The sequence below is a fragment of the Eumetopias jubatus genome, unplaced genomic scaffold, assembly GCF_037043125.1.
Source record: "Eumetopias jubatus isolate StellerSeaLion01/CBP00866 unplaced genomic scaffold, mEumJub1_p1.0 scaffold_10, whole genome shotgun sequence".
Lineage (NCBI taxonomy): Eukaryota > Metazoa > Chordata > Mammalia > Carnivora > Otariidae > Eumetopias > Eumetopias jubatus.
In genome coordinates this window covers 106,373,822-106,507,727 of record NW_028274816.1, presented here as the reverse complement: position 1 = coordinate 106,507,727, position 133,906 = coordinate 106,373,822, and the positions used below count along the sequence as shown (strand labels likewise).

The following is a 133,906-nucleotide window of genomic DNA, read 5'->3' as shown; positions in this document are numbered from 1 at the left end:
TTACATTTTACACTTTTGCTTTGATCTTATTTCTTGACCTCTTCCATCGCTAATGATGAAAGATTTTATCCTTACTCCTTGTTTTTTCTTCACCAGAAATGAGATGTTCCTTTAAAATTAAAGGTCACTGAGCACCTCTTTGGAACATCTTCTCCTGGTGGGTCTCCCTGAATGCCTCCCCTTTCTGATGAAGGGATCCCGAATACTGCTGTTGCTGGCCCTGCTCCTGCGTGCCCTCTCTCTTCCAGAAACATTCCGGAAGATTGTACCCATAATTCTAGTTGAGTCAGATGAATTTGAAATCGCTCTCTGGGTTGATCAGAAGTCCTTTATTGGTTGTTGATCTGCCTCTCTCATCTGCCTGTCCCTCAGAGACTTCCAGTTACCTTCTTTTCTACTTGTTCTCATCTCATTAATTTTTAGAGTGTGATTGATACATGTTATATGAAGGATGTAATAAGGGGGTTGCAGTGTGTGTTCTCCATGTGATAGGAGCACCTTCTTGATAAACCATTGTAGCAGTCAGCTAATCTTTCACAGTCAGAACTGACGTGTGTGTGTGTGTCGTTGTGCAGGTCCCTTGTTCCTGTTCGGATCTCCTCCAAAACTGAAAACAAATACAACTCTTTAAAATGAGGAAATTGGGTTGCATTTTCTTTTCTTTAAGTGAATGAAAGCTAAGTTGAGTATTTTGGTCTTAGTCAAAAATTGTTCCTTTCTGACCTAAAATGCCATGTCCCTTCTTCTTAAAGTTAATAATACTAAGTCTCAGGTTTTCAAGACTAATAACCACACAAAGTGGGGGTCTGTGAAGGCAGCTGTTAATAAATTCCTAACCCTTTTTGCCTGGTGACAATATGTTAACTGGTGAGACAGTGCAAAATTGGGACAATTGGTTATGTTTGATAAGGAATAAATTCAAGACATCTGAAAGCCTCTCCAGCTATTTGGAATTGAAAGACCAGTTTCCAGAATGCAAAAAAGTAGACTACAGAAATAAGTAACAAGAGTTTCATGTTTTAAATCCTTTCCACCTTAATTTGCCTTGATGGTCCCCGTTATTGACCTAGAAGTTTGCCTCTTTTCTTGTAACTGGCTACCTAAAGTAACCACTTTGAAATGTGTGGCTTCTCTCTGAAGTCAGAAGCAGTACAACAGGTTGGGGAGAGGCATGGCGGCCTCACACTTGGAGGAGCCACATCCCTGAGACAGACTGTTCTTGTTCCATGTCTTCTAGGATAGGGCACGCTTGGTGTAATTATCAAAGGGCCCTGAGAAGTATCTCCTCCACTTTCTAGTTCCAGGTTCCTTTCACACTGTTTGAGCTACTCCGGTGAGATCAGGGATGTTACAGATTACTTGAAAACAATTTTGGGGACACGTAGGAAATGGGAATGGGGCAAGAAGGGGCAGAAGCTGAATTTTGCTTCACTTCAGAAGGAAATGTAATACTCGCATTTGCTGGTTTTGATCAGCCAGAGAGCCTCTCTCTGACTCGGATGTGCCAAAGAATCAAGTTGTTTCTGAATATCCAGCTCCCCTGAGCGAACCCAGCTTCCTCCCGGCCTGTCTTTCACAGGTGAACAGGGACCGTGTGGTCAGAAGGGCAGAGACAGAGACGTCGCATCACATCCTGCAGAGGACTCAAGGCTGCGTTTAATTGCATTTGAAAGTTGGTGGGAAATATTTTATTCTTTTAGAATCTCTAACACTCCTGGAAATATCCTTTCTGTGTTTGATGATGCAACTCATTAGGTTTTTCCAAAAGGGAAAAACAAAGAGACTATGTGGCATGGTTTAGGTGTTTACTTCTAAAGTTGTATCCCAAAGGATAGATCTGCAGCCTCTGAAAGTCGGATGAATTCCTCTCAATCTTCCCATCAGTTTCAGTACGCATTTTATTCATTTCTTGCCAAGAGCTGTCTCTCTTCCATCCGCAGTACTGGCTGTGTCCACAAGAGAGCAACAAAGGCCTTTAGCTTCTTTATTCTCAAACTTTGGAAGATCCCGCTTTTAAGTCTCTTACAGAATATCCTCTCTTGGCTCCGTGCTTGTTTATAGATCTTTGTTTTTAAGACATTTTCCCTTATTGCTAAGTCCAGTAGTTGCTCAACCTTCAGGATGCAAAGACTGATGAGTGGGTCACAGGTCCTCATGGGTCAGGCATCTTAATTAGCCGCTTTAAACAACAGTGCCCCAAGATGGAAAGCTTAGGATCCTTCCTTGGGGGCTCGGTTGTGCAGAGCAGCAGGAAGGCAGCCCTCCTTACTTCTTTCTCACACACCCCACCAGCAGCACAGGATGATCACATCTCAGAGAGGGACAAGCAGCAGGCCTGGCTCTGGAGTAGGAAAGAGGAAATGCTTCTCTCTGCTCCAGGGCAGGTCTGGTATGCCAGGGAGCAAGTCCTGGGGGCGGGGAGGGGGGGGGGAGGGTGTCAGACCCTGCATCCTGACCCTTGGGAGGTCCCCAGCAGCAGCCGCTTCTCCAGGTTGGAATTCAGTCTGTGTTCCCTCTCTGTCCGGGACTTGTCCTGCGGCTCCTGACCCTCATCAGGGCTCTGACCTCGAGTTTGTTGTACTCACTGCGACATCTTCCTCACAGTGAGCTGGTTGGTCATAACTGAGGGCAAACGATCGTCACGGTTTACCCCATTGAGGCAGGAGTGGCCTTCTTACCAGATCTCTGCCTGGCTCCTTCCCCCCCACCCCCACCCCAGCCCCGGCCAAGTCTGACCCACTCCCACACTTGACAAAAAGCGAAACTGAAGCTGTGATTGGTTGAGGTAACAAGTGGCCAGGTGTAACTTGTTGGTTTTTATTTTTGTTTTCCCCAACAATACTGCAATCACTTGCACTTTTCCTCATTTCTTAAAGAAAATCCAGTTTGCTTGCCAGGAATTGTTTAGCGTTAGGTTTACAAAGCTTGTTGTTGAATGTTGAACATTTGTCCAAAGGAGTTTGACAAAACAGAAGCTGCTTGGTCCCTGTTCCGCCTGCTAGGTCCCAAGGATTCAGGCCATGCGGCTGGGGTACTTGTGTCAAGTCCAGAAGGGGGCAGTGTCCCTCTCCTACCTCTGCGAAGACGCAATTGAAGGTCAAGTTGGACTCGTGTAGGGCAGGTACCTCTCTTGCTGCAAAGAAGTGTAGAGGAGTCTTTCAGTTGGGGAGGTGACAGGTAGTAAGACAGGATCTCTTCAGATGGGGAAGATACTGGGGAGAGGAGAGCTCATGGCCCCAGGGAGCTGTGGCGAGGCAGAACCACGCTCCCCCCTGCATCTCCCAGCTAGCCTAGCTTCCCTGAGTCATCTCTTTTCCAGCATCCTGTCAGATCCCTCAACGTACTGATTTCCCCCCTTGTGTTAACTATACCAATATTATTTTTTTAGCAATTGAAATGCACTTTTTTATTTCAACTCAATCATGATTTTAAGTATAAAAAATTTATAGACTTTTAAAACTACTTTTTTGTGTATTTTTAACCACTCGATGTAGCATTGTCTATTTTATTCTTGTGAGACTCTGGTACAAGGCGTGCCACTTCATGATATTTCCGACATGCTGGGCCTTTGGATGTGTACGGTAACAAACTTAATGCTAATGTTCAAAGTAAAAAGAAAAAAAAAAAAGTAGCCATATCTGTTGTGTGTCTTTCTTAACTTCCTTTCTTCCTCACCCTCTTGTCAGCAACATTTTGAGGTGTCCTTGCTCAGTGAATTGTCCTTGTTTTCTGTGAGATGAACAGTCCTGATCTGCTGTCATCTGTGGCCTTTAGTCGTGCCCAGCTCACAAACGCAACGGGCCTCCTTCTGAAGGATGACACGTTTTGAGGGCTGCTGGCCAGAGTTAACGTGATGAGTTCTCATCTGCTGGGGCCGCCTGCCTCGGGATGGTGGGTTTCAGTAACGCCCTACTGGCCACAGCTGAGCGAAGATCTGAACATATCCTTGAAAACAGTATTTGAGAAAAGGATCCCAACTGAGATCTGAAGCAGTCTGAAGAACCGGAAGCCCGGAGGGAAGCAGCTTACTGGAGTATCTTCAGCAAAAAGCAAGGATCATAAAATACGTTACTTGGGCCGAGGGTCCTCTTGCTACGCCCACCCCCGTTCACCCCCTCACTCGTCTGTTTAGCCCACGAATGTTCATTGAGTGCCTCGTTATGTGCTGGGCACTAATCTAGCCACTGGGAAGTCACGCGGTGAACAAGACCATGGAGCTTCTGTCCTGAGTGGTGGAGACTCAACAGTAATAATGATCTGATACGTTGTGAGGTGGTGAGATGCTGGGTGAGACTTGCCCTCAGAGCTATGACCAGAGCCAAGTGCGAGACCAACTGTTTTCTGTCACAAGCCTTCCCAACTTGGGATCCACCCTGTTTTGTTCCGGCTAAGGATTCCAGCGAGGGAGTAAAGGATGTGGGAAAGAAATCTTACTACTCAAGTGCCCTTTGTTTGAATCCTCTTAGAATGGAACAAAACTGTCCAAATCATAGAATTACCACTCTTGCTCTTTGTCATCTTGTAACTCGGACTAGTGAGGTTAACACACTTTTTTTCCATGGATATAGAGTAGATACTCCCCCCACCTCAATATATACTAAATCAGTGGCTTTCAAACTTTGACTGTGACCCTTGGTAAGAAATGTATCTTCTCATTACTCAGCTAATCCAAGATGCAGATCTATAAGCTTATTTATATAAGTGGATTAAAAATTCAAGGTAAGTATCTTTCCTAAGTCCTACCTGTAGTTTGAAGAATCCTGTTCTAAAGCAGTGTATATGTGTATTATCTTTTTCCAACAGCAGCCTGAATTCACTTTCATATAGAATCTGTTGTTGTATCTGGAACACCCAACATCTTAAGTCTTACAGGTTTCTATTTCTGACTAGGTCCCAACTCTGAAGCTCCCTACAGATTAGCCCATTGCTCATTCCAGCACCCTGCAATGGAGACCATTCAAATCGCAGGCACGTTGCAGTCCTTTCTCGTGGGGCCTGTGACTCACTGCCAGTACCAGGGTCACTAGGACCACAGTTGACCCTTGAACAGCATGGGGGCTATGGGAGCTGACCCCCTGTGCAGTCACAAATCCGTGTATAACTTTGGACTCTTCCCCCACCCCCAACCCACCAAACTTAACTATTACTAGCCTTCTGTGGACTGGAAGGCTTACCAATAACAGTTCACACATATTTTAGATATGCATTTTTACTGGATTCTTACAATAAAGTAAGCTAGAGAAAAAATGTTAAGAAAATCATAAGGAAGAGAAAATACATTTACAGTACTGTGCTCTTTCCCCGAAATCCACATTATGAGTGGACCTGCGCAATTCAAACCCATGTGGGTCAAGGGTCAACTGTACTTTGTCACGATTCAAACATGAACTCCCTTTCAAGGCCTCCATTGTACATGGAATTAACGATGACCCTGGTTGAGTCTCATGCCCTACTGTCCCCACCCTGTTGTAGTGTGTCCCTGGCCTGCCTTCCAGTAAGCTCCCATTTAGTGTGTGGCCATTCTCCACTCTCCTGAATCTGGGCTTGTCTCGTGGCTGCTTTGACCAGTAGAATAGCAAAAATGGGGTACCAGTTCTGGAGCCTATGCTTCAAGCTGTCTTGTAGCTTCTGCCTTTATTTTCTTGGAACATGACTGCCCAGTGAGACCAGAAGCCCAGGCTAGACCACTGAATGATGCCTGTGTGGAGAGAGAGGTCCCAGCCGTCCCTGCCAAGGCTCCAGACACGTGGGTGAGGACATCGCAGACCCTTCAGCTCAGCTGACCCTCAATTGAATTCATGCTTAGGAGCCCAGGTGAGACCAGCAGAACAACTGCCCAGCCAACCCAAAGAATCACCAGAAGTAAATTGTTATTGCAGTTAGCCACTAAGATTTGAGGTGGCTTGTTACACAGCAGTGGATAACTTGGAACAGCCCTTGGATTTCGGTCGAGCAGTTACCAAGAGCTTATAAGTTTGCATAGGTCCTTATGCAAGAAGCTTAACCTTTTCTGACCATATCTAAATAATGGCTATCGCTCATTTGTTTTGAGGTTCCTGCTCCATTTCCAGTCCGTACATATGTCTACTAATGGTCTGCAAACTGGAAAGGAAGGAGGATTTCCTCAAGTCCGTAGCTGATTTCCAGAGTTCCCTCTCCAGCCAGGCCTCTGGCCTGCTCTTCTGTGTTCCCAGCCTTATTCCTGAACTTCCTGAGTTAGGGAATGCCTGGCTTTAGACCCCTGATTGGTACATCTCAGCCTCGGCCCCGGCACTGAAAGCATAGTGACACCCTATTTAGCTTCAACGTCCTTACTTTGATCCTTCCAGAGGTGTTATTGAGGGAGACCCTGTAGTAAAAGAGGAACACGGGCTTGTTCACAGGCAAATCTGGGCTCAATCTTTTCTCTCCCACACAGTAATCTGTCTACCTATAAGCAAGCTGTTTAACCACTCTGAGCCTGTTTCCACATCTGCTAACAGGATATTAATAGCAGCTCCCTTAAGGTCATGGTGAGGATTAAATAAAGCAATGCGGGTAAAATGCTCAGCTCAGTGTTTGGCAGGTCGTGCCTGTGACAGGCAGCTCCAAGATGGCCCCAGTGATCCCCACCTCCTGGTGTTCATGCCCTTGTGTGGTCCTCTTCCCTTTGGTTGGGCGGGATTCAGTGACTTGCTTCTACGGAATAGAATATGACCAAACGGATAGATGTCACTTCCAAGATTAGTTACAGAAAGATTGGGTATGGCCTCTCTCTTTCCAATCACTGGCTGCTCTGTCATGAAAACACAGGCCGCCTATGGAGGACGTGGCCAGGAACAGAAGCTTGCTAGCAACCATGTGAGTGAACTTGGAAGTGGTCTTCTGAGGCCTGCCAACAGCCACATGAGTGAGCTTGGAAGTGGGCTCGCCAGCCACCGCCGTCTTGAGGTGACTGTAGCTTGATGACGTAATGAGAGACCTGAGCCAGAGATGCTCATCTGAGTTCAGATTCATGACCAACAGAAACTATGTGATGATGAGTTGCTGCTCTTCGCTACTAAGTTTGGGAGTAATTTATTAAGCAGCAATAGACAATACAAAGTACAAATATTAGCTCTTCGGAGATACAGAAGACAGTAATTATAGTGGATGCTGTGGGGCACCACCCAGATTCCCCCCCTTTCAGAAACAGTTCAACTCTGGGTCCAACTTGACCCCTGTCCAAGCCTACTTCACTGAAGACTCTCCAGGTTTTGATTCTCAGCACTCAAGTCCCTTCCCAAGGAGCCTGATCTGACAGAGTTGGTGCCAGAATTGATTTGGGGAAGCAGAGTCTAAGCTGGGATTTGGGACCCTTGCTGGGCAGCTGGTGCTAAAGACTCCATCACTAGTGGTAAGTGGAACGGGCATGCTTTCCTGCTGGAGTGGTGCCGTTGGTCGAATTTTCACTCGTGGCGAACTGGGAGAAAGGATGCACTTGGTGTGGGGAGAGGGCAATACCACAGGCTTTTGGGAGGCTGGGGGGAGCACCCATTCTAAGGACAGTAGAATCGGAAGGCTATTGGTGAGTGCCGCTGACGTAGCAGGGAAAGATAATGAATGGCTGAGGTATTTAGTCACCGATGAAAGGCAAATGGGAAAGTCATGGGACCTTGGCTTGTTTAAATCCACTGCGTTGGGGCGCCTGGGTGGCTCAGATGGTTAAGTGTCTGCCTTAGGCTCAGGTCATGATCCCAGGGTCCTGGGATCGAGCCCCGCATCAGGCTCCCTGCTCAGCGTGGAGTCTGCTTCTCCCTCTCCCTCTGCCTTTCCCCCTCCTCATGCTCTCTCTCTCTCTCTCTGTCTCAAATGAATAAATAAAAAAATTCTTTAAAAAAAATAAATCCACTGCGTTGTGATATTTGTTACACAGCAATAAAAAGTAAAACAGATGTGGGTACTTGGAAGCAGACTGCCATGACAAATACCTAAAAATATGGGAATGGCTCTGGAATCAGGCAGTGGAGGCTGCAGGAATTATGAGGAGCATTCTAGACTTCTAGAAAAAGCCTAGATCGCTCTGAACAGACCGTTAGTAGAAATATGTATGTTTGTTTGGTTTTTTTCTTTAAGATTTTTTATTTATTTGAGAGAGAGTGCGTATGAGAGAGAGAGCGTGCGCAAGCACAAGCAGGGGGAGCAGCAGTGGGAGAGGGAGAAGGAGGCTTCCCACGGAGCAGGGAGCCCGATGCAGGGCTGGATCCCAGGACCCCGGGACCATGACCTGAGCCGAGGGTAGACGCTTAACGACTGAGCCACCCCGGAGCCCCTAGAAATATGTATGTTAAAGACACTGCCGGTCAGAAAAACATGAGGAAAAGTCCGACCCTGAACAGCCTCAGAGAGAGGCTCAATCTCCACGAACAGACCATTGGTGGAAACCTGGACTCTTTTTTTTTTTTAAATCTTTGATAAAAATGTGTAATAAAAAGCTTCATGGCATATGCGATTGCAGGGTATATACTTACAAATAATTCTTTTTTTTTTTTAATGTTTTATTTATTTATTCATGAGAGTCAGAGAGAGAGGCAGAGGCAGAGGGAGAGGCAGGCTTCCAGTGCGGAGCAGGGAGCCCGATGCGGGACTCGATCCCAGGACCCCAGGATCACGACCTGAGCCGAAGGCAGACGCTTAACCATCTGAGCCACCCAGGCGCCCCTTTACAAAGAATTCTTATTTTGTCCAAACAACAGCAGATCTGTTCAGTTGCTCCACGGTCCTTGCCATGACTTCTGTGATGACAGTACATGACCTTGCCTCTTCCACATCCTGTGTGCTGCAGGATGATTTCACATCCAGCGCAAGGCAGCGGCTTCTGCCATGGTCGGTGTTTTGTTTTGTTTTTAACTGAATTGTAGTTGACACATAGTTTACATTAGTCTCAGATGTGCAACACAGTGATTCCACAAGTCTACCTGCTGTTGTTGTGCTCACCGCGAACGTAGCTACCACCTGTCCCCACGCAAGGCGACTACAGTCCCACAGACCGTTCTCCTTGGCGGCACCGGAAACCTGGACCATAGGACGCTGATGGCCAGGGCTCAGAAGGAGGAGAGGAATATATATCATTGGAACTGGAGGGAGGGCAATTCTTGTTACGTAGCGGCAGAAAGTTAGCAGGACTGTGTCTGATGGCTATAGAGAAAACAGAACTTATAAGCAATAAACCTGGATGTTTTCAATGAGATTTTCTAGGCCAAGTCTGGTTTCGTTGCTGCTTGTATTAAAATACAAGAGGAGATGGGGGCGCCTGGGTGGCTCAGTCCTTAAGCATCTGCCTTCGGCTCAGGTCACGGTCCCAGGGTCCTGGGATCGAGCCCCGCATCGGGCTCCCTGCTCGGCAGGAAGCCTGCTTCTCCCTCTCCCACTCCCCCTGCTTGTGTTCCCTCTCTCGCTGTGTCTCTCTCTGTCAAATAAATAAATAAAATCTTAAAAATAAATAAATAAATAAAAGAAAATAAAATACAAGAGGAGAGAAAGAAATTAAGGGAAAAACTTAAAAAGGAGCCAGGGCATGATGATCTGGGAAAGGCTCAGCCTACCAGAACGCAGACGATACTAACACCCTTCACTGGCGAGGAGCGAAGTTCAGGCATGTGACTCCACAACCTTTTGCTGAAACTTGAGAAGGACCCAAAGGCCAGTCACAGGAGAGCAGGGCTTGTTATCAGTGTGCCGGGGCTGCCGCGACGAAGGACTACAAACTGGGCAGCTTCTGTAATGAAAATGTATTATTGTCTCCGCTACAAAACCAAGATGGGAGTGTCAGCGGGGCTGGTTCCTTCTGAAGCTGAGCATCCGTCCCATGCCTCTCTTCTAGCTTCTGCTGGGCTGCTGGCGATCTTTGGCCTTCCTTGGCTTGTAGAAGCGTCACCCATGTCTGTCTCCATCTCTACATGGCGCTCCCCAGTGTGTGTATGTCCAACTTTCCCACTTTTATAAGGACACCAGGCATATTGGATTAAGAGTTCACCCTATTCCAGGTTGACCTCATCTTAGTGAATCATCTCAGCAACAACCCTATTTCCAAATAAGGTCCCCTTCTGAGGTGCTGGGGGTTAGGATTTCAAGGATATGAATTTCAGGGGGACACAATTCAATCTATATCAAGGGTATTCATAGTCTCAATCAAACCGGCGGGGGGTCTCTAGGAAGCTTAGGGGGTGTTGCCCCTTAGCCTCCTCAGCAGAAGTCAAATAGAAGGGACCATCCCGGAAAGATCTGTGGGGGAGAGCCTTTGGTCTAATGGAGTGGATCTCTGTGCATTCCATGCAAAGCCCACAGGTTCTTGAAAAGTATACCTGGAGAAACAGCATGAGGATGGACTGAGAGAGACAGTAGAAAATGAAAGGAGCTTTCGGCTTCCCCACATTTTACTGACAGAAAGCAGTTTGGGAAGACATGTAGCAAACATGTGCTGTCTTTCATGAGAAAGGAAGAGTGACTCTAGGGTGGATCCATGAACCCAGGGAGCAGAGTCATGAGCCATGAAGGGTTATTCCCAGGTCTGAAACCTAACAGAGTGTGCTTGACTCGATTTTAAAACTCCTTTGGACTGGTGACATTTCCCCCTTTTTGAACCAGACTCTAACTGTTGTTTTATGCCTGTCTCACCCCACATGTTGGGAATGTTGGGGCTACGTAACTTAATTCTTTAGTTTCAAGGGCCCATAAATGGAGAGGAACTGTGTCCAGGAGCTGCCCTGAAGGGGGTGTACTCAGGGGCCTCATCTGTATCTGATTTAGATGATGCAAGTTTGGACTTTGGAGCTGATGGTACTTTGATGAGATTTTGGACTTTGAATTGATGCCATAATAGGATGAGACCCTTGGAAACCTGGAGGGGGGGGTGAGTGTATTTTGCATTTGGAAGGGACATGAATCTGCAGAAGCATGGTCAGCAGAAGTCTACAAGTGGCCCCCCAAGATTCCACGTCCTAATCCCCAAAACCTGTCACTGCGATGAAATTCTACTCCCACGATCATGCTATGTTTCATGGCATGGTTGACCTGATACCCCGAGCAGAATCCAGTCCAGCCTGCCCAGATTCCTACAGAATTGCGTGATAATCAGTGGATGGTATTTTAAGCAGCTGCTTGTGGTAATTTTTTAAAAAGATTTTATTTGTTTATTTATTTATTTGAGAGAGAGAGAGAGCAGGGGGAGGAGCAGAGGGAGAGGGAGAGAGAGAAATCTCCAGCAGACTCTGCACTGAGCACAGAGCCCCACACGGGGCTTGATCCCATGACCCTGAGATCATGACCTGAGCCAAAACCAAGAGTCCAACACTTAACCGACTGCACCACCCAGGTGCCCCTGCTTGTGGTAGTTTTTATGCAGCAATAGAAAACTAACTGCCTCCGGAACATAAGGAGCAACTCTCATCTCTTGCTGCCAGTGAGAAGAAAAGCTGAAGATCGGGCCCAAGACTTAATTATAAAAGTAAGCAGAGCTCCAAATAAAGTTGAATTCTTACCCATTGAGAACCTACTATGACAAGGCCAGGGGCCTGGTTGGGAAGGGGTGGGACTCTGACGTTCGTTTTGGGGACATCTGGGTCCAGTAAGTTCCAGATCTCCTTTAACCCTCTGGGACTGCAGAAGTGGTTCACCCCTCCTGCAAAGGGCTAATGTTCCCCTCTTGCTGAAAGCAGATGCAGAGCCGCCTCTCTGGATCTACCCCACCTCTTCTCCTGGCCACCAGACCAGTAACCAAGTCACAACCCAGCTAGGGAAGTGCTGGCCTTGTTAAAGGAAGAAAAGGACTGCGCCAGTTGTCAATTTTTGCCTCATTGCAGGAGAAAGGGATTCTCTTCCTAGTTCTAGGGTGAAGCTTTTGGCAGGCTCCTGCAGCTTCTCCAGCCCCTGGCTTCCGGGGCCTGGGCAGCTGACTGGCTGTCTAGTGCAAGACCTGGCAGTCAGCAGCACCCAGAGGCCAGCAGCCTCCCCAGCACCCTCGTCAGGCACTTCAGTGGGGACTGCCTCCAATGACCGACATCTTCCCTGGATTTCCAGGCATCCCAGAGGGCAGATTTTGGTGAGTTCTGCCAGGCAAATTTCCCGCAAGACCCACCTGCTCAGCACGACGACTTCCCTGCCATCTGATGAGCCACGACTGTGTCCTCTTGATGAGATCGAGGTCTCAGCCCTGGGGAGGCCACTTAAGGGCTCTCTATCTGCATCAGGGGTCCTGGCTGGTCCTTTCATCTGCTATTGTTAGATACTTTTGAGTTCTCTTTGTTTTGTTTTGTTTTTACCAGCCAATCCTTCCTTACTCCAGGTCCCTGTTAGACTTCATTACTTACATATTAAACTTTCCCCATTCAGACGACTCCATGGTTTCTGTCTCCTGATTGGACTCTGACTGACACAGGCTCTGTATCGTGAAGTTGCAGGACCCAGCTGCCATGTATGCATAGGAGCCGGACAGGGTTCTGGGCTGGGATCAAGGGCTGTAGGGTGCTATAAGGTTGGACTAGACTCCCCAGCAGCAATGGGAATGATGGGATCCTTACATGATAGAGGCCAGATGGCAGCAAACATCAGAAGCGGGCGAGTTCAGTGGTCATAATGAGGGGCCGTGTCAGATCAGGGGGGTGGGGGGTGCTGATCTGCAGAGGGCTGCAGAGGGGATTAACAGAGCACGTCAGGAGTGGTCATCTCCACGACAGCCTCCTAAATTCACTGGTCTGGGCTCTGCAACGACCGGACAGAGCCTAGGGGGCTCAAACGGACCACGGCAAACTCAACAAATAGGCCCGCTGAAACAGACGTGGTGTCTTGGCGAAAGCTGACTGACGTGGCCTCGGGCACCGGCTTTATGGCCACTGATCTAGTGAATGCTTTCTTCTCCATCCCTGCCGAGGAGAATGAGGAAAAATTTACATTCATTTAGATGGATAAAAGTATATGTTATTGTCTAATTCCCCCTACCCTACCTGTGTTACCTCCCCCTCACTCTGATATAATATGGTCCAAAGGGACCTACCTAACATCCTGCAGAGCATCACAGTGACCCACTCTTGGTGACATCATGTGAATCACACCGGATGGGCTAGCAGCGGCAAGTATGTTGAGGCTTTGCTAAGACACATGTACTCTAGAGGGTGGAAAATAAGCCTTGAGATTTAACGGACCTGCAGTGCCAGTGACACGTCTAGAGGCCCAGTGACCCAGGGCGTCTGAAATAAAGGACACAATACTTCATCTTGCACTTCCCACCGCAAAGAAACAAGTGCAATGCGTGGTAGACCTTTCTGGATCTTCCCATTCTTTAGTCATGCTGCTTCAACTCGTAACACTGTTGTCATAGAGGAACGTCCACTTCGAGTGGGGTGCAGAATACGAAAGGGTTCTTCAGTGGATCCAGGCCATGTGCAAGCAGGCCTACCCCCTGGCAGGGAAGGGCCTTACAGCTGTGACATTGGAGGCATCTGTGAAGAAATTATGTGGAGGTTACAGCAAGCCCCATTAGGAGAATTGTGTAGACACGGGCCCATGCCATCTGTGTAAGATCATCAGAAACCTTTGGCAAAACAGCTTCTGGAATGCTGCTGGATCCTGGTAGAAACAGAACACGTGACCATGGCCATCAGTGTTCATGCAGCCAGAACTTTCCCTCATGAGCTCAATGCTGTCAGACCCACCAACTCATAAAGTCGCATGGGCCTAGCAGCACTCTAAGATGCAAAGAATATATCCAGGAGTGAACTTGGCAAAAACGGGGGACACGAGTAAGACGTGGAAGCAAACTACACAAGCATGTGGCCCAACCCCCGTGCAGTCCACCAGTATGACACTGGTACCTCTCCTTCAGCTTACATGTGTGGTGGCTACTTGAGAGCGGGGGTGGAGGTAGAGGGTGGAGGGTCCTTTATGATCATCTGAAGGTAGGGGGGGAAACGCAGAGCTTGGTTCATAGATGGCCTGGCTTGCTGGATGCAAGCTGGGAATAGACATTGCGTGCACTACAGTCCTACTCTGGGTGACCCTGAAAAACAGCAGTGAGGGAAACTCCCAGTGGGCAGAGCTTTGGCAGTATACCTGGGCATTTACTATGTGCGGAAAGAAAAATAGCCCAAGGTAAGAATATACCAGAGACATGGATGGCAGCAAATGACTTGACTAGTTAGCCAGGGGCTTGAGAGATAAAGTTTGGAAGATCAGGGACAAAGAGGTATGGTAATGAGATAGGGGGACAGACCTGTGGGAGGGGGCATGAGATGCGAAGATCTTCACGTTACACATTAATGCCCATCAATGGGCATCCACCATGGTAGATGCACTTACGTAACTAAGTAGACCGAATGGCCGGGCCAGTGGACATTAACCAGCCCCTCTCATTGGTCAGCCTGGTGCTCACTCAATGGGTACATGAATGGAGATCCACGGGAGTAAATAATGAAAGTTACAAGTGGGCCAACTAGCATGAGCTCCCGCTCACCAAGATTCATCTAGCTACTATCGACCAATCTCTCAATAAGAGACCAATGCCACGCCTCTAAGATGGCAACACCATCCCTCAAAAAAGATCAACTAGCCACCTGATGACAAGTTGATTAGATTGGATCCCTTCCAATTAATGAAGCAACAATTAATCATGACTGGAATCAACACATATTCCGAGAATGGGTTTGACTTTCCTGCCACAGGGCTTGTGATGGTGAGTTCTGTGTGCCAACTTGGCTAGGCTAGAGTACCCTTATTCAGCCAAATGCTAATCTAGGTGTTGCTGTGAGGCTATTTAACATCTACAGCCAGTTAACTTTAAGTCAAGGAGATCATCCTTGAAAATTTGGTGGGCCCCGTCTCATCAGTTGAAAGGCCTTAAGATCAACACCAAGGTTTCCCTGAAGAAGAAATTCCACGTTTGCTCCTGCCTTAGAGTTTCAGCCTGCGGGCCTGCCTGCTGAATGTTGGATTTGTCTGGCTGGCCCCCACAATTGTGCATGCCAGTCCGTTGCAGTAAATCTCCAGATAGATGACACAGCTAGAGAGAGAGATACCTCCTCCTGGTCCGTTTCTCCGGTAGAGCCCTGACTGAGACGGGGCCTGTGCCAGCATCACTATCTGAGGACTTATTTAAAAACAAAACAAAACAAAAGAGGTGTAATGGAGTGAGCAGTAAGCCTCCTGCTCCCAAATCACCGGTTTCCAGAGAACCCAACTCAAGGCCACAGCTAACCTGTCCCAAGCACCTGTTGTGTGGTATCCACTAATATGGACTTGATGGGAAAGAGGAGACCAGGCAAGAAGAAAACCATTCAGGACCACAACTGCGCAGACTGGGATTCTGCGCTGTCCACTGGCGCGCAGTGTTAATGGTGGTAAGTCCCATTCTGTGATATTGTCAGTGGATGACAGGAACGGAAACCACAGAGTGTGGCCAGCCTGAACGGTGGGCACAGATCAAGCCAAAGAAGACTTTTCCTGGGAAGTACCCCCCCGCAACACACACACCGCCTTGGGGAAATGGACAGGCGTTGTGGTTTGGGTTGGGGGGTCAGGGGCCCCCACAGGATGAATGCAGGAGCACAGCCCCCGGCAGCCCCTCAGGTGTGAAGTGACCGCATCAAGCGGGCCAGGAGCAGAGGAATGAGAGACCGATCCGTTGGAGGAATGAGGGACGCTCCCCTGGAGTCAAGAATATTGACCTGAAAAATGAGAACGGTGGGTATTCGGTGTGTGGAAGTGACTTTCCTTGCTTTCCGGTTGTGACTTTGTGACAATCAGTTTAGGACGGCATGGAGCTGCTCTGACGGGCGCACCAACTTCACAGCTGGGTTTTGCGAGGTCTCCCACGGGGCCCAGGTGGCAGGACATCCGTTGCTGGCAGCCAGCTCGGTGGTGGATGAAAATCCAGCGAACTCATGGGGGAAATGCCAGCCCAATGCAGGCCTGGAGCAGCAGAACGTTTAAAGAACAGGAATGTAGGCCGGCTGAGGTGAATGATGGTGGCTTGGGTTAGCAAATAAGATGCCAGCCAATCGTAGACCACAGAATAAGGCTCACCCTGGAAAGCTACAAAATTAGAACTTCAAACACGAGCTGGTTACAAATTAAGACTCCTTTATTTACCGTCCTCGTCGTGGGGGAGCCCCATCTTTCTGCCCAGATCCCTACCACAAGGAGAAGGAGTGGAATTATGTGTTTGGGGATGATGTGACATGTTTGGGTTGGGTCTATTAAGACTCACACCCACTGTCTTGAGTGAGAGAACAGAATGCTTTTCAAGGGCTTTGGGTTTTTCCACTTCTTCATGATCCAAGTGTTTAGACCTTGGGGACAGGTCAGGGAAAGAGCTGGGGACTTCGACTCAGGACACCAATGATGGAGACTCTGAAACCTCCACCGAAGTGGGGGACCCACTCTGGTGAATCCCAAGAGCTGCCCCATGAGTTGAACCACAGTTTGTGGGAATGACAGGAGAGCAGGTTCCATCAAGGCCACCTGACCAGCAACGGGCAGACCTGTCTACAGCCCTTCTTCTGCCTCCCCTGCTTCCCGTCGGCCACCCCCACCCCCACCTACAGCCCCTCTGCCTGTCCCTGAGACCATCCTCCCCGTCCTCCCACTGCACACGCTCTCTCAGGTCTGGGCCCTGGGCACATGCTTCTCCTTCTCCACCCTCGCCACGTTCCTTCACTCCGGCGTTCTAGACTGATGTGCGAGATGGTCACCAGGACGCACTGTTTTCCACACGGCGGAGGACAGAATCAGGCAGGTGAGCAGTAGGTTCAAGAGTCAGAACTCTGTAGGGGCGCCTGGGTGGCTCCGTCGGTTAAGCATCTGCCTTCATTTCAGGTCATGATCTCAGGGTCCTGGGATCTCAGCTCTCGTGTTCTAGGTGAGGAAACTGACTCCCCCAGAGCGAAGTGGCCATTAAGCCAGCCTGCAAGTTCACGGCCTTGCTGCGGATCTGCCTCTCAGGAAGTCAGTCCCAGGACCTCATTCTTTCGCTTACGTATTTCTATTATGCCAGTCTTTTTTTTTTAATTTAAAATCAATTAATTAACATAGAGTGTATTCTTAGTTTCAGAGGTAGAGTTTAGTGATTCATCAGTTGCGTATAACACGTAGTGCTCATGTTCCAGTCTTTTAAAATAATGTAAAAATTCTAATTCATTCATATTTTAAAGGAGGAGAAGCAATACAGAGACTGATCTAAAAAGAACAATAGGTTCCAACTTCATGTTTTGTTGGATTTTCATTCTATAATTGCATGTTTAGCCCAGCCAGTCGCCATTCTGAATTGGGTTTGTCTTGAACTAAGACATCTGCCTCCTCTGAGCACCCCATGCCAGATGGCAGGGACCAGGAAGTCTGGGAAAGAGTTCCTCCACTAGTGGAAAAGCCACACACAGACAACCAAGAATCCACCGTTCAGATTCACCAGGCTACATTTCTGGTGCCTACGAGTGGAGAAAGAAATGGAATCTACCTTTGCTCTCCTTGCCCAGGCAAAAGAGAACTAGGCTATGTCAAGAGTTTCAAAGATTCAAATCTTCACTGCTGGCATGGTCTGTCTGCTTGATCGGTTGTCTCTTATTTCCTCCCTCTGTTGCCCAGGCTAATTTGGTCTTGCTGATGGATGCGGGGTCAAGGCTGAACAGCATCATGGCCTTTCCTAGACTACAGCATGGGTGCCCCACGTCAGGCAGCTGGGAATTCAGCTCTTCAGATTCCCTAGCGAGTCATTTCAAGGTGATAGAAATAGTGGCCATGTGAGGAAAGAGCACCAGCCAGCCTAGGAAACAGGGTTGTAGTCCTAATTCAGCCTCTTATCCCAACCCACCTTTCTGGGCCAACCATTTATCCTTCAAAATCCAAATCAGGTATCACCTCCTCTGTATATCGGATTCTTCCCCAAGCAGAGCTGGTCCCTCCTACGCTCCGCACATGACTGTCACACGTCTTCTCACATTGTTTATAACTAGCGTCTGACTTGTTCGTCTCCTAGTCCCGCTGTGGGCCTGAGTGAAGAGAACAGTCTTCAGCTGTAACACATGGCAGGTACTCAACATACAAATTAATAATTATGGAATCACTTCAAAATGGAAAAGGTCAGTGGGGGTGCCTGGGTGGCTCCGTCAGTTAAGCGTCTGCCTTCGGCTCAGGTCATGATCTCAGGGTCCTGGGATCGAGCCTCACATGGAGCTCCTGCTCAGCGTGGAGGAGTCTGCCTCTCCCTCTGCCTCTCCCCTGGCTTCTGCTCGCTCTCTCTCTCTTTCTCTCGCTCACTCCCTCTCAAATAAATGAAATCTTAAAAAAAAAAAAATGAAAGGGTCAGGATGCATGATCTTAAAGGTGGCTTCCCTATTTAAAGGTCTGTGAGGACCTCAGTCTCACTTCCAGGATTGGGCCCTAATGGTGAGAAGCACAGAAAGGTGAAAGACCCAGGATTCCTAAACCCTCAAGTGGCTCTCTGGGACACAGAATTCCATATATACATTATACCCACAGCTATGACAAGTATTGGGGGGTTAGATGTGCCTTTCTTCCTTCTGTGAGTGTAGATTAGTCCCCTGAAAGTATTTTGAGGTCAGTCATCACGCTCGAGATGAGATGCTGTTTCTCTTACAGCTGAGAAGATGGAATGGTCTCCAAGAGAGTGGGGATGGAGGCAAGGTCCTCAAGGGGTTGAATGATCTGCTCAACCACACACATGTTGAGGGTGATCTAGATTTTGAGCTGGGGTTCTCAGTTCCCCCTCTGGGTTACCCTGACCCAGAAAGTCTTGACCAAGCTAAGTTTTGTAATCTACCACTACTTGGCAGCTGGCCATTTCCTCACTGAATTGTCAGGGGGCAGGGTGGGGATCTAGGAGGAGCTACTTTTGATGTGGGACTTTTAAGCAAAGGGTCATCCTTGGTGTGGTTTGAAACTGTGCCTTGGTGTGTTTAGACAATAGCTAAATTAGCCCTCCCTAAAGACTGGGAATGAAGGGATGTCTAAATATAATCATGGGACACAGTTTGAGATCTGCCCTGGGTAGAACGCAAGAACCCTAGCTAGAGGTAAAAGACAGCAGAAGAATCAAATCCGTCTCCTAGCCCCACTTTCCCAGCCCTGGCCAGTTTCTAAAGGCAGAGAAAACAACACAGGCAGCAAGGGATCCAATCAGGTCGCTGGGCATTTGTGCCCCTTCCAGGTACCAGAGAAGAAAATGCCACTGTGCGTGGGGAGGAGGGTAGGGCAAGAAAGGAGGGAGGGGCCTGTTGCTGCCAGGCTGCCGGTGTCCAGCGCGGCGGTGCAGGTGATTTGTGGAGCTAGTGGGTGAGCGCGGAGAACACTCGGTTGGGTGGAGACAGCTTTTATTAGAAACCTTCCTTTTTTTTTTTTTTCCCTAGCATTTCACTAATTTAGCCAAACCACTCTTGGCAAAGTCTGGCTGTCCTTAGCCCAAGGGTGGATTTGATTTAATTTGAAGTAGGGTACGCGGTGTCGGAGAAAGGGGCCTGGGCTGGGCGACGAAGACGTGGACTAGGCGCTACCCTGCAGTGAGGACCTTGAGCAAGTCAGGGCCCTTCCGTGGGCCTGGGTTTCCTCATTCGTCAAACCACAAGGTTGACCCGGAGGCTCTCTCCACCCTCCTCCGCCTAGGAGGTCGTCCTACAGTTCAAGGGCGAGTTCTGGCTCGTTCGGGGGCAGTGGCGGCGGTACCGAGCAGGAAACGCTCGCCAGCCGCCCAGGCAGCGGAGGAGGGGACCCCAGCTCCGGTCGTTGGCGCCCCTTCCTCCCGGTTGGCTTTGCTTCTGGCCCCCAAGTTACCAGCTCTCAGCTGAGCGAGGGTCGGGGGCGGTGAAGGGGGCTCCGGGAAGCGCCACCTCTTGGGGACAGGGGCGTCCGGCGGGCGCGGGGCTCCTCCCGACCCCGGGGCCGCCGAGAGGGCGTCGCGCCCGGGGACCGCACCCGCGCCGGGACGTGGCGCCCGCAGAGGCGTGCCCGGGGCTGGGCGGGGGCCGCTGCCCGCCGGACGCCGGGTCCCCTCCTTCCCGAACGTGACCGGCTCGGCGCCCCGGGCCACACGCCAGGCAGCGGGGGGTGGGGGGGGGACGCCCGGCGGGAGCCCGGGCCGAGCGGGGCCGGGACCGTGCGGGCCGCGCGCCGAGCCGAGCGCCGGGAGGAAGGGCGGCCGTGGCCACCGGCGGGGACGGGCCGGGGGGCTGCGTGCGACACGCGCCTTTCTCCGCCCTGCGCCGCCCGCCCGGCCCCCCGCCCCCGCCGTCTGCAGAGCTGCTCTGATCCCCGCGTCGGGGCTGCTGATTGTTTCCCTCCCAGACTGGCTGGCTCAGTGCAATTTCCAGACGCCTCTTTGGGCCGGGCCCTGGGGGAGCGGGGAGGAAACTATTTCCCGGCAGCCAGGCACAGAACCCCTCCTCCTAGGCCCTCCTGGCCCGCGCGGTGGGGCAGCGGCGGTGACCCCATTTTGCAGGTGGCAAGACTGAGGGGCGAAGGCACTTGGCCAGAAGCACATCACGAGAACTTAACAGAACTAGCAGAAATGGGAGAACGCCTATCCGCCCCTGTCGTTCCTCGGCGTGAGGATCTGGGCTCAGGAGTGGACAATCTCCCTGTTTGGCCGCCTGCGTCCTCCGGTGAGGAAAGGGCAGTCTTCAAGGATCTGCACGCGTGAGGGAGGGAGGACCGAGGTCCTGGATCCTGTTCTGGGCTCCCCGCCCTCCTTTTGTAGGATGACACCACCCTCCCCCTCCTGTCTTGTCCCCCAGGCTCGACCTTTCCCTGCTTCACTCCGTTAGGATTGGGCTAAGAACCAACACTCCTATTTTCTCCTTAATAAATCCCATTAAAGATCGCTGGAGCCTTCCGACTGGTGGAACCTGGGCAAGCCCCTTCCGAATCCTGGCCTTAGTTTTGCCATCTATATGAGAGAAGCCTTCCCGCCCTCATATCCCTGGATACTTTCTCTGCAGGCAACGGCCTGCCATAAGGAGTTAAATGTTCTTCCTTTTCTCTGTATCGTCATTATACTTGCCTGCCCAGCACCTGTGGCCACAGGAATATGCTAAAAAAAAAGGTTATTAAATAAGCACGAAGGTATACCTTTGCCTGTTCCTCTCTCCTAACAAATTCCTAATAATAACCAAAGCGCCAGGAGAAAATAAGTGGGTTTATCAACCCTTTCCGAGTATCTCCGCATCAGTGATAAGGAGCAGCCGGCCACCTCCCCAGGATGATGGGGCAGCAGAAATATTTCAGTTCAGAAACTGGTCTGAACTGGGTCTCTCCCCCTCCCTTACTGCCTCTTTGAACCCCTGGATTCTTAGGTGTTCCCTGGCCTGTGGCTAAATCAGAAACCAGGGCTCCCCTTTGACAGATGACAAAACCAAAGAGGTGAAGTGGCTCAGCCAGAAGGACACCACAAAATACAAGATGGTAGACGCAAGACCGTTCCCTCAGGGTGATCGGGAGCCCAGTTGGCATGGAAAAGGCCGTGTGTAAGCCGTAAGCTGCAGGTGACCAGGTGCTGTTGGCCGCAGCAGCACCCCTCTGCTGGGCCGGGGGGCACGGGGAGCCTTCTCAGGCCTGTGCATCGGGGCGCAGGTGCTGGACACACAGGAGGAGCAAGACGCGGGCTTTGCCTTGGAGGGACTGACACTGGAGGGAGGGAACAGCCCAGCGAGCGGATTAGCACCAACGCCTGGAGGCAGTTGTTCTGAAGTATATGCCTCAGGAGCCCGGGTGGTTTGCTGGTGTGCCTGTTCTGTCGTTTAGCACCTCTGCTATGGTTGGCAGCTCCCTCAGGGGAAACAGGATCACCCCTCTTGCCCACCTTCTGCTACGCCTGAGGGAGAGGTTGGTTGGGTGACTCCCCCGCCCCTCCTCTCACGATCCCCCCGTCACTGTCCTCCCAAAGGCCTCGGGAGCCAGTTTGCTGGCTTTCCCCGCGCTTCATTCCAATCTGCAGCGGGAACAAGGCGAGGGCTATATTCAGGGTGTTGGTTTTTTTACCTTGTACTTGAACCATGCTTTAAATGTTTTAAATTTATTTTTCAAAGAAACTTACATTTATTTATACATGTATGTGATTCAACTACACATGCATGTGGTACAGAATTCGAGAATACAATGGGAGTAAGTCTTCCTGCCTCCCCTGCCTTCAAGCCTCCCAGCTCTCCTCCCCAGAGGTAACCGCCCTTACTTGTTCCTTATAGATCCTTCCAGAAATCATTCTTTTTTTTTTTTAAGATTTTATTTATTTGACAGAGAGAGCACAAGCAGAGGGAGAGAGAGGGAGAAGCAGGCTCCCTGCTGAGCAAGGAGCCCGATGTGGGACTCGATCCCAGGACCCTGGGATCATGACCTGGGCCGAAGGCAGCCGCTTAACCAACTGAGCCACCCAGGTGTCCCCAAAAATCATTCTCTTTTAGGAATTTTTTAAAAAAGCAATATTTGTCTCCCATCCAAGTACTAACCAGGCCTGACCCTGCTTAGCTTCCGAGATCAGAGGAGATCGGGCGCGTTCAGGGTCAAGACGTGGTGTACCGGTTACCTGAGTCAGAATCACCAGAGCGTCTGCTCCCCAGGTCACAAACATTAAAGTCAGAAAATCCTGCTTTGAGGAACATGACAGCTACCATCCCATGGTTGGAGAAATATTTCCATATGTTCCTCCTGTTTCTAGATGAGGAGGAGGCCAGCCCTGGTCAGATAACGCCAGCTCTTAGAGCCAGAGTCTCTTCTTTTCTTTTCTCTTTTCTTTTTTTTTCTTTTCTTTTCTTTCCTTCTTTTCTTTTCTTTCTTTTTCTTTTCTTTTCTTTCTTTCTTTCTCTTTTTCTTTCTTTCTCTCTCTCTCTCTCTCTTTCTTTCTTTCTTTTCTCCCTTCCTTCCTTCTTTTTTTTTAAAGATTATATTTATTTATTTGAGAGAGAGAGAGAGAACAAGCAGGGGGAGTGGCAGGCAGAGGGAGAAGCAGGCTCCCCGCTGAGCAGGGAGCCCGATGCGGGGCTCGATCCCAGGACCCTGGGACCATGACCTGAGCCCAAGGCAGATGCTTAATGACTGAGCCACCCCGGCGCCCCTAGAGCCAGGGTTTCTATCACTTTCAGCTATATCGATGTTTTGCTCTGTGTGTGTGTGTGTGTGTGTGTGTGTGTCCTTAGAAGGAAATCATCTTTTGAAATGAAACCATCCCTGGAAACACACATGTAGAATAAATAAAAGCAGAGTTCCTCCCCCTGTCAGAGTGGGAGCGGGGCAGAGAGATCTCACTGAGCCTCCCCTGCCCTACAGCAGCCCCTGGGACACCTTGGAACCCAGGGGTTGAAAGACCACAGTCTCATGTTGTGGGACATCCTAGAGGTGACAGGAATTTAGTATGCAGACGGTCAAGTCCAAGGTGGGGGAAGGGAATCAGAAATTCCAGCTCAACTCTCCCAGTGTGAGCCCCGGATCCCGCCCCCACCATGCTTGGTAACCTCCAGCCCTTCTTACATCCCTCAAGCCCATGGCGGGGGGGGGGGGGCAGGGGGGGCTGCTGTACAAAGAAGGCTGCTTGGAGCCCATGCGTCCCCAAGAAGAGAGCTGGCCCGCGCTGAGCATCCACAGCCGAATCAATTCAAGCGTATTTATGGAGACCTCTGCGGTACCCAGTGCAATAAACTCCAAGCACTTAAAAAAATGAGTCCATCCCGCCCGGGCTCTCAGTCTAGCTGAGAGAGAAGATGCAGAAGAAGTGATAAGGACATTAGGTGTGTGTGTGCTGGGAGGAGTTAAGGCAGGTGGGTCAACCTTGGATGCAGGGGGTGGGGGGGGGGGTAGCGGGAAAGGGCAGGGTAGGGGGCGGTGTGGAGAGGCAGAAGGAAGGCAGGGCCTGGGCAGGCACTCAGGAAACACTGCCTTCCAGGGGAAACTCAGCCACTCTCCCCAGAGATGTGAGATGAGGTTAGAGTCAAAGAAACAGCAAATCAGCACCTGAACCCTTAACCCAGCTTAATTAAACTAACTGGCTTGAGGGACTTGAGTTAGACTTTAGGAAAATATTCACAGCACTAAACTTCATGCTTCAAACCTGCTCCTTCCTGGATAATACCTCAATCCTTCCAGCCCTCCCCACCACCCCCCAGCTCACTCAATTCCATGCACACACTGGCCTCGGGCTGCTGCTTGTTTTCCTCTGCTGGAAGGCTCTTCCCCAGCTATCTGCACCACTGTGCCCTGCACCTCATCAGTGAGGCTTCCAACTGACCTTGATTAAGGATCACCCCTCCCTCCCACTCAGTACCCTTCCCTGCTCTCTCTATTCCCTGTAACACATATCGTCTTCCGGGACTTGATATATTTACTTGTTGGTTGCCTCTCCCATTAGATGTGAGTTCCACAAGGGCAAAATTGTCTGTGCCCCTGGTGCCTAGAATAGTTCCAGATACATAGTAGGAATGCAATAAACATTCATACATGAACGAATAAGTGTGGGAGGGACCCTGTCTTGGTGATTCTCCACGGAATGCTCCCTAGGATAGACCTAGGAGTTGGCCAGGAGCTGTGATTTTGTGCATAGTGGTAGGAGCCAGCTACATCTGGTGCAATTTCACCATGTCAAGAGCAGTCCTAACAGCTCGATCATAAACCTCACCAGGAGGTACAGCGGCCAAGTAGACGTTGACGCTCCCAGAGCAGGGGAGGGGAAGACCCAACCTTGGAAAGGGACCACTGCAGGGCTGGGGATGAGCAGGTAGAAGGTGTGGTTCCCCGCTCCCTGCATGGTGCTTGGTCTCCACAGACACTGAGCCGGGGAGAAAGAGAGAGGAGACAGTCAGGCATGAGGGGAGTGTTGGTGAGGCTGCCAGACAGGTGTCACCTCCTTTTCCGGGACTCAGTCCCCTTAACCTGCCCTTGGCTCTGCAGATGAATCAGCAAGTTCTGGTCTCTGAGGTTCCTTGCGGCACTTCCCCTGGGGCAGACCAGGGGATCTTGTACGACATTAAGTAACACACGTGGGAAGGCAGGAGGCTCAGAGAGCCAGCAGTAGCCTGGGGACAAGGGTCATCCAGCCCAAACCTATGTCTCTGTATGGAAACCCCCCAGCCCAGGAAACAGCTGGTGCTGGGAACTTGGGGATTAGTCCTCAGCCTCAGCTGAAAATCAACACCTTGGGTACACCAGTTGAAGAAATACAGTTTCAAGGCATCAAATCTTCACCAATAAATACATAAATAAATAATAAAAATTTTTTTTAAATGCAGGTGTGCCTTGCTTTAAGCCACAACCTATAGGAAAACTGAGTATCTACCAAGGATAAGCAACGGGATGATTCCTCATTTTATTTTAATTTTTTAAGTTTTTATTTATTTATGTAATCTCCACACCAAAAGTCACATGTTCCTCCAACCGAGCCAACCAGGTAAGCATCCCTGATTCCTCATCTTAAAGGAGGGTGTTCCAGGGGCACCTGGGTGGCTCAGTGGCTTAAGCATCCGACTCTTGATTTCAGCTCAGGTCATGATCTCAGGGTCGTGAGATCGAGCCCCACAATGGGCTCCACGCTCAGTGCGGCATCTGCTTGAGATTCTCTCTCCCTCTCCCTCTGCCCCTTTACCCACTCACTCTTTCTCTCTCTCTCTCACTAAATAAATCTTAAAAAAAAAGTAAAGGAGGATGTTCCTTGGAGACGTTGTGAGCCCCCCTAGTGAACTGGAAATCATTGCCTTTGTAAATATTCTCCTTTCACATATTAATCCCTTGAAATGTGTCACTTTCCTGTCTACAATCTGCCTTCAAAGATATGAATACTTTCACACATATATATTCTCATTAGATTCTCCGAGGACCCTCTGAGTTACCTACAATGATCCCCATTTTACAGATGAGGAAACAGAGGCCTGCGGCAGGTAGACCACACAGTTCAGCCAGGCCTTTCGACTTGCAGCTCTTCCCAGCACACACACTGTCCCCATGTGATCCCTACAGCTCTGGGAGGCTGGTTCGAAGCAAGAGGCTGTGATCCATGAGAGAGATGAGAAAACCGAGCCCAGGAGACTAAGGTTTCCAACAGCCTCCCTGACGCTGAGTCCGGGTTTTGAAGTCAGACAAACCTGGGCTCGCATCTTAGTTTAATACTCCCTAGCTCGACTTGGCACATACTTGACCTCAATGGGCCTCGAGGTCCTCCTCTGTAAAATGGGTCTCATAATACCTACGTCACGGGGAGCCATGAGGGTGAACTGAAGTGATACATGTTATGGCTCAGAGCAGGGCCTCGCTCAGAGTTGCAGTGCTGATGCCCGCCATTCTTGGTGTTTTGTTTTTCTTTTAAGACTTTATTTTATTTTATTTATTTATTTGTCAGAGAAAGAGAGAGAGCACAAGCAGGGAGAAGCAGACTCCCTGCTGAGCAGGGACCCTGGGCCCATGACCTGAGCGGAAGGCAGATGCCTAACCGACTGAGCCCCCCCCCCAGGCGTCCCCATTCTTGTTCTTTGTACAGGATCTCTCAACTTCTGTGAAATATTCACAGAGGTGTGTGACGGGGAGTCTCTTCCAGGGGCAGGCAAGACGGCACCCCCGCCCTCAGCCCAGCCCTGCCCTCCCCTCACCGCCCTCACCGCTTCCAGAAGGTCACACCGCGCTGGTTCTCTCCCAACCCCCAGGAGCCTCCCTGCCACCGCCTGGCTCCACCTCACAGCCGCGGCCCCGGGGCCACCCCAGCGCTGCCTGCGGCGCGGCCTGGAGCCCGGACAGGCCTGGCCCGCCGCCAGAACTCCCTCCGTAGGACGCCCCGCCCCTCCCTCTGGGCCCTTCTATTCTGGGAGCCGTAATTTAGACAGGCTTCCCGCCCCAATTGCTGTATCTGTGGCAGCAGTCACTGTCCCCCGCCCCGGGCCTGCCCACCCCCTTTTCATAAACAGCTCCCAGGCTGCCCTGTTATCTTGGGTTCCGTGGCTCTGGGGCGGAGGCCCTGCCACCCTGAAGATACAAATAACCCCTCAGTCTGGGGGGCAGCCGGCCCAGTGTGGACAGAGGCGGGCTGGAACCCTCACCCACGAGAGCCCAATATAGCAGCGCTCAGAACCTGACCCTGAAGTCTGCTGAGGTGGGATGGGGTGCCGAGGAGAAGAGCCTGCCATTATCCCCCCTACACTCTGAGGACTGGGCTGGCCTGGGCTGTGGTCTCCCCACAGGCCCTTCTCGGCCACAGGGCCATGAAAAGAAGGAGGGGCGGCCAGTAACAGCAACAAAAGTGATCTTTCTAAAACACAGATGTGATTGTTGTCAATCCTGAGCTCCAAACATGCAGTGGTTCCCCGTGGCCCTTAGGGATGAAGCTCACAAGACCCTCCGCCTTCTGCTCTTTCTACCACCTCTCTCGCCTTAAGGACCTTTGCACAAGCTCTCTCCCTGCCTGGGCACAGTTCTCTTCTTCTTCTCACTCCTACTCATCCTGCAGGTCTTGGGTTAGAAGGCACTTCTTGGGGCGCCTGGGTGCCTCCGTTGGTTAAGCGTCTGCCTTCAGCTCAGGTCATAATCCCAGAGCCCTGGGATGGAGCCCTGGGTCGGGCTCCCTACTCAGCGGGGAGTCTGCTTCTCCCTCTGCCTGCTGTCTCTGCCCCTTCCCCCACCTGTGCTCTTTGTCTCTCTGTCTCTCTCTCTCTCTCTAATAAATAAATAAAATCTTAAAAAAGAAGAAGAAGAAGGAGTCGCTTTTCATGGAACCTTCCCCTGACATCGACACACCTACACACTCCTCTCTGGTCCTCCCCTTGAACTGGGATGGGTGTCCCTCCCATGTTTACCAGAATCACCAGGCCCCTGCTGATGCACCTGTCTGTCTCCCCAGCAGACGAGAAGCACTCCCAGGGCAGGAACTCTGTCTTGCTTATATGGTTTCTCCAGCACCAAGCCCAATCCTGGCATACAGTAAGTTTAAGAAAAATTTGTTGAAAGAATGCATGAATGAATAAATGAACAATTCCTCTGCCCGCCCACCTCCCCCCCCCCCCGCCCACCGGGGATGAGTGGGTCTCTTGGAGAGGTATTTGCTACTCTCTGCCCTTCATTCTCCCAGAAAGCCCCATCTTCAGCTCTTGTGTCTTTGTCTTCTACATATAACTTGAGGCTCACTGCACTGATCTGGAAAATACGGTTGCTATGGCCATGGGCCTACTCGTGGGGAGCCCTGAGAGGCTCTGAGGACGCACTCTAGGACAAGGCAGGCATCCCTGGGTTGAGAGGGAGGAGGGCAGAGAAAGAGGCAGTCCTCAGGCCTTATTAAGTAATAAATCTGTTACCAAGAAGCAAGGTGGCTGGGCATATCAAATGGGCAGCTTTGGGCACCTCTGCTATGACACAGAGACACACTTTGTATTTTGCTTGCTCCAAACTGTAAATGGCAAAAAATAACCCACGATTACAGCAACAGCATGGAGTTAGATGATTCTACCATTAAGCCAGGTACATTATCGGAGGACCTTTGAAATTGGAGTTTCTGTGTCCAAATTGCATTTCCTCCGTCATTTCTCTCATCCTGCAGTCTCACTTGGATTTGTCCCAGATCACCTGCCCCGACTGAAGGCTGGGAAGATCTGTCACTGTGGTCACTCCCCGGAATACAGCCATGGAGCCCAGGTCGAGGGCCCAAGCCTTTTAGGGAGAGAACAAGAGAGCAGTGGGGGCTCAGCGTGCCACCTCCCCACTCCTGGAGGCCGTAGGATGAGACGGTCAAAGACAGGCCTGGTGAAGACAATCAATCTAGTGGCCAAATAGACCAAGACTGTGCTCTGGGTGGGTGACATGATCGAGACATGCTTCCACCTCAGGGCCTTTGCATGTGCTGTTCATGCTGCCTGATATTCTCTCCCCTCTGATTTCTATATGGCTCGCTCCCTCACGTCTTTGCTTAACTGGCCCCTGCTCAGTCAGACTTTCCCTGGCCACCCTTTTTAAATCGAAGCTCCCTCCCCCTCCCATTTCCCTGCTTTATTTGTCTCCATAGAACTTCCTGCTATCTGACATACTGAGTTCTTTCCCTCTCCCCCCACTCCCTTCCTTCCTTCCTTCCACTGGCTGCCTCCTTTATAACGGAATATGAGAACCATGGCAATTGTATTTACAGATCCATCTCTGGTTCTCTCTTGCTGTGTAAGAGATCACCCGAAAAACTCAGCAGCTTCAAACTAGCATTTATTATCTCCACAGTGTCTCTGAGCCAAGAGTCCTAACAAGATTATAGTCATCTCAAAGCCTGACTGGGGCTGGAGGGCTGCGCCCAAACTCACTCATGTGGTTGTCCTTGACGGGCCTTGTCTGCACCGGCTGACAAGCCGGCCTGAGGCTTCAGTTCCTTGCCTGTGAGCTGCCCCATGGGGCTGTCCACAGCCCGGCAACTGAGGGAGTGACCCCCAAAAGGAGGAGAGCAAGAAAGGGAGAGAGCGCCCAAGACGAAGTGCAGTCTGTCATAACCCACACGGGAAGGGATGTGCCTTCGCTTCTGCACCACACCACGGGTCACTCACATCCACCCTGGCACAGTATGGGAGGGGCCCGCAGGAGGGTGTGGATGCCACGAGGTGGGCAGCATCGAAGCCATCTCGGAGGCCAGCTACCAAGCCCCCACACACCCCTGGCATATAGAAGATGCTCAAGAAATCGTAGAAAGAATGAAGGTAGGAATGACTCCAGCAGAATGCGTCTAGGCTTCGTACCCACAGGGAGCTAAGAGCCCTGATCACTGCCCCATCCCTGAAGGATCTTAAACACATTGAGCTTTCCTCAACCCTCACCCCACATCCATGTCCACCTCTCCCCAGCCGGGTGACCTTGGGCAAGTTCCTCAACTCAGGGGCTTGCTCTGGGGATTTGAAAAGACAAGGAGGGGGGCACCTGGGTGGCTCAGTCGGTTGGGCGACTGCCTTCGGCTCAGGTCATGATCCTGGAGTCCCGGGATCGAGCCCCGCATCAGGCTCCCCGCTTAGCGGGGAGCCTGTTTCTCCCTCTGACCCTCCCCCTCTCATGCTCGCTCCCTCTCTCTCAAATAAATAAAATCTTAAAAAAAAAAATAAAAAGACAAGGAGGATGTTAACTAGCTAGAATTTAAATACAAATTTAAAAAATAAAAAAAAAGATGAGGAGGTAGGCATCATAGAGTCTGACACACACAAGTCCTCAATAAATGTCACCATTGTGGGCAGTACTGTGTGTTACTCATATTGGAGGGAAAAAAAAACCAAAGTAGCTCCCTGGAGTCAGGAGCAGTTTTAGAGCGGGGGATGGTGTGTGTGTGTGTGTGTGTGTGTGTGTGTGTGTGTGCACGCGCGCGCACGTGCGTACATGTGTGCACATGTGTGTGTTTCTATAGGGTTCTGTCCCAGGTTGGCGGTGCCAGCGGATGACTCATGTGGTCCAGACACCAGGTTTACCACTTGGGCCAGAGATGGTCACGTGCTGGGGCCTTAGTCACCCAAACGGGCAGGACTAATGAGCCCGTGGGCCACTGCCCACTTACACTGAGTTAGCATGTATGACCCCAGTGGTTCTTAAACTTTTTGCAGAGAGGGGAGGGAAGGATAGGTGGTGTCAGGGAACCTTTTGAAAGTTTACATGAAAAACGCACATTTACATGTAAACACAAAAGAGTACCTACAGCAAGCTCAGGCCGTTCACGGGAGGACCAGGGCTCCAGAACATTAGCTTTCCACTGCGGCCTCCCAGGAGGCAAGGCGGGGCCTGCGTCTCCTGAACAAATGAATGAATGCGTGCATACATGGACGAACGAATAAAAGACTGAAAGCCCCAGAATCTTGGCATCTTTGCTGGCTGGCAGTGCATCCTCTCCCCCTGTACAATGGCTTCAGAAAAACTGGCTGGTTTCGAAAAGAGCCGTGTTCAAGTTCTGCCTTAGCCACCTTGGACTTGTCCCCTGACCTCCCTCCGCTTCGTTTTCCTCATCAGGAGAATAATATGAATTGCAGACACTGTTTTGTAAGCTACAAAGCCTGCGGAACACACAAGGGACTCTCATTTTGGTTGGACTCTTATTCTGAGGGTGCTTCTCCAGCTCCCAACCGCACAGACCTGCCTTGGGGATGGGAAGGTTCCTCCGTGGGGCCAGTTGCTCAAGGGGAAGCTGTAAAAACCGGCTGAGCTGCCGGCCCTTCCTTCGTTAGCATATCCCCAGTGAGACAGCCCAGATTAAGCCAGGAAGCTTGCTATGGTGTCATTCCGGGCCTAAGGCCACACCCCACACAAGTAGCCGAGATTAAGAGTCTTGCAGTCATTCAGGTAACAAATATTATTTGAGCAACTACTTCAGATCAAAGCCTGCAGTAGGTGCTGGGGACACCATGGGAGCAAAGCCACTCTGGTCCTTATTGTCGCAGAGCTGACAGTCTGAGGGAAATAGATATTAATCGATCAGCCAGGAGGAGCCCAGGGTGCTGTGGAGGTGTGTCATGAGAGGGAGGGTGTCTGGGCAGGGCTAGTTTCCTTTTAGAAGTGACAGATGAGCTGAGCCCTGAACTCAGTGGGATGGATGCGGTGGGAAGTATGCTGGAAAGAGGCCATGGCAAGTGCAAAGGGCCAGTGGTAGCACATTTGAAAAGCTGAAACAAGACTTACACAGAGTGAGCAGGAGAGGGCTGCAAGAAGTAACCAGCGACACAAGGCAGGCAGAGACGAAATCACCTTGTTCTCTTTAATGTGACATTTGCGAAAAACGGAGGAAATGGAGTGGCAGATTTCAAGACTCTGAAAGCCATTACACAGGAGGGTGCCTTAGAAGCCAAATGAGAGGAAATATCCCAGCAAGTGGGATTTGAGTCAGACTGTAAGGACTTCCTGGCCCAACTGGGACCTTGGGGTCGGGAGGGGGTGACTTTCTCAACCACCTGCTGAGGGTGTCTGCCAGGTAGCAGAAAGGATGTCTGCACATTCACCTCTTTACCCAGTTCCCTCTGCCACATGACTCCCCATCCTTGCTGCTTACTGAGGGGGGACAGCCCTGTCTGGGTGAGTCTGTTGTGGGAGAGGGGCTGGCTTGGGGAAGGCAGGGAGGGAAAGTTGCAAGGGTGGGGAGGAGGTTGCTCTCAAGTGTCTCCAGGCTGCTCAGGGGATGTGGAGAAAGAAGGGAGGGGAACCCAGCAGCAGGCAAGAGCAGGAGCTGAGGTGGGACAGGGAAGGAGAGTGGTCAGGATGGGGGCATCTCTGGGGGGGTGGACCTGACCCCCGGATTATGAGTCTCCTCCTTAGCCCGGAGGCACCTCAGGTCCCAGCTGCTTTACCTGCTTAAGTCCAAGACAGAATGGTCCCGGGCCGAACAGATCTGCCGGTCGTCTGACACTCTTTTGGGAAAAGCTGTTGGCTCATCTCTGTCTCCTCTCTAGACTGTAAGTTCCCCGAGGGCAGGGTCTGTGTCTTCTTCAATGTCTTATCCCCCAGTGCCTGACACAGTTAACAGTTGTCCAATGAAGGACAGCACAAATGAGTACTGTATTGTAAGGAGGACCCGGAGAGCGGGAGACTGTCCACAGCCACCGGTGGAGCACAGCTCTGAAGATCTGAACCTCCATCTATGTTATTGCCAGATTCTCCCGAGCACCGGCGTGGGGGGGACGCGGCCCATTCCCGTCCACAGAAGGGCAACTCAAAACTCATGCAAATCCTGCGCATGCCACTTCCCAGGTCTGGGATCTTGGACAGGTTGCATACCACTCTGTGCCTCATCTTTCTCATCCGTAAGGTGGAGGAACAAATAGATCCTAGGGTTGATGTGAGAATGAAGAGAGCTGAGCCTTTAGAACACTGCTTGGCACAGAGTAAGTGCTCCATCAATGCCAGTGACTGTCATCTAGGAAGGGGATGAGAGACCTGAAAAGTCCCGACGCCCCAGCACAAGGCCTTAGGCCCAGAGCACCTCCGGCAGAACCCGCAGAACTGCCCGAACGAACGGGGTCCTCCCAGTGGCCTCCGGCACTAAGCCCACCTGCATAGGTCGCCAGGTCACTGAAGGCCCTCAGCCTCCTCCAGACAGAGAAGTGCAGACCTCAACATCGGAGCTGACCGCCACTTGCTGCACAGCGTCCTTGGGCAAGGCACTTTCTTAATGTCCCCAAGCTTCTGCTTTTTCGTTTGTAAAAAGGAGAATACTAAAACTCATCGGCCAGGGTTGTTGTGGGGATTACGTGCCTGGCACAAAATCGTCCTTCCCGGAGCTGGAGTGTTCAGAGGAACCAGGGGATCTGCCCCTCCCCTTCCGCCACTGCCCCTCCCCCAGCAGGCCTGTCGCAGAGCCAGAGTCCCGGGTCCTGATTCCTGGCCTCCCGGGCTCTAACGCCAAAGAGGTGACTCTTGCCTAAGGTGCCAAAACCTTAGGCGAGAGTCACACCCTCTTGGTCAAGGCCAACCGGAGAGCCCCATCCCTGGCCACCTGAATCAGGCTTTCCCAGAAACTCCTGTGTCTGTCGCCTCAGATGACCCCAGCCCCACAAGCTCTCTACCAGACTGACTGACTGACTGACGGGAATTCTAAGGTGAACCCCACAGGAAGAGAGGAAGTTCTGCAGCCGAGTGCTGGGCAGAGGCCTCACCCTGCTGGGGCCTGGGATGGGGTGAGGTGGGAGGTAGGACTCCCCTCCCCTTTCTGTCCCCCTCTTTAGACACATGGCTGATCGTCCAACTGCCCAACTGTGTTCATTGGCACAATGAGGTAGGATTGTGCCGTGAAAAGTTTAGCGTAGGGGGAACTGGGAGTTTCTAGATTTATTCCACAGAGGTGCTTTGCACAGAGCCCCCGTGGCTCTGATATCCGCAAGCCTGGAAGGCAGAGGTGGGCAGTAAGAACTGGCTCGGGCCGCCACAGAAAGTTACCGCCCGCCCCACCCTCAGCCCCATCGTTGGAAACCGGCGGAAAGGGTGTTCATCGGAAAGGGTGTTCATCGTCAGGATCCGGATCTGCATCTAGTGCCTCCTTGGGGGCATGTGACCCTGGGCAACTCATTTGATCTCTCTGAGCCTCAATATCCCTGTTGGAAAATGGGGATATCCTGCAGTGACCAGTTAGTGAGAAGATAAAATGAGGAGACACAAACGGAGTTGCTAGGTCGAGCTGAACACAGCAGGCGACGTGTTTCATTCAACAACAAACATCTAAGGCCTACTGTGTGCCACAGTCTCCGTGCTGGGGTGGACGGAACACTACCGCATAAGGCAAACGTGGTCTCTGCCCTCCTGTTGTTGACAGCGGTGGCAGACGCTGAAGGTGTGGGGTAAAGGTTAAGGCAACCAGGCTGGGGGACACGTGGGTGGCTCAGTCGGTTAAGCTCAGGTCATGATCCTGGGGTCCTGGGATAGAGCCCCGCATCAGGCTCCCTGCTCAGCAGGGAGCCTGCTTCTCCCTCTCCCTCTGCCTGCCGCTCCCCCTGCTTGTGCTCTTTCTCTCTGACAAATTAAAAAAAAAACAAACAAACAAAAAACCCTTAAAAACAAAAAGGCAACCAGGCTGGAAGCCCAGCTCTACCATTCACCTGCTGGATGACCCTGGGCAAGCTCAACTCTTTGTGCCCCGATTTCCCAACAGCAGAAGGAGCCACGCAGCGTTTCAGAGAGTGGTGAGGATTATGTGAGCTGACCCACGGAAGTGTACTGACAGCACTTCCCACATGTTGTGGTGGCACACAGGTGATCGGTGTGATAGAAGGAGCTTCAGGATGTGTGACAGAGACCGAGCTCACCCAGCAAATGGGGCAGGTGTGTTCCTGAAGAGTGAAGTCCCCAGGAAACATCAGAGGTGCTGCAGAGCGGGAAGAGAGGGTGGGCAGTGAGGACAGGGGCGTGAGCAGCAAGGCGGTGAAGGAGCTGGGGAGCTGGAAGTTACGGTCAAGGGTTTTAAGCAGCTGTAAAGCGTTCATTCTCCTTTGTACATGTGGAAAGACGGCACACACTTGTCCTGTTCACCCTAACCCCCAGCACAGGGTAATTCCTTGCTCACCCTCCTTCCCTCGCCGGTTTCCAGCACCGCGGGCTGCCAGATCACACAGGGCCTTTCCACCTGCCGGCTCTCTTGGAGGAGTGGAGCAGGGGGAGACTTACACCCCGGCTTGGGGGCGCCTAGGCTCTGCATCCACACAGCTCCTTTGTGACCCCATGGGCCAGGTGTGCCTAGGTTTGAACTCAGGCAAATAATTTCTCCTGTTGTGAATGTGCAACTGTCAAGTGCAGCAACCTAGTACAGTGCCCTGTTCATAGTACGTTCTCAGTATATATAAGTTTTGGCTCTCTGCTGTTGAAACATAAGCTTCTCCTCAGCCATCAGGCTGGAGGGCAGAGGAAGCTGGGGGGAGGGTTTTGGGTTGGGGGGAAGGGGGAGGCAGGGGAGTGTGGCTAGGCACCAACTCTTACGAAACAGAAGAGAAAGTGGGTTTTTTATTTACAACACCACTTGCAAAGGGCAAACAGTTGGGTCCTTAAATCAGTGTTCACGGGGTAGGGGAGTGGGAGAGCCCCTTCCCCGACAATCCCCTGTAACCTTAACCGAGGAAGGATCCCAAGAGGCGAGGTGCCGCGACTCCGCGCGGAGGGCAGAGCTAGGCGCACGTGGGGGAGGAACTGCTTTTCCTGGGCTGGGTCCAACGGTGCCTACCGCTGGGCTTAGGAGCGAAGAAGGGCATGGGGGCTGGCGGTAGGGGTGCATTTCTGCAAATCTCAGGGCTCAGAGCCCTGGAGGCACAGCCCTGCCACTTCTGGGTGTGCAGGCGGGGACTCACGCAGAGCCCCGCAGCCGCTCCAGCGAGGGTACCCCCCCACCCACGCTCCTCCGCAGGGATGCGCTCCCTCTTTCCTTTCTCCCTGCGCGCAACCCCACCTTCGCTCGCTCTCGGGGAGCCTGCAGGGCAGCCGGGAGGCGTGGCCCGCAGGTGGCCCGCCCCTTTGATGTGCGCCGGCGCCGCTGTGATTGGACAGTCGCTTGTGACGTGTGGGGACTGCGGTGGGTCCGGGTGCTGCGGCAGCCGCAGCGCCAGCCGCGGCTCGGGCTCCGGCTCCCGGGCATTTAAAGGGGACGCGGCGGCTGCCCGGGGGGATGGGGGGCAGGTGGAGGGGGCGGCCCAGACGCGCATCATCCACGGCCCCTCGGGACTGGAGGGACTCGTGAGCCGGAGCCCAGAAATCCGGGGGTGGATAAGACACCGCGTCCCCTCCAATTCCCGTAAGCACCCCTTGCCCCATCCCGCGCCCAAATACCTCAGCTAGCCCCTCTCCCCCATTCTTTACACTCCAAACTAAGCCGGGACAGACCTCTACCGCCGCCGCTCCCCACGTGAGTCCTGGGCTTCCCTAGGTAGGGGAGGGCGGGGGTCCCAGTGTGGGGTGGGGGCTGCGTGGAGTTTGAGGGCACTCCTTCACGTGTGTCAGTGGGGGAGTCCCTGGAGCGGAGAAATGAGTCCTCCTTCTTTCTCCTACCCCAGGAACGTGGTGCCCGGATAGTCCTCTGTCCCCGACTCGGGCAAAGCGAAGGAATCTGTGCCCCCTTGCTCCCCGCCACCCACCAGTCCCCTGGGCTCCCCGAGCTGCGCACCCCCTTGCCCCGCATTGGAGCGAAGCACCCGCCAGCTGGGGGTGTGCCAGAATGCCTGCTTTCCAGCCACCTCTAAAAATACCTCTCCCCCCGCTCCACCGGCAGTTGCCACCTCCCTGTCCACTGAGGATCCCCTTCCAGCTTGTCCACCCAGGCAGGGCGAGCCCAGAGGGGACTCCTGGTCCCAGCTTCTTCACTGACACCAGGGCTCCAGGTCCTCAGGGCCAGCTTACTCACAGCCCAAGGGGGTCTCCAGGGCAATAGGGGGAGCTCTGGCTGCAACTTCGCCAAGAGGCACCAGGAACTCCTGAGTTCTGATCCTGCATCTGATGTTGTGTGACACCCCCCCCCGCCCCCCGCCCCCAGGGATGCTAACTTGACCTCTCTGGGCCTCCGTTTTTCCTATTTGCTGGTGGTGGTGGTGAGAAGGAAGAGACCATGGTGAAGCTGGAAATACAGTCTTGGGGAGGGAGAAAACTTCAGCTTAGTTGTGGGATCCAGTTCCTAAGTGATTGATAGAAGACCACCTGGGCTTGGGCAGGAGGCTTGTAACTGTGGTATCTGCGGGGTCCTCGATCCCCACTTCCATCCCTATCCTCCACATTTCCTGGGGCAAACTGTCCCCGAACTGTCCTGTGGGCTCCCAGTCCCCTCATTAAGGGGGGGGATTTCAAGCTGTTTCTCCCTCCCCCATCCCCATTCCCACAAATATCATCTGAAAGCATTTTTGTCAAAGGCAGGAGGAAACAAGGAGGAATCCAGTGATCTGATGTGGAATCAGGGAGGCGAGCACCACTTTTAGGTGGGACTAGAATATGGACTCCCGGCCACCCCAAAGAAACCCCTCTTTCCTCTCTCTGCTCTAGCCATCTGGAGAAGCTCCTAGACCCTGTCCCCCTTTTCTCTGAGGGACTCTTTTTGGTGACCACAAAAGGATTTGGTCACTTAGGACAAAGCTGCCAGAGGTGAGTAACCTTTCTGAACGTCATGAGAAGCAGATGCCAGAGGGGCCTGGGGTGCCACTGACTACTGTGGGGGCATGGGTGCGGTGGCAGCAAAGACTTCTCTTTCTGGGGGAATAAACTCAGGATGCCTGGCTTTCTGCTCTGGGGACTAAAAAAACAAGGGCAACTCACTAAACAACAAATGTTGAACCGATTTCCCTAAATAGTATTATTAGATGAAAAAATATACCATGTTTTTTGCTCTAATGAACGAGAAGTTTTGTACATGATTGAAAATCAGTGGACCATTCCACCAAATTTTTAAAAGGAAAAAGAAACAAGGGCAAAACCAGGAGACCCTTTTCTCTGGGATGAAAGTTGGTCTCTGGGTGGCTGCTTGAAGAGCCTCTGTGCCTTTCTATGTCCGGCTCTCTTCTCCCCGAGCCCCGCACGTGTCTGTTTGTGTGTGCCGTGGGGCTGTTTGCTTTTATCGCAGAAGTGGCATCCCCTGACCTTTCTCCACAAACTCGCTAGGCCTGGGGGCAGACATGGGATATCAGGCAGGATCCTGGAAGTTTGGAACTCCTCCAGATAGGGCCTGGGAAGAGCCCTTCCATCCTCCAAAAACATGCTGTTCCAGTGTCCCCATGTCTTCTCTCCCATCTTCTCCTTGACCCCCTCCCCTAGCCCCCACCTTTTTCTGCCCCCTGCCCCATTCAGCTTTGGCTACCTTTCCCAATTCCTAGATTAAAAGTTCCTCAAAAAAAAAAAAAAAAAAGTTCTTCAGCGGAAAGGCTGAGACCCACCTCCATCCATATCAAAAGGGCTTAATGCACATCTGGTTAGGGCGTGGCGAGGGGTGGGGTAGCTCCAGGTGATAGGGGCCCTCCCTCTGACCCATGCCCTGTTCCTGGGAGGTCCCAATCTCTGTCTCGGGGGCCCTCAGCTTCTCCCTGAGGGTCTGGGATGGTCTGGGGAGCATGTCACCTTGACAAAGTCAGGGGTTTCCAGTGTCATCCGCTGTCACCACCAGAGGGCAGCAACCAGCCAGGACTTTGCTCCTTTCCCGGTCTAGTCCCCTGGTTCTCAGTAGCTTTCCAGATCTGTCCCAGCTGCTTCTAGTCTCTCATTCAACCGCAAGGTGAGGGGGAGGGATGGGGCATGGGGAGGCACTGGGAGCTGTAGGTGGTGTCGTCCTCTGTAGCTGAGTTGGTGAAGCCCCCGCGAAGCCAGCCCCTGTCCCCAAAGCCACACAGCAAAGCCCCCGCAGAAATTTCAAACTGACTTCCAGCCGATTGCCAGCCTCTGAAAGCACCAGGGAGGCCAGTCCCAGATCATCTGTGATGCTCAGGGGTCCCGGCCCCCAGCTGTGGTACAATGAGCCCGGTCATCTGCCCCTTCCCTTTTAAGGGCAGAGAGCATACAAGGCTGTGGCCAGGTGTTCATGAACCAGGCTCCCTGGGGACACAGCACAGCCTCCGGCAAGTTAACCTCTCTGGGCCCTTACTGGTGGATTCATGGGACTGCGATGAGCAGTGGGAGAACACCGGTGCCGGTGTTGTGTAAACCATGACACAAGAAAGGGGCCAGGATCATACTGGAGAAAAAACCGCTGGTCTCAGACCCTAAGTTCTGGTTTTGAGATCTGTCTTTGCCACTTACCTTTGAGTAAATCGGCTAACCGTTCTGGATCTCCAATTAATATCACCTATAACCTCTCGAATGTCCCAGGGGGTGGGTAGGAGGATACCTAGCAAGGGCTTTGCCATCTGTGAGCGCTGTGCCTATTTGAGGGGTTTTCACTGAGCCCCTGGGAGTGGTTCCCGGGGCTCAGCCAAGGAGATAGAATCAGGTGCGCATTAGTAGTGGAAACAAAGCTAGCTGCTGGCGCTCTCCAACAGAACTTGTGTGGTTGTCAGGAGCTCTGGACGACGGCTGGAGACCGACAGAGTCCCTACAGGTGGTACCCAGGGTGATGCACTGACAATGAGCGGGTGTTTTCCAGTTGCTGGCCTCCGATGCCTGTCTAGGGTAAGTGGGTCCCTCCAGGGGTCCCTTAGGATGAGGCCTCAACCTCCTTCCCATCATGGGGTGGAAGGAGCCCTATCCAGCCCCCTTTAGGCCTACCCTCATCTCTACTGGGCCTCCACTAATCCCTGGAAGCTTTCATCCCAGGTGTGGGGTCCTGCTGCTTTACATACTCCAGGGATCCTGGGCCGCTGAGACTCCCAGATGGATGTCGATGAGACCAGAGGGTGACTCTAGGGATGAGCTCGAAGGGACAGAGCTATTAGGGAGGCAGAGAGCTAGGTCCACACCCCAGCTCTGAAATTCGGAGCTTGGACTTCTGTTTCACAAGGTGGGCCAGACCACAAACATCACAGGAATATCAGAGAGCGAGTTAGAAAGAAGCCAGAAGGAGGAGTGGTTCCGTCTGGACTGACTGAGGTGGGAGGCCAGGAGGGAGAAAGGCAGTGTGGTGGGTATATTCTGAAGCTGGACATGATTCGCTCTCTGCCCGTCCACCGTGTATGGCAGCCGGCAGAGGCAAAGGTGGCGGGACAGGCTGCTGAGGGCTTCTGTGGCCTCCACTCGCTTGCCTTTCTTTGTGCCTCACACTTGCACTCTGTCCCCCATCCTGTCCCACGTCCTCTGTGGGTGGGACTCTGGCCGAGGTCTCCACTTCCTGGAGCCCCCCCCCCCCCGTCCCCAGTCTGTCCCCCTGTGCAGTCTATCTCCAGGCGCCCCTGGCACGACCTCCTCCTAGCCTCTCCTTCCCCACCCTGTGCCCCCTCCCTCCTCCCTCCGCCTCTGCCTTTTCAGCCACTGCCGCTCTCTTTCCTCTCCCTCACCTGTCTCCCAGGTATGTCGTGGCCTGGCGCGGGAAGCTCCTACCTCCCCAAGCCCCACTGCTTCTGCTGCCCGCTGCCTTCGGACTCTGGCAGAAACCCCACCCGCTGACGTGTTCCTCCCAGGGAATTGGCAAGTGATTAGTTATGAGCTGTCAGCACAGGGCCCGAAAACTCCCTGGAGAAGCAGTGTTCCATCCTGGGACCCCATCTGGCTGGAAGCAGCTTCCAGAGAGCCTTCCTGGGTCAACCCAGCGACGTGGTTATTCCAAGAGCTAAAATCCAGTTCTCTGGCCAGTGCGGAGGCCCAGGCACTTAGCTCTCCAGGCCCAGCCCTTAGTTAACGATCCAGGCCCGAGGACCTGGCATTCACAGTCCACATGCCTTGGATGATACCAACGAGTGTTCCCTGGAGCCTGGCCTACTGGCCACAGTCCCATCGGCTGGGCTTGGCTCAAAAAGGGAATGAGGAGGCTGCTTCAGTTGGGTGAATGCCTGGTTTCCCTGGCCTACGTTCGTTAGGGAAGAAGGGGGTGGAGAGCCCCAACAGTCCACACCAACAACAAGGGTCGCTGGAAGTCTCCAGAACGGCCTAGTCCAGAAACCTCCCCCAAAGGGGTGTCCCCTTGGAAGCTGCGTTTCCCCTCCGTTAAGCTGACCCTGTTAAGCCCCGCGGCCCCAGAGGAGAGTAGCAGAAACAGGTGCCAAGGAAGCCCCTCTGGGTTCAGGAGGAGGATGGTCTTCTGAGGATAAACCCGAGCACAGTTCACTGAGAGCCGCCAACGGGGTTGGGCAGGGAAGGCTGGGGTGAGGGCGGCGGCGTTGGGTCCTCCGCCCAGCTTAACCTGCCTTGGGTCCTCCTCAGGTCTTGGATGTGCCAGCGCCTCTGGCCATGGCCCGCTAACCAGCCTCTCCCCGGCCGGCCCGCGCCGCGCCCCCTCTCCCTTGCTCCCTCCTCCTCCTCCTGCTCCTCCCCCCCCTGCTCCCAGGACGGCGGGATGGCCGCGCAGGGCGCGCCGCGCTTCCTCCTGACCTTTGACTTCGACGAGACGATCGTGGACGAAAACAGCGACGACTCGATCGTGCGCGCCGCGCCGGGCCAGCGGCTGCCCGAGAGCCTGCGGGCCACCTACCGCGAGGGCTTCTACAACGAGTACATGCAGCGCGTCTTCCAGTACCTGGGCGAGCAGGGCGTGCGGCCGCGGGACCTGCGCGCCATCTACGAGGCCATCCCCCTGTCGCCCGGCATGAGCGACCTGCTGCAGTTCGTGGCCAAGCAGGGCTCCTGCTTCGAGGTGATCCTCATCTCGGATGCCAACACCTTCGGCGTGGAGAGCGCGCTGCGCGCCGCGGGCCACCACGGCCTGTTCCGCCGCATCCTCAGCAACCCGTCGGGGCCCGACGCGCGGGGGCTGCTGGCACTGCGGCCCTTCCACACGCACAGCTGCGCGCGCTGCCCCGCCAACATGTGCAAGCACAAGGTGCTCAGCGACTACCTGCGCGAGCGGGCCCACGACGGCGTGCACTTCGAGCGCCTTTTCTACGTGGGCGACGGCGCCAACGACTTCTGCCCCATGGGGCTGCTGGCGGGCGGCGACGTGGCCTTCCCGCGCCGCGGCTATCCCATGCACCGCCTTATCCAGGAGGCGCAGAAGGCCGAGCCCAGCTCCTTCCGCGCCAGCGTGGTGCCCTGGGAAACGGCCACCGACGTGCGCCTCCATCTGCAACAGGTGCTGAAGACGTGCTGAGGACGGCGGCCTGCAGGGGGCGCCCGGGCGGAGGAGGGGGTGGGGTGGGGGGAGAGCGGGAAAGACAAACCTAGTTTTATTACTCCCTTTTCCCTTTGGCTTCGGTATGTCCCTCCGGGAATTTCGGGGATTCCGGGCTCGTCCCCCCGGGGGCTGGGGGAGGGAGTTCGGAGCCGTCCCTATCTATGCAGTTAACGCAGCGCGGCTGCCTGCCCCCTTTGCACTGCAGCGTTTAATTCTGGAGTCTGGCCCCACCGAGGGGGGTGCGCATACCCGGGAAGGCAGCGGTGTTTCCAAAATCCTTGTCCTCCGAATTGGGAGGAAGGGGTTCCCTGGCAGGGGAGAAAGGAACATCTCCCGCTGCTTTAACTGCTCCCTTGAGCTGCGGAACCTTCCCATCCCCCTTTCTTCTGTTAAGGGAACTCCCGACCCCGAAAGCCTCCGGGTCGCGCCGGAATCCCAGCGGAGAGAGATGAGGCTCTCCACCGACAGCCTCAGGCCTAGGTCTTGCTTCACCTACCGCGTCTCCACACTACACCCTTTTTCTTCTTGCCTCCCTTCCCGCGCCCCACCCCACCGCCCACCCCCATCAGCATCCCCAAAGTGGGGCGGGGGGCGGGGGGGAGCCGGAGGGAACAGTCGCCTCCTGGCGGTGGAACGAGGTAGCACACTGTCCGGCTGGGGTCCATCCAGCCTGGGACGTCGCAGCGCGCGACGGTGTCTCCTCTCACCCCAGCCTCGTCTATGGAGCAAGAGACCAGGGACTTTACCAAAGTCGCCCCGCGGGCTGGGCTCTCTGCGCCCCCCTCCTCCAGTATGGAACAGAAAGCCATGATGTTTTAAAGCAGAGCCAGCGAAAGCCAAGCCCCTCCTCCCTCTTTGGTGTTTTAGAACTATAAAGGAGGTGAAGGGGGGAAGCGCTGACTGAGATCTTTCGCGCCGATGTCTGAAGGGTGAGGACGAGGCGATCCCTGCCCTCAGCCCCACATAAATGGGGGAGTTGGTCCCCCTCCCCCGTCGGGGAAGAGTGCCCAGCTTGAGGAACCAAAACCGAGCATAACACGGCAAGCAACAGGCAAAAGAACAGGATGCAGTCAGTCGGTGCCGAGCCTCAGGGGTCTAGTATAGAGGGCACTTAGGACGGAAATGATGGGGAGAGGAGGCTGCTGGGGCAGGCAGAGGGGGCTCAGTAATTAGCAGGAGCCTTTCCCCCCTTTTCTCTCTCTCTCTCTCTCTCTCTCTCTCTCTCTCTCTCTCGGACCCCATAGCCCTGCAGGGCAATCACCAGGAGGTCATCAGAGTTTTATTCGAAGTTGGCACTTGCAGCTGGAGACCCCATCCTGCGTGGAGTAGGGGGTACTCTGTGGACAAGATCACCAAACTCTTTGACTTCCAGTTCTCTCCTGTCCACGGCAGGCCTTTGGGTACATGCTCTCTCTCCCCAGGACCCCTTCCCACCAAAATGAGGGGAAGGGACAGGCCCAGCTCACAGACCAAGAGGTGGGCAGGCCTAGTCCAGCCTTGACCGTGGAGCTGGCTTTGTGCTGGAGCTCAAGGGCCTCGCTTGGGACAGTGCCTGGATCAGGAGCTCAGAGAGCCCCAGGCTGTCAACAGCTGGGCTCCACATAGTTCCCCGGGAAGAATCCAGTGCCCTCGGAGCTGACGCCCTCGCACCAGCCATCTGAGTAGCGGCGTGTGATGCAGATGATGGTGCCCTCAGAGAAGGAGAGCTCGTTGTCCTTCTGGCGGGTGTATGGGTACAATGTCACCACTGCAGGGCGGGAGGAGAGGTAGCCATGAGACGTGCCTCCCACCCTACTATGGGGATGTCAGGGAACATCTAGGGGGACGGCTGCAGGGAGTGAGGCTCCGAAGCTCTTGGGACCCCTCCCCAGCTGGGTTTAATAATATTCAGTGCCAGGCCAGCTGCTGTCTTTCCAGCTTGGATCCCCACTCCTGGATAAACGTTTGGTCAGTTCATCAGAAAATAGGGAGGGGTGTGTGGGGGGGTGTAACAGGCTCATACCTTTGCAGAGTCTAGAGTAGAACCCGGGGGGGGGGGGAGAGGGATCCCTAGTCCCAGGAGTCAGGTACCTTTCTCCAGGTACGCAGCAGGGACCCAGCTAGGCTCTTCAGGCCCAAAGTCTGGTGGGGGCAGAGGCGGCAGCCCCAATTCATCTAGATCCAGGGGCGGGGGAGGGGGCAGGTCCAGGGGTGGAGGCAACTCTGGTGCTGGGAGGGAAAGAGAAAGCCTGCAATGTGGCACAGCGGACGCCCGCCAATGGCCCCCAGGAAACTTCGCTGTTCAAAGTGGGGGCTCCGGCATCTACCCGTTTTCTGTAATCTTTCTCCAGCCCCAGCCCATCATGGCCTCCACCGCGAGGCTTCTAGAACGCGGTTCTCTTAGCAAACAAATGTTGAGCAGTGTAGGGTAGTGAGGCTCTGCCACTTAGCTGGGTGACCCTCGGGCAAGTCACTTAATTGAACCTGTCAGCCTCAACTTCCATCTGTTAAATCAGAGTGTGAAGACCCCCTTAGGGTTGTTAAAGTTTAAGTGCGAAAATGGATGAGAAGCTTGAACACAGCCTGGTATAAAGCAGGCGCTAACTTGAGTTGTTAGCTCACTTTCTCGGGCCCCTTCCTCTCCGTTACCCCCTACCCGGACGAGGCGTTCCCTGAGGCGGGCCCATCGGAGGGAGAGGGCGGGGAGGTGAGAAGAGACCCCGCGGTTGAGCCAGGAGAGGGCGGAGCTCCTTACCCGGCAGGGGCAGGGACACTTCCTCCGGCAGAGGGGGCGGCAGGAAGACCTCGGAGGCCGGTGGAGGGGGTGGGGCCGTGGGGCTGGGGAGAGGTGGGGGTGGGGGTGCTGCCTGCCCCTTGGTCGTGGAGACCCCACCGACACCTTCGGCGCTGCTGAAGACCAGAGAAAGCGGGGCTCGGCTAGGTTGGGGGACACCTTCCCTAACTCAGCATCCCCCCCAACCCGTCCCTCCCCTTCAGTCGTGCGCCCCGGGCCTGTGATTGAGCGTCCTCCCGACCCTAGTAGTCACCCTGACAACTGGCGGGAGGCCCCCTCAACCTCCCACTTGGACTCGTGGGGCTCACCCTGCAGAGGCCAGGGAAGAGACCGATGAGGCGGCGGAGAGTTTGCCCTCGGGCACCACGGGGAGCTGCACCGGCTCGGGGATCCGGGGTGGCCTCCTGGGGGGGAGGGTGTCGTCAGTGGGGGGAAGGAAGGTTCGGCGAGCAAGGGTCAGGTGCGGGCAGGAGGAAGTTTGGCTTCTCTGCGTTGAGGGTGGGGGAGGCGAGTTGCAGGAGCACGAGGCCTCACCCCAGCGTGGCGGAGGCCGGTGCGACAGGCGCCTTGATGCTCTTGCGCGAGAGGGTCCCGGTCCGCGACAGCTGCGTGGTCAGATCCTGCGGGGGGGCAGGGGGCGGGGCTGACGTCTATGGCCCCCCTGCCCCCCTCGTAACCCCGCCCTGGTCCCAGAAAGGAAACGAGGGAGAGGGGGCCACGAACTGGGAAGGAGAGCGCGGGGACAGCAAGTTCCCACTTCCACTTCCCAGTCCCCTCTCCCACCCCACCCCACAGCCACCCCCTCTTGCCGCCTGGGACCCGGGCCTCTGTGGTCGGCCGGCTGCAGGCCCGACGGAAGCCTGGAGCAGACACGGTCTGAAGGCCACTTCCTCCGCACAGCCTGGCATCCGCCCCTCGCGCCCAAAACATCTCAGTGGCCAGCTTGGTGGTCTCTAATTCTGATAGAGCCCGACCCCAACGCGAGGCTGAGGAGGTGGGGGCAGCGGGGAGGGAGGAGAGGACCAACACACTTAGAAGTATCCCACCTGCCGTTTGGACGGGCCTGCAGAACCGGATTTAGGAAGCTCAGGTCAGAGAGGGGCAGAGCATTTAAAATGCACAAATGGCTAGGCCAAGCCCACAGGCAAGGGAGCACCTGCGTTACTGGTGGGGTGCCCCCAAGCATGGGGGACATGGGGAATGCTGTCCTCTGCTATTGACCACTAGGCACAAGACAAGAGGGTCCTGAGCTGAGTCATAAAGAATAGAAGCTGGGCAATGAGAAGAACTTACTGGTGGGGAGGCCTGGTGCCTGAAGGAGGGAGTGTGGTCTGCATGTTATGGGATGGGAAGGGTTTCCAGGGGTCGTTGAGACCCAGGGGAGGTGTAGTCTAACCTGGAATGTTGGCCTGTGGGAACTGAGGAAATGGGGTTGGGGACGTGTCCTCTCCCACCTCTCCTGAGACAAGCTGAGAAGGAAATGGCAGTGTCAGGCTCCCCGGTCTTCACCAGGCCCCCTTTGAGTGGCTGCATCCCCACCGGTTCCCACCCACCAGCAAGCGGCTCTGGGGTGAGTGCTCCGTGCGGTGACCTCAAACCTCCAGACAGAGGAAGTTGCCGTTCTCATGTGGCTGGGGAACCATTCTCATGCACGAACTGACACCTCCCTTCTCCTCTTCCCCTTCACACACACCCAGCCCCCACAGAAGGGGGTGCTCAGATGCACCCTCAGCAGATCATCTGAGGACAGGGTAAAGGCCAGCTGTGGAGGGAGCGGTCAGGAAGGACTTTTAGGGAGGGAGGCTTGGAGAATTAGGGTGATGGCTTCAGGGAGTGAGGAAAGACGGGGGCGGCAGGTTGGGACACGGAGGGATGTGGATGTGGAAGAGAACTGGGGGCCCGAGGAGAAGGGAGCCATGATGAGGAGAGGGTGGGTTGTGGGAAAGAGGAGGGGCCCTCTCTCTACCTTGATCCCATGGCCAATGTCATCCAGGCAGCCAAAGTTAAGCGGTCTCCTGTAGTAGGGCGTGAGGGGAGGGAGGCTGTCGGGGGCGATGACTTTCTGGCCAGGGGACAGCCTCTGGACAGTGGCCAAGGTGCCAATCTCCCTTCGGGCCACCTTCTCCATGTGCATGTTCACCATCTGCCATGACAGGGTTTGAGGTGACAGTGGGGCAGTCTCTGTCCTTCCTCTTACAGGAGGAAGAGATTAGAGACTTTGGGGTGGGGGTAGGGGCCAGGGGAAGCCGTGAGGTCCAGAGACAGAGTAAATGCTGTCTCCAGGGTCACACGGCATTTGGGAAGAGTTGCCAGGGGAGGATGGAACCACTTTGGAGCAACTTCCTGGTGGAAGAGAATGAGGGTTATTATTAGCTGAGCAGGAACCGGAGGAAAAGAGAAAACACAGCACCCCTGGGGCTGCTGGGAAGAGAGGGGAGCGCTGGGCTGGCTGGGAAGCAGAGGTGGAGAACGCGGAGGTGGTGGAACACCGTGGCTGGAGCGACTGTCTCTCTTGGGGGGACAAAGAAGGGCGTTCACTCCCTCTTGGAATGTTCTGTGGGGAAACTCACAACACTGGGCGGGTGGGAACCCTGGTCTGCTGGGGTGAGAGGAGAAAACACAGCACGCAGTGAACGTGCAGGTGATGCCGGGCTGATGTGTCCGTGGCTGTGTGCACGTGGGTGATGGGGCAATTCCTCAGCCAAGGATCCAGGAAGGCAGGAGGAGGGCACGTGTGCTAGACGGGTGGGGGCACGGCGTGGTGGTGGCCGTGCTTCCAGGGCTGAAGATGACCTTGCCAGGCAAACAGTCCAGGACGAGGACACTTACTAAGTCACTGCCTGTGTTTAGCTGGAAACAAGATCCACTTGCCTCTTTCCTGTACTAGGCAGCCACCGCGATTGGTAAGTCCTGCTTCCTACCATGCAGGATAGAATTCAGATAGAAGTCAGAAAGGAAAAGGGCCGCCTTCAAGGAGTTCCTAGTCTGGTAGGGCAGCAAGGCCCAGCATGGAGATATAACCACAGAGATACGGAGGCTCAAAACCCTTGGGAAATGGCAAGCTCCTGTGGCGGAGTCAGGCGTTTGGAGGAACTTACTGCTGGTGAACATGTCCGAGTGGGCCAAAGAATTGGGAGCCAGTGCAAGAAGCCCTCCCACAGCCCTTACCTGGCCCAGCGTGTTCACACGGGCTTCCACCTGCCGCAGGGAGGCGGCCTGTAGGTCTAGCAGACGCAGAGTGTGTCCGGCCAGACTGCCGACTTGGTAGGCCACACTGGCCAGTGCCTGGGTGGTAAAGGCCATGGTCTCCTCCAGCGCCTTGCTCTTGTCTGTGGCCTGAAATACACACAGCTCTGTTCGGAGGCCAGCCCCTTCCACTGGATCCTTGCCTGGGTGGGTAGGGGTGGAGAGGGAGGGCGTGGGGGCTGAACTGGGAGAAAGTGGTAACTCTCGATGTTTGACGTGGTTTCCGTGAGAATGAAGTTGTAGTAAGAGGGACTTGGGAACGTTAGGAGAGCAAATCTGTTACCCTGAGGAATGGGGGTGCGAGGGGGGGGAAAGATCTCCCTCCTCAAAGACTCAAGCTGAGGGTTGACCTGACCACCTCCAGAGGACCTTTGGGAATAAAGGGTGAATAGTAGAGAGGAAAGAGGAAGGCAGTACTTTCAAACTTAAAAACCAACCCATCGACGCCCGGCCCCCTATCCCAGACCTTCTCATCAGAACCCTGGTAGGATGGGGGACGGAGGACGTGGGAGTAAGGAGTAAGGTCGATGAATCTGTGCCTTTAAAACTCCCCAGAGGACTCCTGTGCTCCCGTCTTTCTCCAGTCTGCAGAGTAGTGTTTAGGAACCAGTGATCTAGTCCATTTTATAGATAAGGAAATTGAGGCCCAGAGAAGAGTGACTTCATTCATTCCCTCCAGTAGCTTCCCAATACACGGAGAATAAAATCTAGACTTCCAATCGTGGCCAATATAGGGCCCCACAAGGCTGGCTCTGCCTTTCTCTCCCAGCTGTCCTCTACCACTCCCTCTCACTCCCCTCCAGGCACATTGGCCATTAGGTTCCTGTTTCCAGATCAAGCTAAGATTGTGTCTAACTCAGGACCTTTGTACTTGCCATACTTCTTTCTAGAATCCTTCTTATTAAGTCTCAGCTCCTCAGAGACACATTTCATCACCACCTTCAGATTCTCCTAGCTTACTTCTATATTGACTCTACCATATTTACCCTGTTCTCTTTTCTTCATAGCATTTAGCACTATCTATCAGAAATTATTTATCTATTTACTTCATTATCTATTTCCCCCCACATACTAAAATGTAAGCACTGTGAGGGCAGAGAGCTTGTCTGCTTTGCTCTGTATCCTACCCTGGAATAGTGCCCAACATACAGACAATATTTAATACATAGGCATTTGTGAGTTAATTAATGAGTTTAATATGAACCCAAACACTTGCTGGGTATCTCCTTACTGCATGCCAAGCACTGTGCCAGGTGCTGGCCGGAGTCACGCTGGCAGTCAGGGATGGAAGGGTGGGCAGGGAATGGCTGAACACAGAAGAGGGTTGTTTGTTTGTTTGTTTGTTTGTTTTTCAGTTCCAGATGAGACCATGGGGCTAGAGCAAAACTCTGGTCATTTGGTTCCCTGGGCAGCTTCCTCATCTTGCTTGGATGAGGAGCTGCTGCCGGTTCGGATCATGGAGCCACTGCCACTTAGCTTGTAGCCTTCTCAAGGGGGTAGGGGTGAGTCCAGGACAAATCTGGGCCAGGCCCCACGCGTGGACAGACAAGGCCGCACCACGCAGTCTCCTTGCTAAAGGCCCCTGGGTGCTCCCCAAGGTCTGTCAATGGAGAGCAAGCAGACCTGGAACCTCTCAGAGCAGGGTGCCTCCAGTGGAACCTGAGCCAGGCTAGAGTCAAAGGGCAGGCCCAGAACCTTCTGGGCAGTCCTTCCTTGTCTTTGTTCCAACAGTTAGATGCTCAGTTGCGTGCAGTTTACATCTCATCAGCCTATGTAACCAAGAGCCTTGAAAAGGCAAAGAAATCAACCGAGGATGTTGAAACCAGAAAGGAGAGCAGGTCTTGTTCTAGCTCAAGACCTTTCTTTAATAGACGAGGAAACGAAGGCCCAGAACAAAGCAGTTACTACTCCTTTGGTCTGCACCCAGATTTCCTAGCTCACCTCGCCAGCACTGTTCCCCGTTTGGCCTGCCATGTGGAACTGTCAACCCAGACAGGAAAATGTCTGCTTGGGTCCAGCTCCGGGAGGCTGCTGACCCTTGGTTTGGGGCTTGGCCCAAAGTTAGGTCCGGAAGTACAAAGGTATGAGATCCATTGTCACGGCTGACTGCTTATTCATCATGCAAATTACCTTGTCTGTAAACTCAATGGACTTTGACTGAGAACTCTGCAGTCTGACCCCAGCCTGCCCTCCCCCAATTCCCCATGGGTTTCCTGACACCTGGTTAGGATGCTGGGAGGGGCTGGGGGAGGGACAGAGGGCATGGGAACCAGGCCTTGTTTAAGGGCAGTTCTGAGAAGTCATCCAAATCCTTTGCAGGCATTTGCTCCCCAGACCGAGATCCTCAGAGAGGCCGGGAAAGGTAACTAAGGTCAATTAGTTAGTGTTCTGCATGAAGGAAGCAGGAACCCAGGGACTCTGACCTGGGTGTTTTTGCAAGGGCTGCCTTGCCTCGCTAGAATTGACTTTCATTATCTCTATGTGCCTTTCATCCTTCCGGCGGAAGATGATGATGATGATGATGATGATGATGATGATGACAGTAATGGTAATAGTTTCCATGCATCCTGCCCCTCCTAAGGGACAGGCACTGGGCTAAGCGCTTTAACGCATTCTCACATTTAACCCATGGGACCCCCATGAGGAAAGGTTTAAGAATCAGAGGGTCACCTTGCCATGGGTCCTGTAGTTGCTAGGCGGCAGAGTTGGAAACTGGACTCAGGTCTTTGGGATCCCAAATCCTGTGTGCACACTGTGCATACGACAAAAGAGAACCATCTGGAAGAGGCTGAAGGTGTGCAGAGGTTACTGGAGGAACGTGCAGAACTGCTTCTCTCCTTGTCCCTAAGAGGAGCCTGCCTTCCAGCACTCTGAGACCAGGCTGGTTTACAAGCCACGGTCCATCTCATCCACAAGTGGGTCCCTCAACATCTACACGAATGGCAGTTATTCAGCTAGAGATTTGGGGGTGGGCCTGGGAGTCAGAGTTCTGGGTTCAAATCCAGATTCTGCCACCAGCTTAGAAACCTGGGAAAGTGACCTGATCTTTCTGAACCTCGGCCTCCTGGCTGTGGAGTGGGAGTGGTTTTCTCCTCTCAGGACCGGAAGGAGGACTAAAAGAGGCCAAGTGAGGACAACATGCTGCCCAAAGGAAGGGTGCAGAGCATTCTCCGTGGTGCACCACTGACTCTCTTGAATCTGCCATTTTCCCATAAGCACTTGCTACTTCCATTATTTTTTTCAACGCTCCTACTGAGCCAGGAGCTTCCCGGGCCTGCCAGGGCAAAGAAACTGTCTTTTAGTCTTAGGGCCTGGCAGGGGAGGGGAAATGTGGAGAGGAGAGAGCCCGGCTTCAGAAGTCAGGAGGCTGATGCTCAACTCTGCCACGTCCAAGCTGTGCGACCCTGGACAAGTCACCTTGCTTCCCTGCGCTGCTGGTTCTTCATCTATGAAAGAGGAATAATAATACTTGCCTCATAAGGTGGTTATGAGGATTAATGGAAAAAACAGAGGTGCTCAGTCATTGCTAAGTTTCCCTCACTCCTCTTCCCTTGATCTGAGAATCCATGTTCATGGTCCTGGAACAACTACACAGTTTAGGAGACTGCTCTCAAATGCCGCGGTTGTCATCTTTTGGGGGTGGACTGCTCCCAGCAATCATGCTGTCCATGCCCCTGCCTCTGCGCCAGACCCAGCCTAGCCTGATGTCTCTCCACTCTCACTCAAATATCGGGGAAAGGATTCTCCCCCTGGTGCCTCTCAAGTTCACAACACTGTTCTCGGGAGGTTCTCAAGTCTCACCCAGAGTCAGCGTGCAAGTAATGATGCCGGTATTTGTGTGAGGACAAGTCTGGGCCCCTGGATCTACACGGGACCAAGGAAGGAGACAAACGTCGGGTGAGGCTTGCTGACAGGACGGAACAGTGCGGCCTGCCTGGGCGTCTCTGGGGCTCCAGGAGAGGGAAGGGGCACGCTGGGGCTGGGTAGCTTGGGGTCAGGGCTGAAGTTTGGCGGGGGGGGACTGGAATGGAGCTGAGGCCTGGGGTGGAGGCTTTCCCAGGTGGGCCCAGGACGAGCACCTGTCAGGATGGCTGTCACGGTCCTGCCTTGAAGGTGGGCTCCAGGGAGGGCCGGGGTGTCGGGGCGGGTGCCCATGCCGCCTACCTGCACGTAGTTGTCCACGCAGTAGTCTGCGACCCGCAGCAGGGAGCTGTGGTTGCCCCGCAGAGCCTCCCGGCCCGTGGGGATCTCGAACTCCTGCAGTTGCTGAAGCTCCGACATGGCCCCCTGCCTCTGGCTGGCTCCCCAGGGAGCCCGCTGGTTTTGTGCCTCACCCTGCTCTTGATTGGTCGCTGTCTTCCCCCCCTCACCGCTTTTGGTTTCCTCTCCGTGAGAGACCCAAACCTGCTTGCAAAGGGCAGGCAGTCTCATTCCGGGACAAGAGGAAGTCAGTCTCCACTCCCTGGGCCCGCGCCTCTCTGCCCCCTGCCCAGAGGAAGGGGGAAGCCAGGGCCCCCTCTGGGGGCCCAGGCCCCCAATCCCTCCCAGCAGAGGAAGCCAAGGTCGGGGCGCTGTGATTGCTCCCTGGGCCTGGAGAGGAAACTGTTTGGGGGGAGGGGAATGGGGTAGGAGACTGAGGAGGAAGGGGGCTGGCCTGCTCTGGGTGGGTGGTGGAGGCGGATTTTCCACTCATGGAAGGGGAGGAAAGGGCAGAGGGTGGGGGCTTCCTTGGGAAGCTCAGGGATGAGTCACCAGGGGCCCAGGGAATGGAGGGTGGGTAGGATATGGAGACCAGTCATGCTGGGGGCTGTAGGGTGGCGCAGAAACCATGGAAACCAGCCAAGGCAGCAGCCAGAGGAATCAGCTCAGACAGCAGGAAGACACATCCAGAGGTCCCCTGAGAACTGTGAGCAAGCCTCGGAAGGGCTGCGTGTGAAGAAGCCCTGGTGCACATGCTCTGTGCCTGGTGGAGGTAAGCCCAGCTGTAGCGCCACGGGTTCGGATTAGACAACAGGAAGCAATTGGCTTTGAGAAGCACCAGGTTCAAGTTCCAGGGTAACTGGTCGGTCTTAGGAAGCAGCGGTGGACAGAGCACCGAGCTGGCCTCTAGAGGTCTGTGCTCTCCATCCTGCATTTACAGCGCAGTTGGACTAGAAACCTCCAGGCTCCTCTCCTTATCCTAAATTCTTCGCGCTCCCAGCTGTGAGTGGGACTCGGACCCTGGAGCAGGGGAGTCAGGACGGGCTCCAGGCCTCTTCCCTTCCAGAGCCCCTCCTGTCAACCTAGAGACAGGACAAAAAGAGGATCCCTAACTGACCGTATTGATCTCTTAAGCATCTGCTTCTTGGGAGGGTCCCCTTGCCATGGGACAGGTATCAGCCTGAGCAGGAGCTCAGTGTCTATTAAACAGCATAGCCCTTGGGTGGTCCTGGAAGGAGACCGAGAGAAATATCAGGATGTGGGCCCTGTGTTCAGCGATTGGTGAGGGAGACCCACACTCAAGGCTCAGAGAAGGCATGGAGGCCAAGAAGCATGGACACAGGCACTGGAGGTGGCGATGGCCCCAAGTGTTGACAAGAACAGCATCCTAAGTAAGGAGTCCATTTTTATTGAATGAGAAGGAAGATTGAGCTAGGAGAAGCTTGTAAGGTGTAATCACGGGGCTCCGATGGGAGACACAAAGGCTTCTTGGGTGAGGGACGTTAGGAGCTGGTCTAGGACTTGCTTCACTGAGAAGAACAGTCTCAGAGCAGGCTCAGAGGTAGAGGACGGGAGGGCTTGGGAGACAAGGCACGGGGAGGGGATTGTGTCGGGCTGAGGGTGAGAACTGGCTATAAGCCAGAAGGGTCTCGAAAGGAGCAAGGTGGACGTAGGGGGCAGGGTGTCCGCTCCAGTGGCAGTGAGGGCTCGGAGGCTCAGGCCAGCGGACGGGCTTAGGACCTTGAGCCCATGATCAGCTTAGGCATCAGAGATTTTGGCTTTCAGACCATCTGCTTTATCTGAAGACTTTCAGAAGCTGAGGAGCCGGGAAGCTCAAACACCATCTTGTCTGAGTCAGGGACAAGTGACTTGAAGTGCACGCTCTTTCTTGGCAGGTGAGAGGGGCTGAGTTTGCACTGGGCTGGGATTTAGTCTTGGAATTATTAAAGCTGGGCCCCCGGCAGGCCTTCCTGATAGCCCTGTCCTGATGATGATGATATCAATACTATAACAATAATAATAATATTCATGATGTGCCATACAGAGGGTTAAAGTATTTTATACGCATTATTTTCTTAGGATTCACAAAAATCATACAAGGTAGGTACTGTTATTATACCCATTTTGCAGACAGGGACACTAAGACTCAAGGAGGTTGAGTGACTTGCCTAAGCCTCACAGCTTGGAAGTGGCAGAACCAGGATCAGAACTGGAGTCTGGCAGGCTCCAGAGCCTTTCTCTTAACCACTAGGGTACACTCTCCCCTGACAGGACCTGCTGTTTCCCAAAAACATCTACCTGTGCCATTATGTGAAACAATAACCTGGCTTCCAGAATTCTGTTCACTGAAAGAGGCTCCTTTTCTCTCCCTTCCCCATGCTCTGATTCCTGTTCCATCCGTAGACAGATCCTACTCCAAGGGCAGAGCCTGTGCCTCCCCCATCAGACTGGGGGGGGGAGGGCGGGCTGTGCCTCCCCCATCAGACTGGGGGTACCCTCTCCTCCAAAGCCTGGATTCGTGATGGGGTGGGGTGGGAATGAATCCGTGGTGTGAAGTGAGGGGCTGGGCAGGGAGGAGGGTGGAAGTTGAGGTGTGGAAAGTGCAGGAGGGAGCTTCTGTGGGGAGCCCAGGGGATTTGCAATCCCAGCCGCGGAACCCTTGCCAGGAGCAGGTCTCTCTGGAGCAGGATGGCCCAGGAGCTCAGCGAGAAGGAGCTATTGAAGATGGAGGTGGAACAGTTGAAGAAGGAAGTCAAGACCCCACGAACCCCGGTGAGCCCCCTCTTCCCTTCCCGGCCCCTGTTCGCCGCCGTGGCATCCTGGTCCTCACAAAGCCGGGCCCCAAGGGGAAGCGACAGGTGGAGGGCTGGTGAGGCCTCTGCAGAACAGCAGAAGGGGCAGGAGGCGGAGGTGCCTCTGGGCCGAGCGAGGCTGCAGAGGGAGGCTGGGGCTTAGCCCCACAGAGGTGCCAGGAGCGAAGCCCCGCGGCAGCCTGGAGGCCGCAGGGGGCCTGGCCCAGTGCCCCTCGGAGGTAAGCACTCACCCCCCACCCCCGCCTGCCCCTTTCTCTTTCTCCTCCCCAGCCCCCTGTCCAGGCCCTGTTTTCCGGCCCCGAGCAAATCATGGATGCCCACAGACAAACGAGGGCTGGAACCACCCTTTGTTTTCTCACAGATTTCCAGGACAGGAAAGGAAATCAAGGATTATGTGGAGGCCGAAGCAGGAAACGACCCTCTCCTCAAAGGCATCCCTGAGGACAAGAATCCCTTCAAGGAGAAGGGCGGGTGTGCGATAAGCTGAGGGCCCTGGGGCCCCGCCCCCCCGACCATCTGTCCCTCCTCAGCCCCGCTCTTCACCGGGAACCCAGTGTCCGGGGACACCCAGGGACCCGGGGCCTCTCCACCCTCTCTCGGCCACAGCAGTAGACACCTGGCCCGTGCACTGGGGAGCCGTGCCCCACTCCCACCTTCAGTTCTCCTCTCCGCCACCCGCTGGGTCACTGGGAGGCCCTCAAGGACAGCTTCTCGGGCTCAGCAACTGGCACCTTCCGTGGTGGGGTCCCAAGAGCTGGCCACGCCCTGAGACCCCGGACAGCACCCTTAGAGACCTTTATCCCTCCCTGGAGCCGTCCTGTCTTTCCCTCCGCTCTCTTCCTAGGAGCCAGCATTCCTACTCAGAATAGTTTGGGTTGGGGGCCAGAGTGGGGGGCGCCCTTCTTCCCCATCTCACGTCTGACCCTGTGGGCCTCCTCCTGGTCACTTAGACCGCTCCAGAGGGCCTGACGACAAAAAGAGTTTGTAAAGTCATGATGTCAGGATGTATGTAATGTTCCGGAGGGTCTGTTCCGTGCTGGGTCCTAGGGAGGGAAGAGTAGCAGCGCGAACATGGCGGGAACTGAGTTTGCAATGAAGTCAGTGAGCTCTACTCTGCAGAGGGACCGGCAGTGGTGTGGGGCACACAGCAGACAGACAGACGCTCAGGGCCACGGGCAAGGTCCGTGTGAACTGTTGCAGGCCAGTGGGCCGTGGGGTGGGACGGGGCAGACAGAGGCCCCAGAGGGAGATGCGTGAAGCCTTGAAGGACCTCCCGTGAGCCCAGTTAAGAACTGTGTTCCCCACCCGCTGCAACAGGCAGGAGGCAGCTGAGGGACAGGATTTGATTAGCAGGAGGGAGGCTGGTTCCTGCTAAGGAGGATGCGCATTCCTGGGCTTTGTTAGCAAGGAGATTATAGTTTTTAACGGAACCACAGAAGTGATGAGGATGCAGAAGGCAAGCTGAGGACAGAGCACAAGGGGACAGCCTGCAGCCTGCCCCCCCCCCCCACCACCGAGGGAGCTGCGTGACATTCCTCAGGCACTCCCCGCTGCCCTAAAGCTAAGGGAAGGAAAAACAAATGGTTAACTCATAGAGATCCCAGTCCTGCAAGACAGGAGTCTCCCTCAGTTTACAAAGGTCTTAGTGATTTACCAAGAAAAAAAAAAAAACACCATTCTTATCAATAACCTAACTTCCAGAAGGAAACTCCCAACTGTCTTACTGTTAATGCTTTACTAGAGGGAAAAACAATGACAATGGCAGGCCTCCATTATCTTGTAGGTCCTCTTTAGCATACAAAAATTCTTTTGAAAACCTCACTTTTTCCTTACCCCCAACTCCCAAGTATATAATCAAGTCACCCGTCACAACCCCGGGGCAACCCCTGTCCCTGTGCTTTATTAAAACCACCAGTTTGCACCAAAGACGTCTCAAGAATTCTTTCTTGCCTGTTGGCTCCAGACCTCTCCCCACCAAACCTCACCTACAATCAAAAGCTACATCAGGGGCGCCTGGGTGGCTCAGTGGTTAAGCGTCTGCCTTCGGCTCAAGGTCATGATCCCAGGGTCCTGGGATCGAGTCCCGCATCGGGCTCCCTGCTCGGCGGGAAGCCTGCTTCTCCCTCTGCCTCTCTCTCTCTCTCTCTCTCTCTCTCTCTCTCTCTCTCTCTCTCTCTCTGTCTCTCTCTCTCTCTGTCTCTCATGAATAAATAAATAAAAATCTTTAAAAAAATTAAAAAAAAAAACTACATCAGAAGGACTCACATGATACAATGCATTCAGTGCAAAGTCTGTGTGTGTGTTGGGGGGAATCAGGGGGACCCATAGGAGGGCAGCCTAATCCAGCCAAATGGGTGAGTTGCGTCCTGGGAGGGAAAATCCGTAAAAGCCTCTAGAAGGACGTGATATCCAGAGCTGAATCCTAAACACTGAAGTTGTAAATGGGCGGATGCATGGCAAATCTGGCTGAAGTGGCCGTATAAACAGAGGCATAAATATGAGAAGGGAAAAAGGTAGGAACCAGGGTTTGAATACAAACACCGACCGGGTTGGAGTGGGACTGTCCAAGGAGAGGCCTAGATCTTTGGAATTCACTGCTAGAGAGGTGGGCTTGGAGATGAGCAGAAGGGTCTTTGTGTCATCCACCTCCATCTGGGCTGTGAGTTGGCAATGTTTGCATTTAGAAGGAAACTGGCTTTTGACCAGATTGAAAAGAGAAAGAATCAAGGCGGAGAGACAGTTAAGGAGACGATCCTTAGATTGGGGGAGTGGGCGTCTTAAGTCTAGAGTGGGAGGTGGGGTGAGGAGTTCTTTGGGAAATGAAGTTTTCCGATCTTGACATCTCGCGGAGTGATGGGTGATGGAGAGGGAGTCGTCAGGGATGATGAGCTTCTGGCTTGGGAGATGACTAGAGAGACGGCAAGTAGGTGAAAATAAACCTAAAATAATACAGTGATCCCACTAGAGCTGCAAACTCGCCCCCCCCCCCCCCCCCCCCCGTTCAGCAGGCCCCACCTGGAGGGCATGCCCTGGGCCTACTGGGGAGGTCATGGGCCCCTGGTCAGAATCCAGGATCTCCAGGGAAGTGTCCCCTCCTTTCCCAACTCCCTCCTGAAAATTCCATCCTGACCCCCAACTCACCATTCTGCAACCTTGAATAAGTTCAGCCAATCTCGTTATACTTGAGAAGGAAAAGAAGAGGAATGAGAAAGAGAACATTTAAATACAATAATTCTTATTTTTTTTAAATAGGGAAGGGTAGGGACGCCTGGGTGGCTCAGTTGGTTAAGCGTCTGCCTTCGGCTCGGGTCAGGATTCCAGGGGCCTGGGATCGAGCCCCGCATCGGGCTCCCTGCTTAGAGGGGAACCTGCTTCTCCCTCTGCCGGGCCCTCCCCCTGCTTGTGCTCTCTCTGTATCTTCTGACAAATTGATAAAAATCTTTTTTTTTATTTTTTTAAAGATTTTATTTATTTATTTGAGAGAGAGAGAGAGAGAATGAGAGATAGCACGAGAGGGAAGAGGGTCAGAGGGAGAAGCAGACTCCCCACTGAGCAGGGAGCCCGATGCGGGACTCGATCCCGGGACTCCAGGACCATGACCCGAGCCAAAGGCAGTGGCTTAACCGACTGAGCCACCCAGGCGCCCGATAAAAATTTTTAAAAAAATAAAGGAAAAGCAGGTGTGGGCCACAGCCCTACAGCGACAGGCCACAGGGCTACAGCTTCCTTCTTCCTGCCACCCAGTCCTAGCATCGTGCTGACCGGGCTGTCTGGCCCAGCGGGGACTCTAACCATTATTCCTGAGGCGTTTGAACCCTGGACCCAGCTCTGCTGCTCACCTTTTCTCAGCGAATGGCACCCAGATGCTCCGGAGGTTCTGTTGGCTCCTCCCACACCCTTCTTGTCCACCCCAAGGTGTGGTAACAATCACAGGACCCCTAAGCCTCAAAGTCAGTCATCAGCCCAGGGCTCTGAACCCCTTCTTCTGTCTGTTTTCCTAGTGCCCGAAAGAGCCTCAAATGGCAGAGGGCAATCTCAGCTTCCACCCCAAGGGAATTATTGTGTGCCCTGGTGGTCCCATTCCTTCCTTGCGTGCCCAAACCTGCGCCTTAGCCAGTTCAGAGGCTGAGCATGATGATGCGGAGCAGGTCACGGGTGTCATCTAAGCCGCCCAGCCCCAGCCCTGTCCCATAGATCCTGGGGGTTCATACCCATGAACAAAAGCACCATGTGTTGTTAGGGGTTCACAGCATGGGCAGCAGCCTCACCTTTGACGACAGCACCTCGTCTTTGCAAAGTGTCTCCCCGCTAGCTCCCCACTGGGGCTTGACTGGGCCAGTCCTTCACTCTGTAAAGCCAGAAGCTTCCAGATGAGGGACTCATGGCGAGGTCAGCAAATCCTGTCAGCATTTACCCCTTGCCTTAGATGCACAGAAGAGTCGCAAAGCTAGTACAGAGGGTTCCCTTATCCTGCTCACTCAGCTTCCCTGGATGTTAACATTTCATTAACCACGTACTTGTAGTAAAGCTAAGAAATTAACATTGGGACGATACTATGAACTAAACTCCAGACTTCAACTTGGATTTCCCTAACTTTTTCACTAGCGTCTTTATTCTGTTCCAGGACCCACATTCCACTTAGTGTCTTACTTATTTTTCAGGGAAGGGCTGCTGCTGCTGCTGCTGCTGCTTCTTCTTTTCTTCTTCTTCTTTCTTCCTCTTCTTCTTCTCCTCCTCCTCCTCCTCCTCCACCTCTTCTTTCCTTTTCTTCAGATTTTATCCGGGCGCCTGGGTGGATCAGTCGGTTAAGCGTCTGCCTTCGGCTCAGGTCATGATCTCAGGGTCCTGGGATCGAGCCCCACATTGGGCTCCCTGCTCAGCGGGGAATCGGCTTGTCCCTCTCCCTCTGCTCTGCTTGTGTTGTCTCTGTCTCTCTCTCAGATAAATACAATATTAAAAAAAAGATTTTATTTATTTGAGAGAGAGAGAACAAGAAGGGGGAGGAGCAGAGGGGCAAGCTGAGTGGGGAGTCCCATGCTCAGAGGGGAGCACCACACGGGGCCCAATCCCAAGACCCTGAGATCATGACCTGAGCCAAAGTCAGATGCTCAACTGATTGAACCCCACAGGCGTCCCCAGGGAAGGAGGGGTCTAGGACACGATGGCACACCTAGAAGACATTTCATGGGTCCATAGGTGGTAGCATTGACAGAGACATGACAGGCAGGGAATTCAAATCCGATTCCCAAATAAGTGCCTATTCCAGTGACTCTGTCCCCTCCATTGACGTGCCACCAGAGAACTGGCTGGTTGTCCTTGAGGTCTGGTATTGTACGAGGGGTTCAGGGTTGTCACTGTTGCTGGCTCATTGACAGACCTGTGCCGACCCTGATGAAAGAAAGCCCTGACTGTTCCGCTCATGCATAACCTCTGTTCCTGCCTCTCTGCTGCTTTGTTTCGTGAGTGCCAGTCAGCCCAGGGGTCACCCTGTCTAGGGGGTGATAAAGAGCCTCTTCTACAGGGCGGCCTTCTGGTAAACCTGTTCATGACACTTGAATATTTTCAGTCTCTGAACTCACCCTAAGGGGACCAGCCACATAGTTTGCCCCAGATATCCTTGTTTCCAGTCCTTTGGTTGGACTCGAAGACCTTGATCATCTGACCAGAATCTGAATTGCTTCCTAAGATCAGCGAGGAAGGAATTCCCTTCCCTGCTGACTTTTAGGTCACCCCAAGAAGCGCAGTTCCCAGAGAAAGGGGAATCACTGGGATGCAGACGTTCAGACGTGATCGGGGCCTGAATTGGGGAAGTGGAGTAAGAACAGAGAGGAGGTGATGAATTGGAGAGATAATTAAGAGGTAACATTTTCAGGGCTTAGAGATTGCTTGAATGTTGGCAGGACGGGAAGGAAACATCACACATGACTTCAAGTTTCTTTCTGGGATGACTGAAGGAATGGTGTCACCAGTCAGAAGGCCCTTCTCATCAGGTGATTCTACGTGATTCTCCGTGGCTTCTCCTCCCTCCCCTTTTGCCCTGCTGAAAACCACTGGAGGTGATAGCTGATAATATGGAAGAAGGTGAGTCCGTGCAGGATGACTTCATGGGGCAAGACAGGAAGAGGCCAAAGATGGAACTTGGAGAACATCAACGACTCAGGATTAGGTGGAGGAGAAAGAGCCAGGGAAAGGACCAAGTGGGGAGGGTCATAGTGTGAGGAGGCCAAGCAGAGAGTGGACCATTGAAATTCTGATGATCCTGAGCAATAAAATGATGCCAAGTCAGGAAAAGGGCTCCTGATTTCCTGGTCAACTAACATCAAGCCGAATCATTCTTTTTTTTTTTTTTTTTTTTTAAGATTTTATTTATTTATTTGAGAGAGAGAGAGCACAAGAGGGGGTAGGGTCAGAGGGAGAAGCAGACTCCCTGCTGAGCAGGGAGCCCGATGCGGGACTCGATCTCAGGACCTGGGATCATGACCTGAGCCGAAGGCAGTCGCTTAACCAACTGAGCCACCCAGGCACCCAAGCTGAAACATTCTTAAATTCTCTGTCACCTTCCTTCCACACTCCAAGTTCACCAGAGAGTCCCAGGGTGGGATCCTCGGGCCTTAGAAAGAGGGGAGGGGAAGAGGGGAACAGCTGACGAGTTAATTGGGGACTCAGCACCTGGGGCTAGGGGCTGGCCGCAGCTGGAAATCCTTCCTAGTGGATCTGGCAGCCCAGCACCCCTACCCCACCCCTGGTCTTCTGGATTTTACCCTTGCAACCTGGAGGAGTGGGGGGTGGGGAGGGGAATAGGCTCTTGTCTGCTTGGCATCTTGGTGCCTTAGGCAGAGGATGATTACCCAACCATGACCTTAGGGCCTCTAGGAAAATCAGTCAGAGCTCCCTGGCCTGCCCCTACCCCAATTCCCTACCTGAGCTTGAGGCCTCGGAGCAAGACCAGCTTTATGGGTGCTTTGGACCTATGATGTCACATAGGGCCTCCTACTGAGAAGGGTCCTGTGCTTGGTTTAACACTCTGCTTGAAATTCTTAATAACTTTTGAACAGAAGCCCCACATTCTCATTTTGCACGGGGCCCCACATATTCCGTATCTGGGCCTGTGTAGGGAGGCAGAGCCTCCAGCCCGGTGGAGAAGGCAGGATGCTTACCCAAGAGCAGACTTTAAGGGGGGTTCAAAATAACACCCTAACCACCTTCTCCCTGCCCCTCTCTGGGATCTCTGAGGGTTAGAAGCTGAGGTGGGGGAGGTGACTCAAGTAGTTTCTCAACACCCCCCTGGCCCCTCTGGCTTCAGGATTCCCTAGTATGTCCAGCTATATTCCCCCGCCTATTGCTTTTCATTTTACACCCTACTGTATTTTATTATTTTTTTTTAGGTGTATAAACTATTCACAGACAAGGCCTACAGATTTATTTCTTCCTGGACACACCCCCCGGGGTACACCCTACTTTAGTCCTCAGTTTATCAGCCCGGATTTCAAGCACCCTGAGGGCAGAAGTCCAGTCTTTGATTTTTGTATTTCCAGCACCTCGAACATGGTAGGTACCCAACAAGTGAGTGTTAAATGACTGTGTGTGTCCCCTAATTTATAGACTTTCTATGTGCCCAGCATTGTGATAAGTGTTGTATACACATCATCCCAGGCACAAACGAACAGACAAAGAAGATAATAAACCGAGGGGGAGAGAGAGGCTGAGGGAGGTACAGATGCTGCCCTCTGGTGCTTTGCCCTCTCCTGGTGACTCTGGTCAAGGACAACATATGACAGTCACTACCTTCTGAAAACTGCTGCCTTTGGCGGGAACTTCCTGGGAATAAAGTCCTTGGGAGGGGCCCCTCGGACTGTTGGAGGAGAGAGAGGTTCTTTCCTGAGCTAGGAGGGATAGAAAGAGATAGAAATGTGCAGAGGCTCTCAGAAAATCCGGAGCTAGGAGGGGAAGGACGGAGTGGGGTGGGATGGGGGTGGCGAGCTTGTAAATGTTTTACTAACTGTGGGTTAAGAGCCATTAGTGAGTTATGAAATCAATTAGTAGATCAGGACCAACATTTATGAAATCTTCCCACAACTCCAGGTGACAAAGACCTTCGAGCACCCCCAGGAGACATCCAGGCCTGAGACGCTCAATATTTCTCAAGCCTGTTCTGTGGATGGACAGTGAGAATTGTTAGGAAGTTCTTCCTATTGCCCCTCTAACTTCCACCCACAGGTTCTCATTCTCTGCCTCTGTTGCTACCTTCAAGCTTTGCTTTCCTCCCCACATAGGCATGTGTTCTTTTCTCAAGAGCCTGAGCTTCTGTAGTCCTCACTATTCTGATTCTTTCTAGCAGTTACCATATAGAGCCTACCTTCGCTCCGGTGCAGAGAAAAGGACTTTTGCTTTTACTATTTTACTAGTTCTTGCCACACCGCTATGCAAAAGGCACCTTGTTGTCTCTTTTCCTTTACAAATGAGGCTCCTAATATTTTTTCCCAGATTTAATGAGATGTAATTGACATGTATGATTGTATAAGTTTAAGGCGTACAACATGATTTGTTTTACATGTGAATTGTGAAATGATTACAAGTTTTTTTTTTTTTAAAAGACCACAATAAGTTTAGTTAGCACATCCATCATGTCACGTAGTTACAATTTCAGAACATTTGAATTGCTTACCCAAATGCACCCAGTTAGTGTCAGGGTGATATTCATCAATGTTCTCCTGCAATGCCTAGGATTGAACCTGATTTTTCGAACGCCCTTGGGCTGGCTCAGAGTAGAGGATCTCTATCCTGACTCCCCAGTCTGAGGACAAACTCTTGATCTCAGATTTCTCATCCGTGACCAGGACAGAAACAGGTTTCTAGATAGGTACTCTTAAATAAAGTAGATTATTTTACTAGATAGGTACTCTTTATAAAGTAGATTATTTACTAGATAGGTACTCTTAAATAAAGTAGATTATTTTCCCTCCTGCTCTGTTGTGCTACCTTTGTCATGAATCACTTGTCCACATACGTGTGGGGCTGTATCTGGGCCCCCCCCCCCGTCCCCCTTATGTTCCATTGGCATGCTTGTCTCTCTTGCACCAGGACCACACTATCTTAATTCTTATAGTTCATAGTTGATAATAATCTTTAATGTCTGGTAGAGCAAGCCCTCCCACCTCTCATGCCTACGTATTTTTGAGGGTGGGATCTTTCGTACACACAAATTCATTCAAACGTATTTGCAGTGTGTGGGGGTGGGGGGTGGGAAGGAGGGGTGCTCAGGGGAAATAAGAGCAAGGATCTTGTTTCCATGGCATCCTCCCAAGGGGCAGGCACATAGAGCCACAGTGCCAATCACCCTGTAGGGAGATCACAAATGCGTCAATGAGCTCCCTCATCACTCATCCCAGGGGGCCAGACATCTCTCAAAACCCAGATACAATTCAAAGAAGACAACACTCCAGGCGCGCCTCTTCCCCTCTATCCCAGAGACACACCCTTTCCTGCAAATCACGCGCGCCTGGCCAGCACCCAAAACACCACCAGTCCTGGACAGATTCGCCAATAGACGTGCTCAACCCTGTTGGTGAACCCCACAGAGATTCCTACCCCCTAAGGGAGAAACATCCCATCCGGAGGGTGAGAAACGGCGAGTGGAGATCCCCTCACCCGCTGGGCCGGCCGGAAGAACAGACACGGACAACCTCACTGCCCACGGCCTGAGTGCCGGACAACCAATCAGCCCCACTTCACCATCTGACCGACTCACAGACGGAATAGATCCAAACACACTCCCTTCTCCCCAGCCTGTTACTGTTTCCCGCGCTCCGCGGCTCCACCCAGCATTTCATTCCCGGTTGAGAAAGCAGCAATCGATCGCACTCCGCACACTAGCCAATAGGAAGAAGGATTCCCAGCAGCAGGGGGTGGAGGTGAGGGGGTCTCCTAATCCCGAAGGCTGCGGTCCGAAGCAGGCTCCCTGGGGTCCCTCGGGTTCCTTCGCCCTCCTTTCCAAGGTAAAGTCACTCTCGGCCTCCACCAACACTTTTCCGCCGGGCCTCTCACGCATGCGCACTGCGACTCTCAGGCCAGCCCTGAAACGAGAGAGGGGGAGGGACCCTAAACCGCGATCCCCTAGGTCACGGGGGTAACGGCACAGCCCGAAGTGGCCGCCGTCGCCAGCAGTCCCCAAAACAGGAATTGTAGAACCAAAAGGTTTGAAGAGGTCCCACCGAGATTTGAACTCGGATCGCTGGATTCAAAGTCCAGAGTGCTAACCATTACACCATGGGACCCACTGGCTGCTTCAAGCGGCCGGGAGACTTCTCAAGCCACATGGCGCGCGGAGCTGCCTTCCCAGAGCGGCGGCGGAGGCCCGGTTCTCCCGCCCGGCCTCTGCGCCCCGGGCCCGAGGCCGCTCGGGCGGGCGGAAGCGGGGAGCCGCAAGCGCTTCGGCGGCCCCGGCGTTGCCAGTGCCGGGTGTCATCTCCTGTCGCCGCTCTTCCTGGTCTCCTCCCGGGGTCCTGCCCTGCGCCGGGGGAAGCCGGGAGGACGGCGGGCTGCGGGGCGGAGACGGCCGGCTGCGGGGCGGAGACTGCCGGCTGCGGCCGCTGCCGGGAGGGAAGTCTCGGCGCGCGCATCCCGGGCTCCGGGCTTGTTTATTTATTTATTTCCACGAGGCGCTCCCTGCGCGGCCACTATGGCCAAGCGGGGAGGGAAGCGGACTGGCACGTGGCGGGACGGCAGTTCAAAGCCCGGGCGCCCCAAGCGCGAACGGTCGGGCGTGGACTTGAAAGCCGCCTCTCTACCGAGACCCACAAAGTTCTACTTCCGCGCCCCGCTTTACGGGAGGCTTAATGGGACTGCCGTGGGGGGTGGTGCCTTTCAACCTGCGGGTTTTGATCAGTGGGAGACAGACTCCCTCTTGGGCTTTTCCAGGTCAACTCCTTTTATAACATTTGACTCAGCAGTTTCACTTTTGTAACTTTATCCTAAAGGACTACGAGGGCCAGTGCCAAGTGTTCAAGGATGTTCTCAGCAGCGATGTTCACAATGGTAAAGAATAGAACATAAAAGCGAAAATCGATTTAGTAAATATTGACAATATCTGAACGATTAATACTGTGCAGGAATTTAGGGGATGAGTTTTTATTGTATTGACATAATTTTGATGTATTATGTATGACGCTGATTTATTGTATTAACGTGAAAAGAGCGACAGGCCTAACCAAACCAACACCAAAAATCTACTTACCAGTTAGTATGTATAATAAAATCGCACTTATCTACAAACAGAAAAACTGTATGGGTGTGTAATAGACATTTCCCATTTATTTGCTCTGTGACATAGGACCGGCTGCCTTTCTTGAGGGATCCAGCACGGTGTAGGTCTGGGTGACAGCAGGGCTGTGCTCCAAGACAGATACACTCCCTCTCCAGAGTGACTGTGTGTCCCTTAGCCTGGCCAGCTGGACTTAGAATCCAAAGCGACTGATGCCCAGAAACAAGGGACATTTTAGCACTTGTTCTGCTCCTGGTGGTAGCTGTGACACCCAGTGTCTCAGGGACACTGACAGCAGAGTTCGGATCCTAACCAGACTGCCCCAGATCCTGACCTTGGCTGGGTTCCTGCTTGCCTAGTTCCCCCTCGTTCTTGTCCATTTTCTTGAGTTGCTTTCCCTCTGATGCTATGAGCTATCCGACTTCCTTCCAAGGAGTCCTGTTCCTGTTTAAATTAACCTAGAATCTGTTTCTCTTGCCTTCGGTCAAAACCCTGCTTAGTTCCAATCCTAAAAGGTCTGCTGTGGACAGATATCCCTGGGGAATACATTCTCACAGTTTCTGATTTACTGTATTGCTTGAAAAAATATTTTATAACTCTTGTATATTGTCAGAAGAAACATTACAGTTTTTCCATTTCGAGGAGTGAACCAAACTCCCACTGAGTTCCTATGGTGAGATAAGGGTGTCTCTTTATTAGGCTGGAGTAACAATATCGAATTGACTTGATATCAAATGGCTTTAGTCTCTCCGGTTTCCCATCTATTTCCTTCTGAAAGTGTATTGAAATTAAATTTTCAGAAGCTACATAGAAATCCTAAAGAGTTGTGATTATGCCCTTTGAAAGTGTACAGGAGATAGTTCCTTCTGTCCAGTAGGAGGACTTCTCCCTCCTCCCACTCCCTAGTTCTTCCTTTCCAGTACCCTCCATCTTCTCAGCTTGAAACATCTTACCAGCCCAAATGAGACCCTCACTGAAATCCCCACTCGTGAATTCCTCAAGTGACATAAGAGGATCATCTCCCTGACAGCTTTTGTCATTACTTGCTAGAATTATAGGTAATTGTGTTCTGTGGCTCAGTCTCTCCCATCATCCCTCCCCATGTCCCCTTGGTTGGACTGTGAATTCTTCTGGGGACAAGGCTCAGGACTGGCTGATTTTTAAATATGGCTAGTGCCATACCAAACACACTCAATGAACCCCCTCAGAGGGCACAGGAGAACTCAGGAGGGAGAAAGAACATTCTCTTTAACATCACATTGGTTAATTTTGAGACAACAGAGAAAAGAGAGACAATATGTAATCCCCCTGCCCTGCATCACTAGTTTCTTTTAACATAAATCCGTAATGCATGACACCCCAGGGATGGCATTGGCTTTGAGCACAGACTCTCAGCCTCCACAAGGTGGCTCCTCAAGCGCAGGGAAGTCTGGGCTCTGTGGGAGGCGGGGTTAGCCTGGCTTGAAGCGGTGGCACCTGGGATTGAGGGCTGAACTGAGGCAGAGGGTACCCCAGAAAGTTTAATGAGGTCAGAGGTTAAGAAAAGACAGCTAAAGTCCGGATTAGGGACTTTTAAGGTATTCTTCCAAGTTTCTTGTGAGCCTACAAATGGCTAGCGAATGGAACAATAGGTACAGTAATGTTTTGAGTGAAGAGGAAAGAATTCATATTCACTGTCAAGTCCAAGTCAGTTTCCTTTATCCATGCTGATGCTGCTCACAGCTAGCTGCGATAGAATCAGCCTTGCTCTGTGTCCTTGCCACCCGGGACAGGTGACATGCACCACAAATCCCCTACTTTGCCTTGGGAGCCCCAGCTATGCCAGACAAGCCATAAGCCCCACCTTGTGCCAGGTGACACGTGAGGCCCTGAGTCTCTGAGCCTGCTGCCCAGCCCCCTGCTCTGGACCTGGCATTCCAGAGGCTCTGACGGGGAAATTTGGCTGCTTACTTTCTTTGAACAAAGCAGCATCCACATTTCATCCTTTTCTTGAAGGTTTTCACTTTCTCCTTTTAAAATGATTATTTTATCTTTTCAGGTTTTAAAGGTGAAGCATTTATTATGGAAAATGTAGAAAATGCAGTGAAGTAGAAAGATTTTTAAATAACTACAATTCCAACAAGCCACTTTTTAAAAAAAGTTTCTTTTTTTTTAAAGATTTTATTTATTTATTTGAGAGAGAGAATGAGATAGAGAGAGCATGAGAGGGGGGAGGGTCAGAGGGAGAAGCAGACTCCCCACTGAGCAGGGAGCCCGACGCGGGCCTCGATCCCGGGACTCGGTCCTGGGACTCCAGGATCATGACCTGAGCCGAAGGCAGTCACTTAACCAACTGAGCCACCCAGGTGCCCTAAAAAGTTTATTTTCTTTAGTAATCTCTCCACCCAACGTGGGGCTCAAACCCACGACCCTGAGATCAAGAGTCCCAGGCTCTTCTGGCTGAGCCAGACAAGTGCTCCCCAACAAGCATCTTTGACATTTGATTTTTTCCACTTCCTGTTTTAAACTGCATTTTTACATAGTCTTCACTGTATAATCGTATGTTCTGCTTTTGTGCTTAACATAATAATGACATGTGACTTAAAAACCTTGTTTCTTCGGGGCACCTGGGTGGCTCAGTCGGTTAAGTGGCTGTCTTCAGCTTGGGTCATGATCCCGGGGTCCTGGGATCGAGCCCCACAGCGGGCTTCCTGCTCGGCAGGGAGCCTGCTTCTCCATCTCCCTCTGCCTGCCTCTCTGCCTACCTGTGCCCTCTCTCTATCTCTCTGTCAAATCAATAAATAAAATCTTTAAAAAAAAAAACAAACCTTGTTTCTTCTTTCCTTAAAACGTTTAAAATATTTACATGAGTAATACATGAGCACAATACAAACTTCACAAGGTATAAAAGGAAATGCACAGACAAATAAAACTTCTTGACTATAATTTTCTGCTCTCAGAGGCAATTTCTGATGCTCTCCTTCTAGAGATATTTTATTTTTACATAAATATACATGAATATGCGTACTCCTTTTTTTTTTTTTAAAGTAAGCTTTATGCCCAACGTGGGGATTGAACTCACAACCCCGAGATAAAGAGTCTCATGCTTCACCAACTGAGCCAGCCAGGCACCCCATACTCCTTTTCTTTTAAAAAAAAGTGGAAACACTGGGGTACCTGGGTGGCTCAGTTGGTTAAGTGTCTGCCTTCAGCTCAGGTCATGACCCCGGGATCCTGGGATCGAGCCCTGCATCGAGCCCTGCATTGGGCTCCTTGCTCAGTGGGGAGCCTGCTTCTCCCTCTCCCTCTGCCTGCTGCTCCCCCTGCTTGTGCTCTCTCTCTCTCTCTGACAAATAAAATCTTAAAAAAAAAAGTGGAAATACTATTCTGCACTTTGTTTTACTCAGCACCATATCTTGAGGATTGTTCCATAATAGTACATACATCTAATTAAATGGTATTTTATTGAGATATTATTTACATAAAGTAAAATGCACAAACCTTAACTGAAGAAATCAATTAATCTTTTTTTTTTTTACAAATGTATGCATAAACCTGTGTGACTATCACCTAGATCAAGATATATAGCATTTCCATCATCCCAGAAAGTTCCCTGGGATCTTTTCCAGCCATTCCCTGTCCTGCTCCCCTGAAATCACTACTCTGGTTTCTATCACTGAAAGATTAGTTTTGCCTATTCTTTAAGCATATATATAAAGAACATACCACAAAATGATATCTTTTGCTCAACATAGTGTTTTCAAGATTTATCCATGTCACTTTATATATCCGAGGTATGGTTTTTTCCTATTGTAAAGTAGTATTCCACTGTAGGAATACCAAATGTGTTGGTCCAGTTGATGGACATTTGGGTTGTTTCCAGTTTGGGGTTAATATACATAAAGCTGCTGTGATCCTTCCCGTGCAAACCTGTTTCGGGCCTGGGTATACACCGAGAATGGGATTGCTGGGTCATAGGGTAAGCGGACATTTACATTTATCAGAAATTGTCAAACAGCTTTCCAGAGGGGTTGTACTATTTTACCCTCCCACCAGCAGCGTATGAGAGCATTTCAGGGGCTTCACGTCTTAGCTAAGAGGTGATATTGTTAGCCTTAAATTTAACCACTCTGGTGGGTGTGCAATGATCTCTGCTTGTGGTTTTAATACGCATTTCCCTGGTAGCTAATGATGTTGAACTTCTTTTTTACATGCTCCCTAGCTATTTGGATATCTTCTTTTCTAAGTGCTTCTTCAAGTATTTTGCCCATTTAAAACAACTGCCTTTATCTTACTGATTTATAGGAATTCTTTATGTATCTGGGATATGCATTCCTTTTTTTAAAAAAGATTTTATTTATTTATTCATTAGAGACAGAGGGAAAAGCAGGCTCCCCGCAGAGCAGGGAGCCCGATGCAGGATTCGATCCCAGGACCCTGGGATCACGACCTGAGCCGAAGGCACACGCTTAACTGACTGAGCCACCCAGGCATCCCTGGGCTATGCATCCTTTTGCCAAATATTTGTATAACAGATCTTTTTTTCCAGTCTGTGGCTTTTCTTTTCACTTTCTTAATAGTATCCTTTGATTGGCAGAAGGCTTTAATTTCAATCAAATCAAATGTATGCTTTTCTTTTCCTTTTATGATTCATGCCTTCTGTGTCCTTGCATGCAGAGAGCTGGGATCCTTTGCCAAGCACACAGGATAGGAGAGGGACAGATTATTCAGTTACATAATTAAAACTTTGATAATCGCTTGGTAAAATTTCAAGTAGGATAAGAAACATAGATTTTTATAAGGGAGACTTGTATGAAGCCGGGGCAGGAAGGCTGAAGGGCATAAGGCCCGCTGGAGCATCCAGGCAAAGGATTAAGAAAAAGAAGAGCTGTATTCAGGTATGAATCCTCTGTGAAGGTTATTCGATGTACGGTTCAGTGGAAGAGATGGGGTAGAGACAGCGACCAACTGGGAAACTGGTGATCCTGAAGCTTGCTGGTGTCCAGAACACAGACTATGTGCCTATCAAGACTCTAGAATATCAAGAATGGGAACTGGTAGGAAAAATGAGCGTGTTGGCATGTGTTAGTGATTCATCTTTAGGATGGTCCCATAAGGAAGACAAGTTTCAGGCTGAAGGTGCCCTGTTTTAAAGCAGGTGTAATATGGTTTCTTTTTTTTTTTTTTTAAGATTTTATTTATTTGACAGAGAGAGACACAGCGAGAGAGGGAACACAAGCAGGGGGAGTGGAGAGGGAGAAGCAGGCTTCCCGCGGAACAGGGAGCCCGATGCAGGGCTCGATCCCAGGACCCTGGGATCATGACCTGAGCCGAAGGCAGACGCTTAACGACTGAGCCACCGGGCGCCCCTGTAATATGATTTCTTTAAGAGTGGCTTGCAATCCAAGTTTCCTGGAAGTCCTATAATTTGGAGCCTTGCAGGTCCAGAAGAGCTGAATTCTCTACCCCAAGAGAAAGCACCAACGGAGACAGGAGACTTAGCTGGAAACCAGGTTAAGCAAAAGACCAGCCTATTTACATTGCAATGTTTTCATCATTTTCTGCTCACAAAGAGGAGAAACCTGGGAGCAAAGAGCAGATTATAGTCTCTGTCCCTCAGAGGAAGATTTCGAATAGCCTCAAGGCAGAAACCATTTAACTGAGTGCCAGAGGGTAGAGGCACCGAGTCCTGTGGTTACCAGAACAGGTTTCCCAGTCTCAAAGACCATGTCTAGACAAGATGTCTGGAATTGACTGGAAATGACAGAAAACCTCATAAGCTTTAGAAACCTCTAATAAGATTTCATTAGCAATTCAATTTCCTTAAAAATTGTACTGATAACTGCCAGTTAGTTTTACCTCCTACGGCCATCCCCAGGCAGGAAGTGGGCAGTTAAAGCTTTGACAGGCCACAGAAGGGTCACCCTGCCCGAGGACCACTCAGATGGGGATATGGACGGTAATGGACAAGGGGACCCCTCCTTGACAGAAGAACCTGGAACTGCCAGATGGGCTGAGCAAGACACCCCCCCTACTGCTGGGCTTGGAATCCCTGATCTTCCTCCTGATCATAGCATACCTGTGGTCTGCCCCGCCTCTTTACTCCACCTGAGACCATTTAAGACAAGTTTAAACTTGGGTCAAGTTTCTGGTACTTGTAGGTAAAAGCATTCTAGATAACCTTTTCATAGTGGCTTATACATATTTTTGGTCTATTAAAAGTCAAAAACAGGGGCACCTGGGGGGCACAGTCGGTTAAACCTCCAACTCTTGTTTTCAGCTCAGGTCGTGATCTCAGCGTCGTGAGATCGAGCCCCGCCTTGGGCTATGCGCTCAGCAGAGTCTGCTTGAGTTTCTTTCTCCATCTCCCTCTGCCCTTCACCACCACTCAAACTCTCTCTCTCAAATAAATAAATCAATCCTAAAAATAAATAAAAAAAAACAGAGGGGAAACTTCCTGGGTGGAGAAGAGAGTATTCAGAAGAGCGCGGATCCCAATCCCATTTCCACTTCGGCCACGTGAAACGGACACACCCACACATGGCTGGTGGCCAACAGATTCCTCTTTGCTGAAAGGGCAGCAGTTTTCCTTTCCTGAGCAGGGGGTGTGGAATGGGCGGGGAGAGGGGGAGACAGAGCAGGCTCGAGCTCCCCCTGGAGGCCCACAGGATGATTTGCACCAACTTGTCCTGGAATTTGGGGTTTAGCCGAAGTCTTAGAAAGGATGACTTCAGTGTCTTCCTTGTCCTTCACTGTCACTTCCCTGCAAGGGATACTTCACTGTCCTGCAGTGCCCTGGAAGGAAAGCTCTGTTATCAGTCTGGCCCGGGCTGTTTGGTTATGTCTGAAATGCAAGGCTGGAGGGAGTTCTGTGTGGCTGTTATTGTCTGTGACCTGATTTTTCTTCCAAACCACCCAAGGAGAAAACTTTTTAGTTACGCTTTTCTGTTTTGAAAACAGGCAGACACACAGAATGGTTGTATTATTCAGGACACTGTGGTTAGAAGTAACAGGGGCCAACTCAAATTAGGTTAAGCAAAAAGGAAGAATTGTAAGGGTATGGTGTTTCACAAAATCCCAGGGCAGGACTGTAGCCAGACCTCAGGAAAGAACCACAAGGCTGTCAGGAGGCTCTTGTTTCAGCTCCTCTTTGTCCGTATGTTGCTTTTTTTTCTTTTTTTTCTGGCCGAAGGCTCAGAAAAAAGTCCGCTCAGTGTAAGGGGCACACGAGTAGCTCCTGAGTGTGACATCTGGAGTCCAGCCATCCACAGAGCCTTGCTTGCAGACCCAATTCAAATTCTAAGACAATCTGATTGGTCGCTGGCACAGGAATCTGCCTCTCCCGGTCCGATACATTTTCACCAGGGAGTAGGGTCCCACACTCTCTGGGTAGTTGACCAGCTTGGAGAATTGGCTCACAGTTTAGGCAAACACCCTACAAGAGCTCCATTTTAAGTACTCCTCCCTGCTGGAGTAGAAGGTTCCAGATCTTGGGACAGGGAAGAAAATGTGTCTGGAACAGACTGATGATAAGCATGTCAAAATGGTCCCCACTGGGGGGACGTTGGAGAATGCTTTAATGGCCATGAAAGTACACAACCGTATCCTCCTGGATCACGAACACAATATTTAATCAGGAAAGCAGACATTTATGTGGAACCAGGCCTGGGACAAATCAAATATCTGTCTAAATATTTAAGTATTTTATCTATATCTTAATTATTTCAAAATATTTAAAAGCTATAATACCTGAAGCCAGCAAACTGTTATAATATATGCTTTATCCTCCTACCATGACAAATATATCTTTATAATGGCAAAATCAAAAATATTGTCAAGCTGTGGTTTCCATATGACTAAAAGTTGACAACATACCAAAGCAACGGAGTTTTTTTTTTTTTTAAAGATTTTTATTTATTTATTTGACAGAGAGAGAGAGACAATGAGAGAGGGAACACAAGCAGGGAGAGTAGAGAGGGAGAAGCAGGCTTCCCGTCAAGCAGGGAGCCCGATGCGGGGCTCGATCCCAGGACCCTGAGAGCATGATCTGAGCCGAAATCAAGAGTCAGATGCTTCACCGACTGAGCCATCCAGGCATCCCCATTTTTACATTTTATAGAGTTATATATTTAAAAAAAGAAGAAAAGACCTTCAGTGGCTCACAAAACCTAAAATATTTACTGTCTGGTCCTTTACAAAAATTTTGCCAACCCTTAATCCAAAGTACGCCCCAAGGTTTGGTCTGCGAGCTGTCTGCTACTAGTCCGCGTTGAGGTAAGGAGCTTGTATCAGAATCAAAACCATCTACATCCTGAAGCACACTGTTTTAGTTGAGCTGACACTTTTTCATGGCAAGACTTTCTCAATGAAGGAAGCAGTGTGTTGATTACATTTTGACGCATGCTCCTTACAGATTTGCAGACCAGCACACCGAGTAGTAATTATCTGAGGAATTAAAAAAGATGAGTGTGGGGGCGCCTGGGTGGCTCAGTTGTTAAACGTCTGCCTTCGGCTCAGGTCATGATCCCAGGGTCCTGGGATCGAGCCCCACATCGGGCTCCTCGCTCCGCGGGAAGCCTGCTTCTCCCTCTCCCACTCCCCCTGCTTGTGTTTCCTCTCTCGCTGTGTCTCTCTCTGTCAAATAAATACAATCTTTTAAAAAAAAAGTGTGTTCAAAGTGCTCAAAATTTAACTCAAGGGTAAATTGAGGCAAATGTAAAAAGTGTTTAAATTAAAATTATCTTTTATGTTTTTAGAAATTATTTTTCTTCTAAAACACTCAAAGTTGGGGCATGTGGCTGGCTCAGTCAGTGGAGCATGTGACTCTTGATCTCAGGGTTGTGGGTTCTAGCCCCACATTAGGTGTGGAGATTGCTTAAAAAATAAAATCTTTTGAAAAAATTTTAAATACTCAAAATTATCTATTAAGATTAAAAGATAGGGGGCTCTGGGTGGCTCACTTGGTTAAGTGTCCGACTGTTGGTTTCAGCTCAGGCCATGATCACAGGGCTGTGAGATGGAGCCCCATGTCAGGCTCCGTGCTCAGTGTGGAGTCTACTTGAGATTCTCTTTCTCCCTCTCCTTCTGCCCCTTCCCCCTGCTCACGCACTCTCTCTCTCTAAAACAAATAAATAAATGTATAATTTTAAAGAAAAGATTAAAAGAAAATCAAGGTTATAATGGACACATACCAAATTTAAAAATCAAATTTATTTTATTTAATCAAATTTGTTTATTTAATTTTTGAAAATTTAAGACATTAAATATTTTTATAAAAATAAAAATGATTGTGGGGCGCCTGGGTGGCTCAGTTGGTTAAGCGACTGCCTTCGGCTCAGGTCATGATCCTAGAGTCCCGGGATCGAGTCCCACATCGGGCTCCCTGCTCGGCGAGGGGCCTGCTTCTCCCTCTGACCCTCTTTCCCTCTCGTGCTCTCTATCTCTCATTCTCTCTCTCTCAAATAAAAAAAATCTTTAAAAAAAAAATAAAAAATAAAAATGATTGCAACATCAGCTTTCAATGACCAACCAACTTGCCAAGTGTAAAGAGTTTGTGTCACATTTCAAGCATGATACATCTAGATCTACATATAGAAGAATTAATGCGTACAAATGGTTTACTACTTTCAAATGTCCCTGGAGTCACGAAATGCAGTCACTGTGAATACTATGCTAATTGTTTTAAGCACTTTTAGAACCCCGCATGGAGGGCAAGAGGAGACATTTGTCTTTTTCTTTTATGCAAGCAGTTGGCAGATCAAGTCTTACCTGCGCTCCAAAGCACTGCCACAGACTTTCAGTGCATCTGGATGCAGTCGTCTTTTGAAGACATAAGGTGTGGAGAAGCATTTCCCTGGGGCCTGAACACTGTGAGTCCTAAGAGTGGATACCTTGGGTAACAGGTTGTGCCGTGCTCATGTTGAGCACTGGATCCCAAGCGACAGAGATGCCCAGGTGGTCATCAGCAAGCACTCGTGTCTGTGATATACAGTGTTCTCTAGAGCCCAGGACCCAGTGAGGGGCTTCTCTGGCCTGCTTCTCAAGGCAGGACTGAATGGGACAATCCAACATCATCTTCCTGTATAGCTATGTTATTGTAGGAAAGTGCATGTACCATTGCACCAAATGATTGTCCAGGTTAGCTAAAGCCACCAAAGCTTTTGCAATAGAATCTTGATGACATACACAATGGAATGAGGTATGTGTTCAATTCTGGGTTTGGGAGTATTAAAAAAAAAATGATCGCCAGTCTATATCCATAACTGGGAAATGCTGAATTAAACAAAATTAACCCCATTTCTTTACTGTGGGACTTCTCAGAGCCTTTAGTATGCTAATGTGAATTGCAACTTTCCAAGAGGGATATACAACTTTTGGTATTTTTCAAAATTATTGGACCACCAAAACATTTTTCATGGAGTTTTATGCATGTCTCTGAGCCACCTTTTCAGAGATCCTGACCTACCTAGAGCATCTTCAGCAGGAAAGAGTGGAAGCCCAGTAGTTGTGGAAGCTGCCAACTCCTGAGATAACACAGAGAGAGCCTTCCTCCACAACACATGATGGCTCCTCTCTGCAGATGACATGGGTCTTGAGTGGTCAACAATTGCACCATTGCACTTACACTGCCTATCATGGCACCTAGCACAGGGTCGGAGTTCAATCCCTGGCGTTCTGCAATGTGTCCTGGCAGTAGCGCATCTGATGCCAGGGAAACCTCTGTTCGGGCAGACAGGGGACTACAGTGCTCCCCTCCGTCTGCCTGAATCCCATCTGTCCTCCAGGCCGCAGCCAAGCTCTCTCCACTGAGCCTCCTTCAGCTGCCTGGCCCTTGGTCACTCCTCCCTCCTCGGATTCCCTGATCCTGGCTGCGCAAGTCTGCCAGCGGACTGAACTGGACCAGGCTGCAACATCCTCAAGACCAGGACCCTGTATTATTCACATCATCTGAGTCCCCAGGGTAGCAACAAATAATCATTTATGGAGGCTGGAGAGGATGCTTCTGACTCTGATATAATTTCTACCAAATCATCCTCAAAAACCCCCACAGCCATTCTTTTGACCAAGGATACCAACTCACACGATACTCTCTTGCAGGAGATCCAACGAGAGGAATCGAGATACCGTGTGTGTGGATGCTCCGGAAATGGTACCGCATCATACAAATGATTGTTACTGATGGGCCTCTGTCGCCCTTCTCAGGGAATGGTCCGTTTCTAATGACCCTTAGCCTCTGATGGGTATTTCTAGTAACTGAGCCTGACGCACCTGCCCCGCCCGCTGGCTTGTCCTTTACAGCATTCGTCTCATCAGAAGTCCCACCACCAGTATCCGCTGTCTTATATACCCACCCCCCAGTAAGTCTAGAGCATTTCTGATGCCCAGGCGCCTTCATGTAGAGCACTGGAGATGGTTCTTGAAGTAGTGGAGAGCCAGCTTGAACCGGACCTGGTTCCTGGTGTTGGTCCGGAATGCGCTGTAGGTCTTCTCCAGGGTGGCCAGCTCTGGGTCGGCCGCCGGAGAACGGGCCTGGTGACCTATTATCACTTCTGGACATGACCCCACGAGCAAGCTCCCGAGCCCATCGATAAAGAACTCTGCCAAGAGAGGGAGAACACGAGCTTCAGCCAGAGACGCGGGGCCATATTCCAGGTCTGGGGGGAGAGGCAGGTGGGGAAGGGCGTGGAGCCCCCTGCCCAGGCTGACCGAGTTGGAAGGAAACAAATGAGCACATTTCTTAGAGGTGTAGCCAGAGGCAGAGAGACCCAGGTGAGCTTTCCAGCCGGACAGAACTGTGAACTCTGGAACTGAGGGGGTCGGAGGGGCACGAGGGAGGGGACAGAACTGCAGGGGAAGGGTGTCTCACATGGGAGCAGCAGACGGGAGATAAGTTACAATGAGAGGGAGGAGGGAGGCAAGAAAGACCCTGAGCTCCCTCATGGGGGGGGGGGGGGCGGGGAAGGGAGAGAAGCCCACAGTTGCAGGCAAGGACCACGATCAGTGGCTCGTGGCTCTTGGAAAGGACAAAGTCCTGAGGTCAGTCCATGGGCCAGGACCTTCCTCACTCAGCTTGTCCCCACCTGAGTGAGCCACCCGCTGCAGGCGGGGGTCGAAGCCAACTCTCTGGAGTCGCTCCGTGTGGGCCAGGAAGAAGTTGACAACGCCACTGGTCACCACGCAGCGGGGAAAACCATCCAGGGGTCTAAAAGAGCCTGGTCTCCGGTGAAGACAGTCCCCATTCTGACTCTTCTGCAGCAACAGCTTAAACTGGAACACATTCCCAAGTACACTGCCACCTACCTAACCGGTGGGCAGAAAAACGCATGTTAGAGAACACAGACTTGATATCCATGTTGCCTCTGCCAGGAAGACTTCCTGGACTGAACCTCAGTTACAACGAGAATCACACCTGTTCTGTATCTACCCTTCACACTCTTCCTTGGATACTCTCTCGTTGCTGTTGGGGCCACAGCCTTCCGCACATCACGGCTAGGTCCCTTGATCTTTTCATCCTGCTCACCCCAGAAAATCTCCTTGGTGGGAGCAGAAAGCGCCAAGTCCAAAGGGCACACAACCCTGCCCTACTCACCTGACAGCAAGTTCCCCCTTTCCAAAAGGTAGGGCACTCCCTTTCACAAGGAGGAGCAGTGTTTGGGGTGCAGGCAAGCAACAGCCTGCGTGCACACGGGGCCCTTTGTGGAGTCCCCACTGCCGGGCTTCTTGCAACGAGCCGTGTGCCGTGTGTCTCAGGCTGCCTTCCCCCCGCTCCTCTGCTCCTGGCTCTCCTCCCCGAGCTGTTTGTGCACGCACTCACCGAAGATACGTGCATTTCTATGTGTGAGCCCCAGCAAAGCAGGATGAATCCTGAGCCATCATAATCATCTAGGGTGGCTCCTTGTCCCCCATCTTCTTCCTTTAGCAAACAGACCGTCTGAGTTGTAAGTGGACTAAATTAAGATGCAGCCAGCTACGCCACTAAAGACGGACACTCCCCACTTCCCTTGCGAGGTCTGACCATGTGTCTCAAGTCCTGGCTGAAGGGATGTGAGTTGGAAGGGATGTCTGCAACTTCTAGCACATTTTGCAAAGACAAATGCTTGTTCTCCATGTTCTCTCCCCCTTTCTTCCAGCCACGCAGCCAAGGCCCAAGAGGACGGCGCAGCACCAAGGGAAGGAGGCTGGTCCAGGCAGACGCTGGAAGCAAAGTCAAGGGCCAGCTTGGATTTTTACACGACAGGAGCTATGCTTTCTACCTCACTGATGCGACTGTGATTTGCTCTCTGGAAGAGGAGTAGCCAGAAGGTATCTCTGGGCACACAGGCTGTTGCTTGCCTGCACCCCAAACACTGCTCCTCCTTGTGAAAGGGAGTGCCCTACCTTCTGGAAAGAGTGAACAGATGCCTTGGGGACTGTCCTCCTGGAAGAGATAACTGTGATCACAATGCCACTGATTTTCTTACCCATTTCCTGTTTTTTCTTTTCTTTAAAAAAAAAACAAAAACACATAGCTTTTATTGAGCTATACATTGAAACTGTACATATATTTTAAATTCTATATAAAGTGTACAGCTTGATGTTTTGATATATGTCTACACGGGGAAAAGATCACCACAATCAAGCTAATTAACATATCCATCACCTGCATAGTTATCGTTGTGCACGTGGCCAGAAGATTGAAGATCTGTTTTTTTTGTTTCTTGGGGGTTTTTTTTGCTTAGCAAAATGATTATTTTATTTTTTTAATAATTTTTTATTGTTATATTAATCACCATACATTACATCATTAGTTATTAGTTTTTGATGTAGTGTTCCATGATTCATTGTTTGTGCATAACACCCAGTGCTCCACGCAGAACGTGCCCTCTTTAATACCCATCACCAGGCTAACCCATCCCCCCACCCCCCTCCCCTCTAGAACCTTCAGTTTGTTTTTCAGAGTCCATCGTCTCTCATGGTTCGTCTCCCCCTCCGACTTACTCCCCTTCATTCTTCCCCTCCTGCTATCTTCTTCTTCTTTTTTTTTCTTAACATATATTGCATTATTTGTTTCAGAAGTACAGATCCGTGATTCGCAAAATGATTATTTTATAGCATCCTGAGACAAACCCATGTATGGGGTGGGAGTGTAAGCTCGTAATGCCAGGTTACAATGCTGAGGCACTTCCTAAGAGCACAGGCAGGAGCAATCCCCAACTGATCTAGTCTCCAGGTTTCTGAAGCACACCATCCGTTTCCCTGTTTAGTAAGTATCCGGAAGCAGCATGTAGCTCATCCTGAAGCCATTATGATGGCTCAGGACTCATCCTGCTTTGCTGGGGCTCACACACAGAAATGCACATACCTTCGGTGAGTGTGTGCACAGATAGCTCGGGGAGGAGAGCCAGGAGCAAAATTCTCTCAAGAATACAAGAGACTATTATTAACTGTAGCTGCCTTTTGCTTTTCTATATTTCAAATGACTTTTGATGCTCTCATTCTTCTCTTTCTTCTTTTTTAAATGTCATTAGGGCTATGTGTGCTTTTATTTTTTTTTTTAAAGATTTTATTTATTTATTTGAGAGAGCGAGAGCACATGAGAGGGGGGAGGGTCAGAGGGAGAAGCAGACTCCCCGCCGAGCAGGGAGCCCGATGCGGGACTCGATCCCGGGACTCCAGGACCATGACCTGAGCCGAAGGCAGTCGCCCAACCAACTGAGCCACCCAGGCGCCCCCTATGTGTGCTTTTAAAACTTTGTACCATTCGCGTTTTTTTTTTTTTAATGGCGTGTGACAACCAGAGAGCACTGCTGCTCCACCTCACACCAGTCCGGGGGGGGGGGGTGAAGGGAGGGAGTTAGAAGTGATACATAAACACACCATTTTAAAGACAGAACAAGGGTTAATGTGGGGGGGCTGTAATTTGCTCAAAGAAAATTAAATTTGGAGGCAGAAGCAGAAACCGCATAGCTCCTGATTCCTGGTGTGATGCTCTCAATCAGAGCAGTGCTGGCTTATTCCTCTCCTGCATCAGCCCCTGGCCCTCCCCAGGACCCTCCCCCTCCTGCCCCTTCCTCTCCCCTCTCCTCCTCCCCTTCCCTCTCCTGGCAGTCTCTACAGGTTGCAACCCGGGTAAACCTGGCAACTCTCCCTTACCACGTCCAGCTCTGTTTTCTCGAGGACATCCACCAGCACCTCAATCTTGGTGTTGTTGTTGAAAAGGAAATCATCGTCCACCCAGAGCACGTATTTGGTGGTGACCTGAGAGATGGCCAGGTTCCTACCAGCAAACCAACCCTGAAGGTGGAACGAGGTTAGATCAGTAGTTGCCATCCCTGGGAGCTTTTTAAATTCCCAACAGCCAGGCTGCGCCCCAAACAGCAGTTGAGAACCACTGGGTTAAAGGAAGTCTGTGTCTCAGAGACACTGGAGGAAAGACAGTGACTCCCCTGAATCAAACGCTGAGGCAAAGAAAGGCTAGGAAGTCCTTCCTTGGTCCTAGGACCAGTGTGGATGGATTGAAGTCCTTTTTCAACTGAGTCTCTGTGGCTCTCCTTCCATTTCCGCTGTTGGTGCCTGGAAGGTGTTGGAGGGTGGGGCGCTATGGTACTTATGATATCCATTTCCTTCTGTGTGTCCTTGTAGGAGGGAGGGTGTGTGTGTGGGAGAGAGAGAGAGAGCCTCTAGCTCGGGTAAAATCATAGGGATCACAAGTTTCTCTGCATGTCAGGAATCCCTAGAATGTCAGACACCTCAAGTCACTTAGGATCTCAATTAATGTCCATACCAATCACTAGGGAAGGCAGACTAACCACTTATTAATGCAGAAACGTGAGAGTGATCTGATTTCTCTGTGAATTTGGAGTCAGCAAAGGGACTCAGGGGACAGTCCCACCCCCTCTATTCCAGGATCATGCCACCCTGGGAAAGCCACTCAAGCGTCCCCATCTGGGGTGGAACCTGACTCTGGGGTCCTCTTTCCCAGGACCCAGATGTCTCCCCATCTGGGCGGGATGTACCTTCCCAAAGGGCATGGTGTAATACTCCACATGCTTGTCATTAATCTTCAGAGGTTCCTTGCTGTCATCGGCCACGATCACTATCAAGTCTGGGTAGTACTCACGAATGCTCCGTAGCATGGTCATGAACTTGTGGGGACGGAGGAAGGTTTTGGTGGCAATGGTCACCAGGTCTCTGAGCTTCCTCTCTGGGCAAGAAAGCGTTGATGTCAGAACTCTGCCTTTTGGGAAGCCTCACTGATTTGACTTGCACTGTTCTGGTGATTTCTTTATGCTGCAACCTCTCAGTGTGGGCCTCGTGCCCACCGCACTTAGTAAGAGTTTGTTAGTTGGAATAGAAAATAAATATATTTACAACGTAGCCAGCTTGTTGAAATTTTATCCGTCTTCTAGAATTTCTTTCCCTGGTTCTGTTGGCCCGACTATGCCATCTCCTACTGTCTGTATGAATGCTTGGTCTTACCAGCACTTGGCTTGCATGCTGCTGTCAGGTTAATCCTAGGAATTGAGATGCACAGAGCTCTGCCCATCAAGGGGTTCAAGATGGAGGGAAATGGGGCAGGGCCAGGGAGTGGAGAAAGGTCTAAAGGACTTGAGACCTGACCCTGTCATCAGCTGCACTCCTAGAGAGAAACACACTTGGTCTCTCTCCTCAGGAAGACATCAGTGGTCTGTAGCTCTCCTTGGAGAGTAGAAGGTCTGGACCAGATAGTCCAGCTTAAGGCGTGTGATACCACAAAAACTTGGAAAAGGAACAGCTTTTCTGCGGAAAAGGCCTCATGATGAATCACCTGGAGCTGTGGTGTGTTTTTGGGATTCAGTCATCAAACGTGGAGCCACGTCAGCAGACTGAGCCTGTGGGATGTCTAGGTAGGGTGGGGTGGGCTCTGTTGCAGTTAATGCATGCTGAAAGCCACAACCCTACCCGTGGCTTATGGATGAGTGCTCCAGAACCCCACTGCAGAGCCCCTTCTCAGAATGACAGAAGTCAGAAGTCTTTCCAGAATCCTCGTTTTTAATACCTGTTGCACCATTACACCAGCTCCCCCTGGGTCTGAGGGCATGAGGGAAAAGTGATCAGTGGGAAGAGTCAAGTAAATTGTGTTCAAGGGCATGCCAAGTGAATCGTGTCCTCCCTTTTCTTGGGCCACACGCCAAGTTTGGTTCTTTTGTTATAGTAAAGAGAGAACCAGGGGCATGAATTTCTAGAGGATGTGGTCGAGATAGGGGGTTTCTGGCTAAGTTGGTGGTGTAGCTTTCTGTTTGAGAGTCCTTATTTTTTCCAAAGATATAGCAATGATAAAAATACAAAGATATAACTATGCTCAAAAATATACATTACTTCTAAGGAACAGAAAGAAAAAGCAGTGATCAGAGCTGGGACCTGCCACATTCTGGGATCAGAAGTAGCAGAGGAGGCTGATTCTGAGGGGTAAAGGAATTAAGGTGTCTCACGGGATATGTGGGTCCAGAGCCAGGCTTTTTGCTAGAAGCCATGGACAAGAGCTAGGTTGCACACCCTCTATCCCTCATCACTACCTGCCAGGCAAGGAACACCAGGACAGCCACCACCCCTGCCCACACCTCTGGATGCAAACAGAAATGACACCGCCTCACAGCCATGACCTGTGCCAAGCCACCCTCAGGCCCAGCAACTGGTTCTTTAATAACTCCAATATCACTGTGTGGCAGGAAGCCCGGGACTCCAGTATAAAATAGTAGACCAGAAAGCTGGGCAGACACGGAGTAGATCCAACGCTAAAGCTATGAGATGGGAAGGAGTCAGGAGAGAGAAGGGAGAGAGGAAAAAATAAGCAAGCGAAACCTTCTGCTCAAGATAAGCTCACCAACAAAAATTGCAGAACACTTAAAGAGAATTAGTATGAACGACAGCCGACGAATCTACCAAATCTATCGTGTACAGGTGAACCCATTCCAGATAGACCGAAAATAATAGAGAAATCTGAAAATGATTTAAAATGAGAATGTTCAAGCAATGGCATACATACATTTTTTCCCCTTTTTGTTTTTACGGAAACAATAGATTACTCTTCCCTCTCTTCTGTACCTGCTTATAACTTGGAAAGCATTTTGTAGCAGTATTAAAAAAATCCCTCCTCCTGTGTTTCCCCTTCCTCCTTCTGAATGCCACTGCATGGAATTTCATTATATGGATGGACCACACTTGATCTCATCAGTGCATCCCACCTGGAAGGTTTTTGTCTTCGCAAACAATGCTGCAGTAAAGAACCCCGAACAAACATCATTTCACACAGATATAAGTATCTGTACGATAATTTCTAGAAGTGCAATTGGTGGGCCAAGGGAATGCACATCCCAAATGTTGATAGGTATTGCCAAATTGCCTCCAGAAAGGCTGTGCCAGTTTACATTTCCCACCAGGAGTTTATAAGAATTCCTGCCCCCCACTCTTCATCCAATACTTTCTGATATGAATGAATTTTTCATTTGCACTTTTTTTTAGTATGAGACTGAGCATATATTTTAATGGCTAAAAGTATTGTTGAATTTAATCTGTTGCCAACTGTGCGTTTTTCCATTGGCTTATTAGGTATTTGGTTTTTTGTTTTGTTTTGTTTAGGTGTTTAAAAAAAAAATTGCCCACCTGGGTGGCTGAGATGGTTAAGTGTCTGCCTTCAGCTCAGGTCATGATCCCAGGGTCCTGGGATCGAGTCCCACATCGGGCTCCTTGCTCAGCAGGGAGCCTGCTTCTCCCTCTGCCTGCCCCTCCCCCCTGCTTGTGCTCTCTCTCTCTCACTCTCTCTGGCAAATAAATAAATAAAACCTTTAAAAACACTTACTTATGGGGAGGGGGGTGGGGGGATGGGTTAGCCTGGTGATGGGTACTAAAGAGGGCACATTCTGCGTGGAGCACTGGGTGTTATGCACAAACAATGAATCATGGAACACTACATCAAAAACTAATGATGTAATGTATGGTGATTAACATAACAATAAAAAATTATTTAAAAAAACCACTTACTTATTTCAGTAATCTCTACACTCAAGGTGGGGCTTAAACTCCTGACGGCTCAGTCATTAAGCGTCTGCCTTCGGCTCAGGTCATGATCCCAGGGTCCTGGGATCGAGCCCCACATCGGGCTCCCTGCTCCGCGGGAAGCCTGCTTCTCCCTCTCCCACTCCCCCTGCTTGTGTTCCCTCTCTCGCTGTGTCTCTCTCTGTCAAATAAATAAATAAAATCTTAAAAAAAACAACAACTCCTGACCCCCAGATCAAGAGGTGCATGCTCCACTGACTGAGCCAGCCCGGCATGGAGGCCGACCTATTAGGTGTTCTTATGGATTCATAGGTACTTTCAAGTAAAAGTACACGTTTGACTTTAGTGTGTGCTGAGATATTTTTTCCCCCAATTTGTCCTTTGTCATTTGTCTTTCCTTTTGGTGGTTTTCTGCCCTAAAAAACATTTAAAAATTTTATGTATTTTATGTGTGTAGTCTTTTCTTTCTGGTCTTTGTGTTTTGTGTCATATTTAGAAAGGTCTTATACTCTAAGATTATGTTTTGAACTCCATGGGTTTTGTTCTAGCACCTAAAAATATGAGATATTTGATCAATTTGGAATTTATCTTGGTATGAGCTGTAAGATAGATTCAACTTTTTATCTTCCTTTATCAACACAGTTGTCCCATGTGATTTCTTGGATCATCCATCTCTTCACTCTTTAATTTGGAAAGCTACCTTGACCGCATGGTAAAGCTCCAACATATCTGTCTCTGGGTTTCCAATTCGACTCCATTGATATATCTAGCCATGGTCCAATACCACTCTGTTTTTATTACTATTACTTATTAAGATGTTATAATTGTTTTTTTTCCAAAATAAGCATAACCACATAATAAGTTAAATACAATTAAGCAATATTAGGAGAATATTAGAATTTTCTTTCTTGTTTGTCAGGAATCATATCAGAGCAATTATTTCCATCAATTCTCCTCCTGTGCCTCAGAGCTGGTCCCTTCCGAGTTGCACCAACTAGCTACAAGATCCCACCCTGGAGCCCCAGGAGCAAGGGCCTTACCTGGTCCAGGGTCATATAACTTAGGGATGACAGGATAGCAGATGGTCACTGGAAACTTGACCACCGAGGACTTGGACTCCAGACTCACTGGAGGGAGAAATAAGGTCAAGGTGGGCAGCACAGAGTCTAGGTCACTCTCCACACTGCCCCCAAGAACGCCGATTTGCAGCAGGGGTAAAGGCTCAGTAGAGAATGTCCTGCCTGGGAGGAGACCCCACAGAGTTGACAGCATTCTGCCTCCTGACTTGCTGTGTGTCTCTGGGGTAACTGGCTGAATGCCTCCTTCCTTTTTTTTTTTTTTTTAATTAAGTAATCTCCATGCCCAACACAGGGCTTGAACTTAGGACTCTGAGATCATGAGTCACATGCTCCACCGATGAGCCAACCAGGCGCCCCCTGCTGAATGTCCCTTAACTCGCATTTCTTCCACTGTGAGAGTCTGGTGGGGTGGAATGGGTTTGGAATCATAGGGTCTGGATTAAGTTTGACTTTACCATTTATTACCTGAACTACCTTGGGTAAATTAGCGCTTGTTTCAGCAGCACAAATACTCAAATTGGAAAGATACAGAGAAGATCAGCATGGCCCCTGCACTGGGACTACATGCAAATTCGAAACACCTTGGGTAAATCACTCTCCTCCAGCTACAAAACCAGGATAACACCACCTGCCCTGTTTTATCTCACAGGGTCATTTGGTGAAAGGAAATGTTTGGGAATCTGAGAGTAGAGAGAGCACTCTCTTTAGTTTGTGGTCATGCATAATCTATCCTGTGTTTCATTTTTCTGTTGGTGTCCTGGGAATGCCTCCTGGGTAGCTAGTCAAAAGAGAAAAGAGTGACTTTAATTCCCCCACATCTCTCTTTCCCTGAAGGTGCCCAGGACAAGATACTGATGCACAGAATGGGTTCCTCCTCTCTCGCAGCTGAAGGCTTCAGCTCTGAGAGCTACAGATAATGGGGAACAGAGCCGGGTGGTTTCCAGGTGCATAGCATGAATGATCTGCCCTCACAGAGAGATGCATGTTCTTTCCTTCAAGTCACACCATGGGGTCAGTGGCAACATGGGGGTAATGTAGGGGACAGTAATTGAGAAGTTAGAGGTCTAGGGTTAGAAACAAGAGCAAGGGAAGCATCCTAAATGCTGGCAGCCTTCCTGGAGGAGGAAGACTTTGAGAGGGCCCGGTAGTGTTTTCCCACTCCCTAAGCGTTTTGCCATCCAAGGACAAGTTCTCACCGACATCCACCCTGTGGTGCAGGTACACCGTGCTGGTGTATGTCAGGTGCTGGAGGATGAAATTCAAAAGCTTCCGGTCACTGGTCGAAATGGTCAGCTGCTTCTGGCCTCTGCCCTGCACCACACTGTCTGGGATGTCAGCGAGGGTATTCAGTGTCCCCAGAGAAGCTGTCAGGGTGACCTACGGTGGGTGAGGTAGAAAGACGCTAAATGCAAGGGAAAGCACATGCCCCGGACCGGCCAGCAGGGGGCAGAGCGCGTGAGGCTGAGAGGAGGCGCCGCCGGATGTACCTGGAAGCTGGGGTCTGGCTCCAAAGCCGTTCGCTGCTCTATCCCCGGCGAAGTAGAATCGAGTCCTGGGGACTCGTGTGTTCAAGGGCCATTGCTCTCCTAGGTCTTGGCTTACAGGATCCCATTCTAGATTTCGTCTTACTCCCTCTGACCGCCCCTTTTGATTTCCAACTGCCTCCCACCGCCTCCGCCTCCGCCTCCGTCTGACCTCCCAGTGGAGTTTTTCCGGGTTAGTTCCGCGCCCTTTTCTCTGACTATTCACCGTCACACTAAAGGAAGCGGCTTTAAATACCATTCAGATGCTAATGGTTAAGAATTTGTGTCTCTAGCTCCCCGCCTTTCTGAGACCCAGTTGCCTGGCTGGTTGCTCTGCTAGGAAGTGCCACAGGCAACCGAAATCTTTAGAACTGCTGATTTTTCTCTATAAACTTGTTTGCCACTCTCTCCCTGGTTCCCGCTGCCTCGTGAATGGCACCTTCATCCATTCAACTGTTGAAGTCCCTAAAGGAGGTCATTCCTGTTCTGAGGGAGTCTTGTTGGGTCTACCTTCAACATGGAGCTAGAACTGGTCCCCTTCTCTCCATGCCATTGCTACTCCGTAAAGCAACTCTCCTCTCCTGCCTTCTCGTCCTCTGGGCAGACGGGTATTTTTATGAAAAGTACACTGGGTTATGTCACGCCTGCTGAGAACACTTTGGTCAGTCAACAGGTGTTTTCTGAGATCCAAATTATAGGTCCTGGGAAAAGAGTAGTGAATACAACCAACTCCCCACCTTCAAGAGGCTTATATTCTAGTCGGGGAGAATGGCGGTAAGCATATCATGGTGCATATAAAATAATTCAGCTACAGGAAAGCACCACGAAGAGGCTAACACAGAGCACCTGGCAAGTGGCAGAGGTGGGGGAGGGAGGGGTGCTTTGCTGGGAGTGGGGGAGGGCAGAGCAGGCTGTTGAGGATAGAGTACTCTGTTGTGCAGATTTGCTCACTCATCACCCAGTCCAACATCTGGCATGCAGAGTGGGAAAACTAAAACTACATTTCCCAGACTCCTTTTTAGATTAGGGTTCTGGATGCAGTTTGCCTCCCAGCCATCGCTCTATGGGCACAAGGGCTGGATTTGGAGCTACATTAAGCGGGGAACAATAGGCAGGGCACGGAACCCCAGTCTTGCTGGCTGGCGCTAACCCTGGCGGAGGCAACATGCACCGGCAACATGCAATTCCTCTTGCAGCAAAACCAGCAGCATCTGTGCTGGCCCGGGTCTCCGGAAGTCCTTGGAACTCCAGCCACTGAATGGCTGGAAAAATCATGCCTTCTGGAGGCATCCTACCCCCTCTCCCCACCTTGGACTCGTGTCATATTTAATCTAGATGAGCACTCTGTCAAAATCCGAGACCCATGACCACTGGGCATGACCAGCCATCATTGGGCAGTGATGCCCAGTGCAAAAAGGGGCTGGGAAGGGGACTTGCCTCATAGATGGGGGCCTCTGGTCCTTCAAACCGGAGACCTGGGGGACAGAAAAAAAGATAAAAAATACCATTTGAGAGGATGCCAAGGGCTCCCTGATGCTCGCTACCTTCCTGATGACTTTTACACATCCTTCCAGAATCCTTTCCGGGGTCACCTTTTATTTTATTTATTTTATTTTATTCACCTTTTATCCAGGGTGTTTGCTGACCACTCCCCTCTTCCTGGGGTCCTGTTACGGGGTGTCCCATGGTCCTTCTCAAATTCTAGTGCATCTAAAGCCTCTGATGCCCACCCTCAGCATTGGACAGGTTCTGTGAATTAATCCAGCCCCTTTCAGGATCTCTGTTACTGAAGGGAAAGCAGCAATGGATAAGCAATGAATCATCTTTATATGAGGTCCCTAGAATAGTCAAATTCGTAGAGATGAGACAAGACATTCTACTGAATGGTGGTTGCCACAGGTGGGGGCTGGGGTGGGGGGAAGGGAGTCAATGTTAAGTGGGTACAGAGTTTTCAATTGGGGAAGATTATAAAGGTCTGGAGCTGGATGATGGTCACAGTTGCAGAACAATGAGAATATACTTAATGCCACAAAACCGTGTGCTTAAAAATGATTAACATTGTAAATATTATGTTATGCATATTTTACAATAAAAAAGGAATCATCCAAAATGGCAAATCACCTTTTTAAATGACTATTCAAAAATACTAGCAATTCCTCCAAATGTATTTATTTTAGAATCTATCTCTGTTCTCATAATATGACTAATTCAAGTTCTAATTCAAATATAGCCTCCCTATGGGGTCTTAGATAACTTAAGTCATCTGTGAAATTGGCAAAATAACATTTACCTTACAGGGAGGTGATGCTGAACTAGAGAAGTGTGTAGAAATCCCTTGTGGAGGGGGGGGTTTAACCAACATAAATGTTCTTTTCAATATACTCTCCCAGGAGATGGGCTCATTTTTGCCTGGGCTCATGATGCTGGAGGACACCAAAAAGCCAATCATGTCCTACGATTCCCTGAGGCACACAGATTTCTGTCCTCTTCTGTGTTATCTCAGATCTCCAGGGAGGTCACATGGGCTAAGGGCGGTTCCCAGTGGTGGAAACACTGAGACTAACCAGTAAGTGAAATCATGTCAAGCTTCCCGCATTGTGCTGAGTACACAGCAGGTACTCAATGAATGACTGCTTCCACTCCCCCATTTTGCTTAAAGAAGGGTTAAGAAAGTTGCCTGGCTCCTCTCCACATGGAGATGTACCTACCTGGGATGGGAACTGTGTGCAGGGGCATCACCTCTACCCCATGGACGGGGTACCCAAAAGGGAGGTTGGGCTGGGCCAGCAGCGGCGGTGGACGGGGCAACCCTTCTCTGCAGGAAACAGAACCAGAACCGTTAGCAGCTGCTCTCATGCGCCCTCCTGGTTAGTTCCGAAAGTGGTACCTGTGCCCGGAGCTCCTTGCTGCCAATGGGGAGAAATTGAAAGTAGATTGTCCCGTTCACCCCTCCATTCCCTCCCTCCTTTATTCACCCCTCCATTCCCCTCCCTCCAGCCTTGAATTTTGCAAAGGAATTGAGGCAGTTTACAACAAAGCACATACAAAATTAAAAACACAACCTGGGAGAAAGAAGAAACAAAATAACAAGACCATCTGGGTGAACCCAGAGGCAGCAGCCAAATGCCAGGGTCACAAGTGAACTTCCTGGTAGTCAGGGTATAAAGCGATGGACAGTCAGTACTCTGGTCTTATTATCAACAGGACAAAGCAACAACTTCTGAGGCAAATAAACCTTTTCCTGGCACTGAACTCAAAAAGAAAATATATCACAAGAAATGTGATTTGTTGCCTCGGTATTTTCAGAGCAAACACGGTGATGATTTTCGTATGATTTTGTTGTTATAACAGCCTCAGTCAAGGGCAAGCACATAACAAGCCAGCGAGATGGATTCTTTGGGGGACTATGGTAATATGGTTGAAATGCAGCCTTTGGGGATCCAGTGTAGCCAAGGGTATCATTTAGATCACCTGGAAGAAAAATTAGACTACTATAGTGAATATTTATGAGAATATGAAAGAGACAAAATTTAAAAGTGGGAAATGATGTAAATAGGCAATTAAGAGGAAGTACAGATGGCTAATGCATAAATGAAGCGTGCTCAGTTTCAAAATTAACCAGGGAAATGCAACTTTAAAAACAATGAACTGGAGGCCCTGGCTGGCTCAGTTCATAGAGCCTGTGACTCTTGATCTCAGGGTTGTAAGTTCAAGCCCCACGTTGGGTGTAGAGATTGCTTAATATAAAGTCAAATCTTAAAAAAAAAAACGAACAAGGAAATACCTTTTTCATTAATGTTTCAAAATGTAATGATAAGGAGTACTGGTTAGGTGGGGGGTATCTAAGGTACTACCCTTACGCACTCGTCACGAAAGTGTGAATTAATATAGGTGCTCTTGAATGCAATTTGTCAGTATTTATTAAAAGTAGAAATAAGCATATCCCATGAGTGAGCAATTCAGATGCTAGTTAAGGGGAGAAACACCTCCCTGTGTAAACAGCGACATGCATAAGGAGGTTCATTTCAGCACTGTTTGAAATGAACATCGCATAAGCATCTTAACAAAATAAGGAAAGAATGTAAATATAATGTAAGATTATTATTATAAATTATGTAAATGTAATAATGAAAATTTCCCTCAAATCTGAATATCATTCAATAGGATAATGGCTTAATAAAATTCAGTGTATTCATATTCATAGCTAAATGGCATTTAGAAGGGAAGAACTAGATATATAGAGAGCTCTTAAAAATGTGCTTAATGAGGGATTCCTAGGTGGCTCAGTCAGTTAAGCCTCCAGTTCTTGGTTTTGGCTCAGGTCATGATCTCAGGGTTGTGAGTTCAAGCCCCACGTCAGGCTCCAAGCAGCCCACTTAAGATTCTCTCTCTCTCTCCCCCTCTGCCCCCTCTCCTTCTGCCTCCTGCCTGTGCTCAAGCACTCTCTCTCTAAAACAAAAACAAACTTAAAAAAACATACTGAATGAAAAAAGCGATTTTTCTAGAGTGATTTGTTCTTATAGTATCAATTACATTAAAAACATACACATAGTTGGGTGAAACAGGTGAAGGGGATGAAGCACTGAATCATGTATAGTATTGTTGAATCACTATATTGTACGCCTGAAACTAATATAACACTGTGTGTTAACTACACTGGAATTAAAATAAAATTTAAAAATACACACAAAAACCCAAGAGTATATGTTTATGTGGATATAGATACACATACATATGTATGTGATTATGTGTGTTCATCTGTGTGTATAGCAGTATAAAAAATTGTGTGGAATAAACTATACCAAACTCCTAAGGGCAGACTGGGTTGGCAAGAGAGCATATCGTATAAGGAAGGGAAGCAAGGAGAGTTGAGAGGGTTGGTTCAAGTGGACTTTTTTAAAAAGAGCATTATCCATATACTACTTTTTCTTTAAAGATTTTACTTCTTTATTTGAGAGAGAGAGAATGAAGGAGAGAGAGCACGAGAGGGGGGAGGGTCGGAGGGAGAAGCAGGCTCCCCGCTGAGCCGGGAGCCCGATGCGGGACTCGATCCCGGGACTCCGGGATCATGACCCGAGCCGAAGGCCGTCGCTTAACCAACTGAGCCACCCAGGTGCCCCACGTACTTAACTTTTTAAGTGAAGTATAATATGAAGCTAATCAGACTCCAATGAACCAGAGATTTTACCCAATATCAAGCTCCACTCATGATTTCAAGGATACAGACAATTATGTGGCAGAGACAGAGCACCCAGAGGTCCCGGCCACGCCTTCCCACATCAGACGCGTGCTCTCTGGCAGAGGATAATAGGCGTGATCTCCAAATGGGGTTTTGTCGGATTCCCTCACACAGCGGAGAGCATGTAAGTTACGAATCATCTCCATTTTATACCCACAGAGAGTAGTCCAGCTCCGGTGACACTTGCCAGGGGCTGAAGATTCTGGGTTATTTATTCTATGTGATCCCTTTGGCCCTGTGCTAAAGTGGGCACAAAGACACCAAGAAAATCCCATTCCTGCAGGGGGAGAACCCAGACTAAGACACCAATAACTAGAATACTAGGTCACCTGTTCAGTAACAGGAATGAGGCCAGCTCTGAATGCTATCTTCCGGAACATTCCTTTCGCAATTCTCAGAATTGGAAACTGCTCTCGCTCCTAAGGCCTACCACAGCACTCCCCCTGACTAGCATCGTAACACTGAACTCCTGAGTTCCACACCGTTTGCTGAACACACCCGGTGGGCCACAGAGCACCCACGGTCATTCCACGCTGAGCTGGGGCTCTGTGCGTGATTATGGCAGGGGCAGAGACGGTGAGGTGGCGGGTGGAAGGGACGTGGAGAGGGCACGCTGACTGTATCCTCTCTGGTCTGCTGTGAGTTCCCTGGGAGCAGGATCTAGGTCAGCTCTGTCTTTGTACCTAACTGAGCACCTTGCTCAGAGCAGTCAGGGTGTTTCCTGGGCTAACAGAGAAAGAGTTGAGGCACGGGTGGGAGCTGAGCCTCTTCTTCCCTGGCTACGGCCATGACGACAGGAGACCTGGGTCACGTCACTGATCAGTACTGGGCTCTGTTTGTTCTTGTACCAGCGTTGCTGGCTATGATCCCAGCAGAGCCGGGCATTTCCCCAGGTGAAGGAGGGGCAGGTGAGGACACGGCCAGCTCCTAGCCTTCCCTGTTTGGAGTCAGTTCCTTCTTATAATTAATTCCTCTGCCCAGCTCCCTCGGGACCAGCACCCCCTCCTGGGAGTCCCCTGCCTCACATTCTCCTAGCCCTTTCAGTTCCCCCATCTTACTCTCTCCAGTGTCTTCAAAGCTCCCTGCCTCTTGTCTCTGCCCGCGCCACGCACGTCCTGCAGCGTGCACACCTGAGGTGTTCCTTGCTGGAAACAGCCCCACACTGCCCAGCACAGAGACGGAAGCCATCATCCTGCAGGAATCTGCCCCTCTGTTTCCCCTCACACCATCCACGTATTCCAGAGATGCTGCTTGAGCCCTCCTCTGTGTCAGGCACCTCAAGTCCCCGACTAGCCGGACCTCCCAGGCAGTGGCCCGGAGAGACCGGGAGACACAGCGGGAACCACACTGGCAAGAGGCTATCGGACGGTGGTACTGGGGCAGGGCCAGGCACGGCTTCTGCTTGCTGTGAGAGCTTACCACATCAACCTATAGTTGTTTCTATAGTTTTTTTTTTTTATGTCTACTGTCCTCTACATTCATCGATGTTACAAATGTGATACAGTTTTAAGCCCTTCCATGTGTCAATTCATTACATGTCACAACGACTCTAGGTACGATTACTATCCCCATTTTACAGAAGAGGGTAGGCAGCTTGCCCAAGGTCATCTGGCCGGGATGTGGAGGATGCAGGACCCGAGTGCAGCCCGTCGACCTCCCTCGGCAGCACCCTTAACTACAGAGCCCTATTGCTCCTCACACAGCTGGGTGGGGCCAAGGTTCAAATCCATGCCAGCATCATGCGTCTATCCCACTGGTTCTTTGACTTCCAGTGCTGCCTCCTGTTGGTGCCCCCATCTCTCTTCTGGGGAGTCATCCATTTGTATGTAGTTGGGGGGTGGGGAGTGGTAGCTGACTCCCCAGATCGACCCTGGAGGGACCCGACTCGCCCTTTCCCTTCCTTGATTCATGACTCAGGCTCAGCCAACGGAGCACCTGGGGACCGTTCCTCCCAGAGGTACAGATACCACTGCTCCAGCAGTAGAAGGAACATTTACCTTCCGCCTAACTACACAAAAAAGCCTGCCTCCCCTATACCTTCCCTACTATGTATTCTCCACTGAAAAGCCAGAGTGATATTTTACAAGAGTTTTCAGATAAGAACTTGCCACTTTTAAAAACCATTCAATTCTTGGGGCGCTTGGCTGGCTCAGTTGATTGGGCGTCCAACTCTTTATTTTTGCTCAGGTCATGATCTCAGGGTTGTGAGATGGGCCCCGGGTTGGGCTCTGCATTCAGCATGGAGTCTGCTTGCCATTCTCTCTCTCCCTCTCCCTCTGCCCCTCCCCCCACTCATGCTCTCTCTAAATAAATAAATAAATAAATAAATAAATAAAATCTTTAAAAAAAACCCAACTGTTCAAATTCTTTGCATTACTCAGAAAGCAAAATGCACGCTCCACCTCCCGGCTTACAATGGCCATCATGACTGACCTCTCTCCGGGCTCATATCCGACCGGCCCTCCCCTGAGTTACTAGAGCTCCAACAGCCACCACCTGCTTGCTTGTCATTCAGCCATCACGAAAGCCCCCTGCCATGCCTGAGGCTCTGGGCCCTGGATTAACTCTTCCTTCTGAGATGCTCCTTTACAGGAGATGGTGGGGACTCCTGCTTGATATACAAATCAGAGTTCAAGGTCACCTTCCTTCATCATCCCATTAAATTTTATGCCACCAAGTAACATTCTACCACACTATTTTAATTTATTCCTCCATAGAGCACTTATAACCATCTAATATTTAGGTGATTTATCTATCTCTTAATGAATTATGTATCTCCTAGAAGAACTATAAGAGCAATAATATTAATAGTAAACCACAGCAATAGCAGTAGGTGATATTTTTGTAGTGCCTGTATATGTCAGGCCCTTCATGAGTTACTAACTCTTTGTATGTTAATACAACGCATATCACAGAGCCTTCATAAGTCTATGAAAGAAGTATCTTTATTATAATTTTTCATAAAATTATGGAGATACTTAAGTGCTGGGAGATCAAGTAACTTGCCATCCAGCCTATTCTAGAGTTCAAGTCCCTAGTCATGTGCTCTTATTTGTATTTTTTATTATAGCATGCCTTTTGCCATAACTCATAAATGATTGCTACAAGAAAGGAAGAAAGGAAGGAGGGAGGGAGGGCGGGTAGTCCTGTCCAGCCCTTCTGTGCTCCCTTGGTTCTTGATTTCTTAGCCTGGTCATCCTATCACCTATGGTTTTGAGGAGGTTCCAACATCCTTCCCACAAATACCCTTTTGATATAAGCCCATCAGAATCAATCACTGCTCTTTTCACAATCCTGGCCCATACACCCCAAGTGTGTAATTCTGGGCCCTGCACATAGCAGGGGGAAGTATGTTCTCAGCATATAAATGAATTAGAGATGCACCTTGCTGTAAAGTCACCTGCTGTTGAGGGCCTGGGTGCCTGGAGGCTGTACCACCAACACCACACGGCTGTCCCAGACTATTTTCATTCCTTTGCTCTGTTCTTACTCTGAAATGCTCTAGACACGCAAAGTTTGACAAATCTTCATTTATGGGTTGTTTTCCTCCATTCTCTCTCCTTGCTTTATTCCTAACAGTTCCCCCTCAGGGACTCCTGCAAGAGAGGAGTTCCTCCCTGTTTTCTTGGGACCCACACCCTCAAGACACCGTAGAGAGAGCTTTTGCTCTACCCCAGGATCCAAGAGCCCTCATGGTCTGCATTACCTCCTCTGAAAGTGTTCCAATTCAGCCTGTCTCCTCGCTTTCACCGCAGGGAGCTCACTCAGGTCATAGGCATCCTGAAAGTTATAGCTTTCCTGCCATGTGGTAGCTTCGCATTTGCACTGGTTTTTCGGGAACAGTCTAAAACCAGAAAAGAACTGTGAGCAAGGAGTGGGTGGGTGGCTGGTAGGTGAGAGAAAACCCGGGGTCTAATTGGTGTGTGGTTCACCCTGAGCATCTCCTTTCCATATACCCACCTGTCCTACTTGGGAGGAGATTCTGGAATCTCAGCAGCGGCCCCTCCCAGAGATACAGGGGAGGGGAAGAAAGGGGAGGGGGAAGGGGAAGAAGGCCCCCCTCTCTGGAATTATCTCCCACACCAAATGTCTTTAAACTTGAGTCATGTGAGGGGCGCCGGGGTGGCTCAGCCGTTAGGCGTCTGCCTTCGGCTCAGGTCATGGTCCCAGGGTCCTGGGATCGAGAGCCCCGCATCGGGCTCCCTGCTCGGCGGGAAGCCTGCTTCTCCCTCTCCCACTCCCCCTGCTTGGGTTCCGTCTCTCGCTGTGTCTCTCTCTGTCAAATAAATAAATAAAATCTTTAAAAAATAATAATAAACTTGAGTCACGTGAATGCCAGTGGCATCTGGGCCCCACCAGAAGAGGAGGCCAGCAGGACAGAAAGGCAGCATCTTTCTTGCGATTTAGCCAAAGAGGCCCTCCAGAGTTTTCAGGGACCTTGCTGGGTGCTGTAGAGAGCACACTGCACCCTGCAGAACAAATCTGTTCCAGGTCCCACAGTTTGGATCACTTGAACAACAAGCACAGGTTCGGGAAAGCAGGGAACTGGCTATAAAATGGGCACAGTAAACCGTAGGAGGAGCAAGGGACCTTGGACCCTTGCTGGGGTCCACACTGGACCAACGTGGAATAACTTGACTCTCACCGGATTCCATCATAGGTAAACAGGTTCTTGAGACATTCCTCGGGTAGAAGCTTCAGCATCTGGTCAGCCAGAGCAGAATGAGGGCGCTCTGGCATGGGGCTACTGAACTCCACACTTCTGAACATAAATACAACAGTGCCAAGTCCTAAGAGGAAAACTGAGATCATGAGGAGCCGCAGAAACTCAGACCTGTTGGAACACGAAAGAACAAATTCCATTAACATCTTTTTTCTTGATTACATAATAAATGACTCGATTGTGTAATATACATGGGAATAATAACTTGAAGAAAAATATAAGTGAAATGGTGTCTGATTTTATTTTTATTTATTTATTTTTTTGGGGGGTTGTCTGATTTTAAAAAAAGAGTAAAGAATCAAGCTGCAACAAAGAGACTTAGAAAAATCACAAAGCAAAGAATGGGCAAAAACATCCCAAGGGGGACAAAAAAGAACGTAGCAATATTTATGTCAGCATAGTTGAATTCAAGGCCAAAAACTGTATTAAATAGGACAAAAAAGATCACTTGCAATGACCAAATACGTGAACCACAAAACAGATGTAGTGGTCATGAACTTTATCCACTAAATAATAGCATTAAAGTACAGAAAGCAGGGCACCTGAGTGGCTGAGTCGGTTAAGCATCTGACTCTTGATCTCAGCTCAGGTCTTGATCTCAATGAGTTCAAGCCCCATGTTGGGCTCCACGCTGGGTGTGGAGCCTACTTAAAAAAAAAAAAAAAAGTACAGAGAGCAAAAAAAGAAAAAGGCAGAAGGATTACAAATACAAAGAGAGTCATAGATTCCAACATTCTTACATATAACACCTAACACTCTCACAACTCAGTGCTTCACAAATCAAGTCTCAAAAATATATAAATGATATAATTCATATTCTGTTAAAGAGCTCTTAGAACACTTACAAAAATTGGCCCCGCAAAGAAAACTGTGATCAAGTAGAAATAGTTCAGATCATGTACTCTGACAGTGCAATCAAAATATAACCTAATGAAAAGCCCCCTTCCCCGACAGCATGGAAATTTTAGGAAAGCTTTCCAAAGCAACCGTCAAATCAAGGACAGCAGAACAAGAATATAAATATGATAAAGACAGTACATTCCAGAACTATGTAACACACTCAAACGGTCCTGAGAGATAAAAAAATTGAAGGTTTAAATACCAATTTCTAACTACAAGACATAAAATTAATAAATTATGCAATCAAATAAGCTTGAAAAAAGGACAAAGAAAAGCAGAAAGAGGAACTTAACAATGCAAGGAGAAAGTGGTGAATTAGAGAAACCTAAAATGGAATAATTGCTAAAGCTAAGCCCTGGGTAGACAGCTTTTGTGATATCTGCCAGTTTATAACCTCTCTTCTGTAAGACTTTTCTCCTGACTCCCACCGGTGACACCTAAGATCCCAGCTCCGTGCTACATGATACTCCCCTGGCAATGGGGATTGGACCAAGGGTGAACACCTTGTCTGAGGTGGGCCAGTCAACCACAATTTCTTCCCCGGTAATTAGAAATGAGATCAGGTTATCCTGGTCCCCTGAACCAAGAAGAGAAGGGGGAATAGAAAGTGAGAGACAAAAAGCGAAACCTGGATCTTGAACACCCCGATGAAAGGGATGACTTTCTAGAAAAACGCAAATGACCTCAACAGACCTGTGAAAGTCTTTGAGGAAATTGCAAAGGCCTATCTACTCTCCCTTTCGACAAAGTCTCAGATCTATGTTTCAAAAGTAAACAATTCTCGTTTATAAAAAAAAAAAACTTTAGGGGCACCTGTGTGGCTCAGTCTTTGAGCATCTGCCTTCGGCTCAGGTCATGATCCCAGGGTCCTGGGATCGAGCCCCACATCGGGATCCCTGCTCTGCAGGAGACCTGCTTCTCCCTCTCCCACTCCCCCTGCTTGTGTTCCCTCTCTTGCTGTGTCTGTCAAATAAATAAATAAAATCTTTTTTTTTAAAGATTTTATTTATTTATTCATGAGAGACAGAGAGAGAGAGAGAGAGAGAGAAGCAGAGGGAGAAGCAGGCTCCCCGCTGAGCAGGGAGCCCGATGCGGGACTCGATCCCAGGACCCTGGGATCATGACCTGAGCCGAAGGCAGACGCTTAACCATCTGAGCCACCCAGGTGCCCAATAAATAAAATCTTAAAAAAAAAAAGCTTTACAGTAGTACAAACATAAGTACTTATGAATAGTGATATAAATATGCTAAATACGTAATAGTGACTAGAATGCAATGGTATGTTACATGAACGATTCATCATTAACAAATGGAGTTCTTTCTAAGAGTGCAAAGATGATTCATTATTATGGATAATATTATGCATAATATTATTACGCAATATTAATAAATTTCACTAGGTGAAAATTCAGAATACTATTTTATTGACAGATGATCTTAGAAGCATTTAATAAAATCTGACATCTATTCTTCATTTGTTAAACATTCCTCATTTAAGAAAGGACCCAGAAGAAATGACACCACACTAATAATCACAGGTACATCTAACACCTAACACCTGCTTCTTGGTCTCTGAATATTCTTCCCCTCTAAAGGAAACTAGAGTGCCTTGGAGAACTGGCCAATTCTCAGTTTGGGGTAAGGGAAATGTAAAGTGAGTCTAGGACATCCTGTAGTGCCAGAAAGGACAGGAGCTATCCGCGCTCAGTGCAGGGTCTGCTTGGGATTCTCTCTCCCTCTCCCTCTGCCCCTGCCACTTGTTCTCTTTCTCTAAAATAAATAAACCTTTAAAAAAAATCCATGAGTCTCATGATACTTCAAGAAAAAAGTGCACTTTTTAAAAGATTTTTACTTATTTATTTGAGGGGGGAGGGGCAGAGGGAGAGAATCTCAAGCAGAATCCCTGCCGAGCGCAGAGCCCGACGCAGGGCTCTATCTCACCACCTTGAGATCATGACCTGAACCAAAACCAAGAGTCCGACACTTAACCAACTGAGCCACTCAGGTGCCCAAGAGGAGCATTTTTAACTTTTTAATTATAGAAAAATTCTAAGCAGATACAGAAAATAGAGAGAGTAGTCAAATGAAGCTCCAGGTACCCATCACCCACTTTCCGCTCAAGGACAAAATGCATTTATCTATTTCTTCCCATTCCCCTTACTTTCCAAATCATTTTGAAGCAAATCTTGACGTCGTATGATTGCATCCATGACTATTCTTTTATTTTTTTTCATTTTTTTTAAGATTTTATTTATTTATCAGAGAGACAGAGGCAGGCAGAAGGAGAAGCAGGTCCCTCCTGAGCAAGGAGCCCGATGTAGGACTCGATCCCAGGACCCTGGGATCATGACCTGAGCCGAAGGCAGATACTTAACCGATTGAGCCACCCAGGCGTCCCGCATCCATGACTATTCTTGTAGATAGCTCTGAATGGTACTGGGGTAGCTTTGTACTCCATGTGACTGAGCTGGACCCACATTTCCAGGAACTCCTTTCCCTGTATGATGCCAGATGAGGGATGGCCACGAGAGAAATTTACATAAAATTTGGGAGGCAGGAGTGGAACTGGAGCCATTGTGCCCCGAAGGGTGTCCTGTCCTGTCCTTCGTTAGGGGCAGTGGGGGACAGCAGAGGCACGGGCAAGTCCCATCCACTTGGTCTGCTTCCCCCCACGCCTCATCCAGCCCTCCTGCCCAGTGACTGGTCCTGCTGGCTGACAACCCTCAGGTCATGATCAGAACTTCCTTTGTGAGCTCACAGTAGTAGCCACGAAGAATGAACGATCTTCCATAACCATCTCCACCAGCTTTTTCTGTGGTTGTCCTCCAGAAGACAGATGCTTCTGGATTCCTATAAGTTCCAACTCATTCACTTTGCCAAGGTTGGTTCATGAGTTTTCTCTGGTCCCTTTTTGAGCCTTTACTTCCCCAGCTTGTCCCACAAGTGTACCAATTACTGTAATGAATTTTTTTTAAAGATTTTATTTATTTATTTGTCAGAGAGAGAGAGACACGCAGAGGGAGAAGCAGACTCCCTGCTGAGCAAAGAGCCTGATGCGGGACTCGATCCCAGGGCCCTGGATCATGACTCTATAATGAATTTCTTATTCTATAATAGTCATAGTAGTTCTGTTTCCTTGGACTGAGGCTTGACTGATACAAAGCTTCTTACATTACCCCTGCCACACACCCACACGATACTGTTATCACACCTGAACAATTAATAATCATTCCTTAATACTATCAAATGTCCACAGGGTTTAAAACTCCCCATTGTCTTTTTTTTTTTTTTAAGGATCAAATCAGGATCCAAAGAAGGTCCATACATTGACTGATATGTCTCCTAAGTCTTTTTTTTTTTTAAAGATTTTATTTATTTATTTGACAGAGACACAGCAAGAGAGGGAACACAAGCAGGGGGAGTGGGAGAAGGAGAAACAGCCTTCCCGCTGAGCAGGGAGCCCGTTGCGGGGCTCGATCCCAGGACCCTGGGATCATGACCTGAGCCGAAGGCAGATGCTTAACGACTGAGCCACCCAGGCACCCTCCTAAGTTCCTTTTAATACATAGGTTCCCCTGCCTCTTTTATTTTTCTTGCAACTTACTTATTGAAGAAATCATGTTGTCTATCCTACACAGTTTGGGTTTTCCACATCTGAATTTCACTGGTTTCAGCCCCCTGGAGTCATGTGCCTTTGTCCCCAGTATTTTCTATAAATTTGTAGTTAAATCAAGAGGCTCGATCAGATTCAGGCTTGACTTTCTGAGAAAACTGCTTCCTAAGTGATGACGGCCTGTGCCCCCCCCTTGAAGAGGCAGGGCGAAGAATAGCTCTTAGCTGCCACTAATGATGATTGCCTTACTCGGCGGTTCTCAATATTTTTGGTCTCAGGGCCACTTTACAATTTTATTTTATTTTTAAAGGTTTTATTTATTTTATTGGGAGACAGAGCACGAGTGGGGGGAAAGGCAGAGAGAGAGAGCGAGAATCCCAAGCAGATGCCACGCTAAGTGCAGAGTCCGACGAGAGGCTCCATCTCCCGGCCTTGAGATCACAACCTGAGCTGAAATCAGGAGTCAGACACTCAACCGACTGAGCCACCCAGGTGTCTCTACTTTACAATTTTAAAAATTACTGAAGACCCCCAAAGAGGTCATTGCACAGGTCATATGGAAAATATTGGTGCCCTGAGTTATGCCAGTCTTCCAAATGTTAACGCATCTCATTATGCAACATCAAAAGCCCATATTCATTAATATCAACACCACCCTCATCAGAGAAGTCTCTACAAACTAAGAAGCTGTCAAGTTCATTGAAGGGGACAGAAGTTGTACAAAGTTCTAATTTTTTTGAAAGCTTGAATCTTATAATTGGCAACAAATACTGCCAGTTGTTTTGCTGAGGGCGGTAACAGGATCACTTGGTCCATTTTTTGAGAAGACATCTACCAAATACCATGGCTGATGAGTCGTACTTTTAAGTTAAAAAGCTCTCCATTAAAAACAAACAAAAAAACAGCTAGTTCATCTCGCAGCTCAAATTGCACAACTGTTTTCTCTTGAGACAATGACCACTGTACTTCAATGTATAGCAGGAGTGTTTTATGGGTACATTTCATCAAAAAGATATATTTAGGGGCGCCTGGCTGGCTCAGTTGGTAGAGCATACGACTCCTGATCTTTGGGTTGTGAGTTCAAGCCCCACATCGAGTGTAGACATTACTTAAAAATAAAATCTTTTGGGGTGCCTGGGTGGCTCAGACAGTTAAGCATCTGCCTTCAGCTCAGGTCATGGTCCTAGGGTCCTGGGATCGAGTCCCACATCCGGCTCCCTGCTCATCAAGGAGCCTGCTTCTCCCTCTCCTTCTGCCGCTCCCCCTGCTTGTGCTCACTCTCTCTTTCTCTCAAATAAATAATAAAATCTTAGGGGTGCCTAGGCGGCTCAGTCGTTAAGCATCTGCCTTTGGCTCAGGTCATGATCCCCGGACCCTGAGATTGAGCCCCACATTGGGCTCCTTGCTCAGTGGGGAGCCTGCTTCTCCCTCTGCCTGCCACTCCCCCTGCCTGTACTTTCCCTCTCTGTCAAATAAATAAATAAAATCTTAAAAAAGAAAAAAAGAAAACCTCCGTTTGGAAGGAAGCACAATCGTAAAGTCTTCGGACAAAAGCCGTACAGTTCATTGAATGTTTGCATATGGTATGCAGCTTAACAGGGAAAACCTGAAAAAGAATGAAATGGCTATTCATATTTTTAAGAAAAGGTCGTCTTTGTCTTGTGCAGAACATGTAGAATATATCCTTTAATTTAGTAACTATTTTTTAAAAGGCAGTAATGCTTTGTTATTGAAACTAAAACGAATTTTAATCATAAAATTTCTGAACATCTCATAATTTTTATATACCTATCAGTTGTTTACCACTTTTATTTTTGTTTGAAGCGCAATTTTTTCCTTTTATTCCCAACCTCTCTTTTAAAAAAAAAAAAGGAAGTGAATTTCTAGCAATGAACTGAGAAGTCTAATATGACAGGTTTCCTCCACTCTTTGAAACTAGAGCGATCATATGAGACCTTTCCTAAGGCAAAATGGTGCAAAGCAAAGAAGCAATTACCATGAATTTATATAGAAAATTTTTTAGGGCGCCTGGGTGGCTCGCTCTGTTGGTTGGGCGACTGCCTTCGACTCCGGTCATGATCCTGGAGTCCCGGGACCAAGTCCCACATCGGGCTCCCTGCTCAGCGGGGAGTCTGCTTCTCCCTCCGACCCTCCCCCCCCTCGTGCTCTCTCTCTTTCATTCTCTCTCTCTCAAATAAATAAATAAAATCTTTTAAAAAAATGTTTAAAAAAAGAAAATTTTTTAGTGTTCCCAGACCCCCAGATTAACCACACCTAAGTTTTTCTGATACCTCAGGAATGTCTTGCTAAGTATGCACAAAATAAATTGAGATAACGCAGTTGTTAGCAGACACAGTGCAAAGGTTTGGGGGCTTGATTTTGAGATGCTGAGTGTAGTTCCTGGGAAAGGTGCTTGGTGGCGCCACTGCGTCTGCTCAGGGTGCACGCCGCCTCTATACAGAGGGCTTGCAAAACAGACCAGGGGCGCTATTTTTGCTTTTCACCTTTTCATCTTTTTTCGCAAAAGCAAAATTCCTCTTTGGATTTCGTCTGGTTAACAAAAGCAAATACTAATGTAGGTCTTTTGTATAAGTGAAGAGGTGTTACATGAACTTGCAAAAAGCAGGAGATACTTGCATGTGACTTTTGAGCTGTGTAACCTACTTTTTTGAATACTTGATAATTTGTTTTATTATCATAGTCTTTGTTTTATTACTTGACAATCCGTTTATAAAAAATTATATGTGTTGATATTATTTCTATTATATATTTCTGTTGTCTGGGAATGTATGTTACAATTCTTTGGGAGAAATAATTTGTCAAATGTTCACTGGCTTGCAAAACCATAGTGTGAGAGTTCAAACACCTAAATAAATATTGAAATGCATTTTTTTAAAAAGCAAATTACTGAATAGACATAGTATAAAGCCTTTAAAAAACTAAGACCTTATTGGATTGGATACAACACTACATGTCTATTTAAAGTGTGTAGTCTCAGAAAAAAATATCTGAAATGACATACACCAAATTGTTAATTATAGTCAATGCTAAGAATCAGATTACAGTGAGGAATTTTTCAATCAATGTGTTCTTATATCAACATATTCCTATACTCTCTCTTAACTTTTTGCACTGATCAAGAATTAATTTTGTCCATGAACAAATAAAGAATTAAGAAAACCACCAGGATATTAGAGAAATATGAATAAATGGAGATAAATTCCTTATTCTTAACTAGAATAACTCCATATTTCAGAGATGTAACTTCACTCTCTATTAATCTATAAATTCAACATAATAAGCACACCAATGAATCTACAACAGGATTTTGTTGTTGTTGTTGTTCAAATGACTCTAATGGGAACTAACACGAGAATAGCAAGGAAAATATAAATAAGAGGGATGGTTGCTGTACTTTTACTAAAGAATAAAGTTATTAGAAAGCTACAGTTATTAAAAAGCATGATACTGATTCCAGAATAAGCCAATAGGTAAATGGAATAAACCAAAGCCCAGAAATATGTGCGTATGTATAAAAAGTTTATATGGAATGTTCACTACTTTGTTATATATTTCTGTAACATCTGCATTTTCTAAAATGGCATTCAGACAGGACGGATGCACTTAAACTAATCAAGTTACAGAAACACATGCAGAAATTCAGCCTTTACTTCCTCTTACTCACGTTGGACCGTGTGATCAGACCTGCCTCAAATTTGGGGTTCTGATTTACGAAACCTGGTTCCAGCTAGCGACAGTGTTTGGGACGCAGTCATGGACAGGAATTTGTTTGGTAGGAGATTTCCAATAAAATATTAAGCAGCTGAGTTTTTATCAGATAAGTATAAGCATTCTACACTGTTCAAACTGTGCTGTTTGTGTCCTTCTGTGGGGACTGGTTAAAATTATAATCACATGAGCCTGCTATTCTGGTTGGACCGTATTTAAGAAACATTCAAGAAAAGGCCAAAATGCAATTTATAAAGTCAGTGAGAAATAAGGACAGGAGCCAGTCATCTGTATCAGCTGGTGGCAGCCTGTCCCTTCAAGTTGGGTGAAGCTGCTTAACCCCGCCAAGCAGTTCTCATATTCCAGGTACAGAACTCTGGGACCAGGCAGAAACTGCAGGAGCAGCCTGAGTACTGGGTCAGAAGACAGGGACACTCATTTCCCTGAGGGGCTCTTGTACCCTAGCAGGGATGATCCAGATGTCCACATGTCTCAGCAGACGATGGAAGCTGGTTAGGCAGGATTTTCCTGTTGCCTGTGAAAGCAATCTCATAATTTCTGTTTATCACACCAATCCCTTTGTGAACCAGAACACTTTACAGCCTAGAAACACCTACAAGGGGAAAAACCAGTGCTTAAGTATGCATCCAACTTTTAAAATATCTACACAGTGTTGGGATGCATGGGTGGCTCAGTCAGTTAAGCATCCGCCTTTGGCTCAGGTCATGATCCCGGGGTGCTGGGATCCAGTCCTGTGTTGGGCTCCCTGCTCGGCGGGAAGCCTGCTTCTCCCTCTCCCACTCCCCCTGCCAAATAGACAGAGAGAGACACAGTGAGAGAGGGAACACAAGCAGGGGGAGTGGGAGAGGGAGAAGCAGACTTCCCGCCGAGCAGGTAGCCTGATGCAGGGCTCAATCCCAGGACCCCGGGATCATGACCTGAGCCGAAGGCAGACGCTTAACGACTGAGCCACCCAGGCGCCCCTAAAATAGCCTTTTATACTTGTTAACAACCAAAAAGTTCTGGTGAGATTTTTAGGCAAATGTGGTATAAATACACTGCTTTTGCGTCCTATAGTTAGGAATTTGGGGTTGCAAATATCACAAACCCATTCAAATTATATACCTGATAACTATGAATTGTTATAGAACAACACAGGTTTGAACTGTGTGGGTCCACTTATATGCAGATTTTTCTCAATAAATATATTGGAAATATTTTGGAGATATGCCACAATTTGAAAAACTCGCAAACTGTATAGCCTAGAAATACCAAAAAAGAAAAAAGAAAAAGTTAGGTATTCGTTAAGATACATTATATAGGGGCGCCTGGGTGACTCAGTCGTTAAGCGTCTGCCTTCAGCTCAGGTCATGATCCCAGGGTCCTGGGATCAAGCCCCACGTCGGGCTCCCTGCTCCACGGGAAGCCTGCTTCTCCCTCTCCCACTCCCCCTGCTTGTGTTCCCTCTCTCACTGTGTCTCTCTCTGTCAAATAAATAAAATCTTTAACAACAACGACAACAAAAGAATGAAAGTGAGATAACATTTTCAGATGAACAGAATTTGAGGGAATTTGTCACTAGCATACTCACGCTTAAAGGAGCTACGGCAGGCATGTTATCCCTGATGGAAGGTCAGAAGGAAAGAATGAAGAGAAATCAAAATGGCAAGGAAGTGGGTAAATCTAGGTAACTGTTGACTACATAAAGCAGTAACACTGTTTTGTATATCATAGAAAAACAACAACAAAAAAGTAAAATAAGTCAGGAAAGGCAGTAAATAGACTAAAAGTGTTGTAAAGTTTTCGTGTTGCCCAGGAAGAGAATTAAAAATATCACGTAATTTTAGACTTTGATAGGTCAAGAATAATGTTATGATCTATAGTGTAAATACCATGGAAATAGCATGAATAGTGAATAACTTTCAAGCTCATAGACAGGAAAATGGAATGATAAAAAATAATCAGTACAAAAAAGTACAAGATAAGAAAGAAGAATATTTGATCAGGTAGAACAAAGAGAAAGCACTCAATGAAATGCTAGATTTAAACCAATGTAAATGAGTTAAATGTTCCAGTTAAAATACAAAGATAGACTGGATGGAAAAAAGAAGCCCAATTATATGCGGTGTTGCAAGGATCTAAAACATCTAAAACACACGGATATAGAGATGTTGAGAATAAAAAAGGAAGATAAATACACCAAGTAACCAAGATAAAGTTGATATCTCTATATTAATATCAAATGAGGTAGACTTTATTTTTTTAAAAAGATTTTATTTATTTGACAGAGAGAAAGTGGGTGAGAGATAGCCTGAGCAGGGGGAGGAGGGGAAGCAGGCTCCTCTGCGGAGCAGGGAGCCCGATGATGCGGGGCTCCATCCCAGGACCCCGGGATCATGACCTGAGCCGAAGGCAGACGCTTAACAACTGAGCCACCCAGGCGCCCCACTAAGATAAACTTTTTAAAGTGAAAAATTTATTGCTTTTTAATTTTTTTAAGATTTTTTTTAATTTATTCATTTGAGACAGAGAGATACAGAGAGAGAGCATGAGCAGGGGGAGGTGCTGAGGCAGAGGGAGAAGCAGGCTCTCTGCTGAGCAAGGAGCCAGATGGGGGACTCGATTCCAGGACCCTGGGATCACGACCTGAGCCGAAGGCAGATGCTCAACAGACTGAGCCACGCAGGCGCCCCAATGAGGTAGATTTTAAAGACAAAAAAGCCAAACCACAGATACCTCAAAGTTGTAAAATATTCAGTTCACAAGAAGAAATTCTTTTTTCTAATAACATTGTCTCAAAATATATAAAACAAAATACTGAAAGGATCACAAGGAGAAACAGACAAATCCACAATCATGGTGAGAGATTTTAACATGCTACTGTCCCTGACTAACAGAGTAAACAAACAAGAAATTAGCAACCATTTAGGTTATGTGAACCAGACAATCAGCAAACTTGATATAAAAAACATACATAACATTGGCTGTAATGACTGCAGAGTACACATTCCTTTCAAACATACACAGAACATTACAGATGCTGGGTCAGAAATGAAGGGTCCAAAACGTCAAAGAATTTAAATAATATAGAATATATTTTCTGGCCCCCATGCAATTAAGCTGTCAGCAAGCAACAAAAACGTGTAACTAGAATATCCCTATTTTGGAAATTCAGAAATTGGGCGCCTGGGTGGCTCAGTTGGTTAAGCGACTGCCTTCGGCTCAGGTCATGATCCCGGAATCCTGGGATGGAGTCCCACATCAGGCTCCCGGCTCAGCAGGGAGTCTGCTTCTCCCTCTGACCCTCTCCCCTCTCATGCTGTTTCTCTCTTTCTCTCTCTCTCTCTCAAATAAGTAAATAAAATCTTTAAAAAAGATAAAATAAAATAAGGAAATTCAGAAATACACTTCTAAGTAACCACGGGTCAGAGGAGAACCGACAACAGAAGTTAGACAATGGTGTGACACAAACGAAAACAAAAATACCACATATCAAAACCTCAGGGAAGCAGCTAAAAAAGCAACAGTTGGAAAGAAATATACTATTGCAACATCTTCCATAAAATCCCCTAGTGACCTGCTGATCTTAACCCTCTGTTTTGTCAACCATTTCCTTAAAAATGCATTAAGACGTCATAAAACTGGCATTTTAACACGACCGTTATGCCCTCCCTTAGCTTCTTCATTGTAAGTCCAGTTCCACCACCTGCCCACCAGGGTCAGCCATGGTGGATCAGAAATGTCGGCCAAGGCTAACATGAATGTCAGGAAGAGGCCATGCACGTGGGTAGCCCACAACAGAGAACCCTACCAGGCTCAAGATGGCACACTGGAGCCCCTTTGGCTGAGAGGGTGGGCTGTGTGGAACAGTGGACCTTACTGGTTGAGGTGGGGCAGTACACTTTTCACGTCCCAGAGAGAATCTCTGAAGGCAGAACCTGAGCCGAGGAACAACACATTTAATCAAAGGTTCTGTCTCTAATCTCTTTCTTCATAGAATGAACTTGCACTCATTCAACCATCAGTGCCAACTGCGCCCGGCCCTTGGCTAGGCAGCGAGGAAATGGAAATAAACCAATTGTGGTCCCCTTTCCTCGAGGAACACATCATTTAATAAGGGGGGCTCATCATATAAACAAATATGGTCTAGGTGAGAAAGAGAGGGGAGAGAAGGAGGGAGAGATGCAGAGAGAGAGAGAGAAAAAGGAGAAAGACTTTCTAAAATTTGAAAATGTCCATATACAAAGGTAATTCTGGTCACTGATCAGAACTTTTCATCACTGGACGATGGATGCTAGGATCACTTTTAAACCTTGCTCATGGCGTTTCATATTACTCACCCACTCTGTTTGGCAAAACAGTACAAGTCATAGAGCTGGATTTTGGTCAGAGTTCTTTTGGCTTCCAGCTGAGTCATACCATCTCTCTCCGCAGCTCACCTCTCTGTCAATAACGGAGTATGCTCACCACACGGCTGGGAGGGTGCTTTCTCCTCCAGGAGAAGTGAGGAGTTCTCTAAGCGATGACTATATTCCTCACTACAGGACCTTTCAGCTGGATGAGCTCTAATTTTTCCAGTTGTCCATTGCACTTCCAGGAGAGCAAATGATCTGAGCCTCGGTCCACGGATTAATGATCGGCTCCCAAGCTTGGAGTACTCGCTAAAATCATTTGTGAAGTTTGGGTGTATCCCACAAGCACATGTTCCTAGTTCCACAGTCTTTGTGGGGTTCTCAAGGGGACCCATGGGTGCAAGAGAGGCTAAAAACCGCCGGTCTGGACAGAGGAGTTTGGGAGGTACAGAGGTGCCTGATTACCTTTGTTTCCCAATACCTGTGTCACAGTGCCCTGCACCCAACAAGGGACTCCTAAACTCGTTACATTAAAAAATATCAACATGGGGGCACCTGGGTGGCTCAGTCAGTTAAGCGTCTGCCTTCGGCTCAGGTCATGATCCCGGGGCCCTGGGATTGAGCCCCGCATTGGGCTCCCTGCTCGGCGGGAAGCCTGCTTCTCCCTCTCCCACTCCCCCTGCTTGTGTTCCTGCTCTCGCTGTGTCTCTCTCTATCAAATAAATAAATAAAATGTTTAAAATAAATAAATAAATAAAAGAGGAAATATACGCTATAAAGAATCATCAAAGCCAAAAACTGTTTATTTTTAAAAACTAATAAAATAAACTCATTGGCAGGATCAAGAAAAAACAAGAGTAGGCACACATCGCCAGTGGCTGGAACATTGAGAGCAGCACTAGAACCTTACAGCCACTAAAGAAGTAATAAGAGAATATATATTTTTTTAAATATAAAGTCTGCTTCTCCCTCTGATCCTCTTCCCTCTCGTGCTCTCTATCTCTCATTCTCTCTCTCTCTCTCACTCAAATAAATAAATAAAATCTTAAAAAAAAAAGAAAAATACAAAGAAAACAAACTTCGGGGGTAAAAGGACACAGAATGTATTTTGATCCTTTTTTGTGGGCTATAAAAATTAAAGTGGACTTCCACGTCTACTTCCCCCGCGGTGATGATTTCGCTAGTCCCGGGGCTCCTCAGCGCCCCGGCGACTGAACGGACGGTCACTCTGCCTGGAGGCTGCGCGCCTGGGCGCCTGACCCCGACTTTCCAAACTCTCCGAGTTGTTTTCTGAGCGCCTTCGGCTTCCCGTCGGCTCAGAGCCCCCGGGTCCCAAGCCGCGCCCCGCGGGCCGAATCCCACGCTCAGGACATCCGAGCGACACCTTCCCCGGGACCAGAGGCAACCTCCACGTCCAGTTTTCCGACTGGAAAAGCAGGGTTCCCTGGGGGCGCTGCGTTCGAGAAAGAGCAGGGGCTCGCCACGGCTTCCCGTCCCCTTCCCGCCGTCCTCACCTACGTGGAGGGGGGCAGGTAGGGCTCAGTCCGGAGACCGCGGCGGCCCCGGGGCTCGCCCGCCCGCCAGGGCTCCCCGCCCACTTTCCTCTGCTCCCCCGACACTCACCTGCACCAAGTCACCCCGAATCCCGCCGCCCCGTGCGGGCCGCAAGGTCGTGCGGGACGGCTTCGCGGCCGACTGCCCCAGGCAAATTCCTGGGAGCCGGGCAGGTGGAGGAAGCGGGAGAGTTCGGGTCTGTCCCCGCCCACGTCGCCACCAACCCCCGCCCACCGCCGGCTCCCGCCGTGTGCCCATCCAGGTGCCGGTCCGCCCCAGCGTCGGTGTCGTTGTTTGGGGACCCCCGAGCCCCTCACGAACAGACCTGCCACGGGCCCACGCCCTGGGGAACTGGGGAAGGTATGGAGAAAGCCCACAGCTGCCGCTGGTGACACTTCCTAGGTACCTGCTGGGAGCTACACGCTTTATTTGCGTTGTGCCATTTATTTGTCACAACGGCCCTAAGAGGAGAATACAGTTATTAGCCCCACTTTTAGGACGGGGAAACTGAGGCAAAGTGGGGTGATCAGCCAGGAGGTGGAGGGGCTGGGCTGGGAACCGCGTCGGCGGGGGTTGGGGGGGAGGGGGAACTGGGCAGTCCCCGGCGAGTGGAGCATTTTTTGTCCGAGCGGGCCAGCCTCCGCCGCGTCGGTGGTCTGGGTTGACAGAGCGGCCCTCTCTGCCGGGGACCGCGTGGATCGAGCGCGTGAGCCGAACGTCCGAGCGCCCAGGGGTTGGGAGAGGCGGGACAGGAGCGCGGTCACGGCATCGCGCGCACCGCCTTCCTCGCGAGGCTGCCGGGGCCGGTGTTCGCTCCGCGCCGGGAGCCCGGAGTGCTCCCCACTCCAGGCTGCAGTCCGACCCCCGCCCTTCTCTCGCCATCTCGCAGCCTCTATCTGGGACCTCTGCTCCTCCTCGGCTGGCAAAGGGACTTCTGTCTCCCCCTTAAAGAGCGACACAATCCATGCGGTCACCTAGCCTCCCGACCACCGCAGCCCCTCCCTCTTCCGACCACCGCAGCCCCTCCCTCTTCCTCCCGTGGAAGCTGGGTGCAGGCGAACCCCGAGCCACGCCGCCCGCAGACAGCTCACACATCCATTCGCCAAGTTTGGCCTTTGCCCCGCCTCTATCCCCCACCCCACACTCCACGGGGCCTGTTCCGGCAAAAGACCGGGGTGGGAAGCTGGAATGGGTTGAATCCCTCTAACATACCTGTGTGGCCACCCAGTGCCTCTGTGCCTGGCAGAGTCCAGTGCAGTTCAGATGAATATATGGCAGGACACTTTTCACAAGCCAGGCGCAGTGCTGGGCAGCTTTCTGTGGTTTGGCTCCAGTGGGACAGTATTGTTTTTACCATGACCTAGCTTACATTGTTTTTAAAAACAGAACAAGCATGCAAATGCTTGCCAAATGACTGGTGTTTCTATTTTGATATAGTATGTACTTAATTATACCCTGCAAGGTTTTAAGACAGATGCATACAAGAGAAGGCAGTGCAAATAAAAAAATTAAAACAAAATGATAGTCCAATCAAACCAGGTAACGTCCAGAAACAGTAGAAGGAAATGCTAGAAGGATCTACAATCTTGGTGAAGGTGAGTCCCAAGTTCGACTCCCAGCTTCTCCGCAGCCAGCAGAAAAGAGAAAACCTTGCTGGAGGGGAGTTCTAAGGTAGCAATTACAGATGACTGCTTTCTAAGAAAGAGCTGGAAAAGGGATGTTCTGCTTTCTGCTTTCCTGGACAAGACTAGTCAGTAAAGCCTTGTACTTACCATGTGTGAGTAGTACAGAGACCTCATTGATTACAAAAGGCTGTCACATACATTATCCTCCTTAATTCAACCCTTGTGATAATGCCGTGAGCTACCTTTCAGATGTGAAAACCCAGCCCAAGAAAGATTTCATGATTTGTTCAAACTTTTGTGGCCAGTGACAAAGCTAGGACCTGCTCCCAGGAATTGGGTCCGTAAAGGTGGGTCCGGGCTGGCTCCCCTGTACCCCCTGCTTCACCAGCTCTGCCTAAACAGGAGGACTTTTCTCGGGACTCAGAAGTGGGGACTGGGTTCATTCAACCATAACTTCTGCCTCACGGAAGCATTGTGACCTGTGATTTCCTGTCCAGGATGAATCCTCTGTGGTTGGGAGTCTCAGCCCACGCTGAGGGTGACTAGGAGGAAGGGAAAGTTAGCTAAGCGAGGTCGTGTTTGCTGGTTTTTAGCCTGACCAGCCAGGAGCTCTAACACCAAGCTCTCCATGGCGGAGGCGGGCTGTGGTCCCTGGGTGTGGACCCAGAGCCAAGCAGCGGGGTAGAAAAGAAATGGCCACTGAAGACTACTCGGAGCTCGGATGGGTGGCTAGGCCTGTGCATATCCCACTCCAGATGCTGCCTGGAGTCGATCCAGAGGTGGCCTCTCCCTGAGCCAAACTCCCTCAGGCTTTGTCATCGTGGCTGGTTAGAGTTTACCACCAGGACGTGAAAACCACTTCTCCCTGGCTGTGGACCCATAGCTGTCTGCCACCTTAACAAACAGGCAAGTTGTTAAGTAATTTAATCACCGCTGCGCTTGGTCATTCCATCCACTCCCAGTGTCCAAGACAAACACCTAGGCACTGGTGTCACTTGGCCAAGGGTCAAACTCTTTATCTTTGATAATCAGGTTCTTTTCTACTTGTCCCCTGGCAGAGAAGCTTGGAGTGGCCCACAACGAACTCACATGCATCCAGTAGATCCTGGTGCCATAAGTGAGCCTTCTAAATGTGTTCTTTGAAAGACTGATTCAGGCAGCTTGGCATCCTGATCCAAGAAAACAGTGCTCTTGGCCAAGAGGAGGAGTGCTCAGCGAAGAAGGAAGTCAGATGATTTCTGACACCTTCCCAAAGCGCTGGTGCTTGATAGCCACTTCTTAGCTCCAGAGGAAGAAGATCGTCTCCTATTCATTTTGTTACTCCCAGAGCTCCACACATGGCTGCCCAGAGTAGGAACTAGTCGTTGACTGGCTGAGTGAATGATTGCCTTGAGCAGTGGGACTGTTTTCTCACCCGCAGGCACAACCCGCCCCCCTCCCCAAATCCAGCCCTTGCTCATGCTCAATAAATGGATGTCGGAAGAAAAAGAACTTCTGGTGTTCAGGGGACAGAAGGGGTAGGGACAAAACACTCTGACGTTCGTTCCCAAACTGGCCCCCAAACATGAGAGACGAGGAGAGACGGAAGAAAAAGCGGACCATTCCAAATGGGCAGGTGGCAGTTCTAATAAGTGACGGAACTTGCAGAAGTCCGGCCACTGCAGGCAAGCAGCTCTCCACATCTCCTTGCCAAGCTCTTCAAGTTTATACCACAGGGACCTTAACTGGGTTTGGTCACATGCACTGTCCAGATGGTCTTCGGAATGGCTCTTGCTGTGGGGGCAGTGGGCAGAGCATACATTCCAGGGCCAGGGGAGAGGAGAAGGAACCTCTAATTGCTCCAGTTCAGCCTAAAGGTCAACCAAAGATCACATCCTCTTGGTCACCTACCTCCTCCAACACATACTTGCCATGATCCCACAGGAAAAGGAAGTGGTGTTATTTGCTTGAGAATAAGACTTAAGCTCTGGGTGCACGAAATTAGACCCTCCAAGGGGTAAGGTCCTCAACAGACTGAGCTAGGATCTCAAGGAGCTGGGAAGGCTGTTCCAAGGCTCACAAGCCTTTCCCTCTACCTCAAAGACTCCTCCTCCACACTCCCATGCTTCTGTTGTCTGGCTTTTACCTTCAGCCTCTGGTTAAATGTCACTTCCTCAAAGAGGCTTGTTCCAGACCAGGTCAAGTTCCTCTTTTGGTGTCTCTGTAGCACCCAGTACTTTCTCATACTCGTGCATTCATGTGTGCGTGCGTGTGTGCGCCTGCTGCTGCCTGTTTCCCACGTTCCCTGAAGGCAGCACCCCTTGTTTTGCTCACCATTGTGTGAGCAAAACTCTCAGCCCTAGCTGGGCTCTTTGCTCAGCCCTAGCACAAGGGCTGGCTCGTAGTTGATATTCAAAAACCGTCTGCTGGAGAAAGGAAGGAAGGAATTTTATCACCCTGCAATGCTCAGGACAATGGTGGGCCTCCGGTGTTGGTCTGTCTCACTCTTATATGCGGGAGGTGAACCTCAGAGCCTTGTGGAAGGATCCAGAGGGGCTGGTGCCACCTCTGCCAGCTAGGAAGCCCTCCAGCTGCCCTGCTGCCTGGTGTCCAGGAGAGTCCTGGTGAGAGACAGAAAGAAAGTCAGGAAGGAGCAAAGCCACGTCTGGAACAGTGAAGCCAGGACGGAAGTCGAGGATGCTGCCCGACTGGCTTCAGCTTGACCCTGACTTTGACCTTGACACAGGTGGACCAGGGCAAAGGGAACACAGACTTGAAAGGCTGCAGATCGCTTCTCAGTTGTCTTCTGAATCGTCTGGATGCCTTCACGAGGCAGTATGGCATACTGGTCAGAAGATGAACTCTCGAAAATAAAATAATAATAAAAAAAATTTTAAGGATGAACTCTAGAACCTGACTCTGCTCCTGCCCCTTACCTGCTGTGTATCCTTGGACAAGTTATTGAACATCTCTCTGCCTCAGTACCTTCAGTTGTAAAACTGTAGATGATAGGGGCGCCTGGGTGGCTCAGTCAGTTAAACGTCTTCCTTCGGCTCAGGTCGTGATCCCAGGGCTTGCTCAGCAGCTCAGCATTCAAATGCTCAGCATTTTAAAAAAATGTAGATTTAAAAAAATGTAGATGATAATCAAAGGGAAACTTTGATTAATATTTAAACTTCCTTCAACAATGCTATGTGTCAGTCAATGTCAACTTCACCGGCCAAGATACATGACTTCCTCAAATGGCTGAAGGGAGCTTGACTAAGGAATGATTTACACTGCTGTGGTAGGGTGAGGCCCTCAGCAACTAGCAACAGCAGGAAGCTGCTACCACCTTGGGCTGAGGGCCAAAGGGCGGAGAGAGAGAAATCTGAATCCAGTCAGCCCTGTGGCCTTATGTGGAGGAACCACAGCCCCTGTCAACCATGGGGAGGGAGCTCAAGGAATAAATACCCGAAACCGCTTGCTAGTTTCTCTCATTGGCTAAACCCAACTGGAAGTAGGAGGACAAGGGAGCATGAGTAGTTATAGACTATAGACATCTTGCTGGAGCACAGGACAAGGCAGTGAAGGGTGGCGGATAGATCTGGAAGAACAGAATAACTAGGACACAGTCTCATTTACAACTGGATCCGTCAGTGTACCGTCATAGCTGTTATGAAGCCATCCCCAAATCGTGGGGCTCCCTGATCTCAGGGTCCTGGGATCGAGCCCTGCGTCTGGCTCCACGCTCAGCAGGGAATCTGCTTGTCCCTCTCTCTCTCCCTCCACTCAAGCTCTCTCCGTTTCTCTCTCAAATAAATAAGTAAATAAAATCTTAAAAAAAAAAAAGGAAGAAAGAAAGAGGGAAAGAAAGAACCCCCAAATCTTAGTGGCTTAATGCAGTAGAAGTTTATTCCTTGCTCATGTAAAGACCATTGTGAATGTTCTTGGGGCGCCTGGGTGGCTCAGTTGTTAAGCGTCTGCCTTCGGCTCAGGTCATGATCCCAGGGTCCTGGGATCGAGCCCCACATCAGGCTCCCTGCTCAGCGGGGAGCCTGCTTCTCCCTCTCCCACTCCCCCTGCTTGTGGTCCCTCTCTCACTGTGTCTCTCTCTGTCAAATAAATAAATAAAATCTTAAAAAAAAAAAAGTCCTCTGTGGATGTTCCTGTTTGGGTTGTTCTGTTGAGTGACAGAGTGATTCAGGGACTTGGGTTCTTTCCATCTTCTAAAGCATTCATCCCCAACATGTGAGTTCTAAAGTCACCACTCCATAGAAAGAAACTCATGGGAAAGACAAGCCGGATATCTGGCCTCTTTGTCCCGAAGGGGACACATAACTTCTACTCCCTTCCACTGATGACAGCTGGCTCCTGGGCCTGGGGAATGTAGACCCAGGCTGGGAAGCCAGCTCCTGGCAACAACCCTACAACAAGCTATAGGAGATGTCCCACTGTACAAGGGAAGTCCAGCTCTTTGGATGGTCAGATAGTCTTCTTTTCCACAACAATCTTATTTAATTGAATTCCCTAAAACATTTCTACGGATTTTCCTCAACATACAATGGGGTTCCATCCAGTAAGCCCATCGTAAATTGAAAATATCATAAGTCAAAAATGCATGTAATGTACCTAACCTACTGAACATCATAGTTCAGCCTAGGTGAACTTAAACATCCTCAGAACACTTGTATTAGCCTACAGTTGGGCAAAATCATCTAACACAAAGCCTCTTTTATAACAGAATGTGGAATATCTCCTGTAATTTATTGACTACTGTACTGAGAGTGAAACTCGGAATGGCTGTATAGGTACAGAATGATTATAGGTTACTGGTTGTTTACCCTCACAATCAGGTGGCCGACTGGGAGTTGCTGCGGCCCAGCATCACAAGAGAGCGTTGTATTGCATATTGCTGGCCCAGGCAAAGATCAAAATTCAAAATTTGGAGTATGATTTCTACTGAGTGCATATTGCTTTTGTACCACCGTAAAGTCAAAAAATTGTTAAGTCAAACCATTGTAAGGCAGTGACCGCCTGTAGTTGCATTCTGAAGGGTAATATATTTCTATTCCTTTTTTTCTCTCTTTTAAGCACTTCTGATCAGACAAGCAAAACGTCTCTAAGTACTTTATGCAGGAAAACCCTAATCAACTAAACGGGTTAAAATACAGTAAATCTCAAGTTCTCTTAAAACGTCTTGTCACTTTATAAACTTAATTCAGTCTCATACATTTCTCTTAAATCTCACAAGTCTAGGGGCGCCTGGGTTAAGCGTCTGCCTTCGGTTCAGGTCATGATCCCAGAGTCCTGGGATCAAGCCCCATGTTGGGCTCCCTGCTCAGCAGAGAACCTGCTTCTCCCTCTCCCCCTGCCCCTCCTCCTGTTCGTGCTCTCTCTCTCTCTCAAAATAAATAAAAATCTTTGAAATAAATAAATAAATACCACAAGTCTAGAATCAATAACCCCATTGCTTACTAACATACAAATTATTCCTGAGTATGGCACCAAAAATATAATTTGAATACAATGGGTGTGATTTATTTCATTATTTCATTTCTGTATTTAACTCTGAACTACCCAGGAATTAAAATAAACTTCATTACTAAGAAAACTAGTTCACTCTCCCCAGAAATAATAGGGTTACCATCTCAGTAGGCTGAGTTGTTTACCAGCTGGAAATTTTTCACTGGGATCCGAGGTTTCACCGCTCCCTGATTTTTTTTTTAAGATTTTATTTATTTATTTGAGAGAGCGAGAATGAGAGAGAGAGAGAGAGAGAGAGCACATGAGAGGGGGGAGGGTCAGAGGGAGAAGCAGACTCCCTGCTGAGCAGGGAGCCCGATGTGGGACTCGATCCCGGGACTCCAGGATCATGACCTGAGCCGAAGGCAGTCGCTTAACCAACTGAGCCACCCAGGCGCCCCCTCACCACTCCCTGATTTAAATAAACACTCAGCCAGCTGGGACTTGCAAATCCGTATCCTATAATTAGGGAAACCTCATAGGACCTATCCCTTTAAGTCCACACTACACCATTATTTAATCCTTTCATTAAATTTGAGTATACTGAAAAAAATAGAAAATTAAAAAAGAAAAAAACTAGAAAAAAATTGAGTATACTGAAGTCTTCACTCTCACCAAGATTGCAGCTCATTTTTTTTCTTTTCTTTTTCTTGAGGTGTAGTTGACACACGGTGTTGCACTAGTCTCAGGCATACAACACAGTGATTCCACAAGTCTCTACCTTATGCCATGCTCACCACCAGTGTAGCCACCACCTGTCACCATGCAATGCTATTACAATACCATGGACTATATTCCCTGTGCTGTGCCTTTCATCCTCAAAGATCTCATCTAATTTCCTCACTGCTTGAGAGGAATTTGCGTTTCTTTCATTTTATTAAGGAGAGGTAAATTAAGGTAATCGGGAGGATAAAAGCATAGACTCTGGAGCCAAACTCCTGGTCTCCCTTGTAGCTGTGTGACCTTGGGCAAGTCCTTTAACTTCTCTGAGCTTCAATTATTTCATCTGTAAAGTGATCATGATAATAGGGCCTCATTCACAAAGCTGTTGAGAATATTAAAGGTTATTACAAGTAAAGCACTTAGAACAGTGCTTGACACATGAGTAAATACTATCCACTTATTTATACTTAATTCACTAACATCTGTAAGATTCTAAAGTCTCTTTAATGTCATTTCTTTTTTTTTATTAAAGACTTTTATTTTTATTTATTTGAGAGAGAGAGAATGAGAGATAGAGAGCATGAGAGGGAAGAGGGTCAGAGGGAGAAGCAGACTCCCTGCTGAGCAGGGAGCCCGATGTGGGACTCGATCCCAGGACTCAGGATGATGAGCTGAGCCAAAGGCAGTCGCTTAACCAACTGAACGACCCAGGCGCCCCTCTTTAATGTCATTTCATTCACTTCTTCACACCGTTCTGTAATTCCATCAAAACATCTTTACGTGCTGTCTTCTGTGCACATTCTCCCTCTCTCTTCAGGTGTAATTGTATCTGAATATACCTCTGGGGCTGTGTGTGGCATTACACGACACACAGAAAAAGCATGTCCTTGGGCTGAGCAACAGAGCACAAGAGCTCAGTGGCCCTGATCTCAAGAACATCATTCTAGACTCCCCACTAATACTCATTTCTAGAGTAAACAAGGAAAGACATCTTCCTCAGAAACAAAGAAAGACCCGCGTGGGGATACCGACTCCAGATTTCCCACAACACCATTTCCCCTTGAAAGCCAGCACCACCAGTTCTAACCTTGGCTCAGAATGCCTGGGATTGTTTGGAATCTGCGTTGACTTACTTTTATGTGTCAACTTGACTAAGGCCACTGGGTGTTAAAATATTGTGTCTGGTGGGGTATTTCCGTATGAGATTCACAGCTGAATCCATGGACTGAGGCAAGCAGATGTGGGTGGGCTTCAGTCTGTTGAAGGCCTGAATAGAACAAAAAGGCTGAGTGAAAGGGTATTTCCTCTCTCTGGCTGTCTACAAGCTGGGACAGCAATCCTCTCCCGCCTTCAGACTCAGACTCAGACTGGAACTTCCACCACCGGTTCTCCTGGGTCTCAGGCCTTCAGACTTGGACTGGAGCTCCCCCATCAGCTCTCCTGGGTCTCCAGCTTGCCGACTGCCAATCATGAGACTTCTCAGCATCAATAATCACAGAAGACATTACTCCTTGTAATGAGTCTATCTACAGAGAGATAAAGGTATCTGCATCTCCTATGGGTTTCTGGTTCTGTTTTTTCTGGTGAGCCCTGACCAATACAGAGTCCTAGCTTGGAACATCCACTCTTAGGAAGGGGATTTGAAACATTAGGCTTCTGTCTCTGTACCACACACTTCTACAGCTTGGCCTGGGGCTGGGGCTGGGGCTGGGGCTGGGAAGGAGCTTGGAGGAAGTGTGTTCCGGGATGTGAGTGAGACAGGTAAGAGGAAGAGTGCCTGCCCCACTCTCCGCATTAGAGGAGCTGCAGCCCACGTCTTTCTGCCACAAAGACAGACAGTAGCAAGGACAATGGAGGAGGAAAACAGCACGAGCTTGGATCCTCAGCGACACCGGGGAGCCAGACTCCCCTGGCTTCTGGTAAAGGTCACCCTCTCTCCTGGACCCTTATAGGCAATGTTTAAAACATGTTCACACAGGGGCGCCTGGGTGACTCAGTCGTTAAGCGTCTGCCTTCAGCTCAGGTCATGATCCCAGGGTCCTGGGATCGAGTCCCACATCGGGCTCCTTGCTCAGTGAGGAGCCTGCTTCTCTCTCCCTTTGCTGCTCCCCCTGCCTGTGCTCTCTCTCTCTTCCTCTCTGACAAATAAATAAAATAAGAATCTTTAATAAAAATAAATAAATATGTTCACATATCATTAAGAAAAGAAAAATTCTCCCCAGTTTTTCCTTTAGCCACTAATCTCCTCCCTCCTTTTGAAGCCAGATTTCTCTGAAGAGCTGTCTGCACTCATTGCCACCATCCGTCCACCAGCCACACCGGCCTCAATATCTCTGTTACAGATCCTGCTCCACGGTGTCACAAAAATGGCTTCTGCTAAGATCCCCGTGACCTTCGCGTTGCTAAATCAAATGTACACTTTCAGTCTTCAACTTTTTCGTGCTCTCAGCAGTGCCCTAAGTCTAGAGAGTGGGGTTATGTGTACCTCCTTAAACTCAACTGCTGACGAACAGACCACATATAGTAGATCGCATTATTGTTCTCAGTTATTCACCCTCTGTGACCTGTACCTGCAGTTCCTCCCACTGGAGGTGGAGTATCCTACCCCACTCTGCTGGTGTTGGGATTGGCCAGTGGAGTAGGGGCAGAAGTGAGGGTGTGCGAGAATGAGCCCGGGACTTCTGCCATGTTACATGTGTCTACTCACATTGCTGGGCTGCTACCATTGTCATGAGAAAAAGATGCCCTGGTTCCAGAAACACGAGAGACACATGAGCAGAGCTGCTCCAGCTGCCCCACTGACCTGTGAACGTGGGTGTGATAATTAATGCTTACAGGTTTTTTTTAAAGATTTATTTATTTATTTATTTATTTATTTATTTATTTATTTGAGAGAGACAGATAGAGGGAGCATGAGTGGGGGGGAGGGGCAGAGGAAGAGGGAGAAGCAGACTCCTTGCCAGCCTGATTCGGGGCTTGATCTCAGGACTCTGAGATCATGACCTGGGCCGAAGGCAGATGCTTAATGACTGAGGCTCCCAGGCACTCCAGTGCTTACTGTTTTATGCCACTGAGTTTGGGGCTGTTTGTTATACAGCATTTTTGTAGCAACAGTAGCCTGATACACTGTGTCCTCCCCACAAAACAGTCATAAGCTTCAAAATTGGTCAGTGTAGAAATCAAAGCTATTCACCAATGGCTGTCTTTGGACTCTTCTTGCATTTCTCCTCTTCCAATATCTTAGCAATGGAAGAAGAATGGAAGGTTCTAGGAATAAGACATATCAGCTCTTGAAATTTTGTGAGGATCTGACATTTCCACATCAGAATTTGGGATCTGGGAATCTGTGGGTTTGGACCTCAGGGGAGGTGACCAAATATTAATATCACAGAATTCTGGTCCAGGAACCACTATCTGGAAATTAACCAAATTTCATTTCAGTTTTCTACCAATGGGTATCCATTTTTTTCCTTGGTTAGGAGTTATGATCACAAATTCCCAGTGGTCAATATTTTTACCATAAATATGAACACAGTTTCCTCACTTCTGAAAACAATAAAATGCTCCTTAAATTCTGAAACCCCTTCCACAATTTCTATTGTTTTCTTTTTTTTTTTAATTCATTTGAGACATAGAGATACAGACAGAGAGAGAGAGCATGAGCAGGGAGAGAGGCAGAGAGAGAGGGAGAAGCAGGCTCCCCGCTGAGCCAGGAGCCTGATGTGGGGCTTGATCCCAGGACCCTGGGACCATGACCTGAGCTGAAGGCAGACGCTTAACCATCTGAGCCACCCAGGCACCCCTCTATTGTTTTCTGAGTCATGTACCTGGCACTGGCCCTAGAGCTTCATCAACAGCAGTAGTTTTAGCCATATTTCATGGCTAAGTGACCTGTAAAAATTTCATTTGTAAATTATTCCATCTTTATGTTGCCAAGTTAATGCAGTTTCTTAGTGATCTTTCTCTAATCAGTGTGGTCCATCCATGAAAAAGTGTGAGGGGAATTGAACTGTCTCCATAAATAAGTACACTTTGTATATATGAACTTGAACTATCTGGCTTTTATAAAGGGGACTGTCTTACAACACAAGAAACAACAGGTGTTTGTGGAGAAAAAGGAACTCCCTTGCACTGTTGGTGGGAATGCAAACTGGAAGCCACTGTAGAAAAGAGGATGGAGGGTCTTCAAAAAGTTAAAAATAGAACTACCCTACAATTGAGTAATTGCACCACTAGGTATTTACCCAAAGAATACAAAAACACTAATTCAAAGGGACACATGTACCCCTATGTCTATAGCAGCATTATCTACACTAGCCAAGATATGGAAGCAACCAGAGTGTCCATTAATTGATGAATGGATAAAGATGATGTGGTACAGATCTACAATGGAATATTACTCAGCCATAACAAAGAATGGAATCTTGCCATTTGCAATGACAGGGATGGAGCCAGAGGGTATTATGCCAAGCAAAATAAGTCAGTCAGAGGGGTGCATGGGTGGCTCAACCGTTAAGTGTCTGCCTTCGGCTCAGGTCATGGTCCCAGGGTCCTGGGATTGAGCCCCGCATCGGGCTCCCTGCTCCGCGGGAGGCCTGCTTCTCCCTCTCCCACTCCCTTTGCTTATGTTCCCTCTCTCGCTGTGTCTCTCTCTGTCAAATGAATAAAATCTTAAAAAAAAATAAGTCAGTCAGAGAAAGACAAATACCATATGATTTCACTCATATGTGGAACTTAAGAAACAAAACAAATGAGCAAAGGGAACAAAAAGGGGGAGAGAGACAAATCAAGAAACAGACTCTTGGGGCACCTAGGGCCACACACATTTTTAAATGGGATTACCCTAGTGCCATCTACCATGTGGCTCTAATCATTAGCCAGGGAACCAGATCTAACACCCCAACCAGCGCATGCAGGTCTCTCACCCACCTCCAGTTTTGTGCTGTGGGACCACACAGTCTTTATACCATTGTGCCCATGAATTTCAGGTCCATTGTCTGGATTGGGAATATTTATAAACTACCTCGTCAATTCATAAATCCTCTGCTGTCCATATACCACTGACTCCAGGTTCTACTCCTATCTCTCAGACAACTTAAGAAAATCTGGTTTCTCAGAGCCCAGACTTACTTGGGCAGCTCTCTTCTGCCCTGTGCCACTGGCCCAGACAGAAACCAAGGGCAGAGATGGTTTAGATGTAGTTTTTTATCCCCTGGACCTGACATTCTCCTTCCAGAGAGGGAGCATGGTATTAAGTGAACCAGTACAATTATCACCAAAGCTGCATAAGAGGCTTCCATCTGTGCTTAGAGCCATTCATCCATTACCCAGTGCACCCCCACTGGCTCCCAACTTCTCTAGAACTGCTGTGCCAAGGAACAGAATGACCTCTCACTCCAAAGGACACCCTACTAGTACTGTCGGCCTATAATCTGACTCCCCTGAGAATACTTACCCAGTTGTGTTGGCCCAGTAGCTAATTTGGAGGCTCCATAAAGACCCAGGTAGCCAGGTGACCAGTGTGTAGAGCTTGTTTGCAGTTCACTGTGAGTGTACTTTCGATCTTTACATTTTATAAAGGTGTTTCATTCAACCAGGTGGCATTGTGCAAACCTCAGGTTACCTGATACCATAGGGTTTAGTTGGCTATTTGGTGGCAGTGTTGTAAGGTCCCAGGCCTGAGAGCAGCAGAAGGACCAAACAGAGGAGGTAAGCTGAAGTGGGGCTCTGCTTTGGTCTTCAGATTTAAGCATAGGTAAAGCTCTGGGAGCTTCTGACCACACTCCTTTATCTAGGATAGATTAAGTAAACGAGGGCTAAGCTGCCCCATATTCAGTGTTGTATATACCTGGTCTTAGCCTACATACATGACCTCAGGAGCCTGAGCTCCTTCCAGCATTCAGGCACTTACAAGAAAGCTGCTGGACCCCCAGCCACGCTGTTCATATCCTGGATAACAGGAAGGAGATACACTGAGTATCTGTTAGGAATTGAAATCTCCAAGAAACAGAGACTCTCAAAAGCGTAGCATGAATAACTCAGAAATCTTATTTAGCTTGGGGGGCACCTGGGTGGCTCAGGTGGTTGGGCATGTGCCTTGGCTGGGGTCATGATCTCGGGGTCCTGGGATCGAGTCCCACATCGGGCTCCCTGCTGGGCAGGGAGTCTGCTTCTCCCTCTCTGCTCTCCTTGCTTGTGTTCTCTCTCTCTCTCTAAAATAAATAAATAAAATCTTAAAAAAAAGAAAGAAAGAAAGAACGAAAGAAAGAAAGAAAAAGAAAGAAAGAAAGAAAGAAAGAAAGAAAGAAAGAAAGAAAGAAAGAAAGAAAAAGAAAGGAAGAAAGAAAGAAAAATCTGATTTAGCTTGTATAACAAAAAATCTAGAGGAAGGTAATTCAGAGCCAGGCTGGCAGCTTTACAACACCCAGGACTCTGTTCCTTTAGCTCCCGGTTCTCTGGTATTCCTAGGATGAGGCTCATCCTCAGGCTTACAGAAGGACTGCTGACGTTGGAGCCATCAACTCCACATTGTGAGGGGGCCTGATGGGAAAGGACAAAGTCGAAAAAGCAGAGACTGGGAGTTGCATCTGCCCCTCATTAGCAGGTGACTTCCGCTGACATCTCATTGGCCAGAATTGTGTCACGTGACCACCCCAACCTTTACGATAGGCTGGGAAATGTGGTCTTTCCTCTGAATTTACTGAGGCCCTGAGTATATTGACAGACTATTATGAAAACACAAAGGGAGAATGAATAGGAAGACCCCAGCAGTCCCTGCCACACCCAGAAGAGACTTTGCCACTTGGACTTGGGTGGCTTAACGTACACTGATTCCCTTGAAATACCTTTTTTTTTTTAAAGATTTTATTTATTTATTTGACAGAGAGAGATAGCGGAGAGCAGGAACACAAGCAGGGGGAGTGGGAGAGGGAGAAGCAGGCTTTCCGCAGAGCAGAGATCCCGATGCGGGGCTCGATCCCAGGACGCTGGGATCATGACCTGAGCCAAAGGCAGATGCTTAACGTCTGAGCCACCCAGGCACCCCTTGAAATACCTTTTATCTAAGGCAGGGCTTGAATTTTGACCTCACCCTTTTATCTGTAAAGCCAACTACATAAATTTCTTTGATTAATAAACTTGAGTTTGCAATGCACACCTGCCAAAAGCCCTAGCTGAAAAACTAACATAAAAACTGATTCGGGCGCCTGGGTGGCTCAGTTGGTTAAGCAACTGCCTTCGGCTTAGGTCATGATCCTGGAGTCCCCGGATCGAGTCCAGCATCGGGCTCCCTGCTCAGCAGGGAGTCTGCTTCTCCCTCTGACCCTCCCCCCTCTCATGTGCTCTCTCTCTCTCATTCTCTCTGTCTCAAATAAATAAATAAAATCTTTAAAAAAAAAAAAACTGATTCAAAACAGGTGGATCCCAAGTAACTCCAAAAGAGGCAACTATAGGGGCACCTGGCAGGCTCAATCTGAAGAGCATGTGACTCTTGATTCTGGGGTTATGAGTTCGAGCCCCACATTGGGTATAGAAATTACTAAAAATAAATAAACTTTAAAAATAAAAAAAATTGGGCGTGCCTCAGTGGCTCAGCTGGTTAGACATCTGCCTTTGGCTCAGGTCATGATCTCAAGGAGCCTGCTTCTCCCTCTCCCTCTGCCTGCCACTCCCCCTGCTTGTGCTCTTTCTCTCTCTGTCAAATAAATAAATAAAATCTTTTTTAAAAAATAAAAATAAATTAGAAGAATTAAAAGACACCATAATATGACATATTCATAAGCCAGGATAATAATGGGGCTCCCACAAGAAGGAACACCCAAAGAGATACTCTTCCAAAAATAAACTCCTAGATAAATACTGTAAAGTGTATAAGGAAACCCAACACCATGAGAGCTAGCTAGCAGATGCAACAAATTGTGAACTAGAAATGGTAAGACAATTTGGAACAGACTTTAAAATGAGTATGGATAAGATCCACCTACAAAAATCAGTATCATTTCTTTTCTTTCTTTCTTTCTTTTTAGTATCATTTCAGTAGCACTGTAATACCCACTTAAAACATAACTTTAGGGGTGCCTTGCTGGCTCAGTCAGTAGAGCATGTGACTCTTGATCTCTGTGAGTTTGAGTCCCACATTGGGCATAGAGATTACTTTTTAAAAATTCAAATAGGGGCACCTGGGTAGCTCAGTGACTTAAACGTCTGTCTTCAGTTCAGGTCATGAATCCCAGAGTCCTGAGATTGAGCTCTGTGTCAGGCTCACCACTCAGTGGGGAGCCTGCTTCTCCCTCTCCTCCCAGCTTGTGGTCTCTCGCTATCTCTGTCTCTCTCTCTCTCAAATAAATAAATAAAATATTTCAAAAAAAATGGGTGGAGCAAGATGGCGGAGGAGTAGGAGACCTGGACTTCGTCTGGTCACAGGAATTCAGCTGAATAGGGATCAAACCATTCTGAACACCTAGAACTCAACAGGAGATCGAAGAAGAGAGTAGCAACAACTCTGAACAGAGAAGCGACCACTTACTGGAAGGTAGGATGTGCGGAGAAGTGAATCCGAGGCGATATTCGGGAGGATAGACGGCGGGGGAGGGGGACTCCGTTGGCCGCTTCTGGCAAGTGCTAGAGCCGCGGAGCACAAAATCGGACCTTTTAGAAGTCGGCTCCGCTGAGGGACGTCGCTCCAGTGGCTAAGCGGGGGGTGGAATCCTCCCGGGACAGTGTGGTCTCAGGACCCTCGGGGTCACAGAAAGACCGGGGGTGCCTGAGTGCGCCAGAGCTCCCAGGTATCGGAGCGGGGAAGCCGGCTGCAGAGACGGAGCCGAGGTGAGGGCTCTCAGCTCGGGGTTGCCATAAACTGTGATCCGCGGCCCAGTTGGGCCACTGCTCCTCCAGCAGGGACCCAACAAGCGGCAGAGCCGGGGAGACTCCCCTTCCTCCCCCAGGAGGAGCGGCGCAGAAGCGCACCGCAGGGATCTGCTGGGTTTGGAGACTCCACACGGGGTCGGGTGCCAGAGATACAAACGCTCGGTCACGGGCTGGGTGAGCACGGAGTGCGGCCGGAGACCAGGGACACGGGAGTGATTGACTGCTTTTCTCTGGGGGCGCACTGAGGAGTGGGGCCCCAAGTTCTCAGCTCCTCCAGGCAGAGAGTGGGAGGCCACCATTTTCACCCTGGTCCTCCAAAGCTGTACCGAGAGCTTGCAGGGAACAAAAGCTCCTGAGAGCAAACCGGAGCAGCTTGCTTAGCCCGGACCGACAAGGGCGGGGCAATTCTGCCTCCGGCAAAGACGTTTGGGAACCACGGCAACAGGCCCCTCCCCCAGAAGATCAGCACGAACAGCCAGCAAGCCAAGACCAAGTTTACCGATCAAGGAGAACGGGAGAACTCCAGCGCTAGGGGAATACTGCACATAGAATTCATGGCTTTTTTACCATGATTCATTAGTTTTTCAAACTTAATTTTTTAAACTGTTTTTTTTTTAATTTTTCTTTTTCCCTTTTTCAACCAACATCTTATCAATCCCTTTTTTAAAAAAACATTTTTTATTTTTCATTTTTAGAGTCATATTTTATCCTTTCATAGTAGTTACCCTTATTTTTGGCATATATATATAAGTTCTTCTCTCTTTAAAATTCTGAGACACAGTTTCTTCTAACAGATCAAAATATACCCTAAATCACTAGTGTATGGCTTTGTTCTAGTCTCCTGCCTGATCACAGTCTCTCCCATTTTTTTTCTTTTCTTTTTTCTTTTTTTTTAAATCGTCTTCTTTCTTCTTTCAAACAACTTCTTATCAATTCCGTTTATAAAACCTTTTAGAAGTTTCATCTTTACAGTCATCTTCCATCCCTTCATTGTATCAACCCTTATTTTGTACATATATAAGTCTTTCTTCCTTTAAAATTTTAGGAGGCACTTTCTTCTAACAGACCAAAATACACCCAAAATCCAGTGTGTGGCACTGATCTATGCACTAGCCTGATCATATTTGATCATATTGTTTTTTTTTTTTTGTTTTGTTCTGTTTTTGTTTGTTTTTATCTTTTTTTTTTCCTCTTTCTTTTTTCTTTCTTTCCCTTTCTTTTCCCCTGGTTTCAGGTCTTTTCTGATTTGTATAGAGTATATTTGCTGGGGACGTTGTTAACCTGTTAGCATTTTGTTCTCTTATTCATCTATTCTCCTCTGGACAAAATGACAAGACGAAAAAAATTACCTCAGCAAAAAGAACAAGAGGTAGTACCGTCTGCCTCAATACTGACATTAGTACGATGTCAGACCTAGAGTTCAGAATCATGACTTTAAAGATACTAGCTGGGCTTGAAAAAAGCGTGGAAGTTATTAGAGAAACCTTTCTGGAGAAATAAAAGAACTAAAACCTAACCAAGTCGAAATCAAAAAGGCTATTAATGAGGTGCAATCAAAAATGGAAGCACTAACTGCCAGGATAAATGAGGCAGAAGAGAGAATCAGCGATATAGAAGACCAAATGATGGAAAATAAAGAGGCTGAGAAAAAGAGAGAGAAACAACTACAGGATCACGAGGGCAGAATTCGAGAGATAAGCGATACGATAAGACGAAACAACATTAGAATAATTGGGATCCCAGAAGAAGAAGAAAGAGAGAGAGGGGCAGAAGGAATATTGGAGCAAATTATAGCAGAGAACTTCCCTAATGTGGGGAAGGAAACAGGCATCAAAATCCAGGAGGCACAGAGAACCCCTCTCAAAATCAATAAAAATAGGTCAACACCCCGACATCTAATAGTAAAACTTACGAGTCTCAGAGACAAAGAGAAAATCCTGAAAGCGCTCGGGAGAAGAGATATGTAACCTACAATGGTAGAAACATTAGATTGGCAACAGACCTATCCACAGAGACCTGGCAGGCCAGAAAGGACTGGCATGATATCTTTAGAGCACTAAATGAGAAAAATATGCAGCCAAGAATACTATATCCAGCAAGCCTGTCATTGAAAATAGGAGAGGTAAAAAGCTTCCAGGACAAACAAAAACTAAAGGAATTTGCAAACACAAAACCAGCCCTACAAGAAATATTGAAAGAGGTCCTCTAAGCAAAGAGAGAGCCTAAAAGCAGCATAGATCAGAAAGGAACACAGACAATATACAGTCACAGTCGCCTTACAGGCAATACAATGGCACTAAATTCATATCTTTCAATAGTTACCCTGAATGTAAATGGGCTAAATGCCCCAATCAAAAGACACAGGCTATCAGACTGGATTAAAAAACAAGACCCATCAATATGCTGTCTGCAAGACACTCATTTTAGACCCAAAGACACCCCCAGATTGAAAGTGAGGGGGTGGAAAACCATTTACCATGCTAATGGACACCAAAAGAAAGCTGGGGTGGCAATTCTTATATCAGACAAGTTAGATTTTAAAACAAAGACTGTAATAAGAGATGAAGAAGGACACTATATCTTACTTAAAGGGTCTATCCAACAAGAAGAACTACCAATTGTTTTTTTTTTTTTAAGATTTTATTTATTTATTTGACAGAGAGAGAGAGAGCACAAGTAGGCAGAGCGGCAGGCAGAGGGAGAGGGAGAAGCAGGCTATCCACTGAGCAGGGAGCCTAACGTGGGGCTCGATCCCAGGACTCTGGGATCATGACCTGAGCCGAAGGCAGTCGCTTAACGGACTGAGCCACCCAGGCGCCCCAAGATCTACCAATTGTAAACATCTATGCCCCTAACAAGGGAGCAGCCACTTTTATAAGGCAATTAATAACAAAAGCAAAGAAACACACTGACAACAATACAATAATAGTGGGGGACTTTAACAGCCCCCTGACTGAAATGGACAGATCATCTAAGCAAAAGATCAACAAGGAAATAAAGACTTTAAATGAAACACTGGACCAAATGGACTTCACAGATGTATTCAGAACATTCCATCCCAAAGCAACAGAATACACATTCTTCTCTAGTGCCCATGGAACATTCTCCGGAATCGATCACATCCTAGGTCACAAATCAGGTCTCAACCGATACCAAAAGGTTGAGATTATTCCTTGCATATTTTCAGACCACAGTGCTTTGAAACTAGAACTCAATCACAAGAGGAAAGTCGGAAAGAACTCAAATACATGGAGGCCAAAGAGCATCCTACTGAAGAATGAATGGGTCAACCAGGAAATTAAAGAAGAATTAAAAAAATTCATGGAAACCAATGAAAATGAAAACACAACTGTTCAAAATCTTTGGGATACAGCAAAGGCAGTCCTGAGAGGAAAGTATATAGCAATACAAGCCTTTCTCAAGAAACAAGAAAGGTCTCAAATACACAACCCAACCCTACACCTAAAGGAGCTAGAGAAAGAACAGCAAATAAAGCCTAAACCCAGCAGGAGAAGAGAAATCATAAAGATCAGAACAGAAATCAATGAAATAGAAACCAAAAGAACAGTAGAACAGATCAACGAAACTAGGAGCTGATTCTTTGAAAGAATTAACAAGATTGATAAACCGCTGGCCAGACTTATCAAAAAGAAAAGAGAAATGACCCAAATCAACAAAACCATGAATGAAAGAGGAGAGATCACAACCAACACCAAAGAAATACAAACAATTATAAGAACATATTATGAGCAACTCTATGCCAGCCAATTAGATAACCTGGAAGAAATGGGTGCATTCCTAGAGATGTATCAACTACCAAAACTGAACCAGGAAGAAGTAGAAAACATGAACAGACCTATAACCACTAAGGAAATTGAAGCAGTCATCAAAAATCTCCCAACAAACAAAAGCCCAGGGCCAGATGGCTTCCCAGGGGAATTCTTTCAAACATTTAAAGAAGAATTAATACCTATTCTCCTGAAACTGTTCCAAAAAATAGAAATGGAAGGAAAACTTCCAAACTCATTTTATGAGGCCAGCATTACCTTGATCCCAAAACCAGACAAAGATCCCATCAAAAAGGAGAATTACAGACCAATATCCTTGAACATGGATGCAAAAATTCTCACCAAAATACTAGCCAATAGGATCTAACAGTACATTAAAAGGATTATTCACCACGATCAAGTGGGATTTATCCCTGGGCTGCCAGGTTGGTTCAACATCTGCAAATCAATCAACGTGATACAATACATTAACAAAAGAAAGAACAAGAGTCATATGATCCTCTCAATAGATGCAGCAAAAGCATTTGACAAAGTACAGCATCCTTTCTTGATCAAAACTCTTCAGAGTATAGGGATAGAGGGTACATACCTCAATATCATAAAAGCCATCTATGAAAAAACTACAGCCAATATCATTCTCAATGGGGAAAAACTGAGAGCTTTTCCCCTTAGGTCAGGAACGCAGCAGGGATGTCTACTCTCACCACTGCTATTCAACATAGTATTAGAAGTCCTAGCCACAGCAATCAGACAACAAAAAGAAATCAAAGGCATCCAAATCGGCAAAGAGGAAGTCAAACTCTCACTCTTTGCAGATGATATAATACTGTATGTGGAAAACCCAAAAGACTCCACCCCAAAACTGCTAGAACTCATACAGGAATTCAGTAAAGTAGCAGGATATAAACTCAATGCACAGAAATCAGTGGCATTCCTATACACCAACAAGACAGAAGAGAGACAAATCAAGGAGTCGATCCCATTTACAATTGCATCCAAAACCATAAGATACCTAGGAATAAATTTAACCAAAGAGGCAAAGGATCTGTACTCAGAAAACTATAAAATACTCATGAAAGAAACTGAAGAAGACACAAAGAAATGGAAAAACGTTCCATGCTCATGGATTGGAAGAACAAACATTGTGAAGATGTCAATGCTACCTAGAGCAATCTGCACATTCAATGCAATCCCCATCAAAATACCATCCACTTTTTTCAAAGAAATGGAACAAATAATCCTAAAATTTGTATGGAACCAGAAGAGACCCCAAATAGCCAGAGGAATATTGAAAAAGAAAAGCAAAGCTGGCGGCATCACAATTCCAGACTTCCAGCTCTATTACAAAGCTGTCATCATCCAGACAGTATGGTAC

The 133,906-nt window shown here is 49.3% G+C and overlaps 4 protein-coding genes, 1 long non-coding RNA gene and 2 other non-coding genes across 20 annotated transcripts; 4 read left to right on the top strand and 3 right to left on the bottom strand.

The window, feature by feature from the left end:
- The first annotated feature begins 19,600 nt into the window (after nt 1-19,600).
- On the top strand, nt 19,601-21,081 carry LOC114201167 (uncharacterized). The gene is made up of 3 exons (XR_003607593.2): nt 19,601-19,762; nt 20,456-20,618; nt 20,751-21,081. It is a non-coding gene; the product is annotated as an uncharacterized LOC114201167 (long non-coding RNA).
- A 14,896-nt stretch (nt 21,082-35,977) lies between these two features.
- PHOSPHO1 (phosphoethanolamine/phosphocholine phosphatase 1) lies at nt 35,978-43,249 on the top strand. Of its 9 annotated transcripts, none has more exons than XM_088028311.1 (5): nt 36,037-36,175; nt 37,411-37,509; nt 39,390-39,519; nt 41,327-42,067; nt 42,504-43,247. In XM_088028311.1, exons 3-5 carry the CDS (start codon nt 39,475-39,477, stop codon nt 42,918-42,920), a joined length of 1,203 nt encoding a protein of 400 aa, XP_087884437.1. In that variant the 5' UTR covers nt 36,037-36,175; nt 37,411-37,509; nt 39,390-39,474; the 3' UTR covers nt 42,921-43,247. The 9 variants fall into 9 exon arrangements, with proteins under 9 accessions (XP_087884435.1, XP_087884437.1, XP_087884433.1 ...); XM_088028307.1 differs by lacking the exon at nt 36,037-36,175 and adding an exon at nt 36,182-36,286 and having other exon boundaries at nt 41,203-42,067; nt 42,504-43,248; XM_088028312.1 differs by lacking the exon at nt 36,037-36,175 and adding an exon at nt 36,182-36,286.
- Nucleotides 43,250-43,371: 122 nt separating this feature from the next.
- Nucleotides 43,372-52,537, bottom strand: ABI3 (ABI family member 3). 3 transcript variants are annotated; one of them, XM_028093669.2, is made up of 8 exons: nt 52,293-52,534; nt 48,051-48,218; nt 46,849-47,025; nt 45,417-45,502; nt 45,191-45,286; nt 44,844-44,995; nt 44,180-44,317; nt 43,372-43,856 (listed from the first exon to the last, which is right to left on the bottom strand). In XM_028093669.2, exons 1-8 carry the CDS (start codon nt 52,407-52,409, stop codon nt 43,693-43,695), a joined length of 1,098 nt encoding a protein of 365 aa, XP_027949470.2. In that variant the 5' UTR covers nt 52,410-52,534; the 3' UTR covers nt 43,372-43,692. The 3 variants fall into 3 exon arrangements, with proteins under 3 accessions (XP_027949470.2, XP_027949469.2, XP_027949472.2); XM_028093668.2 differs by having other exon boundaries at nt 44,844-44,998; nt 52,293-52,532; XM_028093671.2 differs by lacking the exon at nt 46,849-47,025 and having other exon boundaries at nt 44,844-44,998; nt 52,293-52,537.
- GNGT2 (G protein subunit gamma transducin 2) lies at nt 52,236-57,067 on the top strand. 4 transcript variants are annotated; one of them, XM_028093684.2, is made up of 5 exons: nt 52,236-52,690; nt 52,942-53,100; nt 54,134-54,223; nt 55,001-55,100; nt 55,503-57,067. In XM_028093684.2, exons 2-5 carry the CDS (start codon nt 53,081-53,083, stop codon nt 55,626-55,628), a joined length of 336 nt encoding a protein of 111 aa, XP_027949485.1. In that variant the 5' UTR covers nt 52,236-52,690; nt 52,942-53,080; the 3' UTR covers nt 55,629-57,067. The 4 variants fall into 4 exon arrangements, with proteins under 4 accessions (XP_027949485.1, XP_027949486.1, XP_027949484.1 ...); XM_028093685.2 differs by having other exon boundaries at nt 52,240-52,690; nt 55,016-55,100; XM_028093683.2 differs by having other exon boundaries at nt 52,240-52,690; nt 54,995-55,100.
- An 8,276-nt stretch (nt 57,068-65,343) lies between these two features.
- On the bottom strand, nt 65,344-65,415 carry TRNAQ-UUG (transfer RNA glutamine (anticodon UUG)). The gene has a single exon. It is a non-coding gene; the product is annotated as a tRNA-Gln (tRNA).
- Nucleotides 65,416-77,771: 12,356 nt separating this feature from the next.
- B4GALNT2 (beta-1,4-N-acetyl-galactosaminyltransferase 2 (SID blood group)) lies at nt 77,772-98,062 on the bottom strand. Its single transcript, XM_028093723.2, has 10 exons — nt 97,881-98,062; nt 96,942-97,079; nt 90,705-90,811; nt 89,434-89,471; nt 87,670-87,850; nt 86,435-86,521; nt 82,376-82,563; nt 81,513-81,653; nt 78,461-78,680; nt 77,772-77,977 (listed from the first exon to the last, which is right to left on the bottom strand). The coding sequence occupies exons 1-10, from the start codon at nt 98,045-98,047 to the stop codon at nt 77,772-77,774; spliced, it is 1,473 nt and encodes a 490-aa protein (XP_027949524.2). The 5' UTR covers nt 98,048-98,062.
- On the top strand, nt 86,961-87,067 carry LOC114201186 (U6 spliceosomal RNA). Its single transcript, XR_003607598.1, has one exon. It is a non-coding gene; the product is annotated as a U6 spliceosomal RNA (small nuclear RNA).
- Nucleotides 98,063-133,906: the final 35,844 nt, after the last annotated feature.

Bases quoted from the DNA above. Each gene is read 5' to 3' on its own strand.
- PHOSPHO1 (XM_088028307.1), top strand. From the start codon at position 41,210: ATGTGCCAGCGCCTCTGGCCATGGCCCGCTAACCAGCCTCTCCCCGGC. The intron at 42,068-42,503 runs GTGCTGAAGACG...TCTTCTGTTAAG, and splicing joins TGCGCCTCCATCTGCAACAG to GGAACTCCCGACCCCGAAAG.
- ABI3 (XM_028093668.2), bottom strand. From the start codon at position 52,409: ATGTCGGAGCTTCAGCAACTGCAGGAGTTCGAGATCCCCACGGGCCGG. The intron at 45,503-46,848 runs GTAGAGAGAGGG...GCCCCCCCGCAG, and splicing joins ACATTGGCCATGGGATCAAG to GATCTGACCACGCAGCTGTC. The intron at 43,857-44,179 runs GTACCTGACTCC...CCCGCCCTGCAG, and splicing joins TGCTGCGTACCTGGAGAAAG to TGGTGACATTGTACCCATAC.
- GNGT2 (XM_028093683.2), top strand. From the start codon at position 53,081: ATGCTCTGTGCCTGGTGGAG. The intron at 53,101-54,133 runs GTAAGCCCAGCT...CTTTATCTGAAG, and splicing joins ATGCTCTGTGCCTGGTGGAG to ACTTTCAGAAGCTGAGGAGC. The intron at 54,224-54,994 runs GTGAGAGGGGCT...AACCCTTGCCAG, and splicing joins TGCACGCTCTTTCTTGGCAG to GAGCAGGTCTCTCTGGAGCA.
- B4GALNT2 (XM_028093723.2), bottom strand. From the start codon at position 98,047: ATGATCTCAGTTTTCCTCTTAGGACTTGGCACTGTTGTATTTATGTTC. The intron at 90,812-96,941 runs GTAATGCAGACC...TGTTTCCTGCAG, and splicing joins TTGGAACACTTTCAGAGGAG to AGAAGGGTTGCCCCGTCCAC. The intron at 78,681-81,512 runs GTAAGGGAGAGT...CCCACCGGTTAG, and splicing joins AGAAAACAGAGCTGGACGTG to GTAGGTGGCAGTGTACTTGG.